This window comes from Toxorhynchites rutilus, chromosome 2 (genome assembly GCF_029784135.1).
Source record: "Toxorhynchites rutilus septentrionalis strain SRP chromosome 2, ASM2978413v1, whole genome shotgun sequence".
Lineage (NCBI taxonomy): Eukaryota > Metazoa > Arthropoda > Insecta > Diptera > Culicidae > Toxorhynchites > Toxorhynchites rutilus.
This window is the reverse complement of record NC_073745.1, coordinates 315,331,381-315,475,559: the sequence shown is the minus strand read 5'-3', so window position 1 is coordinate 315,475,559 and position 144,179 is coordinate 315,331,381. Positions and strand designations below refer to the sequence as shown.

At 38.6% G+C, this 144,179-nt stretch overlaps 4 protein-coding genes across 16 annotated transcripts; 2 read left to right on the top strand and 2 right to left on the bottom strand.

Moving 5' to 3' along the window:
- Positions 1 to 661: 661 nt before the first annotated feature.
- Positions 662 to 47,778, top strand: LOC129771204 (GTP-binding protein Rhes-like). 3 transcript variants are annotated; one of them, XM_055774620.1, is made up of 3 exons: positions 662 to 1,117; positions 46,381 to 46,893; positions 46,957 to 47,778. In XM_055774620.1, exons 2-3 carry the CDS (start codon positions 46,501 to 46,503, stop codon positions 47,284 to 47,286), a joined length of 723 nt encoding a protein of 240 aa, XP_055630595.1. In that variant the 5' UTR covers positions 662 to 1,117; positions 46,381 to 46,500; the 3' UTR covers positions 47,287 to 47,778. The 3 variants fall into 3 exon arrangements, with proteins under 3 accessions (XP_055630595.1, XP_055630593.1, XP_055630594.1); XM_055774618.1 differs by lacking the exon at positions 662 to 1,117 and adding an exon at positions 14,844 to 15,006; XM_055774619.1 differs by lacking the exon at positions 662 to 1,117 and adding an exon at positions 16,446 to 16,814.
- An 8,973-nt stretch (positions 47,779 to 56,751) lies between these two features.
- Positions 56,752 to 126,288, bottom strand: LOC129767896 (sodium-dependent dopamine transporter). Of its 7 annotated transcripts, XM_055769159.1 has the most exons (11): positions 113,213 to 113,450; positions 99,540 to 99,791; positions 99,049 to 99,238; positions 78,028 to 78,318; positions 65,123 to 65,257; positions 64,777 to 65,056; positions 64,330 to 64,707; positions 64,026 to 64,263; positions 63,728 to 63,956; positions 63,393 to 63,661; positions 56,752 to 63,332 (listed from the first exon to the last, which is right to left on the bottom strand). In XM_055769159.1, the coding sequence occupies exons 3-11, from the start codon at positions 99,065 to 99,067 to the stop codon at positions 63,219 to 63,221; spliced, it is 1,953 nt and encodes a 650-aa protein (XP_055625134.1). In that variant the 5' UTR covers positions 99,068 to 99,238; positions 99,540 to 99,791; positions 113,213 to 113,450; the 3' UTR covers positions 56,752 to 63,218. The 7 variants fall into 7 exon arrangements, with proteins under 7 accessions (XP_055625134.1, XP_055625132.1, XP_055625133.1 ...); XM_055769157.1 differs by lacking the exons at positions 99,049 to 99,238; positions 99,540 to 99,791; positions 113,213 to 113,450 and adding exons at positions 125,572 to 125,706; positions 125,758 to 126,288; XM_055769158.1 differs by lacking the exon at positions 99,540 to 99,791.
- A 4,763-nt stretch (positions 126,289 to 131,051) lies between these two features.
- On the bottom strand, positions 131,052 to 135,007 carry LOC129767534 (uncharacterized). Of its 3 annotated transcripts, XM_055768535.1 has the most exons (4): positions 134,333 to 134,845; positions 133,984 to 134,279; positions 133,343 to 133,930; positions 131,052 to 133,277 (listed from the first exon to the last, which is right to left on the bottom strand). In XM_055768535.1, exons 1-3 carry the CDS (start codon positions 134,415 to 134,417, stop codon positions 133,376 to 133,378), a joined length of 936 nt encoding a protein of 311 aa, XP_055624510.1. In that variant the 5' UTR covers positions 134,418 to 134,845; the 3' UTR covers positions 131,052 to 133,277; positions 133,343 to 133,375. The 3 variants fall into 3 exon arrangements, with proteins under 3 accessions (XP_055624510.1, XP_055624511.1, XP_055624509.1); XM_055768536.1 differs by lacking the exon at positions 134,333 to 134,845 and adding an exon at positions 134,854 to 135,007 and having other exon boundaries at positions 131,052 to 133,930; XM_055768534.1 differs by having other exon boundaries at positions 131,052 to 133,930.
- Positions 135,008 to 141,514: 6,507 nt separating this feature from the next.
- Positions 141,515 to 143,733, top strand: LOC129768611 (small integral membrane protein 14). Of its 3 annotated transcripts, none has more exons than XM_055770366.1 (5): positions 141,515 to 141,673; positions 142,547 to 142,679; positions 142,736 to 142,781; positions 142,844 to 142,989; positions 143,051 to 143,733. In XM_055770366.1, the coding sequence occupies exons 2-5, from the start codon at positions 142,608 to 142,610 to the stop codon at positions 143,087 to 143,089; spliced, it is 303 nt and encodes a 100-aa protein (XP_055626341.1). In that variant the 5' UTR covers positions 141,515 to 141,673; positions 142,547 to 142,607; the 3' UTR covers positions 143,090 to 143,733. The 3 variants fall into 3 exon arrangements, with proteins under 3 accessions (XP_055626341.1, XP_055626343.1, XP_055626342.1); XM_055770368.1 differs by lacking the exon at positions 141,515 to 141,673 and adding an exon at positions 141,825 to 141,982; XM_055770367.1 differs by lacking the exon at positions 141,515 to 141,673 and adding an exon at positions 142,275 to 142,417.
- Positions 143,734 to 144,179: the final 446 nt, after the last annotated feature.

The window sequence follows — 144,179 nt, the reverse complement described above, 5'->3', positions numbered from 1 at the left end:
AAAGCTTTTCAGCAGCTTCTGTAACAGATGCGATGATATCGCCGCCCTCGGAGTGCCCCAACATTATTATTCAACAGTTTGTGCTGTCTTGTTGGATTCTATTATTTATTTTTTCTGTGTATCTATCGTGTCTATTACAGGTTTCACGGATAATAAAGATAAACAGCTGTTAGCGGCATACTGGAAAACAATGTAACATTTCACGCGGTTGGAAATCTGTCGAACCGGGTTTTGAAACAACCCATATGTACGATTCCCTTCCAATACGCGGCGTTGCAGGAAGTATTGGCATAAGCTGCTTAAAAGTTGGTTTCAATTCTCGCGAAAGGGGTTCCACGCTACCACTCGAAGAACAGGAAACGAGCAAGTGAAAATCGGCCTCCTAAGTATCGTATCATTATCATGTCTGCACGCAGAATGACGGTGAGATGGTTTCCCGAAAAGGACAAACAGCGAGTGGGGAAAGTGGGTCCTCCCTTTTGTGTGGCGTTGTGGGGATGGTGGAAAAAGATCAAGCTGAGATGTGCTCCACATTTTCTCTCGATGCGCTCGACGGAAGTAAGAGAAAGAGCGAGATGTGATGCGATAAAGGAAGAGGCTTTGAGTGATGTATAAATTATGAAGTGATCAGCATCACTTGAGTCATTCCTCGTCGGGATATCGTTTCGAGTGTATACTGAACCACGCACAGCCCTGAGAGCAACTGTCCGTTTACTGTGTGGTGTTTTTGAATCGTGAATATAATTACATCCTCTCAAAAAGTAGATTAATCGGTGGTGCTTGTAGTGGGTGTGAGCGCGCGTTTCGAATTAAGTGTGACACCTGTTGATATCATCCCGGAGGCGATTGATAATACCGGGGCTCGGGAACCGTGCAGAGTGAGATATTCCATTAGCGTTTGTTTACCGAAAAAAAATTGTGCAAACGGTGGTTGAGCGATAACGAAAACGTTGCGGTAGCAACGTAATCAAGTTGGACTAACGTGTTGAAACAGATTTGGATAATTTTCCCGGAAAACGACAATTAGTGCATCTGTTTGGAGTGGTTGAAGGCGGTTAGCCGATGAATATTAATGTTGCATATTTGCGATAAGAAACAGTATTGAGTGAGGACAGAGGTATGTATTTATGCTTGAAATATAATTCGTATAATATTCTGCAGCAAAACTTTATTTGTAAACAATTATTCTTTGTTTATTGATAATATTTTACATTGCCTAAAAATATGACCGGATCATATTTTTAGGTACCGGAAAAGATTGAAATTTCCAACAGATATTGACTTTCATGAGATTCGTGCGTTGCTTCATACATACATAATTTACCTCGGCGAGGTCCGTAAAGAAACTGAACAACAAACTCATCGCACACCGGCTCATGGAAAGAGGATACATTTTGCCGGGAGTGACACTCCATCCCATTTCGTCGGACACAGATGCATATCGATTTTTAGCCCCAATCGCTAGCACAAGACACGTGTCTCGGGAAGTGATTTCCTGTTCATCATCGCAGGTTGTCACGCGCCTTAAATGGATAGAGAAACATTGAAAAATGATGTTATAAAAATGGAATTTCAATCATTTCCCCCACCTTAAACATTGTACCCGAGTTGCAGCAGCAATGAGGATGCTAAATGTCAACCTTCAGTGTCACAACAATTGAGCTGCATTAAATGATTTCAGAAGACAAAGTTCTGTAAAATACACACAGTTGAGAGGAAGCAAATATTTGACATCGACAATGAAATCACGTTAAAAGTTTTCGTTTATCTCGAATTTCGTGGGATTATTCCGACCGGTCCCTGGCATTCCGGAAACCGAAAGCGTCCTCTCTCTCTCATACTTTACGCTCGCATAGTTATCAGTTATTTCATTTACCGCAACTGGAATTTGCTTATTGGGTTCCGTTGAAACCCTAGAGTCGCAATGAGAACGATGGCAATTGGGAGTTAGCCAATTGCGTCTATTGAGAGGATTTAAATACTTTAAAGTTGAGATCCAATGGAAGCGTAAAATGATATTTATCGATAAATCCGTTGTATCGAAACCTGCCACGGCCACGTTAGTTCCTCGACCCGTAACTTTTGAGATGGGATTGTGATAGTTTGAGGTGAAAATTCTGTCAACAAATGAATCCACTACGCAAACTGAAACATCGATTAATTAATTTTGTTTTCGTTTTGCTGTCGTTTCCTTTGAATTTGAAAGCTTTCACTTTCACTTGACGATTGAAAGTGCCCTATTCATTATCATTTGAATGGGTTTCATATCACTTTGAGTTTCACATGTGAAAGAACGATGACTGCTTTTAATTGAAAGTTTCATTCGATTTCATTCCTCCAAACCGGATTCTCCCGGACCGTCTTTCAAAAAAGTAGAATTTAAAGAGACATATGAGTGCATGTTAATCTTACAACCAGCGCCGAAAACTGATTACGCCTGCTAGTATATTGCACATTCTATCGAATCCAAGCTCCAACGAAATTTTCATTCGAAATAAGACACTTTCATTCGATATCGAATTCTTTAATTTTCATTTGACGATTTGATAACGATTTGAACTTCGGTGTGAAGAATGAAAAAAATAGACGTGAAGCGAAACGATACCGAAGGTGAAGTCATATTCGTTTTATTGGGCGTGAATAGAGAGTAGCCCTATTCTCAGTCTGTACGAGTTTACAGTATACTTAAAGACGAAAGGCACATTATTGAGTGACGAGGTGTAAATTGAAGTGAAATTGTATGGCCCCGGCCGTACAGATTGTAATGCTTATAAAATGGGTAATAATTATGGTTATAATTATAATTATGGGTTATAATTATGGTTATAATTATTGGTAACTCCACATTCTATTGCTAAAAGCGTTTTTAGTCAGGTTAATGGCGAAGACAAGAATCGACCGAGTAGGTCTGCTAGGTGTCTGCCACATTCACCCGAAATACAGTTACCCGAACGACAACTACCCGAAAGACATCCACCCGAATGTAACAAATACCCGAATTCGACAAGTACCCGAATGGAACATCTACCCGAATGCACATTCACCCGAATGCGGCATTTAACCGAACGCAACATATACCCGAATGTGACATTTCCCCGAATGCAATATTTACCCGAATGTAATATTTACAGAAATATTTAATTAGAAAGTCTTTTTTATATTCAATCCTTATAAGCGTTATAAAAATGATAGTATTTATAAATTGACTGGTATCCAAAAACTCTGTAGGATTGAAGGATCGTCTCCTATGTTTCAAACTAACCGGGCAATCGGTGGAACACAAGTTTGCTGGCGAGAGGCCACCGCTTCCGACAGCGAGTTAATTGTGCCTACACCAACTTCAAAAAATGACACCGCGAAGTCTTCAACACCATTTTCGAACTTTTTTTATCACAATTTCTCATTTTACTGCGTATTTTTGTTGCTCTTTAATGTTATTTGAATTTAATCTTATTTGTCATCAGGAGGTTCGACAAAACTCATGACCTGATTTGTCGGAATGTTTCCTTCTTAATTCGGAATGCGTAAAATGAACCGTCAAACGGCAGCATTGCCAACGAGCGAAAGCAGATTAAAGTGTTTAAAGTTTACGTGAAATCTGTTTAAATTGTTTATATAAGGTATTTATTAATTACATGATACATATTGTAAGTACCTCATCTTAAGAGCAAATTAATATGAAGAGTTGAATTGAGACTAACAAATCAATATAAATAAAAATGGATCGCTGAATGTGTTGGTCAGCGCAAAACTCGATGAAGGAATGGTTCGATATGAGCCATCCTTATTTTGTTGCATTTGTGTTTGCCCGTAGATGTTTCGGAAGGGAAATCGTGAAATTTCATCATCATTTCATCATTTCAACCTTCATGTCGGGGCAAATCCTGGAGAGGTAGTACCAGAGTTTACGATCTTCATCGTTTTTCACTGTGATAACTAACGCTATATTATCTCTCGCGGGTTTCTTCCTAGTTGAGCGTGCAGGGACCAACGTGGGCCAGACGGAAAGTTCGTTGTCAGTGCCCCAGTTCAGCCAGGTCTCAACCTGTTAACCCATTAACGTCCAGCTGTTCAAAAAATCGAACAACAACTTTGATTTCATGTGTTTCGGAAGCATATGGTAATGTTTTTGCATCAAATAATAGCTTTATTTATTAGATACCACTCTCAATCAATCTCATTTAGTTTTGTAAAGCTTTGTTGGCAATGAATCCGGTTGAAATCAAAGATGTTTCCATAACAAAACCTAATAAATAATTCCGTAATAAATCATACAACTTAAGAAATTTTTAGATGCGTTTAAAACTAAATCAAAAAATTACGGATTAAGATATTTTTTTTAAACTCGAAAAAAACTTTTTTTTTCAATTTTGTTGCTAATTTTGTATTATTGAGTGCAAATATTTTAAGATGTGATAGAGGATCGTATTTGATAAAAAAAATCGTTCCATGCATATCTCAACTAAGAAAGAGTTACTGAATTTTTCTTGAGTCCAAAATGTTTATCTTTATGGGACTCTAATTTAAAAAATACGCTTCTTAGAACAATTCTTTCATTTGGATGATGAGAAAATTTGATACAAAACGAAGTTGCAAAAAATTGTAATTAGTGAATTTAAGAAGTAGAAAACTTACGAGTTAGTGTTTTTAGGGGTTTTTATTAGTTTTCTTCTAAAAATGCTTGATAAACATGTTTGTTTGAATGTTTCTATCAAAAAGAAAAATGAAGCCTTCAAACGCTCTACAATCGTTCTTTGACACCCCACTGTTATCTCTCTTACTACCGGTGTAATTTTATTTTAAGTGCACTGCAAATTTCACGCCATTGTATCCACGCTGGTAGTTGACGCGTTTTAGTGTGTCCATCCACCATCCACCATTGGAAATATCTCTACCAGTACCTCGTACGTGCCAGTACAGTGACGGGTATCCTGTTGCCGATGAATACACCCCCGATTTTGGAAAAATCGACTACGATGCACTTGGTTATTACCTCCCCACTCTTGGACATACTGGACATACCTGAATGCCTGTCAAAATATTAATGAAATGGCTTCCGATTTCTGTTTCACCATTCAACGTTGGTTGCGGGAGAATGTACCCCACAGAAGACGTCCAGTTTCGCCTTCTTGGAGTACGGCTTTACTTCGACAGCTGAAACGCGAAAAAAACGCCTGTCAGCGAAAACATCGTGTTCTACAGTCGTCTGACAGCAAACTCAGATTTCAACATGCAAGTAATGCGTATCGTAAGCTGAATTAAACTTTGTACAAGGCCCACGTCTTGAGAATGCAAACCAATCTGCGACAAAATCCGAGAAACTTTTGGAAATTCGTCAACAGTAAGAGGAAAAACTCAACCCTCCCAAGCAACGTGCTCTATGACGACGTCGAAGCGAATACTCATACTGAATGTTGTGAGCTTTTCGCCAAGTTCTTTACATCCGTGTTTGACCATATACCACCCAGTGAAGCTCAAGTTAAGTTTGCCTCCTTAGGTGTTCCTTCGGACGTCATAAGTTTGACGAAGTTCGTGGTCACTCCTGCCATGGTGATCTCCGCTGCAAAAAAATTAAAAAGTTCGCTTTCGCTGGGTCCTGACGGCATACCATCGGTATTGTTCTGCCGCTGCGCTGCTGATCTAGCCGAGCCACTTTCTGTCATCTTTACCCGATCACTCAATGATGGAGTATTTCCTGAAATTTGGAAGAAGTCTTTCATGTTTCCTGTCTTCAAAAACGGTGATAATCGAAACGTCAGGAACTATCGTGGAATAACAAGTTTGTCGGCTGCGTCCAAACTATTTGAGATCATCGTCAGTGAAGTTATTCTTACTCAATCCAAGCGTTACATCTCTACCGATCAGCACGGCTTCATGCCCGGCAGGTCGGTCACCACGAATCTGTTGAACTTCACCAACACCTGCATTATTGCTATGGAGGGCAAGGCTCAGGTCGATGTCATCTATACCGATCTGAAGGCGGCTTTCGATAGGATCGACCACAACATACTTTTGGCTAAACTATCACGTCTCGGATCATCTGCAAAACTCGTGTCGTGGATGAGATCATACCTGACGGAAAGAAAACGGCGCGTTAAAATTCATGGCTGCGTTTCCTCGTGCTTCTGCAATTCTTCTGGAGTCCCTCAAGAAAGCAACTTAGGCCCTTTGTTGTTCATATTATTTTTTAATGACATTGCTGCGAAATTAGGGTTGAACGGCAAATTTATTTATGCTGATGATTTGAAAATATTCTGCATGATCCGTTCAGCTGAAGACTGCCAACGCTAGCAACATTTGCTGAATGTGTTTGTTGACTGGTGCCATCTAAACAAACTGATTATCAGCGTACCGAAGTGCTCCGTCATGACGTTCCATCGTTCCAAAAGTCCGTTACAGTTTGATTACTGCATCGACGGTGCTTGAAAGAGTTGAAAAAGTTACTGACCTTGGAGTAGTGCTGGATCAGAAATTGAACTTCAACACTCATTATACCTCAATCATTGCTAAGGCAAACCGACAGCTCGGATTTATTTCGAAGTTTGCGAAGGATTTCACTGACCCATACTTCTTGAAGTCCTTATATTGCGCTTTAGTATGACCAATTCTCGAAACTGCAGCCGTTGTTTGGACTCCAAATGTGATTTTCTGGAATTTGAGGATTGAGCGTGTACAGCGAAGATTCATCCGGTTGGCCTTGCGTCATCTACCTTGGCGCGATCCATTGAATCTTCCGGCTTACCCGGATCGATGCAGACTTTTAAGTCTGGACACCCTTGAGAGACGACGCAGAATACAACAGGCAATTTTTGTATCAAAGCTGTTCAATGGGGAAGTTGATTCTCCTCGGCTACTTTCATTACTGGACCTTCGTGCTGCTCAACGACCTCTCCGACAGCGATCTTTGCTACAGAACAGATTTCATCGTACTTTATTCGGATACAACGAACCGCTGTCGTCGATGATTCGAACTTTCACATTGGTGGAGGATCTATTTGATTTCGGCGAGACATCCAGCCGCTTTAAAAAAAGATTAACTAGTTCGTCGATTGTATAAATAATTGTACTATATTTTTATATATTTATTCATTAAGACCACAGATGTCAGATGAATCAGATTTAAATAAATAAATAAATAAATTACTAAATTATTTTTCAACCCACCTTATGACAGCCATTACCAGAATATTGGAAAGCATTAACGCAATCCGCGCCTTTATTTACTCTTACTTGATCTGTGAAATCAAAACATTCATGCGCGCTGACTGAATCGGTCCAAAAACACTGATTTTTCAAAAATACCGTCAGAATCGCACGTCAGGTAATCAAATGGAGAAAATCAAGTGTAGTGGTTTTGAAAACCAAACTGAAAAATCTTATTCCGTATAGCTCTGAGCATTTAAACTCACCCCATGTTTTTTTTTTCCAACCCTGGGGTAAGTTGAAGCCAGTGAAAATCGACTATTTTCAAAACATTGCTGCAGATGCCGGACGTTATTTGTCGATGATTGCTGTATGAATGAATGATAATAAATTTTAAAAAATATAAATCATTTATATATCGTTCCTTAGTGTGTTCTACATAATTTATGAATACACAGACATAATACAAGTAAAATTTGTTAGTTTTGCAACTAGGTGTCGTTCAAATATTACGTAATGCAATTTTTTACTATTTTAAACTCCCTCTTCCCTACACAACATGAAACAAATGGTCATTTGCATAAAAATGTTTAGATTTAGTTGGATTTATTCCCGCTCTACGAGACAACGGGAAACAATGCATATGAAAACTAAACATTTTCAAAATTGATATTTTTCAAAGCATCCAGTGTGAATTCCTATTTTTATTTTCGAAAGTCATCTGTTATACCTTGTATATGCTGCAAACAGGTTTCAATTTGGTGATTTAGTAATTTTTTAAGATAACTTTCAAGTTGAACTTCGAAAAAATCGTTTCAACTTGCCCCGGTGTACCTTATAGAAAATTGGATTTCTGTCTGTCTGATTCTTATGGACTCGGAAACTACTGAACCGATCAACATGAAAATTGGTATGTAGGGGTTTTTGGGGTCGGGGAAGGTTCTTATGATAGTTTGAGACCCCTCCCCCTCTCTAAGAAGGGGCTGCCAAAAAAATATTTTTTTATTCATCCCATTCAAGTCAGAAAACACCTTTCTCACATGAAAACAATAAATTTATCCAGAATCTTTCAGAAGGTGAAAAATCCTTCTACGCATATGTTCGAATTTCAACAGTGACAGAGTTATGGATCTTTTTTTTTTTGTTTCGGACTCTGTTGCCTCAAACTGGCTCTATATTCAAAAGTTCACTATGGAAGACAATGCTGTTGCTTCCATTTGAAAGGTGAGAAAATTTAGCGCAGGATATAAGATTATAATATGTGGATTTAAACAACTTTTTGGAAGTGAAAACTTAAAAGGTTGTAATAACGCATTCATATTATTAATTTTATCCTCAAAATTCATATTGAACTTTATTTTTTTCTATCAATTAAAATAAGACTCTCTAACCGCTCTACAATTTGTTCTTTGACACCCAACTTCCATTTTTCTTAATTTCGCTGCATTATTGTTGTAAACAATTCTTGATGAAAATTCAAGCAAAATCTTCAAAAATGACGATTTTACCCCACTGAACATATGATAGTCACTTGAATATCACTTTAACGTTGAAAGGTTACATTTTTTCTTGAATTATGTCATATTTGAAATGTGAAAAAAATGCTTTCAAACTTTTATAATCGAGTCAAAAATTATATATAATCGAATCATATATAATCGAGTCCGACCTGTATTGCGTTTTTTTGCATGAAACGTTCACCTTTTTTTTTAGCCAAGAATGAGTCCAGTCAATTTTTGGTACCCTGTACTGAAGTAAAGCGTATTTCGTTAAAAGTGTTTTGCCTGCCAACAAATGCTACAAACCAACATCAGTGCATCGGACAAACCATGTTCAGAATTGAGAGGTCATCGAGATGCATTAATTACATGATTTATATATATAAATCTGATACAAAAAGTGTGCAAACATGATGTTTATAATATTTGTAACTGTTATAATCCAGTAAAGGTCTGAACACGTACCAGATAATCATTTGGTGAATGATTAAAAGTAAGCTCAAATGAGGTGCATTGACACCAATAGGAGGTGGATTTTAAAACCTTGAAAATATGTGAATCTGTAAAAATACCCTAAAAACAATTTAAAAGGATTAAAAAATCAATTTAATTAATATGTTTGGAAACATTTGAATACCAAAAAAGTGAACAAACCAAGATATTTTTTTCGACTTGACCAACCAACATAATTTAACCTATATCCGTTGCTCGAAAAATGGAAATGAACTAGAGTGCGTGAGTTATTTACGAGTCTAACCTGGCTTCCACCAATAAATAGACGCTATTCAAAGCTAATGATTTGAAGGAAAATAAATAAGAGCTTCTTCAAGCACAAAAGTTTTCAAAGTGTTAATCAGGACTTTGATTTCTATCGCTAATATTAGTAATACTAGATGTGTTCTTTGGAAAAAAAATAATGCATGAAACTTATTGTTTATAAAAAAAATCAGATATCAATCCAAGCTCAACAGCAGTCAAACTGCAGCAATACATAAATAATTGATTACTTTATACGAGAATAAATGTTTGTGTTCCTCGATTTTTTGCAGAATGCATTGCCATTTTTATTTGGTTATTTATTAGACTTATAACTTTATTAGTTATTATAGTTTATTTGATAGTTTGTGAACTAGATCCACCAAAGTATGACACGAAAAGATACTCGGAGCCCTCAGAGCTCCACCAACTGTTCTATCAGTACCGCTTATACGGCTAAAGCATTCTCTGCCTTCAGATCGAGCTAAAAAGTTGCGTGTTCTACGCGGTCCTCGCGTAGTCCATGGCACTCATAACGTCGAAAAATATTTGCTTTTAGTGGGCGTCATCTCTCATTAGACTGCAGTAAAAGGTTTGGCGCTATCCATTATGAGGTGGGGAGGTCTAGATTAGAAAGATGAAAAAAGTAGGATACGTACGATAACTCTTCTTTAAACATACACACAACTTTGAGAGATATCAAAGCAAAATTGTATGAAACAGATCTTTTGATGATTCGGTACGTCCAGCCAAAATTATTTCCTGTGAAATGATTGAAGAAATCCACGATATGATTTACAGTGCACAATATACCTACTACAGAATTTAAAATTCTAGACAAAAAAATTGGATAGTAAAATTTCAGCCAGACTAGTTTGATCTGAATGGTGGATAAACACAACCGTGAGATCGGCTCGGGGGTTTCATCAGCAACGTTTGAAATTAAAAATACAAGACATCCATGACATGAGTTAACTATCAATTGGTATGAAACAATAGAATAACGATCCTAGTTTGGATTCAAATCGCGTTTTTATTCCCAAATCTGCACCTGTAATTCGATGACCCATTCAAACAATCAAATTGCTTTGAAACCCATTTGTGCGAAAGGACAAAACAAGAATCAATTCGACGAATTAATTCATGATGCAGTGTAAAACAGACATGATGTATCGCTGGAAAGTGCCCGAGGGCCGATTCAAATGGAAAAACGTGGAACATATTAACCTAGGTAGTGCGGACTGAATCAAAACGGCTGTCAAAAAAGATCCAATTGAAATGTCAAAAGAGATCCAACGATCAGGAGTGTTATTTTTCTTATGATAATCAACACTATAAAAGAGGTATTGTTGTCAAGGGCAAAAATAATTAAAATTTTGAAATGAACGAACTAAACTTTCACTGAGCAACACATTTTTAATGTCCCCTTTCTTTGACATAACGTTTTTCCGAACGAAATAAAAACAAACGGACTCAGAGTCACGTAAATGTTTACTCCTGCGATTTGAAAATATTCGATAGAAAGTGGAAGGAAGAGATGGCAGATGATTTAAAAAAAAAGTCTGTAAAACATGGTGAATGTCTGTTAAAAAAGTGGAAAAGTCTGTAAAAGTGTGCAGATCTATAGAAATGTCTTTTAACGTTAATTTTCATACTTTGTACATCGCGATGCACTTAAGATTGTATTTTGTATATACACATATATATATATATATATATATATATATATATATATATATATATATATATATATATATATATATATATATATATTGGTCTGTCAGACCGAGAACAAGTGCTCTTTTCATATTCTAGAATATTGTTAAATGAAATGTATGAATTAATTTTAGTGGCGTGGAATATTTATTGCATATAATGCATAAGATTATTACCGGACTATTCTTATTTGATTTTTTGATTTCAGTCCCTTTTGTAACTGGATTGAACGGATCCATATATTAACTATTCGTCGAATATAATGGTCATACATATACACACTTGTAAAAGAAATTCACTTGTGGAATAATTGTAAACAGTAAACTATAAACTAATCGGTGGCTTATGGTAATTTTTAACAGTTACAGTTTCGGAGATATTTTTTAATAATGGACAATATCGACAAGAAAACAAGGAAAAGAAAAGGAAGTTCCTAGAAATCCTTTTATATCATCTTTTCATGTCCCATCTAAAAAAGGCATTAATTCTCAGTCTACCAAGAATACAGAGATAAAGAATATTAGAAATATGCAAACTTTATATTCCAGAACCTTTATCATCTGGTAATTATCTAGAAGGTCGTTATACATTCTTCTCTTTGATAAAAGACCCGAAAAATACGCAACAACTGCATGAAATGTAAAAAATATGTTTGTTTCGAGCATGCAGTTATGCTATGTTCTGATTCCTACTCCAATGAAACCACAATCGATGAATATGTTTTTATGTTGTTTTATAGCTCTTTATACTTCCATGAATTATATTCAGTTGCTTACTTTTAATTAATAACAGTGAAAAATTCAAATTTCGTTATTTGTATTGGAGTATCAAAAATTACTCTGTTTTGAGGAGGCTGAATTCGATGACTATTAAAACATAATAAAGATGAAGAAAAGATATTTTTTGGAGTTTTTTCATTCAGTCATACCCTCTCCTTCAAATAAATGCCAATAAAGCCTGAAAAATACATAATGGCAACATTACAGAGAAGTTCAATTTTCGGTCTGTGACACCGCGCGCGAGTATACGTGTTATGATTTTGCACGCGAGTACAGGAGGGTTAATTAGGGTGCCCATTTCCATTTTAGGGTGATCCAAAAATCAATTTCTTTCTTTTTTTTTTTCCCAAAATGACTTTTTTCAAAATTAGCTTTAATTGAAAATATTGAACTTGCAGAGAATATGGATCCTATTTTCGTAATTATTGATTGTAGACGTTTTTTAATGTTTTCATGGCTTTGGACTAGGGGGCGCTATATTTTTTAATATTTTTTCTTGAAAGCTGAGAATTTTTTACATAAAATATCTCGGTATCAGAAATGCAATTTTTTTCATTTTTGAAATATGATTTATCAAAACTAATCGATGGCTCGAAAAACAATTTTTCTCCATTTTTTCCACTACAAAAAGTCATAACTTTTGAACTATTGGACCGATTCATATCATCGACATTTCAAATTGAAGCTTACGAGTTATTTTTCTTTGAAAAATTATTACTTTTGCGAAAAAAATGAATTTTTGTTTTGGGAATTATTGATTGAGTTAGTTTTTCATAGTTAACGGTTAATAATAGGAGTGCTACATTTTTTAATATTTTTTATGGAAAGCTGAGAATTATTTACCTAATATATCTCGATATCAGAGATTTGTAAATTGAACATGTTTTAAGTCTTCGATCAATATTCCTATGTGACTAAACTAGATCTATGTGACTAGAATCCAATCTTCCCGCAAGCGTGATATTTTTTTCAAATTTTGCTTATTGGCTTCAATTTAATATATCGATCATCTAAATCGGTTCAGTTGTTCAAATGTTATGACAAAGGGGGAATCTGAGAACCACTATATCGGTTTTGCATGGAATGGCTGTATTTATACCCGGCAAACGTTGTTCTGCCATAAAAAATATTTCTAGTGAATATGTTAGTTGTAAAATAAAAAATAACTTATGTGTTGTAAGTGTGTTTAAATGTTTCAATGATCTACACATACAAACATACACATACATGCGCGTTGTTAATTTTTATAAAAATCAGTATTTCTTCGTTGATATTAGGCTGTCAAAAAAGTCCTGCGGTATTTCCGCGAGGTGTCGTTGTAAGCGCGTAGTTCTAGTTGTATTCATTGTATCGAGTCATACTATAGCTTGTTGGAAAGGTATAATATAGTCCTTAACAGTGTTTTGTTTGGTTAAGTCGTTCGTGAGTTATAGTGTCGCAAATATGGAGCAAAATAAAGAGAAAATCCGACATATTTTACATTACTACTATGACAAAGACAAAAATGCATCTCAAGCTGCCAATAAAATTTGTGCAGTTTATGGACCCGATACAGTTTCCATTTCCACCGCACAACAATGGTTTCAACGTTTTCGTTCTGGTGTAGAGGTCGTCGAAGATGCGCCACGCTCCGGAAGGCCTGTCGTCGAAAATTGCGACAAAATCGCTGAATTAGCCGAGAAAGACCGGCATAGTAGCAGCCGTAGCATCGGCCAAGAGCTGGGCATAAGTCATCAAACCGTTATTAACCATTTGAAGAAGCTTGGATTCACAAAGAAGCTCGATGTATGGGTGCCACACACGTTGACGCAAAAAACATCTTTGACCGTATCGACGCATGTGAATCGCTGCTGAATCGCAACAAAATCGACCCGTTTCTGAAGCGGATGGTGACTGGCGATGAAAAGTGGGTCACTTACGACAACGTGAAGCGCAAACTGTCGTGGTCGAAGCCCGCTGAAGCGGCTCAGACGGTGGCCAAGCCCTCATTAACGGCCAGGAAGGTTCTGCTGTGTGTTTGGTGGGATTGTCAAAGAATAATCTATTATGAGCTGCTTCCCTATGGCCAAACGCTCAATTCGGACCTGTACTGCCAACAACTGGACCGCTTGAAGGTAGCACTCATGAAGAAGAGGCCATCTTTGATAAACAGAGGCCGCATTGTCTTCCATCAGGACAACGCCAGGCCACACACTTCTTTGGTGACGCGCCAGAAGCTCCGGGAGCTCGGATGGGAGGTTCTTTTGCATCCGCCGTATAGTCTGGACCTTGCACCAAGTGACTACCACCTGTTTTTGTCCATGGCGAACGAGCTAGGTAGTCAGAAGTTAGCCACAAAAGAGGCCTGTGAAAATTGGCTATCCGAGTTTTTGTGCCAATAAGGAAGCGAGCTTCTATAACAGGGGTATTATGAAGTTGGCATCTCGTTGGGAACAAGTCATCGAACAAAACGGCGCATATTTGACTTAAAACAGATGATTGTAACTAATTTTATGAACAAATGAAAATTCAAAATAAATACCGCAGGACTTTTTTGACAGCTAATATATTGGATATCCACCAGGGCTTGCGGTCTTGTCGTTGGTGAAATTTATAAGAAAATGCAGTGTATATTGTCCATCCGCCATGCAAGGCTATACAAGCTTTAGATCACCACACGACCATGAACCATGTCTGTGGTAACAATATTGAACAGTAACCCATATTTCGTCATAAGCAGACCTGAAAGCAAATGTAAGTTGTTGAAAATAGAATGCAAATTTTTATTCGATGTTTTAAATACTTAGAAGACATAGTCCAGACCCTAACCTCACTATTTTTCTATAAATCTCCTTGCATTTCAGCAAAACAATCTTATCCAGAACAGAAAATAATTATCAGAGACAATTTTCGTTCAAGATTTTTCCCTGGCTGCAGAGAATGCAATTTTTCATTAATTGTGAATAATCGTATCCTCTCTTACGTCTGTAATGATGTCAGGGCAAAAGTACTGATGTATATGAGTTTCAAACTTCATAAACACCAGATGGGCCAACCAGAAAGTCTGCCGGGCCGCAGGTTGAGTATCGCTGGTCTAACGTCATATGTATTGGAAAATGGACAAATGTCATATGGTGAGTCAAATATCTTTGATGTGATGAATATAGCCTCTTATTTTTCAAAAACCTGTGAAATATTGTTATATCCAAAAAGTCTACAACAAAAATAAAAAGTGTTTTACAGATATTTACAGAAATTTACACACATATTTGTAAATCTGGCATCTCTGGTGGTCTGAGAATTTATTGCAAAAAATTGTTTGAAAACATGCATGAATTTGCTTGAAAATGAAGTGGATTGAGTCCGTACCACTTAGATATTAACGACTCTCTGGCATGTTTAAACTCCAAATAGTTTATCTTAAGCTTCGGAAAAAATAACTGCATATGTATCCCATCTGTATACTCTACGTTCAAAGCAAAATTTAAAAAAGAGTATAAGATTAATCAATGAGATAACTTCTGATTTCTGTTTTGACTTCTATTTCTATTAGTAGATCGTAGAACTATTTTTTTTAAAAAAGAACTATTTTTCACCAGTTTTTTCAAACTTTTTGAAACCAATAATCTGTAGTAATGAATTACAGATTATGAAAATCTGAATATCATTTTTTCGATTATTTTTATCATTTGTGGTCCTTATATTAACACACTTGTTCTCAGTATGACGAAAGTCATGAAACCAGCGACATTAGTCAGTACCGGTAATAAACGCAGTATAACTATTATCGTCTGTACTCAAAACTATCTGACCCGGCAAACTTCGTCCCGCCCACAATTGCTATTTTGATTTAAATAATTTCTAGCACTCACGTTCCCCGAAAATTATTTTTCTGTACACGATCAATATTCGCGGTATATATATATATTCTTTTGACATATAAACGTGACGCTGACTGAGACTCATCAATCCTGATACTGACTGTTAACCCTTTCATTACGGCAGTGTGCTCCTCCGAAGTGCTACCTCTGTGCGGAGCACTGCGCCGAAAAGTATGCACATCGCGCTGGTAAATTTCATGTCGTCTAAAGACGACGCTCGTACACACAGGACGTCGCGCGGATGTCGTCTATAGACGACGCTCGTAACGAAAGGGTTAAATCCGTTGCTCCGTTCTCGAGTTAAATCGTGAGGAACGGACACCAAATCATTTTTATTTATATAGATTACTCTGTTCAACGTATTATCTATTTTATTATTTTTCCATCTGAGATTTTAATGTAATATTTGTGCGCGTCGGGAGACACTAACTCCAAACAAAGTGATTTTTATAGGCAGAAACTTCCAGAACACCCACAAGGACATTTATTTCGTAAACGTTTCAGGCTTTAAGCGACTAACAGTTCGATCAGCATCATCTTTGTTTGCATCTCTCGGGATGCAGCACATACTCTCCCTCTCACTGTCCCTATCTTTGCTATCAGAGAGTGAAACCAAGAGAGCATTGCGTTCAATTGACATACCATATATCTGGAAGTCATCAAACTGATTGCTATCATTCTCCGACTGTCCGTTCCGACGCATTGATGCAACATCTGCTGGCAAGTGATTCTACCGTGGAGTGATATCGTAAGAATACCACGAATCGTGCAACCTGTTGATGGTGTGGCTCGAAGGACGAAAAATATACAACTGAACAGTGCGGTGAAAACTACAATTACAACAAAATCGCTTCAAACGAGTGCGACGAGGGGGCGGCAACAAAGCCGGTGATGTGTTAATTCAAATAAGTTCAAAGTGCAAAAGTAATTTTTCCTCAGAAGAAGGAGCTCGTCAATTCGTCCCGCGCGTAAGCAGATTGAATCCAAAGCGAGGACATTCCGTGACATTTTCTGGATGGTATCATCAAAAGAGTTTCATTCAAGCGAAAAGCTCAACGAAGGTATGGTTCTACTAGGATAACAATGAAATCGTCGATGCGAAACAGTCAATGGACAGTATTTTTTCGATGATTTGAATTTAGTTGGCTCCATTTAGAATGAACAAACTCTGGCAGCTCCTTCTGATGAGCGGCGTGCGAAACGAAATGGAGACGCGAGGTGCACCATAATTGACGCCACCGTCTGCCACTAGTTTGATTTTGAGCTTCGGAATTACGAGACATCGGGGAAATCATTTTGAAATATGGCTTCTGCTGTGACCAAGTTCAAGGCCAAACAGTGCTGAAAGCAATCAAAGAGATTGATGCTGTAACTTCTCCACCTCGGGGGCAGGTGGAGTAGTCATAATAACGATGTCGTTCGGAACATCATTTTTCATCTATCGTTCGTTTCTCTCTCGTAAACGCAAACGGTTTTATTGTTCGAGACTTTGTAGCTTCCATGAGCGCGCGTGATTACGTAAACAGTTTTCCTGTCATCACAGCTCATCTGTTTCGTTCCATGAGCCAATAAAGGGTGTCACATCAAATTGCATCACGGAAAAAACGCTGTAGAAATTCGCCCAGTTGACCGATCCTTTTGAAAATTTTAGACAGTAAAATAAAAACTATTAAACAACTTTTGGCATTTTCTTTTTATTCATACTTCGAGCCTAAGCCCGTATGCTCGCACCTTCCTCTTTACCCCGTCCATAAGGTTCTGTACAACGTCAGGTTGTAGTTTTTTTTTTGAACAGAAATCCATTTTCTCTTGAAGTCCGCCTCCGATTTGACAACTTTTGGGTTCTTCCGGAGGGCCTGCTTCATAATCGCCCAATATTTCTCTATTGGGCGAAGCTCCGGCGCGTTGGGCGGGTTCATTTCCTTTGGCACGAAGGTGACCCCATTGGTTCGTACCACTCCAACACGTCCTTTGAATAGTGGCACGAAGCGAGATCCGGCCAGAAGATGGTCGGGCCCTCGTGCTGCTTCAATAGTGGTAGTAAGCGCTTCTGTAGGCACTCCTTAAGGTAAACCTGCCCGTTTACCGTGCCGGTCATCACGAAGGGGGCGCTCCACTTTCCGTAAGAGCAGATCGCTTGCCACACCATGTACTTTTTGGCAAACTTGGATAGTTTCTGCTTGCGAATCTCCTCCGGAACGCTGAATTTGTCCTCTGCGGAGAAGAACAACAGGCCCGGCAGCTGACGAAAGTCCGCTTTGACGTAGGTTTCGTCGTCCATTACCAGGCAATGCGGCTTCGTCAGCATTTCGGTGTACAGCTTCCGGGCTCGCGTCTTCCCCACCATGTTTTGCCTTTCGTCGCGGTTAGGAGCCTTCTGAACCTTGTATGTACGCAGGCCCTCCCGCTGCTTGGTCTGCTGGACGAATGAACTTGACAAATTCAGCTTATTGGCGACATCCCGGACCGAACTTCTCGGATCACGTCTAAACTGCTTAACTACGCGCTTGTGATCTTTTTCACTGACGGAGCATCCATTTTTGCCGTTCTTCACCTTCCGGTCGATGGTTAGGTTCTCGAAGTATCATTTTAGTACTCTGCTGACCGTGGATTGGACGATTCCCAGCATCTTACCGATGTCCCGATGTGACAACTCCGGATTCTCGAAATGAGTGCGCAGGATTAATTCACGACGCTCTTTTTCGTTCGACGACATTTTTCCAAATTTACGAAAAATTGACAGTGAAGCATGGCCAACGTGATCTATACACTCTTATCTGATTATAAGCGAAAGCTGAAGATATAATTCCTAAAAATTAAATTTCTACAGCGTTTTTTCCGTGATGCAATTTGATGTGACACACCCTTTATAAGTTTATTCAAGAGAAATATGAAAATAAAAAAAATAATAAGGCAACGAAGCTAACATTCAGCCAGTCCATGTCAAACCAATAAAATAATTCTCAGATTTCTGCGAAAATTGGTGGTTTTATTCCTTATGGCAAAATATCAGATTTTCCATTTCAGAAAAAAATCAAATTTTCCACTTTTTTTTCCAAAAATAACGTTTTTCAAAAAATCATAACTTTTGAACTATTGGACTGATTCAGATGATCGACATATCAAATTAATTCGATGATTTTTTCAAAGCTAGTCTTCTTTGAAAAACTATTATGGTTGCAAAAAAACGGATTTTGTTTTCATAATTATTGATTGTATTTGTTATTTGTTGTTTTCATGGCTTTGGACTAAAGGGCGCAATACTTTTTATATTTTTTCTTGAAAGCTGAGATTTTACATAACATCATCACTACGTTTCTGTAGGATTTTTCAACACAGAGATATTTTCATTTGAATAAGAATTTTTCCCTTCAGTTTGAAGGTGAGGAGTAGAATACAGGAGTAGTACAGAATAATCTGTATTTATACAGATTTTTTCACTTCAAGAAACCAAGAATCTGTAGTTACAAGTTACAGATGTTTTAGGTTTCATACAGAATTTCCAAAATAATGTTCCAATATAAGTTATGGCTTGATGTCAATAATATTTTTCCCATCTCACCAATTTTTTGACGTAGGACAACGTCTAACCGGAAGATATAGGGGGTGAAATGGAAATCTAGGCACTGAACAAGTAGGAAAAAATGCAAGATTTGGAACGCTTATAACTCGAGCATTTCTCAATAAATCGCAAAGGTTTTTGCATCTATTGATAGGAAATATATCTACGCATCTATCATAACGAATAACATTTCATTTTTCTTGAGATAAATAATTGAATAATTGTGAACTATCAAGCATTGTCAAAATGCACTATGTGCCCATTTTTGATTGGTCCATTTTGTGCTTCTCAAATCGTACCGACCAAAACGGGCAACCAGAGCAGCAGCAAAATAGAATGAAGCACGATTGGAAAGGAAAAAGAAAAAAAATGAACGAAACATTGGTCGCAGTCTCACACATGCGTAATTCTCGAGCCAGCCAGTCAGCTTAAAAATCCCCGCTCCGCTGCCGTAACGATCATTCTCACTCAAACCGTACACCACATCGGTTCGCATCACAACACATCAACAAACCAACCCAAGCAGCCATGGTAAAGGTGGAAAAGTGAAGGGAAAGGCAAAATCTCGCTCGAACCGTGTTGATCTGGAGTTCCCCGCAAGGGTAGCTAGGCCGAGCGCGTTAGTACCAGTGCACCAGTCCACCTAGCCGGCGTTATATAGTTTCGGCCGCCGAAGTGATCGAGTTGGCTGGTAAAGCTGCTCGCGGCGATAAGAAAAACAGCATTCAGAACAGAATACATCAAGACAACAACAGGCAGTTGCAGCGAGTGGCGAGTGGCAAACGCAATCGCAAAACGGCATCAGGTAGCAGAAGAAAAAAGTTTGTTCTTTATACAAACTGCTTTGGTGGCGAATCCAGAACAAGGCGGCATCAAGGGCGTTCGAAATGGTTTTTTTTCAAAACCACGAGTACTAAGTTTTCTAAATTGGAACCATTCCATAAAACAAGGCGCTTTTCAGGGCCATTCAATCTTCCAAAAAAGAGTTTAGGAAATACAGTTCAATGCTTTCTAAAACATTATCCAAAATAATAATAAAACACAAATTGATTTTTTCATAATTTGTTTGCCAGGATCTGATGAGTATGTGAATTTGGCAGTTGTTCTGAGCTTATTGATAGTTGGGGACTTTCCTGATTATTCAATTTTCACCAATTCTTAAATTGTTTCCAGATTGAAAGTACAGTAATTTACAATTAGTTCGACATTTAGCTAATTGGACGGACATGTAATGCGACTTATTTAGTTGGACATTTTTGTAAACATAGAGATCCAAATTATGACCCCACATTGAAAGTCGACACTGTACCACTGTCATCGCAAATGTTCAATTACAGGTTAAAATCGCCTTCAATGCGACACTGAGTGGCGCTTCGGCACGTCGCATTGAATGTAATTTACTGTACAACATGTGACAAAGCTGGATGGGAAGAAATTTTCCAACTGTGAAAGCTGTGGCGAGCGGCAAACGCAATCGCTAAACAGAAAGGTTTAGCCGAACAAGATGGGGATATCGAGTGATAACAAAACAATAGACTCTTTAGATTGAAGATAATTTTGTGATCCTGAAAAGGACCCTTTTTAGCCTGCATGTGAATCCAACGATCGAACAAATCTTAATGAATGTATTTTTTTGCCATCGCTCCCTTTTAACGCTCATTCGTTCGTCTCGTTGGACTCGCCCCTCTGGCTGAGTCTGCCGATTTGTCTCTATCCTGTGAGTGTGTACCGCTAGAGTATAAAACACGCGGACCCCAAAAAAATATCTTATTTTCTTTCAAACCGTAAACCCGTGTAGTTGTACGGCATCGGCATCGTGGACGTAACAAAGGAGGACAAGTTAAGGGAAAGGCAAAGTCTCACTCGAACCGTGCAGGTCTCCAGTTCCCTGTTGGTCGCATTCACTGATTGCTCCGCAAGGATAACTAGGCCGAACGGATTGGTGCCGGAGCACCAGTATACCTAACAGCGATTATAGAGTCGGCCGTCGGAGTGCTCGAGTTGGCTTGCAAAGCTGCTCACGATAATCAGAAAACCCGCTCATCAAGGCAACAATTAGTTTCAGTGAGTGGCAAAGTGTTTCTCCGGCACGTCGCATTAAATGTAGTTTACTGAACAACATGAAGAAATTTTCCAACTGTGAAAGCTGTGGCGAGTGGCAAACGCAATAGCTAAACAGGAAGGTTTAACCGAACAAGATGGGAATATCGAGTGATAACAAAAACACAACACCAAAGGTTCTTTTCAGAACCATCAACATGTTCATAAAGAGTAAACAGTAAACTAATCCATTTTTCAGGTAGATAGGTAGGTATTCACGTAGGAGAAGAAAATAAAACAATATATTTAAAATATATATTTAACAAAAGCTGTCCCCTTTGTATAGTCCTACGTCACTCCGGTTATGTTTCCGACATTACCCACCCGTCTTTTTCTCATAGCATTTGCATCAGTCTGATTGTCATCTTGGCATTCACATGTAGGGGGATATCCTACTTTCTCATGTTCGATCTAAGGCGAAAAGAAGCAAAGGTCTGTGTCATCAGCTAGTTTCACAATAAAAAAATGCTTAACACTGTTTATATTTTTCTTACTAACGAACAGTGAATGTAAATTTCAAAATTGCGCACATACTGTCGTGAACATCAATTTTGCTTTGCAAGTTCTTGTTTTAAAGATTGTAATATGTTAAGGAAAATATTTAAAAGAATAATCGATGTATTATAAAGTAGGATTGAAACTGTAGAAACAGAAGCTAATAAACTGGACGAAAGCAGGGAAAAAAAATTAAATAAAATTAGAACCTGTCCGTATTCTAAGTATATGGTTCAAAGTAGTATTGGGCTATCTTTATACAGGGTCGTTCAGATTAAACTTTCACGCAAAAAAATCGAATATCTCCTCATAATTTTTTTTTCGCTCGGACAATGAGAACGCTTCAAAACCCACCCCGGGACGATAATATTCGGCTACTCGTTCAGTCTGATCGGATGGTTTCTGGTGTCAAGATGTACAATTTACAAGAACGTGTATTTTTAGTGAAATCGTATTACTCGAGCAACCGAAGCCTTAATGAAAATTTGTCCTTTTATGGTAAGAATTTCACCCCCAGAAGAAGTAATCGACGATGAGAAATGGTCGATTACTTCTTCTGGGGGTACGTGAAGGACTGTTCCTATATTAATAAGCCACAAAATTTGAAGGAACTTAAAGAAGAAATAACTCAGATTTTAAACAGCATCGAAGTCGTAATGTTAGAGTTATGCATGAAGAATTTTGTTCACCGTTTGAAACGCGTTATCGAAAAAAGGGAGGGGTCACAAATATCCTAAAAATGTCCTAAAATGTAAATGGGGCACGGAAGGGATCTTGACAAAGGACTATGGTTGTGTGTAATATATTTTTTTAATTGAGTTTTCTCATTGTTCAAAATCTGTATTTTTTCCCTTTTGATACATCAAATGGAAGTCCTGAAAAAACGGTTTCCTGTATGAACTTGTATCCTTAAACGTGTTACATGCGATAACGTGGTAGAATCCAGACCCATATTCTGTTCAAAAATGTACACAAAAATACTATTAAAACTATTACTACCCTTTTCTTCTGTTTATTCAATTATGCAGAAGAAGACAAAGAGTCATAGCGTATCATTTCTAAACAGAAGTCTAAATAGTCAAGATCTACAGAAATATAAGCCTAATAATAAAAATAAAAATAGAATTTTCTCCTTCGTCGCCACGTTGTCCGGAACATTGTTTGTAATAACTTCAAATCCAGGTCATGTATATTGAGTATTTTATGGCCATGAGTGCTCTCTTGGGAAGTTCGTATAGCTGCTATAGTAAATTGATCTCATTGGGTGCTAAGTTCTGTTTATACATAGGAAAGGGAAAGAAGAAGGGGCATGTGCATTCGAGGAAGTGAAGTGGGTTTCTTAGGAACACATATATGGGGAGCGTTATATCGCGACTACTCAAGCTGTTATAATCTGATATGCGTGAGTATGCTCTTTCGATCTTCTAAATCAGCAGCCAGTTAAATTCATTAACACTCCTATACTCGCGCATTGGTCTCTCAGACCGAGAAATCAATAATTCGTTCATTTCTCAGAAAATATGAACACTACAACTTTGCGATTCTCTCTAGCTTCGTTATTCGTCGTTCGTCATCGTTTAGCGTATCGCATGTGTTGGTACAAAGGGGACGTGTGCCACTTTTTCAACACTTTCGGTCTGACACACCGACGCGAGTATAGGAGTAACTTTTTTGGACATGTGCCTTTTTTCATATTCTAGAATATTGTTGAATGAAATGTATAAATTAATGTTAGTGGCGTGGAATATTTATTGAATATAATGCATAAGATCATTACCGGACTATTCTTATTTGGTTTCAGTCCCTTTTGTAACTGAATTGAACAGATCCATATATTAACTATTCGTCGATATATTCGTCGTTAGATTCATATGTTCAAAAGCAAAATGTAAATGTTTGACTTTCGTATAGTTATTCGCTAAATATAATGGTCATACATATACACACTTGTAAAAGAAATTCACTTGTGGAATAATTGTAAACAGTAAACTATAAACTAATCGGTGGCTTATGGTAAGTTTTTAACAGTTACAGTTTCGGGGATATTTTTTTATAATGGACAATATCAACAAGTAAACAAGAGAAAGAAAAGGAAGTTTCTAGAAATCCTTTTATATCATGTTTTTATGCCCTATCTATAAAAAGGCATTAAGTTTTAGTTTACCAAGAATAAAGAGACAAAGAATATTAGAAATATGCAAACTTTATATTCCAGAACCTTTATCATCTGGTGATTATCTAGAAGGTCGGTATACATTATTCTCTTCCATAAAAGACCCGAAAAACACGCAACAATTGCATGGAATGTAAAAAACGTGTTTGTTTCGAACATGCAGTTATGCTATGTTCTGATTTTTACTCCAATGAAACCACAATCGATTAATTCGTTTTTATGTTATTTTATAGCTCTTTATACTTCTATGAATTATATTCGGTTGCTTACTTTTAATTAATAACAGTGAAAAATTCGAATTTCGCTATTTGTGTTGGAGTATCAGAAATTAATCTGTTTTGAGGAAGCTTAATTAGATGATTATTAAAACATAATAAAGACGGAGAAAACATATTTTTTGGAGGTTTTTCATTTAAACATACCCTCTTCTTAAAATAAATGCCAATAATGCCCGAAAAATACACAATGGCAACATTACAGAGAAGTTCAATTTTCGGTCTGTGACACCGTGCGCGAGTATACGTGTTATGATTTTGCACGCGAGTACAGGAGAATTAATTGCATTTTTTTTACATAATCAAACAACATGCTCGAAATTAAAACATCCTCGACCACAATTACATAAATTGTTAGTAGCAAGACCTACACGATAAAAACGTGAATTAGGCAATTGAGCAACATACAATACAATAACTGATAAATGCCTATTATCGGTAAATGGAGAATAATTCATTATACGCATCAACTCTCATTGTGAGCCAACGCTCGTTGCGTCTGAGAGAAAGTGAGTGGTTAGTGCAATCGAAAGAAATCATACCCATTTTAATCGTTAAATTGTTAATTTTTTTTTTACTATATTCACTGTTCATGTTTTAAGCAAAAAGATTGCTGGATAAATTTCCCTTCTAATGATATATAACACAACTTATGTCGCAATAACGATTTTGAGCGAATTGCGTTTGCAAACTCTTAATGAATCGTTACATTTTTCATAGAGTGACCCCCCTATATAGAAATCAAATACATAGTCCTATGTCAAAACCTTTAATTAAAAATCGAGCTCAAATTCCTCGTATGTTTAAATAACAGTTGTGCCAACTTTGCAACAAACGGGCATTCGATATGTCAATTTCCGGTATTCTTTGGAAAGAATTAATGTTCTATATTATCGGAATCATCTAATGCTTCATCATCAGATTTTTTGTAATATATTGTAATATATTGCATTCGTGCTTATTCTTGACTAAAGCTATTAATTCCTGTAGGCACGCACTATATAGCGTCAACAATCTATTTTGTACACCTACTCTGCAATCATAATGGTGTTCCCCATTATCGCCCTAGTCTTGAATGAAGCCAGCCATCATACACGTGTCACCAAAAATTAATATTCCGTTGCCGTATAGTGCAGTCGCAAATTCATTACAACGCTGCCCTTACCCACAAACATGAGGGTTTATCATAGCTGGAGTGTCAAATGAACACCTCGTGCAGTAAATAATTCATGAAAACGAGATTTTCGTCATCCTCCCGGTAAAGACAATGCACGCAAATGGCCGCGCGTGGGTCCGTTTTGTTTGCGTGAGCGGTCATCCGTTGCCGCCAGTGCCAAATTTTGCAACCAGTCCGGTTGGGCTGTGTCCCTTTCTATGGAATTTTGTCCCAATGGCATACGAAATGGTTTCGCGAACATTCTAGAAGTTCTAGTTTGGAGGACAATTTGATGATCACTCGATTGGGAAATTAATTGGTGGTGAAACTTGCATACTGGTTGCGTCCCTGTCTCTGTTTTGCTGTATAGAAATTTGAAACTAATCTTACGTTTTTCAAACAAATTTAGCACCATATAGTAGTCAACATTTTAACAATGTTGTGTCTACGTTTCAGAGTAATATATCTGCGTGTTTCAATTCCGGAAAACTCGGAGTTCTTCAGAACTCGGATTCTTTTTCGATTCGATTATTATCAGCAACGGAGTTTCCCATAAACTTCTGTGCTTGGAGGCAGGATTTGCCTTTACCGTAAAAAATCCTATGAAGAAGAAAAACTGGAAGGCATTCCAGGAAGAGAGAAAAAAATCCGAATCGTTACTCACAGCTCAGCTCAAAGAATCCTGGACAAGTGCTCTTGATGCTTCGATTTCTTATATATCCTACTAGGAGACGATTTTTTACGCATCCTTCTGAGTTGCCTTCTATTTCTCTGGCTTGATATGTATGACATGAAACATTGAACCCAGAAGCTTCTTTCGCTCGTATTATTCTGATGCTTTTTTGTGTTCTACTGTCAATTCTATTTAACTGGGACCGGTGGGCAGACTTTGCAAATAAGTGTCTCTCGAAAATACGAGCTGTTTGATGTTGAATTCGATGTTTCCTCAGCAATGTCAGAATGATATCGATTCTCTGACAAAGATGTCTGCTATATCTAGTTTTTTTTCTGTTTACGAATGCGAAAATTTTTCAACATTTCATTTGCGGAGTTTCCAAACAGAACCAAACATGGCTCATGTCAATCATGTTTGTGATACGCCCACGTAACTAATAGCTTTTGCTTCCAAGGAACGCGTCGCAGCGAAACCTGTACAACACAACTTGACAACCCCTCAGCATCTGAAGCAGCAAAATGCGAAATCTGCGGATATCAAGAACAAGGTGTGTTATGTTTTGGGGCTTTTCGCCCCAGACTGACAAAAACATCATGGTTTTCTCGATTCTAAGTAGCGAATTCTATTTTCGTTTCTGGTGAAATGAATGAAGACTATCCGATAGCCGATTATGAAACGGAGCTGTGAATTTCTGGAGGTCATCGGCTTCTCGACTTCAACAATGTCACTTTTTTTTGCGACCACAGTTTATCAGTCTGTATCTCTTTACTGAATACATCTCACATAATTACGATTGCTTATTATTACCATTGTAAAAGTGGTTTTTTAATGAATTTTCTATTTATTGAAATTGAAAATCGTTTGCTGAATTACCAAACTTTGTCTACAAAGAGTGTAATCTAAATGTCTTCTTTCAGACGGTCATTCCTTTGTCACAACTGGATTAGTGTTGTCTGATATAGATCAGCCAGCCTAAATATCCATGAAAACTTTTTAAATGCCCCAATACAAGCGTGCAGAATGTGTTTATGCATTGCGTTATTTGAGTTTGATATTGGCGAAATTGTTTCGCTTGTGAAAACAAAGCTACATTTATCGCGCTGAAGACGACAGCAGTTCGATAAGAAAAAAATACATTCTTGCAACGAAATAAAACTAGCCATAACACACCCCTCCTCCCCCCCCCCCTCCCGCTGTTCCGACCCAGCAAATGCGCCAGGACAAAACAAAATGTTTTAACGTCAGGCTTCCTAAATTACGATTGTCAGCGAACTCGATTATGTTATGGATTATCGTTCGTTTGATGATTCAATTTACGAGCAAAACAATGGATCGCCCCAAACTCAATCAGTAAATCCTGGCTGTAGTAACTCCCCACACCCCGTCCGAACCGAGTCGGCGGGAACACGACACAAGGGAGCCACAACATTACGCTACTGCTGATTACTACCGGAAGGATATTGTTCGATTCAGGATGTGAGAGCAAATTGTATCAGCGTCCGGCATAAAGCCTAGCGGCTATGCGTCATGGAGGAGCAGGACCAACAAATAATGTTTGTGGAATTAATCCATCAGGCATAACAACTCGGTGAACTTGAACGAGGATTGAAGAGAACTGAGCCTGAGTGGTACCTATTGAATGAATAACTGGAATACGAGGGTCATTTTATATAGTTCAAACCTTGGCAATTCTGATTGTTCATGATCAGATTCATTCAGTACTTTATGTGTGCAGCTGCATCTAATGAGGTGTATCTTTCGAAGAGCTATGACTGTTAGAACATTGACCAAGTAACGATCATTTGCCTCTATAAAGCGCAAACGAATTTGTCTTTCGAAATCATCACTATGAATTGAGATATCTTTAGGCAGTTAAAGACTATATAATCCAACTATCTCTATCAGCGAGGAAATATTTTTTTATACCACTGGGAATCAGTCGCTCGAAATGCAAACGCAGAGAACAAACACTGCAACATGTGAACGGACACTGTGGAAATATTGTAATTTAAGCCCCACACGATGGTAAATTATTCAAGGGGTCAGAGCGTAAAAGCAGAGCTTGTTCCTACCGGCGAGCAGTCAACATCAAATCACTGTGGAATTTTGTTCGCAACTTCAAATCCAATGTGAAACTCGGTGGAATGATACAAAGCGTCGGTTTTCACACCGTCTGGTAGGGAGCGCTTGCGTATTTTTACATCATGCACACATATTGTTGGCCTTTATTCGTTGCGCAATGTCTATTGTAATGAATACCATTAAGCGGTTTTATTATTTTGTTTGTTAGAAATGTGGGATAGTGGTTGTGGTGGAACAAACATATTATTGCCTATTACCGTGTGTATGTCAACTGTAGAAAGACTCCCGCTATTACTTTTATATTTATAACACCAATAATAAAGGGCGAACACGAAATTATTGCGACACATTCAACAGGGCATAACTTTTTTCCCATTGGGTAAAAATCAACCAAATTTTGCACACTTTCTTATTGATGTGTATTGTCTACATGTTGTTAAACTCGAAGTCGTGTTTTTCGATTCAACGAAAATGGAGGTGAACCAACGCGAGTCGAGAGAACAAATTCTTTCCAAACAGCTGGAATTTTCTGACCTGTCGCACCGGCAGTTGGGAGTAATGTTGAACATTCACCATTCAACCGTCTCCAGAGTGTTGAAGCGGTTCCAGGAGCGGTTGACGTTGGACCACGGCAAAGGACCTGGAAGAAAACCGGGACCGGAGAACAAAAAGACGGAGGGAAAGGTGAAGCGGATGATTAAAGCAAATCCCTACGTCTCAAGCCGTGATTTGGCTAAAAAGATCGGCATGTCGCAGAGCTACGTCCAGAATGCAAAGAAGAGAGCTGGACTACATACATACAAGGTACAGAACTTCCCGAACCGCGATGAGCGGCAACAATCACGGCTAAAACTCGGGCACGGAAGCTCTACGAGAAGATGCTGACAAAATATGGCTGCTGTGTGATGGACGACGAAACGTATATAAAAGCCGATTTTAAGCAAATTCCGGGGTTGGAGTTTTTCACCGGCAAGAGCAAGTTCGATGTGGACAACAAATTTAAGAAGAAGAAAATGTGAGGCCATCTGCTCTTGCGGACTGAGGAGTGAGCCTTTCGTGACAAAGGGCACAGTAAATGGCGAGATCTACAAATCTGAGTGCCTCGAGAAGCGCCTTTTGCCGTTCTTGCAGCAGCACGACGAAGCTCCGCTATTTTGGCCAGATTTGCCATCATGCCACTATTCTAAAAGTGTCCTGGAGTGGTATGAGGCCAATTCTGTCCATTTTGTTCCAAAGGACATAAACCCGCCAAATTGTCCGGAGCTGCGCCCGGTGGAGCAGTACTGGGCAATAATGAAGCGGGAACTTCTGAAGAGCAAGAAGACAGTCAAAGACGAGAAGGACATGTTAAGAAAATGGAAAAAAATGAGAAACTGGTACCGGATGACGCTGTAAAGACTTTGATGGAGGGCATCAAGCGAAAATGCGTTCAATTTTACACTCAAGGCTCCATCGATTAACTTTTCTTTTGATTTTTGAAGTAAATATATGTATAAAACTACCCTAAAATTTTGGTTTGATTCTAAACATTATGAGAAAATTTGCATGACATTTTCGGTGTCGCAATAATTTCGTGTTCGCCCTTTAAGAAAAACGCTTGCAATGATTACTTATCAACTTATCATTCTCGTATTTGTCGTATTATTAATATGAAGGAAATGATGAATCATGATAAATCAACCAACTTCAGCCGGTTCTACAAAACCATGCAATCGGTTCCTTTTCTTTTTATTAATTTGTAGAATTTTGATGTAATATTCGAAGTAATAAAAAGTGAATAAATTTTGATTGTTTTATGCCGGCAGAGTGTTTGTGTGAATTTAGGAGTGTGTTCAGACTTCAGATTTTGGAAATTTTCGAAGCCACTATGCTCAAAGACAAACGAGTTCAGAGAGAAATGAGAATGTCTCTCTCTCCTCCTTTTGGTACACAATTTGTTTTATTTATGCTTGCGCAGTTTTGCTCAAAATGCCGTCGAAACAAGAAGCTTTTCGCGAGCGGGTTGTACAGTACTACGAACTGCATAGAAATCTCAACACAAAGTAACGGTACAACATTTCAAAAGCGAAAATGTTTACGAAAATGTAAATGTTTTGATGTTATGTTTACCATATCTTGAGATATGGTAATGTAAATGTAAATGTTTTAATGTTATGTTTACCATATCTTGAGATCCCCAACAACTATTCGCAAGCAAGGTAGTGGAAGACCAGCTAAAATTATGGACGCCAAAGACTTCGATCTATTTCTCGACAACGAAATTTAAGAACATCTGTCGATATGTGATTTTTAACTAAATTAAACGACGGCTGAAAAGTGTTGTTAACACGTTGAACCCCGGCCAAAATAGGGGACCGACAGTGAGCTTTTCGTCTGGCCCACGTCGGTCCCAACCATTCGATAGTGAACTTTTCCAAATATCTATTTGTATCTTGGTTGTTGTCGTTTCCAACTACTGTCGGTCCGGTGAGATTACCACAAAAAAGACGTAAAATTCAGTGTAGTCCCCAGGGACTTAACGTGTTAAGGATTAAAAAAGTAGATTCACTAATACAGTTCATAGTTATCTTGAAGGACCCTTAAATACTACTGCAGAATGAGTCATTTTAATTTTTTTTTTTATTAAATCGTTTATTTTTACAGGCTCAGTTAGTCATTTTTATTCGTATCAATTTTACGAAACTCTTACGATTTTTAAGAATGCTTTTTCTTGCAATCTTTCGGCTCCCTTCTGTGCGTTTTGCGAAATTTTCCTCGTTTCACCTCCAGATAGTTCGCTTCTGCTTCTCGTGGCCGTAGTTAAGAAAAGCTCATTAATTACCTTAATTTTCGTTTTTCACGTTTCGTTCACAAACGTTTTCTGAACTCTGATGGAAAAGCACCCTCAACGTTGGGTTTTCCAAACGAGAGTCAGAAGACCATTTTTGGTGAAAAGTTCCGTAAACCTATCCTCCCCAAAAATGCTCCAGTCGTTTATTTTTCCGGATCATAGTGAGCAAACTTGTTGCTTTTGTTGTTATCAATATTGTTTCAGTGCTGAGTCTGCTGGAGCCCCACTGATACGTCCAAAATCCGTCAAATATAAAGGTCAGTAGGGTCAAAAGTTTTTAATCGGAATCAATGACGGCAAGATCAAGGACATATCAATGCTTCATAAGCTTCAAGACCAATGCTTCGCATCAAAGAATTGTCTGTCGTAAAATTTTGGCGAGTTTTTTGAATCCATATCAATCTATTGAAGAACCGTGTAAAATATGCAATCTGAAGCTACCAAATTTCAAGAATATTTCTTCTCCATTTTGACTGTTCTGTTGCAGCTCGCGTAATATGACCTATTCACCGTCCAATTGGTACCGTCCATCAACACAAGAAGTTTGTCCAAATATACAATTCCCATACCTTCTTTAGAAGCTGCAAGTTGATCTGATGCTTGATAACGTTTCAAGAACATTGACGTCATGTGACGATTTACCACCTCCATTTCTTGTTCATCCCAAAATTTGACATTCAGATACATTTGCAGCCTCTTTGTGGTCTTGTTGAAAGATTCGAAATCAACGATAAAGTATAGCTTACGAAGATTCATTTTAATATTTTTTGTTTCAAGGTGTTTAGACATTTAATTTCTTTTGTTTTCAATATAATTTGATTGTTATGCGTGAGCTTGTGCGTTTCTCTCGTTATAGCGACATCTCAGCTCTCTCTAACGACAATCTTTCATAGCGACAATTCTCTATAACGACGGTCCCTTGCGATGTCGCTATAGAGAGCTTTCACTGTAACTCAAATCTACCCATTCGTTCTTTTGTAATGATTAGTTATACGTACGAAAAAACCTTTGTTTCAAATATAAGACCCCTATCCCCTTGAGATGGAACGTAAATAATAGCTCAATGATGCTCGCCGTATTTGAGAAGCAAGAGTGGACAGTTTTTTAATGCTACCATAGTTCGAAATTCGCTACATAAATTTTTTGAACGTGCTGCCTGAACGAATTGATTGTATATCGCAACGAAACGACTCTTACAAATATCGCACGATTGTAATAATTGCTCATTTTTTCAATTAGATATTCGAGTGATGTAAAGAATACCCAGTATAGCAATGAATATCAAATCGAATTCGAAACCCTGGATCAAAAACCTTCCTATTCAAATTTCAATCATCGCTATATGAATTCGTTTCTCTGGTCTCGTCTATCGTCCCGTTGAGAGGCAGTCGAGTTACCCACTTTATATGTATAGCATTCAACAAACATCCCAACCAATTCCACCGTCGGTCCGTCTGATGTTGGACCGTTTCAATAACTCAATCGAGATGGAGCAGTGTTACCGCCTCGAGCACTTGTTGCCGCCGCGATCACCACAAATTCCTCGCTGAGCTGGGGCGAGATTAGTGCCACCACCCAAACGGACCCGCTTTGATTGCGAATCCATGTCAATGCGAGAATCATACTCTCGGTCGGTCGTTTGTTTCACGGGGTGCGCCTTCGAAAGGCTGCCAACTGCTCCGTGGTGTGGTAGGCCACTCTGTTTCATGTTCTGTTTTCTGCAACAGTATGATGATATCCACTTTCCTTCAATGGCCAACGGAGTACGGGTGCGTTCTCCATGCGGTTTATTACGGCTGTGACCAGTGATTAAGCCTCCACCACCGGTACCCTTGGTGGACGGGAGTGGGAAGTCTCGAGCACGAAGCAAAGTAAAAACAACAAAACTGAAACTGTGTTTGCGTTGAAAATTGAGTGATAAAATAGCCACAAACAATTTATTCAGAGACGCCTTGTTGATAGCAAGCGTACGAAAGATTTTAGCTTGATTACTTGTGCTCATGTTCACTCAATAAACGATTGGTTCCAGGTTTCAAGATAATTATCTGATTGGAAGATACATCCTTTTTGCAGCAATCCTGATGTTGATGTTGTATTCGATTGGAATATGATATACACCTTGACTCAGTATCCGAAACGAGTGCTAAATTGATTTATAAAAATTTGTAATAGCCTCGTTAGAAGAATCGATCTTCGAAAAGTAAGAATTGCTAAACTGGTACTTAACGGGAAAGACAATATAAATACCAAACAGAATTCTCAAATAGTTTATCGAGAATCATGCGAAGAACACTTACCTCCGGGAAATTGAGCCCCCGTGTCTGCATTGCTCGTCCATATTTTCATCCTAATACTCACAAAAATCAAATACATTGCTGATGTCAATAAACCCAGCTTACTCGACGTCTAACTTCGCTTACGGAATGCTCACTTCCGAGAGGGGCCAACTGGTAAATTTGCTTCCGGGAATTGTGCCATTTGCGCATTTTTTTCGCCACCTTGAGATCTCGACTCGGTACGATATTCTTCGCAGTGAACTTTCTCCAGGATTCATCGGAAGGATTCACAAAAGTTGTTAGGATGATTGAATGTTTTCCTGCTGTGTACGCTTGCAGGAAATAATGTCTATTTCGCCGAACGCTTATGAATATTAAAATGCGAAAGGCTCGTGTTTCTCCCAAAATAGGCCATTTGTGGCTTTATGCCCAAAGCGCAGCATCCGACTGCGGCTAAATTTATTTTTGATGGAGTTACACGAATGCGAATCAACAATGATGAATTTGAAACGTAAAAATGTTTCACCTCCAGATGACCACAGACGATGATTCGAAGCTATTACGAGACATTTTCAACTGTTTCTATACTTTTGTAGGAGTATGTCTGTCTTCGAGCATTTTATATTTTTTTCTGGAATCAAAAGTTTTGGAATGACGCTAGAGTTACTTCTTTCCATTGGTGGTTGGCAATTTCGAATCAAGTAATTAAAATTCGTCGAAGCATGGCCAGAGCTTGAAATTATTTCATCTAGATACATTGACTTCACGTCTGCGAAAATATTCATCAAATACTGCTAGCTGACCACATCCATACTCCCTCCTCATTCACCTCGTTTCGGAATGGAACTACAAAATACCGAATGTAGCCTCCGGCGAGAGCAACAAATTATTGTGTATCCCGATCGAGTCTGCTAGGTAAGGTCGAATACCCTATGGCGACCGACAAACGGTATTCAGAATTCTTGTTTTGTAATTGTAGTTGGCATGAATCTTAGTCGTTTTCATCGCGTTTCTTCCCAGAGAAGATAGCCTGGAAGTATTGGCATCAGTATGGTGATACTTTCACGATGACAATCCATTTCCCGAAACTTCTACCTTGTAGATTCACACGGTTTCTGCGAAGGTCAGGTTGATACACACAGTGGAGCGAAAAGTGACGCCACATAATGACATAAATTTCATTCGGTTCAATTGCTTTGAGAGTTCACTTTCAAAATTGCGTCAGGGATATTGCCCCTTATTGTGCACCACGAGCGACGTGAAATTACAAAGTCATTCGCTATATTCTGGAAGTCAGCTTACTGTTTTGGTCCTATTTTATGCCCGATGATAACAGAATACGATTTGACATCAAGTTTATTCAAATTAAAACTATGGTCATATAATTAAACTTTGGAAATGCTGTGACTCGAGCCATCTCAAGTCATTCACCGAGCAGAATGAGAAGGTTTGTTAAGAAGTGTTTCGAATGAATTTTAAACACACCATAGATTTATTTTCTGATAAATCGTAAGAATACCGATTTGAAAAGCAATCTTTTTGAGCAAACAATAGTGCTTCTAAAATTCAATAGCGTTCCATATCACCCGAAGACGATTTTACACTATAGCGTAACTTTTGTAATCGTCTCGAGTAGATCTACCACTGAAGGGTTTTCTATTTCATATAGAAACCAGAAACAGATAATGTTTTTTTCACAATCCAACTAACCATTACGACTGAAGACGAATGTTTCGAAAAAGCAATGTGCTTTAACATATGCTATGACCTCAAGACTGTTCTACTTCTGGGTATACGGGCTGGCCCATGAATGGCGTTAACGTTCTCTGTGAAACTTTTGCCAACTCAACGTATGCATCGTCTAGCGTCATTTATTAATACTTAGTTGAGATTTCTTAAGCCAAATACCACGCCTTGAATGTATTCCGAGGGGCAAGCTCTAGAATACGCGTGACCACAGTGCATGTCGAAGGAAATTTCTCTGACGAAAAACCCCCGGCCAGAACGGAAATCGAACCCGAACACCCGGCATGATAATGTGAGACGCTAACCACTCGGCCACGGATGCACACGGGCTGGCCCATACATAGTTAAATTTTCAAAAATAATTTTTAATGGTAGATCATAAAATAAAAATGAAATTAAATATCGTTTTAATTCTTCGCGGTCGGAATTAATTTCTCTTGAAAGAGATTCTCTTATCTATGCACGCTAATATAGGGATGGGGAAAATGAAATGTCGTATTTCTGATCGAAATTTGACACTTTATTTAACATACTTAAAATTATCAAATTTATGTCAAATATGCGCCGTTTTGTTCGCAAACTTGTTGCCATTTAGAAGGCAACTTCATTATGGTTTGGACCGCGGTACTTGGGTGAAGATGCTCCACAATTTGATTCCCCTGTTCAAAAAAATCTGGATGAAGATCGTTGAGAAAATGCCCCTCCTCGCTTTTCTGATTGAGGACATTCACTGAAAAGCGTATTAAAAATAGCTTCACAATTTTTCAGTGGAACTCCCGTTGTATATCACCAAAATTGGATAATTTAAAAAGTTTTCTGTGCGAACACGATGCAAAGTTGTTCACTATTGGAGAAACGTGGCTTAAACCAAGTTCAGAATTTTCTATTCCTAGATTCAACTGCATCCGCCAAGACAGGGTTGATGGTTATGGTGGAGTACTAATCGGAATATCAACCGATTCTGAATTTCACCGAATCTCGCTTCCAGTAATACATCCTATTGAAATCGTGGCATGTCAGGTTAAAATTAGAAAATTTCATTTTTCAATCGCATCTGTTTATGTGTCACCATTGAGCTATATTGACAAACATTCATTTCGCCAATTGCTCTCATTAATTCCACAGTCTATGTTTATTCTGGGTGATTTCAATGCCCATGGTACTGCATGGGGTGAAAGCGAAGACGATTCTCGAGCTCGGTTGTTGTATGATATAATTGAAGAGTTTCATTTGAATGTGCTTAATACAGGTGAAATTACAAGAGTGGCTGCACCTCCAGTTCGTAGCTCACGAATTGATCTGTCATTATGTTCATCATCATTATCACTAAATTGCTCTTGGCTAACCATTCCAGATCCAGCGAATAGTGATCATGTACCTATTTTAGTTACATATAGATCTATAGATATTGAGTTTGTAGAAATGCCAACTGACCTGTGTAGAAATATAAATTGGAATACATATTCATCTGCGATGGATCGCAGAATGAAAGAGTTAGATCGGTCAATGAATTTTTTGGATCAGTATGAGCATTTAATGATAAATATCAAAGAATCAGCTATTGAATCTCAAACAAAACCTCTTCGTATGAATAGTCACAGGAGGGCACCGACCTTATGGTGGGATGCTGATTGCTCGAAAATGAAGAAAGAACGATCTGATGCCTTCGTTCGTTTCAGGAAAAATGGTACTAAGGAAAACTATTTAAGTTACAAACAAATTGAGTTCAAATCAAAAAAAATGTTCAAAGACAAAAAAAGAGAGTATTGGAGGAACATTGTGGGTACTTTCGATAGAAGCACTTCCTTGAAAACACTGTGGACTTTAGCTAGGAGACTGCGAAACATAGTTGTTCCTGATGTTACAAAAGAAGCACGGAGTCATGGGTGGATACATGGCTTCGCTGATAAGATTTGCCCGGCTTTCGTACAAAATTGTTTTCCAAATTTCACTAATCGACCGAATTCTGCTTTGTCACTTGGAGATAAGTTCACACTTTTGGAAATGGAGATAGCTCTATCGGACTGCTCGAATACTGCTCCAGGATTAGATAACATAAAGTTCGATCTTCTGAAAAATCTGCCTGCTACAGCTAAGGAGATTTTAATTCAAATTTTCAACAACATAGTTCTTTGTAATCAAATTCCCAACTGTTGGAGAGATGTCAAAGTGGTATCAATCTTGAAACCTGGAAAGGATTCTGAACATATTGATTCTTATCGACCAATTAGTCTCATTAGTTGTCCGAGGAAGACTCTGGAGAAGATGATGCTTAATAGGTTGCAAACATGGGCTGAGAAGAATCACATTCTTTCCAACACACAGTACGGCTTTCGTCAAGGAAGGAGTACTAGAGACTGCCTTGCTCTTTTGGCAACTGATATTCAAAAAGCGTTTGAACTCAAGAAAGAGCTAGTAGCTGTGTTCATAGACGTGCAAGGTGCCTACGATAACGTATTAATTGATAAACTATGCATAAAATTACAAGACTATGGTGTACCTCAATTACTGACCACTTTTTTGTTCACCTTGCTGTCAACAAAAATTATGTATTTTTATGTTAATAATCAGGAGATGTGCCACAGAACTAGCAATTTTGGACTAGCCCAGGGGTCAACACTTAGTCCTTTCCTATACAATGTTTATGTGTCCGATATTGACAAGTGCATCGCAGGAGATTGTGTACTGTCACAATTCGCAGATGATGCTTGTCTCTGGGCAACTGATAGAGATAGAACATTACTGAAACAATCGGTGCAGCGTTCCTTGTCCAATCTAGATAATTGGGCTATAAATAATGGTTTGACATTTTCGTCCATGAAAACGGAGTTCATGGTATTTACGAGGAGGTATACACAGTGGAACATATCTTTTTGCATGAGCGGTGGTTCTATTGAAAGGGTGTATTCATATAAATATTTAGGTATTTGGTTTGATACTCGTTGCACCTGGAAAATACATGTACAATATATAGTACGAAAGTGTAGTCGCAGGATAAACTTCTTGACATCAATTGTGGGCACTTGGTGGGGAGCACATCCCAGTGCAATGCTGACACTTTATAAGACTACCGTTCTTTCTATTATTGAATATGGTAGTTTTGTTTTCATGACAACTGCGAAAACTCATATGCTAAAGATGGAAAGGATTCAATACCGATGCTTGAGAATTTGTCTTGGAAGCATGGGATCAACTCACAACTTCATGACAACTGCGAAAACTCATATGCTAAAGATGGAAAGGATTCAATACCGATGCTTGAGAATTTGTCTTGGAAGCATGGGATCAACTCACAATATGTCGCTGGAAGTGGTTGCAGGGGTTTTGCCTTTGTATATGAGATTTAATGAGTTGAGCTGTAGGTTCCTGGTCACAGCTCATATAAATGATACAAATGTAATACATAAACTGGACAGCTTGTTTGAAGTTAATCCAGGATCAAAATTTTTAGCATCCTACCGGAATTGCTTCAGTCTATCTATCAGTAAAACCACATTCACTAGATACTATGAGTTAGATAACTGCACAAGAATGTTAGTCTTGAACATTGATCTGTCACTACATTCAGAGTTGAAAAATCATCCTGGTTTTATGACGTCAAGGATTTTGTCAGCACTGTGTGGTGAGAAATTCTCTGACTACCCACGTCAAAATATCATTTATACAGACGGTTCTCTGATTGATGCCAGAACGGGTTTTGGAGTGTATAGCTTACGGGATGAGAGTTGTTATCAATTGAAGCAGCCTTGTTCAGTTTATGTCGCAGAAATGATTGCAATATATGTTGCGTGCCTACAGCTTCAAAAGTACCCCCCCGGAAAATATTTGATATGTTCGGATAGTTTCAGTTCTCTTACAGCTTTGCGTAATATCAAAGTTGATAGTAAGACAAATCACATAGTTCTGAAAATAAGAGAACTTGTATATGAGCTAACGAACAAAGGATACGATTTGAAATTTCTTTGGGTTCCGTCTCATTCACATATCACTGGGAATGAGATCGCTGATGGTTTAGCCAAAAAAGGAGCAAATGAGGGTGATATGTTTGAGCGAGAAGTAGAAGCACCTGAGTTCTTTCCGGAAATAGCTAGAATGGCTAATGCTCAATGGCAACAAATGTGGGATGAAGATACATTGGGCCGACATTGTTTCAGCATATTGCCTAGAGTTAACAGAAATCCCTGGTTTCACCTCCTAAATGTGGACAGAACATTCATACGCAATATGACTCGTATCACAGTAAATCACTATTGTCTAAACTCTCATCTTTATAGGATAAATCTCTCCGAAAGCAACATGTGCCCTTGCGGAAAAGACTACGAGGACACAGATCACGTAATTTGGGATTGTGAGTTATACGAACAACATCGAGCCGAACTTATGAGCCAACACAGAGACAAAATGCCTATTCGAGATATACTGGGACTCAAAGATATTGAGTCAATGAAGATCATCAATTCCTCTATAAAACGGCCAAGATTTGTTTATAAAAATGTTATGCGTGTATTTGTATGTAGTTTGTAAAAATTTTTTTTTTTTTTTTGTAAATCGTTAGAGTTTTAAGTTCTTCCTTACGCCTTTAAATTTGTAGTACTTGGCGAATATTGATTTAAGTTTGTAACATGAAAACACGGCTTTGAGATGAGTAGTTACCTTTTGAGCCTTAATATAAAAAAAAAAAAAAAAAAAAAAAAAAAAAAATGGTTTGGACCGGCTCACTGCACTTCGACCACGACTTTTTTCGCTTTAGGTTGTCGTACGTGATCCACTTTTCATCACCAGTCACCATCTTCTTCAAAAATGGGTGAGTTCGTTCCGTTTCAGCAGTGCATCGCAGGCGTTGATTCGGTGTAATAGATTTTTTTGTGTCAACTCGAGTGGCACACATTCATCCAGCTTTTTTAGGAATCCAATCTTCTGCAAATGGTTCCAAACGGTTTTATGGTCTATACCCTGTTCCTGGCCAATCGAGCGAGTGCTCACATGCCGGTCTACTTGAATGATTTCAACGATTTTATCGGTTTCCACGACAATCGGCCTACAAGTACGGGGTGTATCTTCGACAGCCACTACACCAGAACGAAATCGATCAAACCAACGCTGTGCTGTGCGAATCGTTACAGTATCGGGTCCATAAACTACACGATTTTTTTCGGCAGCCTTCGTTGCAGTTTTACCTCGCAGGTAGTAAAAACGTAAAATATGGCGAATTTCTTGCTTGGTGGACTCCATCTTTGACGCGCTATAACTTGAGACTGAAAAGGACAATCACAACACTGTTAAAACGACACTTGTAGCACAGATTGTCGTCTTTAAATAGCCCGATGCGATAAGTACAACACAAGATATGTTTAAGTGTTGCCATATATTGACAATATACGCCATTTCTTTTTCCCCAACCCAATATTTTTTGTTTGCACCGAGTACCACTATGTAATATCCATAGACACTGCATATTGATTCGTGAACAAATTCACTAGACATTAAAATTCTCCTAGAACAAATGTAAACTATTACATATGGGTGGATGAACTATTTAGTATGATTTCTTACTGTGGTGGCTGAGAGTAGACATGCTACCGTAAAAGGTTAAAGCATAAAAACATTTAGGGGAAATCGAGGTAAGACCGACACTCTCTCTTTTTCGTTGATATGTCCTTCTCACCATTGATTCTGGCTCTTTTCAGCTGAATATCAGTACAGCTCTGCCGTGTTTTCTCTTACGAACATAAACACAAGACATCTTCAAAACAAAATAAGGACGCATTTTTCCAGACACCCAAAACACAAATCGATCTTTGTACTGGAAAAAATAACGAAAATAAAAAGACTAGACTCATTGGCTTCAATTTGATATGAAGATCATTTGAATCGGTTCAGTATTTCGAAAGCTATGAATTTTGGGAAAAAGTTATTTTTAAAAAATAGGGAAAAATATTTTTCGGACCACCCTAGAATAGAAATAGTATTCGGGTTTAATGCAAACAAAATTATCACTTTTCACAAAAATCTGAGAATCAATATATTGGTTTGGCATGGAATATAGTGATGCTCACATTTTTATTACAATTGGCAGTTTTGTTCCTTATCACCAAATATTAGACCTTAGATTAGATGCTTCGCATCTTAATTATAATTAAACAGCATTACATTACAAAATGCACATTCGATATAATCTAAGTTTTTTTAATTTTTTATTTCGAATGTTGAACATTTGATTTCTTTTTCATATTTAATTGTTGAAAAAAAAATTATATGTAATCGAAACTAAGCCTATGATATTACTGTAAAAATTCCGAACTATCAAATGCTCGGAACTGGAGCACTTCTCTCCAAATTTCTGATTAAATTGGGAAATTGCAGCCTATGAAGGAAGGTGCCTCGATTCTCTATCAAAGCCTGGCAAATGTTTTTCATAAAATTATATTTTCATTCCAACTAAAAAAGATATCCCCCTTTTAATAAGTTGGTCGTGTAATATACAGGAATTGTCACAGATGACAAGTTTCTGCCAGAAAGAAATAGAAAGAAAATAAAGGATAAAAAAAACTTTATTGTCATGTATGATTGTTGAAAACGTTTTTGGTTTTTGTATATTTTCTATAAGGACAAACCATTTTTCAAAACGCTCCAAATCGGCTTGTCGCAGGTCGTCGCAGCAATACTCCTCAGAAATTGTTTTAGTATAACCTTAAACTTGAAAAAAAACAAGACCCGTCCCGGGAGCTCCTGGGAGTAAAAAGAGGCGGACCAACAAAGTTGGAATTATTATTTTTAAACTTATTTTCTTCTTTTTCTTATGCTTTATCTTTTTATTATCTTCTGAACGGTGTTCAGTCAGACCGGACAAATTAAGAAAAAATGAGTAAATAGTGGCAAACAATCAAGAATTTCTTAACCTACATTCTACTTTTATCACACCAATGTTGCATTAGCCAGCTTTATGGCTTAAATTTATTTTGACTGATCGACAAAAACAGATTATAGTATGCAGTCAAAGTGGACCAAGTACATACCACAACGTTTTCCTGACAACCAGAAAATTGAAGAAATTTCAAATGAAATGTTATATTTCTTCGCATCAGAAGATTCTTGTCCTGCAATGCACACAGAATTATTATATATATATATATATATTGAAAAACACAATTTATATAATGTGTAATTGTGTAATGTGTTATCGAATAAAGGAGGAGTATTTTAATTTTGATTTTTCTTTTTTTAGATTGGAAATTTCAAATAATTAATAATTTGGTCGCCGCAAAAAAATGGCTGAATGGCTTGACTTGGAGAATACACTACATTATTAACAACATAAGTTCGAAAAGGTACCCGCCACAAAATGGTCGACTAGGTATTTTTTTGCAATTCCCTCAACATTGGTACCAAATGAAATGGTTTGTCAAATAGAATACAGTACATCTTCAAAATATTCCTAAGAAAGTTAGGTAAGAAAATTCGTTTTTTATGATTCGATTATCCGGAGGATTCGATTATCCGGAGGATTCGATTATCCGGAGTGAAAAACAATACTCCGGATAATCGAATCCGACCTGTAATACAATTACCCGACTATGTTAAAGAGTAACTGAGAGTTGTAGAAAAAATGTAAGGGGTTGTATCTATGACACGACCGTATTTTCGACGTAGAACTACAGAAACGTATTATTCAATTCGATTGTTTATGACTTCGGATATTATTTTAGAATGCATCGAAATGTTTGAAAAAACTTTTTAGTTATTTAGTTATTTTTACTACTTCAATAGTTCAAATTTTCACTTGAAATTTGAACAAATTAAAACTGCCTTCGGGCCTGGTTAACTGATAGAGGATAACATGCCTTTCCTTATGGATATTGCTACAAGACGTCGACACTGTGAATTTACATATTAAATCTTAAAAGTGTATTCATTCAACCTGAAAATCCATTATAGTCTTTGTTGCTTTCCAAACTCGTGATAGAAAGCTCAATGTTGTCAACGCGAATTTACCTTCTCGCTCCATATATTTGTCGGTTCGTACCGGTACCTTGTCTGATAAAACACTGTTTGTTCTCTGAGTACAACATACTTCATAGCAAACCCTTATTCCATTCAACAATTATTTGCACTGACCTTCGCGAATAGAAATATTTACCATCGAGTTCCTTTCCTCTCTCATTGCCCGTATAACGAATGATCCATTTGATTCGTGTATCACGCGTATGTCAGCATCTTTTGGTTTTTCTACAATAAATAACTGATGGAAAGAGTCGTCGATAGCACTTTTCGTTTTGTTTGGTTCCGTCCTCACTTAACAATTGAACTGCGCAACCCACAACATGCAACAGTATGTTTTTCTTACTGGGTTTTGGAAGTATACTTCCATGAAATATGCGTTGTATTTAAATAAATACAGTGTATGTTTCAAAATTCTGGATACTCTTCCATATCCGCACTAGCACAAAAATTCTTCGTATGATGCTGGCACCTTCTTTGACGTAGCACACTTTGATACAGAGGGCATCCATTTCTTCGAGGCTGTGTAGTGCATGAGAACAAAATTGCCCTGAAGATTCTCAATATATTCCATTCTTGTATCGAACTGTGTGTGTGGAATCAACATTGGGCATGAATAATGTCCGCTCGTCGCCTCCAACCCTGAAAAAGGTCCTTGTGGAAAGAAACTGTACTCCATACTCCTCCATCACCTGTCTTAAGAAAGACAATCCCTTTGCGCTCGATGCTCGCCGGCAACGATGTTGCTCCAATGTCCACCAAACCACTGATTTCAAATCGTGGATGGCTTATTTATACCAAATAAGTTGAAAACGGGCAGAAACGAATGTATTATAGAGAAACAAGTCTATAAAACAAATACAAATCTTAGAGAATTCCCAATTCGATTGGTATGCAAATTATCAGAATTCGTTCGCTGTGAATATTGTTATTGTTGGCGCAAAAAGCAAGGACATCCCTATAACACGCGCTCCAAACAACATAATTGATTGTCACCAAACAATTTGCATATTGAATTCTTCAGTTGACAAAGGATTATTTTTTGTCTCTTCATCACATATCAACTGATGAAGCAATTGTTCAAATGTGGTATAAAAACCAACCAAAAATGAAATAAAGACAGTATACCAATTGAATTCCTTGAAATAAAGCGCGTTTTTTATCCTTTTCGTCTTCGAATAGTCGAAATTCGAAATCGGAAAGGTGATTTCGGTTATTTTTTTGAGATCTCACGTATCAGTTATTAACGTTAACTGATTTGGAAACCTTCCTGAAAGACGTAGTTCTAAGTCAAAAGAATTGGGAAGAATGATTGAAATCTACTAAAACTAAATGGCTTCTAACTTGGAGTTCGATTTACTCGAAATCATAATCATAATGTTAATTAGTCCGGTCTGACTGAACACCGTCCATAAAGCCACTTAACCATAAGTTTTCCGGGAAACCCAATCAATAACGTTTATAAGAATATGATATACTTATAACTTATTTTGTTATTATGATAAAAAAAATTGAATTCGTTTTTTCGAAAAAACAAAAAATGCATATTTTTGCAATTTTTCATCTTATTTTTTCGATATCTCGGGTATAGTATCTGCTACACTACCGTGATCTCGCAAAGTGACGCAAGCGTCAAAATTTACATTTTACTTTTTATGTTATAAATCGATAAAGAATACCAAATCCTTTCAAACGACTGCGAAGTTTTACAGAAGTGTGAAAAAATGTCCCCTTGAAAACGGAATGGTGTAAGCGCCATTTCCCTTATGATGTGACGCAATTTAAATGTGATGCGATGTGATTTTTGATCCGTTCTGATGGTATAGAATGAACTAGCAGAACTGCAAATTTCACATAACAACATCTTCCGTAATTCACGTTTAGCACAAATATCTTTAATTTTTTTTTTTCGATGGAGGTGCAGAAAATATGCGGATAGTTTTTTGTTTTTGTTTTGTATGTGTTTTTGTATGGAAATGAATTAGGAATAAAAAACTGATTAACAACTTTACAGAAGCATCATTGGACATGTATTGCGAATTGCAAATGAAAAGCATGCATACAATCTTTGTAATTCATTGTATGAGCTTAACACTATTGACCATACTGTGGCTCACAATTATCTACGTATCAAAGAGAAATTTATATTCGCTTGGTTTAATACGTCATCACATTCTAGTAATCTATTGACCATTTTTAATTCCCAACCGATAATGAAAAAGAACATCAAAGCGCGTTATTGATTATTCGCATGAAATGCGACCGAAAAAATACCATCACCACATCCCTACCATATTGTGATAGCATCCATTCCGCACGTTGATTACAAACTGCATAACGACCGTGTCACAATGTTGATCTCACTTTAAGTCCACTGATGACAAAGTAAATAAAGGTGATAAAAATGTAATGAGTGGGGCTGCATTTAACGTCGGTGCGTTGGCCTGAAATGTTCGACACCGCTTGAAAGTTCTGCAAAGTTAACTACTTGGTGCCGGTCGGTTGTGACCATTGATGTGTCCCTACTTGGAATATTCCCAACTGGTTGCGTTCGAGGACATCGGTTGAGATACTGCTGACCTATAAAAGTTGTTATTTAATGAGTTTCCAGCTTTGTATCCCTGCTTCCCGCCCATTGGGGAGGATGGCTTACGCCAATTCGCTGCTGGAACGAAGGTGTTCACAGTTGTTTGATTTGGAAATGATGGGATGCGAAGCAATCATCTCGAATGCAAGGAACATTAACTTGGATGTTTTTTTATCGGATTTATTGATCATTTTTATTCCCTTCTGGGATTGTGAGCAAAGGCTCATTCAATTCCAATCCGTTTCGCTTTTCATTGATCCTCGCTCCCCAGGTATTGCGCTTTCGTGCTCAACCCAATTTATTTCACTGTCTCTTTCGATTAAACGTGATGAATAAACTGCCATCGTCTGGTATCAATGCTTTCAACGCATAATGGAAATCATATAACACATGTGCTATTTGTGCGAAAGTATGGGTTCTTCCTATGCATATCTTCGGCAAGCCCTACAAACCACGTTGTATCAAATCACATCACGTGTATTAAGCATTTTCGAGTCGAACAATTTCCACGGAAATCTATCCGACGCCCATTTTTCTGAAAATAGCACCAGTCAGATGCGTCTTACGGCGTTGCGTACACCCACCACTTGGACGCCCATTTCCGGGAATTCCATTTCTCAGCCATTTCCAGTTTTTTTTCATTTTTTGTTTGTTTGCTTGCTCCCTTCCAGACATTCCGCAGTAGCGAGAAGCCGCGTGAGAAACCACATCGAGGCGCTACCAAATCGGTGGCGCTAAAAATTCCATCGCATCTCTCCACAACGACACCACGTTCTACTCCCACACCAACAATGCCGGGAACATGCCACAGGCTGCGCATTCCGTCGCTCGTCAGTAATGGGTCCTCGAAGGGCGCCAGCGATTGTGAGCCCGTTACACCGCGGAAAGAACGCCACCGAGTCACAATGATGGGGGCGGCCAGAGTGGGCAAATCGTCCATCATTTCACAGTTTTTGTACGAAAAGTATCTATCCCGGTACAAGCAAACCATCGAGGAGATGCACCGAGGGGAGTACGAGCTGCCGGATGGATCATGTCTTACACTGGACATTCTGGACACCTCCGGATCATATCAGTTCCCTGCGATGAGAGAGTTGTCCATCAAAACCAGTGGAGCTTTCATACTCGTCTTCGCCGTGGATGACGAGGAAACTTGGCACGAGGTGGAACGATTAAGGAAACAGGTAAGAACTAATAAATAATAATAGTTTTGTCAATTTCAATCAACATATAAAATTCTCACGCAGATTGTCGAGGCCCGTGGCATCCGGGTACCAATCGTGATCGTCGGCAACAAGTGCGACGTCGTAGAGCAGAGCCGTCAGGTACCTCAAGCCACGGCCCAGGCCAAGTCCACCCTCGAGTGGGGCTGCGGTTATGCGGAATGCTCGGCCAAAAACAACGAAGGAATTCTGACGGTTTTCAAGCAGCTGCTCCGCCAGGCCAACATCGAATACAATCTCAGCCCAGCCGTCCGCCGGAGAAGGAAATCACTTCCGAACTGTCCAAGCCAGAGCCAAAATCGGGTCGCTTCGGCCAAATACTATCTCAAGCGGCACTCCTGCTCGGTTCAGTGAGCGGTTTGCGGAGTGCGTGCGTCAGGAGATTGTGTGCCAGGATTGAATGCGTAGGAGAGCAGTTCTAAAGTGACCAACCGATAATATTGAACAACAATAATGGAAACGATATAACGAAGCACTTTTTACCATTGTACCCCACAGATCCCACGTATTGAATGTTAAAGTAAAAAGTATATTACGTTACTTTTATTAGGGCGCTTTGAGCAGCAGGCTATTCGGTTCACTTAGGTGTTGTGTAACAAGAGACGATAGATGCGTAGCATTGAAGAGAATGTGAAAAATAATTGGGTATGTGAGAAGTGCATTACTTGTGTTGTTTATCGAATTGGTAATAATATTTATAGGTGAAATATACGATATTCAACGTCAAGCTTAACGGAATGCAGATATATATATATGAAACAAGAAGAAATAAGACTTTTTATGAAATTTATACACCCAAGAACAAACCAAAGCTTACAATAAAATGTTATATTCTTAGATTTTGAACGCGATTTGTTTCACTCTGAAAAGAAAGTCTAATTGGTGTTGTTAACACAGCTCAATAATGAACACAGAATGTCAATACTGTTGAGTGTAACAACGTCCGAATCTTATTGCATCGACCAACCGGCCGAACCCACCAGCAATCGAGCTGTCAACAGGTGAGCGCATGGCAACCGCGTGTGAAATCAATCATTCAGTTTAACAACAGATCGTTTTGTTAAAGGTTTAAATAAAATACGTTTCTAGTAAATCGTCTTGACTCTATCAATCTCGATATCACTGTTCTTCATTTCCCATTGAATACAGCATAACAGAGATTCAATTACGCGTTTCCTCGAATAAAAACCTCGTAAAAATACTGAATGTGCATCTTACTACCGTGTATCAAGAAAAAAATATCAAAAAAGTTTTTCTCAAAAATTGAAGTACTAAAAAAAACATTGAAATAAAAAAAATTTGGGATTTAGAGATTCAGTACTACTCTAATTCATATTTAAATGTGTTCATACGGCTTTTCTAGATATGTGTGATTTTTTTCAGTGTAGTGCGGCACAAAAAATATTTTTTTGTATTTCCAAAGGGACTGGCTGGGTAAGGGAGTAATAAATGACCTCAAACCAAATCACCAGCTGTTAGAAAATATTGTATAGAGTACTAAATAAAACATTTTGGCAGTAGTATCATATATTTGAGTCCTTATTTTGTACTCCATAGAAAGTGTGATGAAAAATGCACGAGATTTTTTTTTTTTTTTTTATTCCATGAATCAACTCATATACAAACTCAGTGATGGCAGTTGAAGTGTTGTACCCCCGTCTAAATCCAGGCTGAAACTTGTAGAGACCGTTATTTTTATTCGAAAAATGATGTAATAGAATCACAAGCAGTTTCTCCAATATTTTGTAGAAAACCGACAGTGTTGGGAGCGGTTTTTAGTATCTTGGAATATTACAGTCTCCGGTTTTGAAAACTGTTAGCAACTTCCAAGCAATTTGGATAGCTTCTGGTTGACAATCATATATTGAGCATTTCAGCGAATTCGGGAAAAGGTGACAGGATATTATGATATTTGTTGGTATGTTATCAGGCCCACTACCTTTCTCACTATTCAACTAGTTTATGATCATAATTAAGTACCTCATTCCGATTTAACGGATATAAAAAAATTGAGGGGTTGTATCCGAGACACGTCCGCTTAGGACGTAGGACTACTCAACTTTTTTTTTGAAATATGTTGGTTTATCATTTCAGATATTATTTGCGAATACACCGAAGTTTCATAAATAACTCTTTAGCAAAAGCTTCCGGGGACCCTGAAAAGAATGGCTTGCGTGATTCCGTAGAATTATTTCGAGAAGCAACGATTCTTTCTTGCGTTTGCGAGAACAATATACTAATTGGTCACATGTCGCAATTTGTTTCTTTATATTAATGCACGCATTGCACTGAGTATTTAACGAGAGGCATCTTCCATACATCGCCATTCAACAAACATCAAACACGTGTCTAACAGATGCACACAGTTGCAGCGATACTTTTCGTTCGTTTCGTTCGTATTGAATAAACTCTTTTCTAAACGCTCTTCGAATAAATCAGTTTTCACCGTGTATTTCTTTTTACATCGTTACAAATTTAACGCATTTGTTGAACGAGATTCTCGCTGACATTGTGTGCAATTTCATTTAGTAAAATAAACGTTCGTTAATCATCTTTTTCGCGGATTTTCGGACACTGTTTACACCGTCTCAAGCGATATACAGCGCCATTGTTTGCTTTCAATTGAAGCAAAGCCGCTCCGAATAACAAAGATCTCTGAACGAGTTTTGTTTATATTCTCCGTCTTGTGCTAATATGGCTAAGAGGTGCGAAGCGAACCCTTGCTTTACAGCATCCGCTCGCAGCACGCAGTACACGATTAAAACCCGGCTCTGTTACAGCTAAAATGCTAATGAGCCTAATAAATAAATAAATGGGATAAAAAAAAAAGAGGAATCGTACTAGCAGCCTTTCATCATCACGTTTAATATCTTCCCGTATTGGAAAACATCGTAGATGCATCGATGGATACATCGGGTCTGATAGTTTTACCAGGTAATGCTGAGAATGGTATATGTCCAGCCACTAGGATGAATGATTCTGCGTCATGTAATGGGCTTTCTCGCTCGGTTCCAGTCAATTTCCCTCCATGCGCGGATAACAGCGGAGTATCAATAAATCAAAACAATCGCTCAGTCTTGCCGATTATGCATATCGCGGAAGAACCCACTTCAACGAGTTTGCGCAATCCTGAACGTTCAAGTAATACGGATCTTCAGCTTATCGCACCTGTGCCAGCAACATCTTCTATTGTCACAGGTAATATTTACTCTAGTATATGTCCAGCCGCTGCTGGGCTTGATGCTACACATTTGTCAAACTCTCCATTGTCGCTAGCTACCACCAACACGATGGACCCACGAACCGCAGAAGTCGATCATCAACATACAGTGGCTTCGACGAGCTCCACTGCACCAGGGTCATCAATGAGGAAGCAAGGAAAACATAATGCTACTAAAAAGGATCGTTCTACTGGTGCTCAACTACAAGCAATATCACAGATTCCAGCACCTGGGCTAGCTACATCATCTATTGCCACTGGTAATATTCACACCAGTATATGTCCAGCCGCTGCTGGGCGAGATACTACTCCTCTGTCAAACTCTCCCTTGTCGTTAGTTACCATCAACACGAGGCACCCGCTGTATCCTATGGCCGATCATCAACAAGCGGCTTCGACGAGCTCCACTGCACCAGTGTTATCAACACAGAAGCAAGGAAAACATCAAACCACAAAAAAGAATCGTCCTACTGTACCTCTACTTGAAGCAGTGACTACATCCGGTACTCTAGTGACTACTCTTCCTACACCTTCCGTCGCTCCACAAGTGAAACGCAACTGGTATTATGTGACCCGCTTTCTTCCTCACGAATCGTGTGAGAACATAGCATCATATGTTTCTAGAAAATGTAAATGTGACCCAACATTGATTAAATGTCACAAACTACTGCGTCAGAATAGGGATACCAATAGACCCATAACTTTTCTATCGTTCAAATTGAACGTACCTGAATCATTGGAAAGTTTGGTCTGTTCCAGAAACTTTTGGCCAACTGGTGTCTCTATTGCTCCTTTTTTTAGAACACCCCCCAACGCGAGCCCGTTACGATCCAATGACTCTCCCAATACAACCTCGTATCAATGGACAGTGTCAGCAGGATCAGAACAATACTCCTGTTCGATTTTTCAATTCAGAGCCTCAACGCGCTCTCCCTCGAAGAGCCCCCTCTCCTCCACCGCAACAAAACATGTTGAGGCACGTGTGAATCCATCTCGTGTAAAAAATCAACTGCTGATATATTATCGGAATGTTGGTGGTATGAACACTTCCATTGCCAATTATTATCTCGCCTGCTCTGATGACTCATATGACGTCTTTGCCTTCACTGAAACGTGGCTTAACAACAACACATTGTCGCAACAAATTTTCGACTCATCGTACAAGTTATACCGTCTTGACCGATCTGTTGTGAACAGTAGCAAAGTGACTGGTGGTGGGGTTCTGCTGGCAATTAATTCAAATATTGAATCGCGCGAACTGTTCCCTCCCGATGGACGCAGTGTGGAACAAGTTTGGGCTACCGTCTTGCAATTCTTACAATTTTTATCGGAGTTGTGTACATCCCTCCTGATCGTACCAACGATTCTACTTAACTGGATTACGCATCAAATGAAGTTGAACGACTTTATACTCTTGCTTGGAGATTTCAATTTACCAGGTATCGGCTGGACCCAATGTGCTTCGAAATATCTGTATCCTGTTTATTCAAAGTCTACTATGAACCGCTTGAATGAGCGTCTATTAGATGGGATTAGTACCGCTGGATTGTGTCAGATGAATGAAATCCTTAACGATAACCACCGCACGCTCGACCTATGCTTCGTAAGCTTTTATGACTATCGGAGAGCTGATTTCTCATCAATGAATGTTTTTTTCCGTAGCATCGATTGGAATGGAATTTCGAAGGACTGTGATATCGACATATCAACGTCTTCCTTGTTCAATGTGCTGCTTTACGCAATCGAACAGTTTGTTCCTAAGAAGAAAGCCAGTAAAATAGTTAGCCCTCCATGGACAAACAGGAACTTAAAACGATTGAAATCCATGAAAAGATTTTACTTAAGGAAATTTTCCAAACATCGCGATTGTCTATGGAGGGACCGTTTTTCTTCTGCAAACAGGAATTACAAACGACTGAATAATGCTTTATACGCCGCGTATCTCAGCCGCATCCAAACAAATCTGCGTGCCAACGTGCCGTGGATTCTGGAAACACGTTGATAGTCAAAGAAAAGAATCTGGTCTACCTACAGTCATGTCGCGTGACAACATTGAAGCGAACACTACAGAAGATATTTGTGAACTATTTCGGAATCAATTCAGTAGCGTTTTCGTTAGCGAAAGTCTCAGCAATGATCAGGTCTCTGCAACTGTAACCAGTATACCCTGCCTGCCATCTATCGCAGCCTACCCTGTAATAAACTCAAAATCTGTAGAAAAGGCTTGCGGTAATCTGAAGAAATCTACTAATGCTGGACCCGACAATATCCCATCTGTAATTTTGAAGATGTGCTCTAACAGCCTCTCGTTACCGCTGAGCATCTTGTTCAGCCGCTCCATCCTTAGTGGTACCTTTCCGAATGCATGGAAAAAATCATTCATCTTTCCTGTTTTCAAAAAAGGTTGCAAGAAGGATGTTAAGAATTATAGAGGAATCGCATGCCTATGTGCTATTTCTAAGCTATTCGAGGTTATTGTGTTAGACTTCATTTCTCATGCTTGCAATAATTACATCGCCGAGGAACAACACGGCTTCATGCCCAAACGATCAACTGCAACAAATCTTGTTTTGTATACCTTGTTCATAGCTCGTTCACTTGAAAGGAGACAGCAGATCGACGCAATATACACTGATTTCTCTGCTGCGTTTGACAAAATCAACCATAACATCGCTGTAGCTAAGCTTCAGCGCCTTGGTTTCAACGGCTCTTTCCTCAGCTGGCTACGTTCTTATCTAACCGACCGTGTCATGTCGGTGAAGATCGGTGATACCCTATCTACTCCATTTCCTGTAACATCCGGTGTTCCGCAAGGGAGTCATCTCGGTCCGTACATATTCCTTCTGTATCTTAACGACATCAATTTATGTTTGAAGTGCTTGAAACTTTCATACGCTGATGATTTCAAATTATTCCTTCCTGTGAATTCCACTGTAAACGCCGAGTTTCTTCAAAAATAGTTGGATATTTTCGACGAATGGTGTGTGAATAACAGAATGACTCTAAATCCATCGAAGTGTTCTGTGATATCGTTTTCCCGCAAGCGCTCTTCAATAATCTTCGATTATAAGCTGCATGGTGTAATATTGGAACGTGTCAACACCATTGAAGACCTTGGCGTCATGTTGGACTCCAAACTGACATTTCGTGCCTACATTTCCTACATCACGTCCAAAGCATCCAAATCGCTTGGCTTCATTTTCCGCGTTTCAAAGCAGTTTAAAGATGTGCATTGCATAAAGGCACTCTACTGCGCATTGGTACGTTCAATTCTCGAGTACGCTTGTGCAGTATGGTCACCATACTACCAAAATAGCATTCAGCGAATCGAATCAATTCAACGGAAATTTGTCCGATTCGCCTTGCGCAATTTGCCGTGGAATGATCCTCTCAATCTTCCAAGCTATGAGGACTTATTACGTTCTCGAAGAGATATTGCCAAGGCCCTATTTACGTCAGATTTGATTTTATCAAACATTGATTGTCCTGAACTTCTTCGGTTGATAAATTTCAACATTAGCCGGCGTTTTTTGCGTACTAATAATTTCTTGTTCCTCCCATCATCACGCACTAATTACGGTTATAATGAACCCGTTTCTAGTATGTGTCGTGTGTTTAACCGATGTAGTTCCTGTTTCGATTGTCATCTTTCTCGTTCGTCCCTTAAAGCTCTGTACTCTGTAGTCCTCACATAGATTTAGTTTACCAATAAGTTAGTTTTAAGAAGTATTTGTAGATTAGTAGTAAGGTCGATCATTAGGGCATTTATGTAAAGCCTGTTGACGTTTTTGAATAAATGAAATAAATAAAAAAATAAAAATGAAACATCACAAGAATGACCGTTTATGAAAAATCGTTTCTCTACTCTCTTTCAAAACCGTCAACAAAGCTACGAGCTTCTTGCATCAGAACAGAGCCAATGCGCTGATGGCTAGAAGCGACCTATAATCATTTGCAATATTCTCTTTTTTCGCCTGCTTTGCCATAGCTCGGATGGTTGTGTTAATTGCAATGCCAGATGCACTTCGCGTGAAATATTCGCTAGCGTTCACAGCTCGAGGAAAAACATAAAACACAGAACAAGCAGAATAATCGACCTTTATTGTTTCGGGCACAGAAAGATTCTGAGAATTTTCCTCAGAGGAGATGCAATACTCATACGCTAGCGACAGCTTACTTACTGTGCAAGGGTGGAGTTAACTTCGTAAATATTCTCTTTTCCCCCTTCGTTGTTTCTATTCTGGCGGCTGCATAAGTTGTCCATTATTGACAGCTCTGTTCAAGAAAGCACACAAATGGACAGAAAAAATGTATGGGGAAATGAGAATGCTTCCAATTTTAGAAAATTACCGATTCGATTGGTATGCGAATCGTTAAAATCCATTCGCAGCGAAAACAGTTATTGACGTTAACTTTATTTCATAAAAACGTGACCTGTTTTCTGATTTGGACCCCTCATGTAAGACGTTGTCCTACGTCAAAAATAGTTCTGGACATATTAGGAGTACATGAATAGTTTGTCACCGTTGCGCCTAGTAATTTCTCCAGATAATAAGGTGCCCATATTTTCAAAAATTATTAAAAAATTTCCAGACCTCATAACCATTTGTAAATTTCCTATCATTAAAACTTGAGCTTTTTCTTTATTGCATCCTAAAATTCACTTCATCGTTTTCCATTTGTTAGACTGATTCGTGTTGCTCAATATTTGTTGATAATATGCATTTTTACCCCTCTTTTTTCCAATTTGTGTTTTTTTGATACTTGACTTAGCATGTCTTGTAGATGCGAATCATTAGGTCTATTTCTAACCTTCTTCAAACATCTATTTTTTAGTTTTATCAGTCTCCAAAAATCGTAGAACATCCAAGGGCAAACATTTTCATTTATATTGGCTTCGATTCGAAAACGATTCGAGAGTATTATGTAACGAATTGTGAGTTGACGTGACACTAGTTAAACACAGTTCAACGTTTTCTTTAAAATTTAGGGAATTTAGTTAATGTGAAAATTGAGTATTTCTGAAGTTTAAATATTCAAGAATACACCCTAGAAAGGGCTTTTCGAGAATTCCATATTCACTGAGTTATAGTCATTTTTGTGATGAGCTATCTAATCTAGTACAGCATTGACACAAGACTTTAAACGCGTATTTTCTCGAAACTGCTTTTTTCGAGCTGGCTTTCACGATATTCCAAGTTCTACCGAACCGATTTATTCCAAATTTGATGTGAATACTTCTTTATACATCTCTCTATCGCATGAACCAACAAAAAAAAATTTTTTGAAATGTTACTATTAAAAAAAATTAAATCGTCATAAAAAATGTTGTAACATTTGATATTTTTAATTGAATATTGTTGAAAGATGTCAAAAACTTCTTTCAAAAATTTTGTACCAGAATCGGTATCATAAGAATATTTGTTGCATTAAATTTCTATTTTATCAGCATAAACAAAATATTACTGGAATCTAAAATAAGTCATTTGTTAGATGATGCCCTCGTTAAATAAGAGTTTTCAGCTGCTCGTTGTTTATTCGATTGTTTGGATCTAAAGATAGCGTTCATCGCCACGATTGCTAAGCCGATTTCGAAGCTTTGTTATGTGTTGACGTAGGACTACGTCTTTCATTTCAGTACCGGGGTGTAATTCGAAGTTTTGAAAATGAGAGCATGACACTTGGAGTGCAATGTTTTGAACGTTGATACCTCTTTGCCGGTTGAACGGAGTGGTATGATAATCACTTCATTCGAAACACAAAATGTCCAAAAGTTATATGATTGATAATTATTGACCGAAAACCTGTTACAGTAGCTTAAAAATGGCTTTGAAAACAGGCTATAGAAATCACACAAATCTTTGTACATATAAGCTGGCGCCCGCTCGAAAATCCTTTTAGTTGTGATTAGAAAGTGACGGGAAAGTGCTCTCGCTCGCTCACTTAAACACTATGCCCTTCTCTCGAAATTCCATTCCTTTTCTGCAGCCGAACTAAACGGAGCATTTAGCAAAAATCGAGGTATATAATTCGATACAGATGGGTCCCATTGACTATGGATTTGATGGTGAAGAATGCGAAATGTTTGATATGGTGTAGTGGATATTATTTCACCATATCGAATTTCAACATATTTCCAAGGAGGAATCGATTCCAACTTTGAGCGTTAATTTTGTTTTCGGCTAAACGAAGTGGTATGATAATCATTTTATTCGGAATATGAAACGTCTAAAAGTTATTATTATGATTATTATTATTATTATTATATGCTTGTGACTCATTGATCTCCATCATCATTGTTATATGCTGGAAAAATACGCTACGATTTCCGAGAAATGAGGTATAGTGAGACTGACACAAATAGTTAACTAAGCGCCACAAACCGTAATTTCTTTTCAGGTATCCGATTATTGTCCACCAATCCCGCACATGATCTTTGTTTTTAACAATGATTTCTTTCCGGGCAGTTTCACTTTTAGAGCACTAAATTCGTTCTCCAGCTCTTTTTAAGTCCCTTCGTTGAAACCTGCATTGATGCTGAATAGATGTTTCTGTAGAAGTTTCTGAGATTCAACATTGCTGCTCAAAGTTGTAGCATTACCATCATCTTTCTCTCTTAAGCTCAAGTAGTCCAATACCATGAAAAAACTGAGACAGATATACTTAAAAAAATGAAAATCTAAAAAAAAAATCTGTATCTATCTGTAATTTGTAACAAAAATCTCTAATATGTACCGTAAAGAATCTGTACCGAGAAAAACGATCAAATATGTTTCTTTCCCGATGAATATGTACTTGTAGCCACACTACCTATAGCTACCTGTCCTATCAGAATGTATAATTATTATTGTAAGAAATCAGGTTCCATATTTAAACATCTTGTTCCTTGGGATGTTGAATTCTAGCTTCGGATAAGGATTACTTATATAAACTCCAGAAATAGAAAACAACTCATTCTTTAAAGTTTTTAAACTCAATCAACTTTATTGGATACAATCTCGATAAACGATAAAACTTACAAATTAATGTGTATCTCGAAACTAGTCACCACCAATTGAAAATTCATTCATCTCTGTAGCAACCTCAAACTTAACAACTAAATCATCTATGCGTTGTGCGTCACACCTGCAGTGATGCTAAATACTGTTTCGTTGTTCACCGTTCCTGTTCGTGAGAAACCCATCGTTTGAACAAAACATTCCTCCATCAAAACTACGGTACTTATACCAACAACCAAATTTAATATTGTTGCCGCCCTAAAATTACCGTTCTCTCTATCGATTCACTCTTTTTGGTTATTTGTCAATTCTATATATCTGATTGGTTTAGTTAGCTTAGACAATCAATATCAACTATTGTATACAAAAAAGGGGAACACTAGAAATTGATCATACATATTTCTTATTTTTCTTTTTGTTTATTTTGTTAAAATTTCTTCAAAGAGGGGAACACTATCGAATTTCCTTTTGCCTCATATCAGCAATTAAGGGAGTATTCTAGTCTAGAAATTTGAAAAAAATTAAAATAATTTTTCTTCATATTTCTGTAGTTTAGGCATTCAAGAATATACACAAGAAAGGACTTATCGGAAATCCTATTATTCACCGAGTTTGAGCCATTTTGGTGATGCGGTATCTAACCTCACTTCATCAGCTCATAACTATTCTCGTTATGAATATTTGTTTATCAATGTTTACAATGTTTCTTCTTTTGTTAAAAGATAGATAAACAAATAACGATATAATGGATAGTAAAAATATTCTTTCTTTTATTTTTACGGAGCTCGGAGAAACGTCCGCAATTCGTGTCTCTACACTAGAATACCCCCTTAAACTGTTTTCTATGAACGGTTGTCCCAATTGATATGCACTGGGGAAGATTTGCACTGGATATGCCGCAAAACATGTAATGCATGCAACAAACAACTGAGAACTTATGAATTGGAAACGAACTCGATGATCAGAAAACGAAGAAATTACACTCGAACCATCATTAACTCGACCGATGTTTATAAACATCGGATAATATTCATACAAAAAAAATAATTTAAGATATATTTTCAGGATGGGTGGTGTAGATTTGAAACTACGGACTTGTCAGAATGTTTTAGTATAAGAACGAATATAATGCTCACTAACAAATGAGGGGCTTAGAATGAAAGGGGTGTAAGTGATTTGATTGATTGCTCTACATCGACTCTCTCTTTTGGTCATAACTTCGCTGCAAATACTTTCCCAGCTGTATTTGACAATGTGGAAGATAGGTTAGAGCCTCATGTATCGGATTCTATAGCAAACTTAATTTGGAACATTTTTGCAGTCGAGTTATTAACTAAATAAAAAGTTGATGAAGAGAAATCGATCAAGTCACTTACACCCCTTGCATTCTAAACCCCTCAACTAATAAAACTAATAACTAGACCAACACAGTTTTGCAAATTCTTGAAAACTTCCAACGACTGCTCGGGAACCTTCTGGTTATTTTTTCTCCGAAGTCGATCGATGATATTTTTTTATTTAAATAATAAGGCCAACAACATAACATGACTGAACTAGCACATGTAACTAAACCTTGAAAAACATCCTATGACTGCTAGAACATTTATGCTTGTTTCGATCTAGATATAAATAATTTATCTTTTTACTGAATACCAATTTTATCGTCTAAATGATCTAAGGGAAGACAAAACTAATGATATATGATTCGATTCTTAATCTTATTTGTTTGGAAAGGTACATGACTACAACCAAAAGTATTGGGTAATGAAAGAAATATTCCGCAGTTAATGAGCATATTCCTGAAAAGCTCACCGATGGCTGTACGATAAGAATTTCAGGTGACAATCGTAACACAACTGCTCTAGAATCGCTCTCTCCAATAATACATTTCTGATTAAATAAGGATTTTTTTCCTATACACATTAGGAACGGATTGAATTCACATATTAACACAAAAGCCGAAGACAACAAGAATGGTATACTTGCGCACCATTTTCGTAAAATGTAAATTTTGTGTAAATGTTCTTCGCATAATCAAAATAGTATTATCTTAAAAAAAAAGAAAATATTACAACGTCTAAATTTCAACGCTTGATTCCATATCTTTGTTTTACTTATACACCATTCAACAGTACAAAATGTACAATCCATATATTTATTCAATTAAAGATGAATAACCACGTGACCTTATAACCAATTAGAAAGATAAAAAGCTTGATGAAAGACTCACATGACCTGAACAACGAGAAAATATTCTGTGAAAAAACGTTATCTGTTCGAACCGATTGATGGTAAATATTAAAAAAAAAAATAATACAGTAGAAAATCGCGATAACACAATAAAGGACTGAAAATGAGGTACAAACACGAAAAAAAGATATTTTAGCATGAAAACTATGTTTAATCAATACATAAATTGTGGAACTATCCATCTGTAAGGTCGTTTACCTCAGTAATCAGATAATGTGAAAGCCATGACGAAAACAAAAGAGCAAGACCGTACCACTCACTGACAAATTTCGAAACGGTTTATAGAATTACTAACGAACTCGCATTCGCGGATAATCCGCTCACGGATAATCGAGGTTCTACTGTACTAGAATCAATCGAAATGATCAATCCATCGAACAAATGATTTGTCATTGGCAGCTACTTCTGAAACACCCATCGATGGCTGTACGATAAGCGGTTCAGAGAGGTTAGCGCATTTCAGTGCTGTTATTTTTAGTGACTAGTTTTTGGTTTTTGGTGAATGAACTCAAAAAATTGGTTCAAATATTCTAGCAAAACAAAACAATGTTCTATTGACAGGAAAATAACAAATACCATCAATGTTTGAAGATAGGCCAATGGTTAATTCAGAAAAAATACGAAAAAGCGTAACATCATCACGATCAACGGTAAACGCGAAACACAGTCAATATTTTAGTCGTATTCATGTGAAAAAATAAGCATTGTCAACAATTTACCGATGGTGGGTTATGGTGGCGAAATCTTTTTTTTTCTTTTTTTTGAAAAGCCCAACAATGGCTGGACGATGAGCAATTCAAAAGAAGTGAAAGCATTTTGATGTTGTTATCATTTACTCTTTTTCATTCAAAATCCAGTGCATTGGATTTACTATTGTTGACATCAATTTCGACTGGAAGTGTCTGTGCTTATGATTCTCGATCAGATATGAATAAAAATCGAAAAAATTATAGCGAGAAGTTTTCCTACATAGTTTGGTGTAAATCCGCATCGGTTTTTGCTCCACATGAACCAGGGTGCTCCTATGGCCGGGTGTTTAGCGTGTCCGATTCTTCCGACTTACACTATGGCCACGTGTATTCTAGAACTTTCCACTCCGGAATACATTCAAGGTCTAGAAATCTCTACTAAGTTTTACTAATAAAAATGACGTAAGTAATACCTACGTTTAGAAGACAAAAGCTCCACTGGGAACGTTAGTGCCATCCAAGAAGAAGCAGAAGACCCGGGATGGTCATACTTGGCAGCACCGCGGGCTACCTGTTATTTGAAACATACACGGTGGTCTACCAAAACAGTAATTTTGCATTTTTGGGTATAGTTCCCTGGAAAACGGTAGCTCTCGTTGTACTTGTTCAAAAAACGTGTACATATGGGATAGGCGAGCTACTGTTATAGCTCCTGTCATAGACTAATGTGGATGATGCATGCTCGTGTCGTTCTCGGAGCTTCATCTGTCACACACAGTCTATCTGAGTCGTATTTCTATGACAAAATTCTGTACTTATTATCCAGTAATTCTTTGTATCTCGATGCCTTCTCTTCGGCTCTCTTCTTGTTGCTGCTGAAATACTCGTTCCTTCTGAAGTCTAAGTAATTGAAGTTAAATAATAATTTTTGCAGATTTCTGCTGCGAAGAAATGATAATTCTAGATTGCGTCTCAACTATGTCGATCGCTGGCAGTTCTATTCCTCGAAACAGCAAATTCACAGTATTTTTTAATAAAAACAACAACGAGAACATAGTTATGTACCTAATATTTTAATATGGAATAACATTTTTCACAATAAAAAAACATTATTTGAAACCTTCGCCTTTTTCATAATTTAGCTAGAGCTATAATAACATGCAGTTCAAACCTCTAGAACGAGTACCCCAGGTTCCTGACTTCTCATGAGACAACAGCTATTGACTCAAATATGCCGAAAACCATGTACGAAATCCGTGCACTGACAAGCAATTTGTTCCCAAAAAACAGATTGATCCTGAAGAGCACATTAAAAATTCTGAAATCGTCTTCTTAGATGGTACGTTCAGAGTGGAACTCAACGTTGGTATTACATGCATAATTTCTTGTAGTAGTATTCAGTTGAGATTTTTTATACCACATAACACGTCTTGAATATACTCTAGAGCGACAAGCTCTAGAATACGCGTGATCATAGTGCAGGTCAGAAGAAATTTTTTTGACGAAAAATCTCCCATCCGGAACGTGTATCGAAAACAATTTCAATCCCTCATGTCGGCCAATAATTAAATGATTGAACGCTAAAACATTCATACAAAAATGAGCAAATACAAATTGCGTCGATTAAGTTCTTGAACTCAAACTATTCTTCTTTCTGTTTTATAGTGACTTTCAACACTTTTGGCTGGTTCATCACTTTACTTCCATTTAGGAGGAATGTCGGGAAATTGAACTCGTGGCCTTTAATCAGGTGCAGTCTGTGTTCTAAATTTTCACTCGTATTCACATGATTTGGCACCCTGTAAAAGTTTAACTACTTGTTATTGGACAGATGGTAATGGATAGATGTATATTTAGGAGATGTTTTCAATATAGGTGTACCAAAATTGAATGTTTTGTCGAGTGCGACATCTGCTAGATTTTTCACCGTGTAATTACGAGCGAATGGTGACGCATTGGAAACGAACTTTAATCAATATGAGATGGAAACTTATATTTTAGAGCTAATCCAGTTCAATTTCTTCCCCGTAAAGTTGTTGGTGTTTGCATTTTTTTAAACTCAATACCGTTAGTTGCTACTATCATAAATTTTCACAACAATGATCCTAATCACTTATAAAGGTTTCAAAGCTATTCCTCTGGGTTATTTATTCTATATATTTGCTAGAGAGCTAAGCCATCTATTCTAATCTCACTTAATTTATAGAAAAAAATTATCGTTACAATCCAGATCCTGCAATCACTCGACTATAATTCTCGCTCATCACGTATATTTCCCATGCTAATCCTTCCTTTACTACTAATCAAGAAAAGCGTATACTATTCAACATTACATTTGCTACTAAATATATGCCTTTTCCTGTTTCGTTTAATATAGTTAACTTTTAACTGTATACTGCCAGAATATCGTTCTCGGAACAATTGCAAATGAAAGCTCCGAACTTAACAAAAAATAATCGCCGCAAAATCCATCTCTCCACGAGCGAAGCTTTATGGCTGTTAAGCTCCGTTCCGCAGTGAGAGTCGATGATGCTGCGAAAGATCTATCGGTGAAAAACGAGATATCTCTATGTGCGAAGCTTAACAGTGATATAGTCTAGTTGCAAACCTTATTATTTATCTAGTTCCTAAGTCCTACAATTTTCGTCGTTCATCGAAGCGATGTCTTCGTCTTTCGAGCGTATCTATCATTGATGGCCACATCAAATTGATATTAACAGTTATCTTAATGAAACAAAAAACCAAACGCTTTCGACAGCTACATTTGGAATATGTACAGCAGTAGTTCTGTCGCAAAAATCTTCTGTATCGTCGTTCCTTCATTTTTCATTGAAATCACTTTGATCTATTATCTACACAGCATTTGAATTTCTCCTTATACTATAAAAGTTTTGGTACTTTATCTATTTTTATTTTTCTCTGCATACACACGGAGTGAAGCATTTTATCCTAGCAAGACTATCGTATAACCTATCGTTCCACAACAAATTGTGGCCCACACAAACCTATGTTAACCTAGAAATGTACAATAAATATGGACGACGCCTATTTACTATACAACAACAAACACGAACTAACATCTGCTGCTCAAACAAAATATACATCAAACTTCAGCGAGAATGATCGCACTCAAACCTCCTCGCCCTCGTCCGTGTTGGTGAGCCGAACTTGCGCGGGTTCCGTGGTGACCCCGTTTACCGCCAGCTGCTGATCACGCCACGGCGTCGTGAGGATTTTTATTCTCTGAGAACAAACATAATGTTTCAGATTCGAATATATCAGAAAAATAAAATAAACTCTTACCTGTATGAATGATCCAGGCGTTACCAATAACTTGTAGAACGCCATCAGTGGGATCATAATCATCGAAGAACCTGCGATGCACCATCCCAACACATTGGCCCAGGGTGGATAGACATAATCCTCATATCGCAACGGCTCATAACCGATCAGACCGTAAATAATGATGAACAGTAGAAACAATGGTGCCACGAACTTCCAGCAAACGCGCCAGTAGATCCCGGGCGTGAAACCAATCATATCCCGAATGTCCTCGCAGAACCTTTGGGTGCCTGTTTGAAAACGGGTTCATTTCTTGAAATACTGAAAACGAAATTAATGGTCCTATAATGACTTACCATAAATCCACGAAACAGCAATGGCTTCAAACAGGACCGCAATCAATATCGAATACCCGGCCGCATAACGATCCAGCAGTTGGAAGAAATAGAATCCCCCCTGCGTGCAGCTCGCCAGTCCCACAACAAAGTACAATGAAAACAGACCTGCGACAAAAATCTCCCGATTCCTACCGATCTTTGGAAATTCATCACTGAGTGCTGTGATGATTGCTTCTGATCCTCCGAACTGCAAGCATATCGGACATCGTGTAAACTCTCCATTCTTCCAATTGTTTGGATATATTTATATACTCACAGAACTATCCAATCCTAAAGTCAACAACATCATGAAGAAAATCAATGCCCAAAAGATGCTCCCAGGCATAGTGGCAATAGCTGCCGGATACACCACAAACACCAATCCAGGACCTTCTGTGGCAACATCCTCGATGTTTTGCCCACTAGCGTGAGCCATATATCCAAGCACCGAGAAAATCACGAAACCTGCAACAAAACTCGTGGCTGAGTTGATGAAGCTGGTCAAAATGGCATCTCTGCAAACAACACATAATCAGATCTTTGCATATTCGACATCTATAAAACCGATAAGATATTCTTACTTGTAGACATTATTGTGGTACTTATTGTACGATGCATATGCTAGCAACACTCCAAAACCGGGTCCCAGCGAGAAGAATACCTGCGTCGCAGCGTCCACCCACACGTGAGGTGTGAATATTACATCAAAGTTCGGACTCAAGTAGTACTGGATTCCCTTGGCCGATCCAGGCAGAGTGATTCCCCGCACCAACAGGATCATCAAAACCGCATATGGGAATAGCGCCGTGAACCAGACAACCTTCCCCGAGGTACTTATGCCCTTCCACAGTGAGAAATAGCAGATCAGGTACACCGCCAGCAGACACAACGCCATGTCCCACTTGATCGCTCCAAGATCGTGGATTCCGTCACTTTTGTCCAACTCCAGAATGTAGCGGCTAAACAAAAACAAAAAATTGCAATTCATCATATCTTGTTCTACAAAACAAACGTTCATGGACACTCACTTGAAGTACTCAGAAGCAGCCGAGGCGAACTTGGTCTCGTTTAACACGACCGAAGTCACGTTAGAAAAGGTTCCATTGGCTGCTGCCGTCGCCGCCGCTGTCCCATTGGCTCCTGCTATTTCGAACGGCTTGCAGAGTATTGTATTCCACTCGTTGTTACACAGCGTCCACGGAAGATGATTTGTGAACGAGGCGAAGAAAAACCGCAGCGACCACGCGATTATCACGTTGTAGTAAAAATCCACGTAGAAAGCAATAAGCACTACCGCATAACCAATTCCTGAAAATAATCCCCTCAACATTAGCAGAATATCTTACTTCGATGCTGATCCAAGTGGCTACCTACCTTTGAAAAGTGGAACTATTCGACCCCAGCATGTGATGGCACCCTTACGATGGAACTGACCCAATGCCAGTTCCATGTAGAACAGCGGAATTCCGCCGACTATCAGCATCACTCCGTAGGGAACGAGGAAAGCACCTGTGGAGAATCGATGGATATAAATCTTTCGCTTCGTTTAGATCTCTTTGCAGCTTTTCAGTGACATTTAATTTAAAAGCATTACTGTTTCGTGGGGGAGGTGATATGAAAACCATAAGCCGTTTCCGTTTCTGGGCAACGGAACCACAATTCAAAATGTGTTTTGTTGTAGGTATTGGAACCAATGTTACCATATCGGGTATAAATCATTTATAAATTATTATTACTTTGGGCAAAGAAATGTTTTCGAAAGAAATTCCTTACGGTTTAAATACCCCCCTAGTAAAGGAAGATGTGTGTCCATGTTTTTTTTTTTTTTTTTTAAAGAGACCTTACAAAAACTCGTTTAAACTTTCCAACCCGCGCAATTTAATGAATGAGTATCTTGGAGGCCGTTATTTTTTCCTGAATTGAAATTATACATATAATAGTAGCAACTAGTCTCAAGCATCATTCGATGATGACCTGTCCACGTATCACCATTGTTATGACCTTGAAATTTGCTATCAAGTACACAATTTAGTTTTCGCAAGAGCAAAGAAACAAACGATTATCCTGGACGATATTACTGGACACCAAAAAAGCTTTTGATTCGGTTTCCATCGAAATTCTATAATCTGCACAGATGTGGACTTCCTGGAATTTTAAATAATTTCTTGTACAATTTGTTGTCAGAAAAGCGAATAAACTTCACCCTAGGGCAACTGACAACTTCCAGAAATAGTTATATGGGTCTGCCCAACGCTCGTGTCTCAGCCCCTTTTTTTATAATTTTATGTGGAAGATATTGACAGTTGTTTGGCAGAACAATGCACGCTAAGCTTGCAATTGACGGTGTGGTTTCTGTGAATGGTCCACAAGCCGAAAATCAGCAAAGACCGTTGCAAAATTGCTTAGACAACTTGTCTTCTTGGGCAAAGAATTTAGCTGTTGCTGTTGCTTTCCGAAAACATCATTCATTTTGTAACCGCGAAGCAGAGCTAATGTGCTAAAGACATCGTTCTAGCATGCAGCGGCAGAAGTGACAGAAACGGCGGCAGGAGTTTCAATTTTGATGCGCTCATACCTACTGTTCAACATCGCGCTAGAGGGTGTTATGAGACGAGCGGCGTTTAACTTGCGTGGTACGATTTTCAATAAATCCAGTCAATTTATCTGCTTCGCTGATGACGTAGACATTGTCGGCAGAACATTTGAGACGGTAGCTGAACATTACACCAGACTTAAGCACGAACAGAGAGAATTGGACTGAAAATCAACGCGTCTAAAACCAAATACATACTGACTTTCGGATCCGAGCACGACAGGACCCGATTAGGTAGTAGTGCAATGATCGACGGCGATGAGTTCGAGGTAGTGGAACAATTTGTCTACCTTGGCTCAATGGTAACGTCTGACAATGATACCAGCCGCGAGATTCGGAGACGCATCATCAAAGGGAGTCGTACCTACTATAGACTCCACAAACACTTAAGGTCACACAGACTTAGCAGTCGAGCGTAATGTTCCCTGTACAAAACGTTCATAAGACCGGCTGTCCTCTACGGGCACGAGACGTGGACAATACTCGAAGAGGACCTGCGAGCACTCGGAGCACGGGGTGCTCGCGGAATTGGAGGGAGATAGCCACGAATCGAGGTTATTGGAGAAAAATTGTGAATCAGGCCATGTTGTAAAGACGTTAAGCCAAAATAAATAAATAACCACGTTTTATCACCTTCCGAATGAAAGCAACAGAATCGTTCTAAGTAGCGTACTTTTGAAATGAGGGCGGGTGAGAGCAAACAATTTGGACACAAGAAAAGTATAATAATAACCCTATCATAGTTGACCTTTGACCATGTGCATAGAACGATTTTTTCATCAAACGTTACCCTCTATCACACCTTAAAATATTTGCACTGGGTAACCTTATAAGCTGTATATAACCGGTTATCGCACAAAAAAATGGCTGAAAAGTAGTGTCCGAGGCACGATCGAATAGTTGACGTAGGATTACATGAGATTGATTCTAGAAGATCAATCGATCAAGGTTTCCGGGATTGAACCTACGATCGTTCTCTTATTGAGCGGACACGCAATTACTATAACTACGGAGACTTTATTTGCAAAAAAAAATTGGTCGTTGGTTCTTAAGAAGCAAAAATATAACACGACAGAAGATTGAATCCTTGTGGTTGGTTTTGTGGTGGTGTGTTTTTTGAAAAAATACTTGGGAATGTTCAATTTACAAGATAAATATTAGATGTGCAACGTAAGAAGTTGGTCAGATTAGTGATTTACGTAGAATTTAAAGGAATGGCAAAAGGTCGTAAAAAAAATTAGTCTATCTGAGAAAGTGGTACGGAATTTTTTTAAATAGTGCCAGAAATAGGGGATATAACGACCAACAAATGGGAACACTCGGGGAATCGGTTGTTCCAGTAACGAAGAGGCATATTGCGCGCATCTTGAATGAGTTACCAAACATCATGTGGAAGAAACCTCAAGGGAAACCGAAACTGACCGCCACCCCTAAGCAGAACCATCTCATTTTCGCCCGGCAATACATGGAATGGAAACTAGAATGGAGAAATGTTGTATTTTCCGGCGAAAAAAATTAAATTTGGATGGTCTGGACTGTTACAGTTGCTATTGGTACAATTTAAGTCAACGGCATGTCGTGAGATCGAAGCGAAACTTTGGGGGCGGAAGTTTGACAGTGTGAGGAGCCGTTTCCTATCACAGCAAGCTTCTCATTTGTTTCATTTTCACCCGAATGAACTCCGAAAAGAATCTTCAATTACTGGAGATTTTGATTGGCCATATTGAGAATAACGCTACTGAGGATGTCGTTTTTTCAGCAGGATTATGCATAGATCCACGTTTCCAAGCAATCGAAGGCATGGTTTGCCGAGAAGGACATTCCGCTTCTTGAATGACCTGCTGGCAGTCGATTGCAATCCCATAGAGAACCTATGGAAAATCTTGGCCGAGATGGTCTATACAAACGGATGACAATTTGACAACATTTCCAGTTTCTAGGCAGTAATTCAGGAATGTTGGACTATAATCAATATGGCAACACTTTAAATACTGTCTGACTCGATGCCAAATCGAGTTTTCAAAGTGATCCGAAATGGAGGTGGACATACTAAATATTAGCTATCGATTGGACTCGAATTTGCCGCACAAATTTCCTTTTATTGAAATTTTAGGATGCGGCTAAACGAATGCCCACCCTGATTCCACATATTTGAATTGCTTAGAAAACAAAAAGTGAATTTATACTTTTTTTTAGAATGAATTCGACGAAAATAAACAATAATCGTCTATTATGAGCAAAACTGTACAAAGAATTGACTTATTTTTAAAAATATTGAGGAAAAATAGGGTGCGGCTAAACGAATGTCTACCACTGTATAATTTAGGGAGGTTAACACTTTCCTGATACTCGATTGATGGCGGAGTGAAGAAAAGATACGATTGGCAAATACTTGAGGCGGCCTTCCTGGTACCAGAAACAGAAAAAGTCCAGCCTGATACTGTCTGGAATATTAGAAGACAAAGAATCAAATGCCATCCATTCAAATAGAAAATGGAATCGAAAGCGAAAGAGTAGCTACATAAAAAGTCCACCTTGCATATTTAAAAACTTTTCTCAATTTCTGAACAGTTTCATCAAAAACTGCTACCATAATATCATAGAATTGAATATTAACTATTACCCTTTCAAAGAATTAACAAGTTTCGCCACTTTTGTTAAATTTTGTTTTCATCCTTACATGACTTCTTCGAAGTGTGTACATATGTGATGACAAAAATAAAAGCCTGCTCACGCAAAATAATATTCAAATCATTCAAAACCTTTGAGTAACCCCTCATTTCCACATGTCAGGACAGCTTGGACTGTGCAATATTATCTACATCCTTTCAGTACTTCAGATGACGCGATATAAACAAACTGTAGCTTCCGTTGGCACATAAAAGTCGATTGTTGTGGTCTACACAAAGAGTTTTCAACAAAATTAAATTAGGTGAAAAGAAAATAGGCATGCAACTTCTGAACAATCTTGTTGTTCAGGATCATTTGCAGCAGATTTTACAGCGGAAGATTGCAGAGAAGTTCGAAATAAGCTGGGAGGCAGTCCGTGAAATTGTGCACAAGCACAAAGCTTACGGTTCGCGTGTTGACAGATCCGGAAGGGGCCGTTGTCGGAAGACCGGTTCGGGAAAACCTCTCGTTGCCGGAATCGGCCAAACCCGTTCCCCGCAGACTATCTGAGCATGCACACAAAGTTAATTTTTAGCACATGTTCTGGCATCCCGATTTAATACATTAAAAGAGCTGAAAGATAACCTAAAATGTTTTTCTCCCCAATACATGTATATCATTTGTATAATATATATGCTAGAGCCAATATGAGGGAGCGAAACAGGAGACACATTTAAATGAAAGCATATGAAAGCTTTTCATATAGTTCGCCAAATACACGGCCCAGACAGAGAAAGACATATTCTCGTTCATGTTCTTCTTTGTCGTCTTATAAAACACCTTCCAACTTCATTTTACGATGAGGTGTAATATTATCACACTCCTTTATAATAGCACTGGCAGCTATATGGATAGCGTGGTCGTGTAAAGTAACTTTGCATTCCAGCCGGCTTTGGTTCGATCCCCATTGACGTCGTATGGACTTTTTTCTTGCACAATCCCAAATGAAAAGAGAAAAGAAAACAGAAAAAGATGTCTGCTCGCATACATACAAACCATTTTTAAGCTTTTAAAATAGCTCGTTATTTGCGCATTTGACTCTCATGACCAGGAAATGGCATCTTTTCTGCCAAAGATGACATGTTTTCTGCCAACGCTAGTTTGGGTGTGGGCTCAAGAGCAGATTCATAGAAAAACGTCCGTTTATCAGAAAGAAAAATAAACTGAGACGGTTGGAATAATCACGAAAACATGTTGACAAACCCAAAGGCTTTTAGAAAATTGACGGAATTATGACAGCAGATGTCTACATTGACATTCTTAAGGACAACCTGAAGAAATCGCTTCCAAAAACTGGCCTACTGCTTCGTTTTCCAACAGGACAACGACGCGAAGCATACTGCTATGAAGACCAAAACCTATTTTCGTTCACGCAAAATAAAACCCCTTAAATGGCTACCACAAAGTCATGATCTCAACACGGTTGAGAACCAGTGGGCCATTCTCGACAACAAAGTGGTAAAAGATGGTGTTCACTAATAAGGACACTTATTTCACAGCTCTCCAGAAGGCGTGGAACGAAATCGACCCTCAGCGCCTCCAGAACTTGGTCAATAGTATGCCTATCGTCTTCAACAGGTCATTGGAGCTTCAGGAGGTCACACTAAATATTGATGCTTATACCTTTTTTGCTTTTATTGTGTGATTTGTTATTTCTCGAACTCGGGCTTATATACTTGTTTTCTATTTTTATTTTGCGTGTCATTGAAATAGAATGTTTGGTTTAAGTTTTATGAATTAATTCCAGTTAAATATGATGGAAATGTAATGAAAAATGTAGTTTTTATGATAAAGACTCATGAAATTTTTATTTTTACTTTAAAAAAAAAGTTTTTTATTCAGAAAAAATAGAGAAAATCGTTATCTAATGCTATTTTAAATACAATGTAAACAACACTTTTTTCATATCTCTTCAATATCGATTGCTAATAATACCGCACAGCTCTAACTGTCATAACATTTGGAAACGAGGGGTTACTCAATGGTTTTGAGTGATTTTAATATTGTTTTTCGGGGGTGGGCTTTTATTTTTTTTTTTAAATTTAATCGTTTATTTTTACAGGCTCAGTTACATAAGTTTAAAGGAGCCAAACTCCTGACTGTATTGTTACAAGTATATATAAACATGTTTCCTTAATTCTATTGTTAATGGTGTAGAAAACCGATTACTCGCGGTCTACTCGAGTTTAGAAGGATGACATATTTTCTTCAGGAAAAGGAAGAGATAAAAGGATATGTTGACAATGTTCACTCTCACATTCACACTCACATTCATTACACTCAATTCTTAAGCCTATCTTTTATCTAATATGTATTTACATTTCACCTTATTCTATTGTTAAAAAGAAGGGATTTGATTTCTCGCGAAGGAAAAGGAAAAGGAGAATATAAGGATATAAGGACAATCAGACACGAAGATCGATAACTTTTAGGAAGACATATATTTGGGACATGTAATCAAGGTCTAAACCAGCCAACACATCTCTCACCGGCACATTGGGCTGCCTTCCTCTAGCCCGAAGAGAGTTTTCTAAATTCGATCTGGCAACATGATACTCCTCGCACGACCAAACAACGTGTTCGATATCGTGGTAACCTTGGCCACAGGCACAGATATTACTGTCGGCAAGATCAAAACGAAAGAGTAGCGCGTTTAACGAACAGTGATTGGACATGAGTCGGGAGAAGGTGCGAATAAAGTCCCGACTCAAGTCCAGACTTTTGAACCATGGTTTGAGGCTAACCTTAGGGATAATTGAGTACGTTGCCAGTTAACGATGGTATTTTTACGAACTAAAGAATAAAATTCATTGAAGGCAAATAGCAACGCTGAAGGCAACACTGATAAATTTCGCCTTCAATTGCACCTACCTTTGCTAATGAGTCAGCCCTCTCATTACCTGGAATTGAGCAATGTGAAGGGACCCAGACAAAGGTAATGACATAACAGCGTCTGGTTAAAGCACTCAAAATTTCTCGTATTCTCTCAACGAAGTACGGCGAGTGCTTTTCCGGCCTCACTGAACGGATAGCTTCGACAGAGCTCAGACTATCCGTTACAATGTAATAGTGTTCAACAGGTCGTGAGGCGACGCTGTCCAGCGCCCAATGTATTGCTGCCAATTCAGCAATATACACTGAGCAAAGATTCTGAAGACTGTGGGAGGTGCTAAAAAATCCGTTGAACACTCCAAATCCTGTGGATTCATTCATAGAAGACCCATCAGTAAAGTACATATTATCACAATTGATACGCCCATACTTTGCATTGAAGATCGTAGGAATGATCCCCGATCGATGATTATCTGGAATTCCATGGATTTTCTCCTTAATGAACAGATCAAAATATACAGAGGAATTGATGTAGTCAGGAAAACAAACACGGTTGGGAATATACGAAGAAGGATCAACCTGCATGGAGATGAATTCATGATATGAAGTCATGAATCCAGAATGAAAATTTAGCCCGATCAGCTGCTCAAAATTTCCGATCACCAATGGGTTCATAACCTTACACCGGATGAGGAACCGAAGAGATAATAATTTGAAGCGATCTTTTAGTGGGAGTACGCCTGCCAAAACCTCGAGGCTCATGGTATGCATTGAGGGCATACATCCCAACGCAAAACGCAGACAAAGATACTGAATTCGCTCGAGTTTAATGAGATGTGTTTTGGCAGCTGATTGAAAACAGAAACTGCCATACTCCATCACTGAGAGAATAGTTGTTCGATACAACATTATAAGATCTTCGGGATGGGCTCCCCACCAGGTGCCGGTAATTGTACGGAGAAAGTTTATTCTTTGTTGGCATTTTTTACTCAGATACCTAATATGGGCCCCCCAAGTACATACATTTGGAGTCGAACCAGACCCCAAGATACTTGAATGACATAGCATTTGTGATCGATTTACCCAAAAGTTGAAGCTTTGGTTTTGCTGGTCTATGCTTCCTAGAAAAAACCACCATCTCTGTTTTCTCCGTGGAGAATTCGATCCCTAGCCCAATGGCCCAGGTTGAAAAATTGTTCAAAGTATCTTGTAAGGGTCCTTGCAGGTCGGATTCGTTTGATCCTACGACAGACACCACTCCGTCATCTGCAAGTTGTCTTAGGCTGCAATTTTGTGTAAGGCAATTGTCGATGTCGCTTACATAGAAGTTGTACAAAAGGGGGCTTAAACATGAGCCCTGGGGGAGGCCCGTGTAAGAGACCCGACTTACTGCCGAATCTCCGTGAGAAAAGTTCAAATGTTTCTCACAAAGCAAGTTATATAACATATTATTCAATAGAGGCGGCAGACCCCGAAAGTGTAATTTGTCTGACAAAACCTCTATTGAAACAGAATCAAAGGCCCCCTTTATGTCCAAGAATACTGAAGCCATTTGTTTTTTTTCGGCGTAAGCCATTTGAATTTCTGAAGAAAGCAACGCAAGACAATCATTCGTCCCCTTGCCCCTGCGGAACCCATATTGTGTATCTGAGGCCATTCGTTTCAACCCATCGATCAAGGCGAAACAAGATCATTTTCTCCAACAATTTCCGTATACATGACAGCATTGCTATTGGGCGGTACGAATTGAAGTCGGACGCAGGTTTTCCGGGTTTTTGAATAGCTATAACTCGTACTTGTCTCCAATCATCTGGAACAATATTATGCTCCAGAAACCGATTGAATAAATTCAACAAGCGATGTTTCGCAACATCAGGGAGGTTTATTAGCAAGTTGAACTTAATTCGATCCGATCCTGAGGCAGAATTGTTACAAGAAAGGAGAGCAAGAGAGAATTCTACCATCGAAAACTCGGAATCAAGATCGCACCTATCTTGTGATATATCTCGAACTATTTTTTGCACAGGAGCGGAATCAGGACAAACCTTCCGTGCAAAATTAAAAATCCATCGATGTGAATATTCTTCGCTTTCATTCGTTGAAGAGCGATTTCTCATGTTTCGAGCCACTTTCCATAATTTTTTCATTGACGTTTCTCGTGACAAACCTCCCACGAAATTTCGCCAATAAGCACGTTTTTTCCCTTTTATCAAGTTTTTAAATTGATTTTCAAGGTCTAAATACGATTGAAAATTTTCAATGGTTCCACGTTTCCGAAAAGCTTTGAATGCGTTCGATTTATCCTGATAAAGCTTGGAACATTGGCTATCCCACAATGGATTGGGAGGCCTTCGACGAATAGTGGAGCCTGGGATGGGTTTCGTTTGAGCGCGAACTGCGCTGTCATAGATCAAACGAGAAATGAAGTTATACTCCTCCAATGGAGGTAAACCATCTCTGGAATTGATGGCTAGAGCAATCGCGTCCGCATATTTTTTCCAGTCAATGTGTCTTGTGAGGTCATATGCCATGTTTATAGATTCAGAAGAATTCGACCCAATGGTGAGGGAAATTTTGATTGGCAAGTGATCACTACCGTTGGGGTCCTTGATTACATTCCACTTGCAATCTAACGATAGTGAATTCGAGCAAAGCGAGAGGTCAAGAGCACTTGGGTTAGCAGGAGGTTTAGGAACACGTGTTGTTTCCCCAGTATTAAAAACGGTCATATTGAAGCTGTTACAAAGGTCATATATCAACGATGAACGATTGTCGTCGTACTGTTCCCCCCAGGCAGTTCCGTGAGAGTTGAAGTCTCCCAAGATCAATCGTGGCTCAGGAAGAAGTGAGCACATGTCAACAAGTTGCTTGCGGCTAACCGCAGCTCTCGGAGGCCAATACAAGCTGACAGTACAGAAGTCTTTTCCTCTGATGTTTGCATGACAAGCAACAGCTTCAATCCCTCCAATAGGTTGAAGGTCAATTCGAAAAAATGAGTGGCACTTATTGATCCCCAATAGCACCCCTCCGTATCTGTCATCACGGTCCAAGCGAATAATATTGAAATCATGGAAAGAGAGATCATCTCGCGAAGAAAGCCAAGTTTCGGACAGAGCAAAAACATCACAATTGAACTTATGAATTAAAAATTTGAATGTATCCAATTTAGGGATAAGACTACGACAATTCCACTGTAAAACAGTGATATCTACGACCTCTCTATTTGAATTAGACATCAAGATAGATAATCATTGCAAGGAGGGGCCATGTTTGCATCAATTGTTGCAAAATTGTCTTTAATACTGGAAGCATTGAGATGACAATGGTTCTGATGGAGTCGGAAACATTAAAACACTTAAAGATTTGATCCAAAAGGTCAGACAACTTTATAAATCCCGATTGGGAAGTTGAGCTGGACGGAAAAATAGGGACAGTTGGGGTTTTTGATGTCCCCTCGAGTGCTGGGTCGTTCGAAGGTGAACTATTGCCACGGAAGCCAGGGGGAACCTGATTTTGCTTGTCCGCTGCACTCGATTTTTTAGACAAGCTAACATGGGTTATCACCGGAGGGACTTGTCCTTGAACTTTGGGAGTGGTCACATTTTTGCGCCGGGGATTCCCTTGGAAAATGGACAGTGTGCCCCCGTTAGCTGTGTCCGCTTCCATTTCGTCAACGGGCAACGTGGCGAAGGCATTTTGTGTGTTGATTGGTTGTTGTTCTTGAGCCGGTGGAGAAGCGCCCTTTAAAATTTCCGCAAAAGTGCGCTTCGAGCGTTCCTTCAAAGAGCGCTTCTGTTTATCCCAGCGACTCTTATAAGTTTCACAAGCTGAGAGCTCGTGTGGGAATCCCCCGCAATATGGGCTTTTATTTTTGTCAACGCATATTTCCACACATTAAGGAAGTCATGTAAGTCACCAAATTGCCAAAACTTGTTAATTATTGGAAAGTGTAATAGTTAGCAAACATTTCCATAAAATTACGGTAGTAGTTTTTGATAAAATAGTGAATAATGATTTTGCACTCGCAAGCGGACTACAGCGAAAGAGACGTTTTTAATCAGATTGTGAATGGAGGTGAAATATGAATATTCTACGACAGTCTCAAGAATAATACTCTAGCCCGGTCGTCCATCGACCTAAGGTCAATAAAAATTCGAAGATCTATCTGATGGAAGTGGATGGGGACCAAAGGGTTGTATACTCTGAATTGCAGGGACAGAGCGATTCCTTTGCCATCTTCGAACAATATGGGCTACAACTGATTGGTTTGTGTTTGTGAGAAAAACGTTCAAAGTACGAGCAATGCATGTTGTTCCTCCTCTCGCAGAAGCCGCATATTAATTAAAAGTTTTCACTGAAGAGGTTCTTTATGCTTTTTATACATATTTTGAGTATCAAGCTCAAAGAGTTGGGAATTACTGATTCGAAAGACACCCTACATCTAGATCTCTGTCTGTCCGTGCTTAATCTGATCTCGAGCAATAACAAGAATGGTAATGAGCACTTGCGCCGAGAATGAACTGACCATAATTTGTATGATTAACTAAAACAATAATTCTATAGCGAAGAGAATACGTTAATTGAATTAATCTGTGATAACAGTGCAAATGTAATTGTTTCCGACTGACCGATATAAAAAAAAAACAAAATAGTATACAGTATACTGGAAAGTTGGAAAGTTCTGTACTCTTTAAAGCCAAGAAAAACGTGCGAAGAGAAAACCGAAAGTATGAAAATGCAAGTCGCATAGAACAGTCCCGGGGAAGTGGATCCATTACCACTTGTTGAAAGCTATAATAATTTATAATACCCCTACCGAGCAAGGATCAAACGGATTGCTCCCTTCAGTCTTACAGTTTTTTTTTTTCGTTCCAAGAATCTAAAAATCACACGCTTTTCTTCGAAGCGGTTAAAATGAAATCTCACATAATCCAACACGGCACTCTCGAGTGTGAGGGCGATGATTCTCAGAACCGGAGCAATCTGCCGGGGAATGTGAGGGACAGATTCGCGGTTGAGTGAGCACAGCGAATAAAGACATCGAAGTTAGCGGGGACGACCGCCGGCGTTGTGTTGTGGAACCCGGCCCATAAGCTGTCCATGGACACAAGAAAAGAAAGGACACGATTAAAAAGGAAGAAAGGGAAATTTCCGTTTTCTTCTTGTAACGGCACTCAGCTTGTGACACACCCCCAAGGCTACTCAATCCATACGGCTGCCTCGAACCAGTTCTTTCCTGCGGCAGCGGAGCGTCCGGAAAGGGTGGGAAATGAATCGTACAAAATCTGTCACGTTCTCCCTCGCAACCCCTCCTAATGTGGATGAGAATACTACGCTGCCGCTACAAATCATACCGGATTGTGCGGTTGTGGCGTGAAAGCAAATGTGTAATCCGTCGTAGTAACGAACTGTTTAGAAAAAGAAACTGTGAAGCACTCTAGACTCAACAGGTTGCACTGGAAGAGGAGAATGGTGTTTCAAGTCAGAACTTTACTGAATTTCTGCGATTTGGAGAACCGTAGAAGTTGTTAATTCAAAAAACAAGGAATCATCGCTCATTTATCCAAAAATATTGCAGATTGACAGCGATGAGTGGTTCGAATCCATTCCCAGGGTACAATGCACACCCATTTCTTGCTCAAGCGCTTATAATCGAATGTCACTCAAAAGCATTACCCTTACCCTCGACCGATGTAATATATGGAATGTGACTAAAGTGCTTCCCAGGATGGAGGGACAATTCGTTCCTTTTCCTCCCAAAAGCGTAATATTCGTCTCGTCATACAGACTCAACCTGTATTGACAACAATCTTCGGGTCGCTGTAAACCACGCCAGAACGTGAAAATTACCCCCTTTCTCGGGGCACTTTGCAACGCGCTCGACGAGGCTTTTATTTCAATTTTAAAGCACTCCTATTTCTCGCACTTCACTTTTTTTTCCTCAGAAGCAACAGTTCTTAAGCATTTGCCCCATCATTGTCAACATCTTTTCTGCTTTCCGCTAGCTTGACATTGCCCAGTTGACGGAACGAACGGGACGGTACAAAGCCATTTCCCAGGGCTTTTCTCCGTCTGTTTCTTTATTTCCGCCTCAATAACCCACTTCAGCGAATGCTCTTCATTTTTCACACATTATTACACACGCGTGAATGGAACCCATTTAGCAATCATGAGCACCACTTACCGCCACCGTTTTTGTAGCACAGGTACGGGAAGCGCCACACATTGGCCAAATCGACGGCGAACCCGATTACCGACAGCAGAAAGTCTACCTTGCCGGACCATGTCTCGCGCTGTTCGCTATCAGCCCGGTCGATGCAGTGTCCAGCTTTCTTCGAGGCAGCCTTGATCTGGCCAAAGGTGGTCATCGCCAGCACGACGTCCTCGCCAGTCGCACCGTCGACGCCGTTTTCACCGCCGACGCCACCGCCACCACAACCAGGATCCTTGGTTAGTTTGCCAGTTTCACTGTTGCCTGCGAATGAAACAAAACCTTGGTCAATATTTGGTGATATGTGTCAATCAGTGATGGAGGAGCCTCGTGAATGGGTAATATAGGACGAATGATTTAGATAGGTGCGAAGAGAAGAAAACTGTTCAATAGAATTAACCACGTTTCATGTTTCATGAAAAAAAATCCTTCTACGCAATTGGTCAAATTTCACCAATAAGAGAGCTATTGAACTTTTTTTGTTTCGGAGTCTGCTTGCCTTAAAGTGGCTCTACTTCAAAATGTACACTACGTAAGACGATTATGTTACTTCCTTCTGAATGATTTGAAAATTTAATACAGGATACAGAAACATCTGAATTAGTGGATTTAAGTAATATTTAGAAAGAAAAAACTTAAAAGCAAAAGTGGTTTAACTATAAACGCTCTACAATTTGTTCTTTAACATCCAAACTCCTATCTTTTTTAATTTCACTGCAATTTCATTTCAAACTATGCCTAGGAATCTTTCAATTAGAATCTTTAAAAATCATGATTTCAACACCACTGTACGTACTTATTAACTTTACAATTAACGTACAATTAACTTCCACCTTTAATTTTCTAAAAGTTATATTTGAAACATATTTTTTTGATATGCCTGGAGAAAACATTGTTTGAATTGTTCTAATGACAATTTAAAAAATATATATTACAAGGTCTAACTGGATGTGTTTATATAGAATAACTAACAATCTGAAAGAAAATATTGAAACGGAAACTTTATTGAAGAAATAAGAGTAGACACAACTAATATATTTTATTGAGGTTAGCATAGACACCTTATATAATTATCACGGAAAAAAGTGAAGGGATATTTAATCCCTTGCGTTTGGAGGTGACACTGTCCTAGACCAGCTGGCGGGCGCCTAGGAATACCTACGCGGGCGACCGGTAGACCGCGGACTATCGTTTGCCCATCCCTTATATAGAGTAATAAGATATAGATTCTTCAAATGCAAGGATCACAAAGTATGAAAGAGAATTTATTTGCGAAAGATATAGCATGGATTCGAAGATTTATAACATGAAGTTCTTGTTTTTGATAACGTTGGCATTGAAATGTGTAGTACAATTCTTCTACTATGTTTTCTACTGGTCGGTATGGTTCATGAATGTAGAAAAGGGGTAAAAAATAGGCAAAGTACCTTTTTTCATCACTTCCAAAAATGGTGGTCCTAAACCGACCCTCTACTTTCTATGGGGAATCTACTCCCAATTGGTTGGAAATGACGAACACTACAAATTATATAGATAATAGGTGATTATAACTGGCGAGCGGAAGTCAAATATAATATTGTTTTGATTTCCGGTTTACTGATACTGGTTCTAATTGACCAGTGATGATGAAACAATATGGTTATTAATTGAAAGAGCTTTGGCAGCAGAAATTGAATATCGTTTTGCGATGCCAGTTTGGAATCGAAGATGACGACTTTCGGTTCATTGAAAACGAACCTAAAAAACCGGAAATGGGTTTAGGAGTGAAGTTAGACGAAGAAAAAGTTAGAGACGGAGATTATGTTCGAGCGAAATTGCAGCAGAAAGAAGCACATGTACAAATGCTACGCAAACGAAAACGCCCATGCACAGGTACATGTACATGCACACACACGCGCAAATACATACTTTAAATCGTTCATGAAACAGACGGCGGACGGGAGTTAATCAAATGCATCTAAGAGCACAATTAAATATGTTCCCCCGGTAGTGAGCACTACCCAATGGGCCAGGCTTATGCGAGTTATTAGACAGGTGCCGCACAGTGATCCAAAAGCCCTCGAGTCGGGGAGAAATAAATAGCTCCTATGAGATGCTTTCTAGAAGCATGGTGTCTTCAGCAAAGACGATCTTAGGATTTCTGGCCATCATGGGGAGACAATGGTTTAGTTCACAATATCGCCACTAGAGCACGCAGTGGTAAGAAAAAAAAACTCAAGACGGAGAAAAATTATTAACTTCTCAGGAAAACTTTCTGGAAATATGTTGTCTTCAGAAAGGTTGATCCTATGATCCCTGGCTATTACGGAATGACAATGGTTTAGTTCATAATATCACCGCTAGGACGCACAGTGGTCAATAAAAATCTCAAGGAAAAAAAAACATTCCCAGGAATGTTTTCTAGAAACATTGTGTCTTATCGGAATGACAATTGTTTGATTCACAATCCTACCGCTAGGGTGCACAGTGGTAAAAAATAATCAAACCGAGGTAAAATTTATAATTCATGGTGTCTTCTGAAAAGTTGGTTTTATGATCCCTGTTTAGGAAAAAAAATGCAGAAAAAAATTATAACTCCTCAGGAATGCTTTCCAGAAACATTGTATCTTCTACAAAGTTGTTCCTATGATCCCTGCCCATAACGGGTTGAGAATAGTTCAGTTCAAAAAACACTTTAGAAGGAGCCCTGATGTACATTTTTTGAAAAACTTAACAAAAAAAAACTCGCGAAAAAATATTTTTTATGAATAAAAATATTTGTTAAAACTCGTAATTTGGGTCAATTTCATTGCATTTGAACTATGTTGAAAAATAAAAATAAAATGAAATATAAGGAGTATAAATAATTTTTATTTACCGGTAAAATGGATATAAAAATCAACAAAAAATTACTTCAAAAACATCAATACTGATTCAGGAAAATCCTTAGGATTCTTCGGCATAGTTGCTCTGTTTGTAGAGAAAACAACATGGGAAATAAATGCTTCCGGTTTACAAATTTCAAACATCACGTCTTGTACTAAACGAAAACAAATCAAATATTACAGTTGTTCGACTTGAATCTGACGCCTCAGTGCGTGCGATGCCGGTGGCCGGTGCGATTGCGCGTCATAGCAATTTTCTCTTCTTTTATATTGTATCATTGTTTAGGCGGAAATTAACCAGATTTTTTTTCAGATCCTCTTTATATTAATTACTAAACAACATTTTGAACGTTGTTAGAGCCTTGATAGAGCCGTTGTCAGAGAATCGGCGGGGAAAGTATTTCAATCTTCTAAATGTCAGTTTATTTAACATGATGCCTTCTACCTCTCCCTATCTCAATGTATACAACCTTAAATGTCTAATCACGCTACAATAGTGGCAAAGTTTATCCATTCGAATAATTTGACACATTGTTCGCATTTTTTTATCGCATTTGAAAGCGTGAAACACATGAAAAAACGTTGTTTATGATGCGAACTTTTGTTTTGTTTTTTAATATTCCAAGTTAACTTTTTGAATAACAAATTTAGTATGAAAATATTCGTAATTTAAACTTCACGATGTATTTTTATGATGATGAGGTACTATAAAATCAGATTTTACTGATAGCTAGATAGTACCACTACATTGGGAAATGGATTTTATCCGATTTTTCTCAGTTTCGTACCACTGTGCGCCGATTGAATGTGTTGAATAATTAAGAAACAAGGGTTCGGCTTAGCACCACTTTTGTGTGTTTGTGTACTGCATTTCTTCATTTCTTCAGAAGAAGGAATATTATCAAAGCGAGCTCTGGAATCTTTTGTTCGTTCATCAGCACCGTTCTCACGCCAATACACATACAATAGTGTTGAGTAGAAGCAGCTTCAGAATCGTACGCGCCGTGTGCACAGTTAGGTACAGATACAATTAATTTAATTATAAGATAAGTGATAAGATATTTTTCAAATGAGAAATGACAGAAGGCGGACGATCTTTTTATATTAAAATCTCCGATATTGAAACGAGTGGGAGTGTCACACTTTATGAAAAAAGGTGCATAAAAACACATTTCATGTCACTTTACCAAGCCTCCCTACAAAAAATACTCCCACCCTATCTTCGATTTTTACTTTGTAATATCTGAAGTAAGACCAAAAAACTGCGAGTTGACATGACTGATCTGAAGCATGCAAATGGGATTGCTATCGTTAGTCTTTTTACGTTGAAGTATCGTGTCTATATCCCTCCCCATGTCGTAGAAGTGAATCTGACATGCGAAACTGTGAGAAGTAAAGAAGATGGGAAGTTAAAAAATCTCCGCTCGAGGATTGTCAACATCATGGACTATCGCAAGCTCAGTCTTGTCGAAACTATCTTTTATTTTTGGTAAACCGATTATCGGTAATCGAACACGCCGACCTTGCGGCGCTAAGTAGGGTGGGGGCCTTGTCGGATAGTATCGAGCGTTCTAATTAGCAGACCGAGTGTACCAGAAGTTAAGGCGGATGAGAATTTTTATTTCCCTAACTTCATTGCAAGGGATGGGTTTGTTTGGAAGCCGTTTTGCAGTACAGGCCACTGCTAATTCCAAGCAAAAGTTTTCTATGTCCTACTTGTAGTACGATTGAAACAGAGTAACTTGTGAAGGCGATGTTAGACTTCCATTGTGAAATCGTGCGAGGGCTATGTTGTCGCCAGATCACAATTTTCCAAAAACTGTTTTTGAGCCCGAGAAAGACAACTCAATGTGCCGGTGCGGGTTGTGTTGGCTAGGTATGACCTTCATTTTTTGTATTAATTCGTTTATTTTTACAGGCTCAGTTACATAAGTCCAAAGGAGCCGCATTCTTAAATATATTTTTAAAACTATATACAAAAAACCACCACAAAATGGCGCTATATATATATTTTTATTCACAACCACATCAATATGAAATGGCTTGACTATAAGAACACAGTTATTTGAGCAAAATTCAAATCCAAGATGGCGGTCACTACGAAATGGCGGATAACACATTTTCACAGAATCCCATCAATATGGATATCAAATGAAAGAGCTCGACTAGTAGAACACAGTTATTTATGAAAAATGTAAATTCAAGATGGCGGTCACTACAAAATGGTCGATTACATATTTTCACAGAACCACACCAATATGGATATCAAATGAAAGGGATTGACTAACGGGTGTTAAATAAAAAACGAGAATTTTGTCAATCACGTATAAAAAAAAGTTTTTTTTTCATCGATTTCAGTATTTTTTATTAATAACATAATTTATTTTCTTCAAAAAAATGTCAATAAATGTTTGAGTAAGGGCCGTGGTCTGCTGTTCGACGCAACTTTGTCGCGATGTTCTCACAAGAACGTTGTACGGCACTTACGTCCATTTTCCGGATACAATTCCGGATTCTTGTAGTCAGTTGATTCGTGTCCTTGGCCCTCCAATTGTTTTTATACACAAGGGCACTGAGTGAGCCAAAGTAATCCTCTATTGGGCGGCACTGGGGCAAGTTTGTTGGGTTACGATCTTTCGGCACGAACGGTATCTTTTTCTCCTCAAGATACGCCAGCGTCTTCTTGGCGTAATGGGAAGACGCCTTGTCCGGCCAGAAGACGTACTTCCCATCCGCGTGATGCTCGTTCAGGAACGGCAGCAGGATTTTATCGAGGCACTCTTCTCGATAGATTTGTTGGTTGATTGCCAGACCGCTCGGCTTAAACCAAGGCTTTGAAATGCCCCGGTCGGAAATGACGATGTACAACATAACCTTTTTTTCAAACTTGAGCTTGAACTTGTATTTCACTTCAGGCGGTGTGGATGACTTGTCGCTGGAGTAGTAATTATCATTTTCTGGAATATGCGTTTTGGACAGCGGAAAATAGCTTTCGTCGTCCAGAACGAAAGACGTCCCGCGGTATTTTTTGGTCATCCACCGACACTGTGATTTAACCGTCTCAATCTGCTCCTTCGTGTACTCCGGCGACCTCGACTTCTTCCTGCAGACGATTCCTTCCATCTTGAGGGTCCGATGGATCACTACGTGAGAGCAGCCATATTTCCCCCCGGCGTCACGCAGGCTGGTTGCGTCCTTGTTGTCAAACAGATTTTTTAACGATGTATTCCTCTGCTTCGTCATTATCGTCACCGGACGACCACTTCCGACCTTCCGCTCTACGTTCAGGGAACCCAGGATACGATATACCGTACTGACAGGTACATTTTCTTCCTTAAAATGTGCCACCGTGAACTTTTTTCCTTGCTGGAAATGCGTTTCGTAGAACCGTACAATGCGTTCGCGGAGCACGTGCTGTTTCGACGCCATCTTTGCTTTGACTAAATTCAAACTAGCAAAACCAAACACGCCTACTGTTTCTAGGGAGCCCAAAGAGCAATTTTCTTGGAGAAAGAAAATTTTACGCTCTTTATTTGAGTTACTGAAAGGTATTCAAAAAATTCTCATTTTTTATTTAGTAAAATACAGTAATTTATGAAAAATTCACATCCAAAATGGCCGCCACCACAAAATGGCGCCATATTTTTTTTTAAAGCCCTATCAATTTGGGTATCAAATGAAAGTGCTCGACTTTTAGATTATAGTAGATCATCAAAAATTCAAATTCAAGATGGTCGCTGTTCCCAACATTTTTTATAATGGTTTCATTCAGCTTGCCCTGTTTGTATGTATGTTGGAGTGTTTGAAGTGTTATCCCACATTAATTGAAATTTGACCCTGTTCCTCATCACTGATTGATCCGAAATTTGGAACATACTTTTTATTCTGCTGTCATTATAAAACTGCGTATTCCACTATCTTGAAAAATTCGAAATTGTCGAGTATGTATTTTTTCAATCCCCTCAATATTGGCATCGAATGAAATGATTCGATTAAGAGAATATAGAACATCATGAAAATATTCCGAAAAAAGTTAGATAAGAACAAAAGTTTTAAAAAAAGTTGAATGGTTTTATTGTAGAGAAGTATACTAATGATACAGATAACTTACTAAAAACTAGAAAATAAAATAGTTTTCAGTTCAATGGTTCAATGTACTAAGAGCTAGAAAATAATTAGGCAAGTAACAGTTAGTATTTATCACATCCGTTTCTTCAATAATCTAGGGCAATGATGAGACTAAAATGAAATCGTGGGGTATATGATGAAACAACTATCTGCGGATAATGGAAATCCAACGTTTATTTCTTATCTATTTTTTACCGGAATATTTTCATGATGTACTGTATTCTATTAATAAAATGATTTCATATTGATATTGAGGGGATTGCAAAAAATACATAGTTGATCATTTAGTGGCGGGTTTTTTTTTTAATTTATGTTGTTTATTATGTTTCGTTTTCTCCAAATCAAGCCATTCATCTATTTTTTCGAGACGGTCAAATTCAATTTTTCAAGATCATGGAATACGCAGTTTTATAATGACAGTAGAATTAAAGTTGTCTTCCAAATGTCAGATCAATCAGTCAACAGGAACGGGGTCAATTTCCTATTAATGTGGGACAACCCTACAAAGATTCAAACATACATACAAATAGGTCAAGCTGAATGAAACTATTCAAAAAGTAATTAATTGTTTAGGGACTGCGGCCATCTTGGATTTGGATTTTAAATGATCTGTTATGTTCTACTAGTCGAGAACTTTCATTAGATACCCATATTGATGAGGGTTTGAAAAAAAATATATATGTGGCGCCATTTTGTGATGGCAGCCATTTTGGATTTGCATTTTTCAAAAATAACTGTATTCTACTAGTCAATCCCTTCCATTTGATACCCACATTGAAGCGGTTCTGAGAAAATCTGTAATCCACCATTTTGTAGCGACCACCATCTTGGATTTTCAAGATCATGGAATACGCAGTTTTATAATAACACCAGGGATAAAGATGTGTTCCAAATTTCAGATCAATCGGTCAACAGTAAGGGGGTGAAATTTCTATTAAAGTGGTACAGCGCTACAGACAAAGTTACAAAATTATAAAGTCACAAACATACAAACGGGTCAAGCTAGATAAAAGCGTTTAATAAATAAATGCAAATCATAATTATATTATGTTTACCGAGAGAATATTATGTCGTTTTTTTTTGTATGACTCGAGTATCCGGAGGATTCGATTATCCGTAGTAAAAAGAAATCAATACTCCGGATAATCGAGTCCGACCTGTGTATACAAACAATTTTCCTCAATCTATAGTTAGTAATGTAAGAAACCGATGACTCACGGTGAACTCGAGCATAGAAGGGTGACATATTTTCTCAGAAAAAGGATGGGATATAAGGAAATTATTACAATGTTGATAATCACACACACTCAATTCTTAAGCCTATTCGTACATCTATTGTGAATTTATATTTCAATTTATCCACCTGTTTATAGATATTACTTACAAAGAAAGAAAAGGAGGGTAAAGGATATAAGGATAATCACACACGAACATCGATAGCTTTAAGGAAAACATATATTTGGGACACGTAATCAGGGTCTAACCGAGATGCATCTCGATTTATTACATTAAATAAGTCTAAAAATAACAGAAAATGTACTACTCCGAAATACTTGTATAGCATTTGTATAATATATATGGTATGGCAATATAAGATAGTAAGAACGAGCGAAATAAGATACACATTTCGAACAAACTCGCCAACTTTCCGCGTATTCTGCCACATACACGACCTAGACCGAGAGAGATATATATTCAGTTTATGTTCTACATTTTAACGCTTCCAACTTCATTTTATATTGAGGTATATTATCACGCATTTATACAACAGCGCCAGTAGGTATGTGGATAGCGTGGTTAAAAAGCCTTGCATTCCAGGCGGCTTTGGTTTGATCATCGTTGACATCGTTTGGACTTTTTTTTTGGTACAATCCCAAAAGAGATGAAAACAGAAAAAGGAAGAGATGCTCTCCCATACACACAAACATTTTAAAGCTTTTGAGACATATGATTTTATTTGCATATTTGACGCTTCAGGACACGAAAAGGCATTGTTTCTGTCGAATATGAAATGTTTTCTAGCAACACTAATTTGGGTGTAGATTTTAGGAATCTATGGAGAGAGTAACTTTCTTTCTGTAATAATGTATTTGGCGACCTTAGAAGGAAAGGGATGTGAGTGACTTGATCGATTCTCTCTTCATCAATTTTTTTTTTGTTAATAGCTCTGTTGCAAAAACATTCCAGTCAGAATTTACTGTATACATACCGATAGTTAAGGTTCTGACCTATCGTCCAAATTGTCAAATACAGCTAGGAAAGTGTTTGCAGCCAATTTGTGACCAAAAGAGAGAGTTGATGAAGAGAAAATCGAACCTGTCATTTACACCGCTTTCATTCTGAGCCCTTCATTCAGTATGCCATATGCATCTGCGACTGGAAAAGCGCCACCTGGACCATCAACCAGGGCATATACTGCCTTCCCACAACAAACACGACAAGCTCGTTCTGTTTTGACCGAATTTGGTATTTTGTCATTATGGAAAGAAGCCGATGAAGTTGTATGTCGAGAATGACGTGACGGTGGTGCCCAAAGATCCCATCTTCCCAACACCCCAGAACTCTGTCCCGTAGAGATATATTGGGCCATCGTCAAGCGGAACTTGGAAAGAAGCAAAAAACGAAATAAAACTGGCGTTCTGCGGCGAACAAAGTCAACAAGGTCACTGTATAAAACTTAATAACGGAAGGCACGGCTGTTCGGATTTGGCAATGCGGAAGTTGGAATGAATAAGATGAATAAGATGATTTTTAATTAAAAAAAAATTAACCAAACTACATGTATTTTTCTTCGACCAGATTTTGATCGTTACACTCTTTAGATCAGTGGTGGCCAAACTGCGGCCCTCCAGCGTTGTTCATGCGGCCCGCAGCCTGATTTGAAGAAAAAAATCATATGAACTAAATTTGGAATATAGTTGAAAATTCTTCCATACAATTGAATAAAAAATACTTTGTGACTAATTCTTGTTGATCGTGTGTATCCAAGCTGATCATTTTCTGATTTTTTCCTTTTTCCGTGCCAATTCAGCCTTCTGGCAATTGTTCTCGTTAGTAGGGTAATACGGGGTGATTTGGTCATATGGGATGATTTGGACCACCTCTTTATCTCAAAAAATACGGCTCAACTTGGATTTTCTATAATGTCCTTTCCTTCTATTGTTAAACCGTATGTATCTAAAGTAAAAAAACTTTGGTAAAACTTCACAAGTAGAGGGAAACGGTATCATAAACACATCAAGTACTTCGCGCGTCAAAAAATGTGAGTTTTCCGATCGAGGTTTTAAGGTTTTTCCCGCTGATTAAACAAACTTTTCGTGTATTGTGCAGTAAAGTTCTGTTCGCCTACAAAAGAGGAACAATTTGATGTAGCGAAACTGTAAGTTTGATAACAATAAATGAAATTAATTGCATTTTAATTTTTGCGTGTTGTGTAGGGTGACATGGACACGTTTCGGTGGGGTGAACTAGTCCTACAGGTTTGAGACTTTTCTTTGGTCTAATTGATTCCAGATGCCGCTGAATTACAAGAAGAGGATGGACAGACAACGTTGGAAGAAGGAGGAGCTTGAAAGAGGCCATCGAGAACGGATTTGCTTTGACCAAGTGTTTGAAGCTTTGATCAAAAGTCTTTGAAAATGCTCGACCAACAGTGAAAAGATTCATGCAGAATTCGAGATGGTGTCAATCCAACATTTCTGGTCTGGAACCTGGCCAAGACACCTGGTATCGATCCCATCCATCGATCCGCTTTCTTCTCCTCTCTCCGAGGTGGAACACCGAAAGAGGTTCTCCTGCTACAATTTGCTCGTGGATGCGTACAAAAGCTTGTGTGAAGCGACGTTGCAAAGCGAGCATTTCCCCCTTGAGGCGGTTGATGGTTGCTAACATTCTCGGGTTCTGATAGTAGCTATCATATGCTCGTCGTAGCTGCTGATATAGTGTTTGTTGCGCGTTATGAAATTCATCGTAAACTTGTTTCGATTTCCATCGAAAGAAGCTGGTTATTTTTGACTTGCCATAGTGTAACCACCATTCCATCCAGCTACGGTAGTTGCGTTTTTGACGTGTCCAGAATTGCCATCGTATCTGAAGTTCTCCTATGTTTTCGTCGGTCAGAAGATGAGGACCGAGCGACCAAAATCCCCGTCCTTGGGGTTGACCGAGATTTGGTAGACATATGCGTGATGTCACAGCCATGTGATCGGAAAATGAACATACGTGTGTGTTTATATTTCGTCGTTGTTCGCATAGTCCTCCGCTTACGTAAATTCGATCTAATCGAGAGGAAGAATTTGCCGTGACGAAGGTATGACCACTGTCTCTTATGCGAAGTTTGAGCCACACATCATGTAGTTGCAGCTGTTGTACTGTGGCCTGGAGAGAAGGGCTCATGTTGTAGCCTGTTGCATCACACTGTCGCAGTACGCAATTGAAATCGCCAGCTAAAATCATATGTTCCGTACGATGTCGAAGGTAATAGGCAATCGTGTTATTGAAAATTCGCTCCCTCTGAGTGCGGAGAGCTGTGCCGGATGGAGCGTAAACACAACAAAGCGTAGTATCTTGAACACGCAGAGCGACCAGGCGACCATCCAAACTTCTCTCTACGTGCGAGAATTTGATGTGATCTTTTAATGCGATAGCAGTGCCTCTCCTCAAGTGATCGACATTTGCTATGACGTTGTAACCAGGAAGGATAAGCTGCTCGTTTTCTAATTCTTGAATGAACACGATGTCCATGATTCGTTTTCTTCTTGTTGTATGCTTGCTGCTAAAGCTAAAGATCAGCAGGAGGAGGCATTGTTTTGCTTGTAGATGTTTCTGTGGTTTCTGGTGATGATTTTTCGGTTCCCGCTGAGGGTACCATGGTCTTCGCAGCTTGTAATCGCGCGGCTAAAGGTTTTGTACGCGACTTCGAGTTGTTTTTCGTAACATCTGCGTACGAGAAATTGTTTGTGGCCAGTTTTTGAACCAGCAGCTTTTTATTTTTCACACATGAAACACCATTGTGGATAAATTCGCCACAGTGTCGGCAAGTTTGCTGCTGGCCGTAATACGACACCAGTGTCGTTTCACCATCAATCGTAACGTAGGATGCTATGTTTTTCTTTATTGTCATCCGTACGATGCGGACACCGGTCGGTAGCCCAGGAAAGAAATGTTTCTCGTCCCAAAGTTCCTCTCGAATTGACAGAACCTCCCCGTATGTATTGAGGGATTTTTCGATTTTGAGATTCGTTACATCTTCGGAGAGATTGAAGATCTTTACCTCCACTGCTCCATCCTCCATCATTAGTCGTAGTGCGTACGATTTTCCGTCCACTACTATCTCGTGCATGTTGTCGTTGTCTTCGACGATTTTAAGTGCCAACTCGAGAGAAGCGGTTTTCACAAAGGCGACCCCGAGATTGCGACTGTATTGGATACGCTTTATCTCGTCTCGCGTCATGCCTAAAGTAACACCGACGAAACGGTGTACCTCTTCCGACGATGGTTTTACCGGCATATTCGCATAGTCAATACGAAATGTGTTTTCGCGGCGTTTTATCGCGGACATCGCGATAGCCTACGAAACTCGAATAAGAACTTTGGAAAAATATAGCCGGCGAAGGACTTCCGTAGTCGATAGCAAAACACGAATGCTTCTGATCAGCTCGGAAGTTGAGCGCTAACTATGATTGAAAGAACGTCCAATTTAATCGTGATACCGTATTCACATTTTCATGTATAGTTATAATTCTGTCAATAAAATCGCAACTGCTCACAGCAGATACATTTTTAGCGAAAAAGAGTAGTAACACTGCAGTCGTGTGGTTCGATGTTCCTCTTCACTATCGCCAAGTTTCGTGGTCTCATCAGTACAAGTTCGGTCTGTACAAGAAGCGTGTGGCAATTGTCACGTTGTTGAGGTGCGGGAAAACGTCAAAACAGATTTCTATCAACGAACGATTCATGTTCCGTACAATACAACACGGTACACGTACGGTACACGGTACAGTACAAAGAAACAGTTGATGTGGGCGATAAGCCCAAAAGGGACGTCCGAGGTCGAAAACAAAAGTGTTCATCGAAATTAATAGGATAAATTGATCAGTGCGTACATCAATGTGTGAGTCACTTTTTGACGCCCATGTTGAAGCGAATATGTTTGGAACGAAGCGAAAAACATCTAGAACGGTTAAAAAACTAGACTAGTAACAAACCTACCAGACGTCATCTCCGCAAATGATTGGCCATTTGGGCCAAGTTGGAGGAGCGTGCTTGTGGACGTTCTCATTGGAATTTCTAATCGTTGGAGAATTCTCTCAAGAAGCTGCAGCGATTGCCGATGAGCCTTAGCGTTTTCGACTCTGCGTGTAGAAGATATGTTTACATCTTCAATAAAATATTTGGGTTTTTATCCCTTTTCTTTCTCGAGATATAAATTTTAAAAGTAAAGAACTGAATGCTTTCTAATTTGAAATAAAAAGTGAGTTAAGTGAGTTAAGGTACCAGTGAAATACATATATTTTACATTTCGTTATGAAAAGTAGTGAGAAAAAAAAAACCATTGCGGCCCGCGAGTGTAATCAAAATTCTAATGCGGCCCGCACCATGTCTATACCTGGCCACCACTACTTTCGATAATAGTTTGAAGAATTTAAGCCACAAAGCCTTACCAATTCTCTTGTTCTGATACAGTGTCTGAATTTGAATGGCCAATATTTCGTTTAATTTAGCACAAAGCAATCGTTTCTACTGCTTCACCATTACCTATGTTTCAAATTTTTGAGATTTCGGGAAAAAACAATTTTCATGCGAGGTGCGGTGGAATTATTCTGTAACAAATGTCTGATGAGTTCTATCTTGAACATGGAATTGATTCCTATACCATGTATGTTATAAATTAAATCACCCATTAGGCTATAAACTGTTCGTTAATGGTGTTTGTTTTTAGGCTATACTATCATTTACAATGCGTTATAAATTGTACTTTGACATGTTGCATGGTTTTTACCTACATAAGCGAATGTGTAATGCGAGTGAGAAAATATGATATATGACTAATGCAACGCAATCAGTGTGTACTGATACTAATTGAGTCTAATTCCACGAACTTGAACTCTTGAATTTTCGTTCAGTTTAAATTTCATTACACAGTTCAAACGATCGACTTCCGTCGCTTCATACTACTGCGCTAATTTTCCAAACTTTGCCCCGTTCCAAGAATCAAAATCATACTGACAGATGAGTACCGAGCAGAATGTGGAGCAAGTCCAGGACGGACGGACAATCGTGCCCGATAATGTCAAGTAGCAGCTCACTCGAGTCCCACCATACACGGCAGTAGTGTGCATCCCACGGTTCGACATATGTATACACAAATACGCACAACACCGGGTTTTATCAACAGGATGCTAATAATAGCAGCCCGCACCCCTCCTCATATCAATAAACCGAGAGTCGAGCATGGCATCGAAGCATCAGCATCCTCAAATTGATAAAGTGTTTGGTAATGTTTTTGATGTTTTATCCTACTTTAGAACGACCATCGTTTCGACGTGTAAAAAGTGGAGACATATTATGGGAAGTGTGAGACACCGGGACTTCATCGTCACCACGCCATCCACCCTCGACCCATCCTGTTCCGTCCTTATAATATATACATTTCAGCCGGTAGGGAGCGAGAGAAAATTGCGAGGAAAATTGATTTTAAGCGGAAATTTGATTATTATTGCTCCGTTTTCGTACGCGATGGTATCGTTGACGGTCGGCTACCGTAAATGGATGGATCGAGACAAATATCCTCAGCACAAGAGCCATAAAACAATGTAAAATGTTTCAAGCAGCCAAGCCATTGAGGGCGGGTTATGACACGATGTCCATCAATGACGGTCGTGGTGGATGATATGTACACTCATAGAACTACGCGTTGTGCTGATTATTGGAAACTGGAAACTTGTAATTGAGGAGGAGGGAAAGAACAATTACTCGAATTGTACCTAAATTATGTTTCCTTTTTTTGCATCTTTCTCCATGAAGACCACAATCGTGGGTTCCGTCCATCCTCGCCTAAATAGCTACAGAAACAAAAGCAAATTCAGTTCCTTCAGCGTCCGACCGTACGGAGGAAAAAGAGGTTCCGATGATGAACACTCCAGTGCTCCAACAAATAATTCGATTTGGTATTTATGAAGCCGCTTCCTTCGGCTTCTTTCCCATCCCGATTGGCACTTGACATTCATATTTGTCGAACAGATTTTCCGCCTCGGTGTCATTGTCGGTGCCTAAAACGAAGATTCGATATTCTAAATAGGATTTTCGGTGACGTAATCAATGCCACTTTACTTCTTCCACGTTCGTTTGTGTCCCACGGTATACCGTAATGATTGACTTGACTTTTTTCTCGATTTCAGGAGGGTTGGGGTGATTCGAATGATGTCGCAGTAGCATTTATGTAGAGCGGCGGCTCGATGATGCTAGCCTTGCGACATTCGTCCGAACGGAGAAAGAAGTTGGACGAGATGCAAGCGGGGAACCGCCAATTCATCGAAGAGCTTATAAAGTGCGGTACAATTTCGAATACCCCGAGGGGAATTCCGGAAGCGGATTAGGACGAACAGAATGATTTTGATTGGTAGTGGTATTTAGTATTTAGGGTCGATTTATCGCAACTTATGGTGTTTGGAGTGAGTGCATGCACTCTTCGATCGGTTCGAAGAATATTATATCTGGCAGTTAAAGTAACAAAATAGAAAGATAAAGGTGACAAAATGAGAAAACCAAGAGTTTATTTTCTGGATTATTAGACATTAGCTGGAAAGAGGCTTATCTAATTTAAATGGAGGTGTGATGAATGAATAATAATTAAGGTAAATGATTTTGGTTTGTCCAGTCGAAAATATGATCATGGTTTATCAACTTTTGCGCACCTGTGTCAAATCAGATATTCGAATGTTTCAACACATATAAATAAAATTCTCTTTTTTATTATTTATAGTAGTTTTATTGTATATTTTACGGATACCATGTTTTAAAGGATTATAAGATCAAGCTTCTATTATATACACTGCGTTTCACAACTATAGAACCACTCATTTTTTTCTGAGTTTCCGGAGATATGTCAATTTAACGTGAATTAAGATAAGTTTATAATTCGTAGGTCATCTTTAGTTCTCAATCAGTTCAAATAACCCATTCGAGGTGGTTTCGACCAAGCTGTGCCATATTGTTGTGTGTAACTCGTTCTACGCAGAGGATACTCCTCGTTGAAGTTCATCAAATGACTCATACTGCTTGTAAGCTGCATCTACTATTCGTCCGATCACTCTTCATAATTTCTTTATAGGGTTTTGATTTGGGAAAGAAGCTGACCAGTCCAGAATCTGAAGCCCATGTTCATTAAACCATGCCATTACCTTCCAGATTTTATAATTGATGCCAATTTACCCAATTATCAAATTGTTTTTGATGCAAAAACAGCAGTAAATGATTCTGAAATCATGATCATTTTTTGGACAAACCACGATCATAATTTCTCTCTGAGGAAAATCGTTAAAAAGCATAAAAATGTAGAACAATTCCAGCGCCTTATGGTAGTATTAGCAACTAAAGACTTGAGGTTTTTCAATAAACCCAAATTCGTTTTGATTATATGTGATTTTCATGAAGAAAAATCGATTTGCATTTACTAGTTGCGTGAAAACACCCTAAACCGGACAAACCAAGATCGTTCACCCTATGCCAAGCTCGTTCTAACTAAAATGTACATGTTTAAAAACTAGCTGTTTTAATGAAGCACTACGATTCGTTTATAGACATCAAACTGCTGACAAACTACGGAAGTAAAGGACAGCTAATCCTTCCACAGTACTTTCGAATACAACGTGTTCTGCTCCACTTTGCCAACGTTGACACGACGTTATTGTAGCAAATCTTCAGCTAAAGCAAAGAAAATAGCAGATTTGAATAAAAAAACGAATCGTAGAGCAATCTGAGAAGATTAATAAGGCGGATCGAAACCATCGGATAGTCGGATAGTTAGTGTCTGGGACATAAGCGAAGAGACGTAGGACTACACATATATATATATCTCGGCTAATTCAGCGATGTTGTCGCAATTTTCGACGACAGGCCTTCCGGAGCGTGGCACATCTTCGACGACCTCTACACCAGAACGAAAACGTTGAAACCATCGTTGTGCGGTGGAAATGGAAACTGTATCGGGTCCATAAACTGCACAAATTTTATTGGAAGCTTGAGATGCATTTTTGCCTTTGTCATAGTAGTACTGTAAAATTTGTCGGATTTTCTCTTTATTTTGCTCCATATTTGCGACACTGTAACTCACGAACGACTTAACCAAACAAAACAAAATACCTTTCCAACAAGCTATAGTATGACTCGATACAATGAATACAACTAGAACTACGCGCTTACAACGACACCTCGCGGAAAAACCGCAGGACTTTTTTGACAGCCTAATATATACATATATATATATATATATATATATATATATATATATATATATATATATATATATATATATATATATATATATATATATATATAAATAAATAAATAAACAAATGGATTTCTGTCTGTCTGTCTGATTCTTATGGACTCGGAACTCATCAACATAAAAATTGGTATGTACGGGGTCTCTAAGAGGGGGGAGCTGCCATACAAATTAAACACAAATTTCTACATTACTCGGGAATTGATAAAGCAAATGAAACGAAATTTGGCATGTGGAGATTTTAGGGTGCAATGAATGATTCTATGGTGGTTAGACTCTCTACCCCCATCTCTAAGAGGGGCTGCCATACAAATGAAACACAAATTTCTGCATTACACGAGAATTAATCAAGCAAATGAAACCAAATTAGGCATATTAAGGTTTTAGTGTGCAATAAATGTATGGCAGCACAAATGAAACACAAATTTCAGCATTACTCGGGAATAAATCAAGCAAATGAAACCAAATTAGGCATATTGAGGTTTAAGGGTGCAATAAATGTTTCTATGGTAGTTAGACTCTCTAAACACCTCCCTCAAAGGGGGACTGCCATACAAATGAAACACAAATTTCTGCCTTACTCGCGAATTAATCAAGCAAATGAAACGAAATTCAGGAATGTGGATGTTTTAGAGTGCAATAAATTATTCTATGGGGGTTAGATACTCCTGCCCCTCTCTTAGGTGGGGCTGTCATAAAAATGAAACACAAATTTCTGCATAACTCGAGAATTAACCAAGTAAATGAAACCTAATTTGGCATGTGGAAGTTTTGGTGTGCAATAAATGTTTTTACGGTGGTTAGACACTCCCCCCCCCCTCTCTAAGAGGGAGCTGCCATACAAATGAAAGACAAATTTCTGCATAATCCGAAAACTGGACAAGCAAATGGGGCCAAATTTGTCATGTGAATGTTTTAGGGGACACAAAACGTTTCCATGGTGAATAGACACTCCTCCCCTCTCTCTGAGAGGGGAGGGGGGACTGCCATTCAAATGAAACATACATTTCTGCATAGTTCAAGAACTATCAAGCAATCTGAACCAAATTTGGCATGTGGAGGTTTTAGGGGGCAAGAAACATTTCTAAAGTGGTTCAACAATCCTCCCGCCTTTCTAAGGGGGGAATTTTTCTATGATGGTATGATACCCCTCCCTCCTCTAGAATGGAGAGGGGGTCCCATACAAATATTGCACGTATTTCAACCGAAATTATTCCAACCAAACATGACAATTGAAAATTTTCGGAAAACTCTGAAAGAAAAAGCGAAAATTCGGAAAATTAAATTCCCATATGTTTTACAATTACAAGTGCTGTTAGTCTATTTGATGTTTGCGCTAGCAAAATTGATCATTGTTCGAAACTGGAAATGGATTTTAATGTGATGAAACGCACTCCTATATCTTCTTCTATCTATACCAATAAAAAAGTATCGCCGAATGTGTTGATAAGAGCAGAACTCGAGGAAGGAATTGTCCGATTTAGTGCTGTCTTTATTCTATCATATTTTCTGTATAAAACGTATATTCCATGTAACGGAGAAACATGTCATTTGCAAGTGATTGAAAAATCTTGAACGAGAATTGTGTCTGAAAATAATCTGCTAGGTTAGAAATACTAGAAATTTCATAGTAAAAGTTAGTTCAACGGGGTCGATTAGAAGATCAATCAATGTACAGTGCTGCGATTGGACCCATGAACTTGCTTATAGTAAGAAAACGTGAATGTTTAAAGGTATTGATAACAAAAAACAAACGTTGGGCGGGACGAAGTATGCCGGGTCAGCTAGTTTGAAAATGAAACGAAGTGCAACAAGATTTATGAAATACTAACAAAGGCCTATGGTGAGTCTGTTCTGAGTAAAACAAGAGTTTACGAGCGGTATAAGCCCTACTTAAATGGTCATAAAAGCGTTGCAGACGATGAACGCCCCAGCATATTGTCTATTCATACCGATGGAAAACAGAAAAAAATGGTTATGGAAGATCCTCGACCCAGATAAGTCGTTTATGATGCTGGCATATTTATTGCTCATGTCATTGGTTTTTGACGTAAGACTTGATAGGACGTAGGACGATGATGAAAGCAACAATGCCAATTTTGAATGGTCAAGAATGGTTCAATCGATCAACCGTTCTATATTTTCAAAGTGGAATCGATTCCTGCTTCAGAGATTCTGGTTAACCGCTGATTTGCGACAGGATCAATGTGGAATCGTTAGCCATAAAAGGGATGCGCAGAAACAGATCATTCTGGTTTGTACAGCAACGTCATCGAACACTTAGAGTGAATCCGAGCGAAAATTCTCTTTGGCTTAGCCCATTGTTATCATCCAATTATTTCTATTTAAGAAACCAAAATAGTGCGATGAGATTTTTTCAAAATGACATTTTGATCGTTGATATTTCTTTGTCGGGTGAGCGAAATGGTTTGCAAAACAATTCATTCGAAAGATAAAAAGTCTATGAGTGATGATTGTTACTTATTGAACCAATGATTTGTATCAACAGCTCAAAAAACTGCTCTAAAAGCAAAATAACGGAATAACGAATAACCATGAATATGGGCACTTCCTTGCAAATGCATTCAGTCATGATTGTTCGATGGGCCAATTCTGCCAAGGTCAATATTTTGCTACCGTGTTTAACTAACGTGCAAAACTTTTCATCTTAGAATGCACTCGCAGAATATGCACGAAAGAAGCACAGAACAGAGCTTGGACTTTTCAGAAATCTTTCAATATATTCATTCATTAGGAATTGATTCAGAATTAACTTCAAACAAATGATTACTGAACCAAAGGGAACCCTGCATCAACCTTGCGGTTATATCACATGTATAACCCACCTGTATTTTTCTTCAATTTTTTTGTGAAAAACTATTCCTAAAAATAAAGAGATCCCCTAGGGACCGACACGGGGCCCAACGTGTTTGGAAGAAGCACTGAAACAAGTAATATCTCATGGAGACTATTTTGGAGGAATAACATTAATCGACACGAATGATAAAGTATTAAAAAAAACAAATTTCCGTTATTTTCTGAACACTCGTATATCAATCTTCAGTCAAAATATAAAAAAAAGTTTGAATGACAGTTATCGCTAAACATAATCTGTTGGAAAACAGCGCGAACTTGTTGAAAGTATCAATGATATATGTGTAAAATATAATTGTTGTTATTTTTTCTAATTTTCCTAACAATTTTCGATGTGTAACCGCATAATGACCTACATTAACCCTTTCGTTACGAGCGTCGTCTATAGACTACATCCGCGCGACGAGCTGTGTGTACGAGCGTCATCTTTAGACGACATGAAATTCATACTGCTCTTCGATCACACCAGCGCGATGTGCATACTTTTCGGCACAGTGCTCTGTACAGGGGTAGCACTTCGGCGGAGCACACTGCCGTAATGAAAGGGTTAATGTTTCACGTCTTATTACGGTTAGGCACATTGCGATGAATGATGGAGAATGTATACTTCCTTACGGCTATTACCTTTCTCTTTCTTTCCCATTTTGGTTCGGCTGCACTTGGAGTCCCACGATCTCAACGAAACGTTCTGACTTCAAACACCACACAATTATACGATCAATCAAATCATTTCCACACACGACACGGTCGACAAAAACTTGTTCTTACTTTCACTCACATTACTCATTCCACGGTAGGGCACAGCGTCACAGAACTGAAAACGAACGACTTAATTGTTGGTTCACAGTAGTAAAATCACTTAGTTCTACGCCCACTTGCACATGTCCAATTAAGGTTAATTCCAAGCACACAGCGGTAATAATCAGAGGATGAGTGCTAAGTGCGATACGGCTAAGCGGCGAGAGAGTGAATGCGAAGAATAAACCTTAGCGATACTGCCAAACGTGACACATCATGAATTGAATCAAACTTTTCCTGCCGGTCGGCATTTAAGTCAACTAAATCTATGTTTGCCATTCAGTCGTACTGTCATCATTACGGGAAGAATTTCCTACCTATGTGCAGTTCCAATCCAGTCGCTAGATCATTTGCCTTTGTCACGCTTCATCGATTCGGCCAATATCAATAAACGACGAATAACGAATGATTCATTCGTTTTATATTACATCAAATCTACTTCGATTCCGACCTCGCTTGGAGAATATTCCATTTGGAGATGTTTGAGGCAGATCAGTAAAGCGATAGTAAATCTTATGCCACTTGTTCAACGACCCACGACCACCGTCTGAAATAAGAACCTGTTTCCTCTGCATAGGAAGCGAAATTGTAAATACCATAAACCAGCACAAATTTGATTTCGTGCGGAAAACCTGATTCTTTCAACGCCCTCATAAGGAACTGTCAGGAAACTGGTAGAGGATTATCAGCTAGCTTAAGATTAATTTATACGACAGCGGAAGTCCACACCTCTTGACGTGAAGGACAGTCATGCCAGATGTGAATTACAGCACACCCCTAGCGCTGCGATCATAAAATCAAAAATAACTCTCGATTTCATGCTTTGTTGTAAAATTATGCTGCCAATTAAACTCGATTAAGTGGGCTTTGACTTTGAACAGTGCGTCGGCACTTAAGGAACCGTACCGCACAATGAAAAGTATCCACTGCTCCACTGACCAAGGTAGCAAACAACAACCCCAGCGTGAAGTTCAAACATTTCTCGAAACAGCCGTCGATTGTAGGCCGCATTTCCGCTGGCGACGGACAGACAAATGCGAAGGCTGCAATTATCCAATCGTTAGGAACTAATCAGCACTGGCTGGAAGTGTTCAGTGCCACAAATCCCGCCAGTAATGACTAGAGAACTTATTCGCAGATTGAACTGTAGCTGGCAATTTTCAGCGGTCGTTTCTAATGCTTTCGCAATTCGAGCAAATCTGTTAAGATTTATGGTGGACGCATTTGCAGGCGAGATATTTAAATGTGTCGTATAAGTTATATTTGTACTGCTGATTGATCACTCCAGCACTTCATTAAGGTTGCAATGATAATAAAGAATTGCTAATCTCAGTGGTTTAATGTATAAGGCGTGTTAAATTCAACTAATTCTTTTCTTGAATCACCGGCACAAGCTAACAACTGTATTAAAGTAAAATAAGAATGATGACGTTCTAACTAGCTGACGATATATCGTTCCATTTGTGCCAGACAGCTCATTTAAGTTCGCAGGTACTTCCACTCAAAAACCGGTATTTCGGAACCGGAATTTGTTAGAATATTTTTTTCTTATCAAAGTCCATCCCCACATCACTTTTAGCCATCTACGGCGCCAATGAAATTTAATGTTAAGGAATTATTCACCAGAAGACTTCGAAATTTACTCGCTAAATAGACATTATTGAACGGAATCACTTGAACACCGATCTACGAACATGTCAATATATGATCATCCAAGAACCATTTGTATAGGTGAAAACAACTAAGAGAAATTTGGAAAATCGAAATTTTATTTTCGATGCCAAATGACTTAAAAATGCATGAAACGTCGAGATCTGTCATCTCGAAAAAAAAATTTTGGCCGAAAATCGACCTTTTGGGACTTAGCCTGAGAGACAATGAAGGTATGGAAAAAAAATAATTATCGAATTTCAAAAACCGATCATGTACAACTTATTTATTGGCACAAAAAAAAGACGCATGGATGTATGGGAAAAATTTCATCATCGAATTTAAAAAACCGACCATTTACATTTTGTTTATTGGCCCAAAAAATGATCTGTGCAAAGTTTCAGCTTACTCGGACATGATTTAGGGGTGCCTCAAAGCGCTCAAGGTTTTGATTTTTTTATCCTTGAAAATCTTCCAAGGGGGGAGAAGGGATATTTGGAAAACCGAAATTTTGTTTACGATGCCAAATGTCTTAAAAATGCATAAAACGTCGAGATCTGGTGTTATCTCGAAAAAAAAAATTTGACCGAAAATCGACTTTTTGGGACTTATCCTTTCCTTGGACGATTTTCAGGAATCAAAACTTTGAGCGCTTTGAGGCACCCCTAAATCATGTCCGAGTAAGCTGAAACTTTGCACAGATCATTTTTTGGGCCAATAAACAAAATGTAAATGGTCGGTTTTTTAAATTCGATGATGAAATTTTTCCCATACATCCATTGCCACCCTAATGTACAGGGTTTTCCATTTCGGGCTTCCGAAATTATACAGCCCTGCGCTGACAACCGTTTGACATAGCTGTCAACCAAAGCGTCATATCGTTAGTTGAATGTCTGCCATTTTACAATATGGATCGTTTTAGCATCGCACAACGTGTTAATTTTGTTAAATTATACTATAAAAATGATGAAAAACCGGCAAATGTTTTTCGAGCATTACGGACGGATTTTGGTCGTCATGGACGGCCTACAGAGCACACAATCGCTAATGTAGTGCGTAAATTCGAACAAACTGGATCCGTAGCGGATATTGTGAAACCTGTGCATCATCGTAATGTGCGTTCGGCCGAAAATATTGCTGCTGTTGCTGCCAGTGTGGAGGATGTCCCGAATGTTTCGATTCCAAGCCGTGCTCAGCAATTGGGCTTGTCAAACACATCATTGTGGCGAATTTTGCATTTGGACTTGCACCTACATCCATATAAAGTCCAACTGGTACAAAAATTAGAGCGTGGTGACCATGGAATGCGTCGGGCATACGTCGATTGGGTGAACGAACAACAGCAGCAAAATGCTGAATTTTCGCATCAAATTTTCTTCAGCGATGAGGCACATTTCGAGCTCGGTGGCTATGGGAACACCAAAAATTTCCGTATATGGGGCTCAAAAAATCCACACGAGATTGTTGAGAGGCCATTGCATCCGCCAAAAGTCACTGTTTAATGCGCATTATGGTCGGGTGGAGTCATCGGGCCGTATTTCTTTGAAAATGAGGACGGCGAGATGGTAACTGTGAATGGTGAGCGCTATGGCCGCATGTTAACCGATTTTTTTTTTTGCCACAAATTGAAGATATGGATACGGATGACATGTGGTTTCAGCAGGACGGCGCCACGTGCCACACAACACGACCGAACATGGCCATATTGCGAACGAAATTTGAGGGACGCATAATTTCGCGTTTTGGTGGTGCCAATTGGCCGTCCAGATCATGCGATTTGAACCCGCTAGACTTTTTTTGTGGGGTTATGCGAAAGACCGTGTCTATGCCAACTCTCCGCAAACTCTTGAACATTTGAAAGACAACATTCGTGAAGTTATGACCGAGATACCGCCCCATATGTGCCGAAAAGTCATCGAAAATTACCTGTTCCGGATCAAGGTGTGCGAGCAAGCCCTAGATGGACATTTGAATGATGTTGTATTTCACACATAATGGCATAAACCAAACTTTAATTTGAAATAAAAGTTTCATCGAAATTCGAATTCTAAGTGTGTTTTATTTCAATTTACTTTCGGAATTTAAAGTTGGAAAACCCTGTATATATTGGAATGCGTATGTACATGTGTGAGTATCATCACTTCCTGAAACCATCATACCCCGAAACCGCTTTGGTCTCAGGTACTCATCTCAGGTCTAATAAAATGCATTGGGATATGCACAAAAAGTTGTGTGCAATATTAGCTTATTCAAATTCATGTCGTAAAATAACAGAATTTAAAAAGCTGTATTAAGTTTATTTAATTCGCTTCGAATTACAAAAATAGAAGCCTAGCAAAAAAAATCGGTAAATAGGCATTTACCTAGCAACACATAGCTTTCGCTAAACGAAAAGAATGAAACCTCCCTCGAAATGTATCATTTCGTTATTATTTACAATTAAATTACAATTCAGGAAATTCATGTTTTTCAATTTATCGTTTTAAGCTATTATTCAATTTGATAAGATTTGGCTAAATACAATTTTCAATATACCATGCCAAACCGATATAGTGATTCTCAAATTTTCGTTAAAAATGGTAGTTATGTTCATGATCGCAAAATATTAGACCCGTAGTTTTTTATTTCTTCATTAGGAAGCTCATTCCATTTTTAGGGTGGTCCGAAAAATTATTTTACTCTATTTTTATCCAGAATGTTTTTTTTTCAATAATTCATAACTTTCGAACTACTGGACCGATTCAGATTATCTACATATTAAAGCAAGTAAGCTAATCTTCTTCGGAAAATACTAAACTCGCAGATTTTTTCGTTATTTTTGATACAGATTCTGTACGGTACAGAGTACAGATTTATGTCAAAAAGTACAGATTGGTACAGATTTTTTTCGTTTGCGAAAATTCTTACATTTGAACTTACATTTGAATCTGTGCGGTACAGAGTACTGATGTATGTCAAAAAGTACAGATTGGTACAGATTTTTTTCCGTTTGCGAAAATTCTTACATTTGAACAAAGCAACATTGAGGTACATGACGACTTTTACGCCGCAGTATCACTTGGTGCTGCTGATCATAAAAGCATTTACAATGCAATGATTGATCAGTTTCATAAGGACGAAATTCTTTACAAGAATAGTCTCAGAAACCCAGAAAATTTTCCAATTTGAATAGCATTAACGTTGTGTTAGAAGCGTTTCCAAGATTGTACAATGGGATTGTACAAGATGTGGAGAATTTATTATGTAGCCTAAAGACAAAATTACTGCGTAAGGAAATCACAATTCCAGAAAAAGAGCATTTGCTTTGAAATCGGCTCAGCAATGATACGATGAACGCTATTTTGAGATCAAAGGATTTGATCAAACATCGTGGTTTTTTTTATCCCATTTATTTATGTAAGGCTCATTAGCATTTTAGCTGTAACAGAGCCGAATTTTAATCGTGTACATGTCACATGGTTATCATATCTATAATTAGCACATTACACAGTTGCCATTCGCTAGTATTCCTTCTATACCATTACATATGGTACATTCACACAGTAGCCATTTAGGCGTAAGGGTATTCTTTCTGTTCTTCCATTATCCAGTTGGACCACCGGACAGCGGAGACAGTTGATTGATCATTGTTGAGTTATTTATAGAACAGTAGCCCGATGTGTCTGGCAGAGCAGAGCAGTTGTATGGATGAATCGATCTTATTTCGACCGTGGATCGATCTCCATCGCTGATGATTGTTGCGTGGACGTAGCTATTCTGTAACAACACAAAGATGGTCAATGAGGGCCCTGAGTTTTGAACTCACGATCGATCGCTTACTAAGCGAACGCGCAACCAATGTGGCTACGGAGACCCCCCCTGAAAAACATCGTGGTGGCAGCTCGAAAATTTCAAAAAATGATAGTATGCAATCTAGATTCGAAAAAACTGTGTATAAGCATCATCAAACACACGAATGACTTGCAAAATGACAAATGACAAAACATGAGTATTTTTGATTCGAATGAAAGTGTGTATTCCGTTTGGGTTAGAGGAAATATGAGTTTTCCACAGCAAAGAAGTGTTTTAGAAAGAGTTATAGAGTATTGATGGTTAAATATGAAGAAAATATACACTGACAAAAAAATAGTACTCTTTTTTTATTTACAAAATAAAAACTCAATTTGCAATATCCAAAATACATATTTTTTAATTTTTTTTTTATTTTTTCATACAAAATAGAAGTCATGCAAAAAATTTTAAAAATATTGGGCCTAAAACTATTTTTGACGAACTTTCTACATTACTTCTATTTTGTATGAAAAAATTAAAAAAAAAATTAAAAAATATGTATTTTGGATATTGCAAATTGAGTTTTTATTTTGTAAATAAAAAAAGAGTACTATTTTTTTGTCAGTGTACATTTTCTTCATATTTAACCATCAATACTCTATAACTCTTTCTAAGACACTATTTCGCGGTACGACTCATAGTTTTTGAGATATAAATTATCAAAGATTTCTCTTACTAAAATCGATACGCCCTTTTCAAAAGTTACGCTTGAGTAAAAAAAATCCCAATTGCTGTGAAAAACTCATATTTCTTCCAACCCAAAAGGGATACACACTTTCATTGGAATCAAAAAAAGTTTTTAAAATCTGCATTTTTAGAACGATTTCATTTGGAATTGCTGATTTGTAGTAAATAAATGAATGGTTTTTAATGCAAATTTTTTTTTCTCTACAACGAATATTTTCGATGGATATTTTCGATTAACACTGGTCGTGATTATGATCGATACAAAATGTTCACATAACAGTAGATTTCGTTAGCAATGGGATTTTTTTTGTGGTCATAATTTTTTTTAATCATAAATGAAAATAATTGATTGATAGTTTGATAGTACAGTAAAAACTTAGTCGATTAACATTATTTCAATATATCCGCAAAAGTCTCATCAAAATCTGTTCATGATTCCTCTCAGAAAACTTAATACTCTATTGAAAGATATTCATTCTAAACGAAAATTTATATCATTGTTCATTATGTTTAAGTAAAAATGTGCTAAAATGTAATCCTTTATTTACTTCATGCCCCCTTCATGCTTCAAAAATCAAAGGAATTTGATCAATTTCGCAGGTTAAGCATCCAATTGAGAGGCTACGAGACGATAGAAGGAAAACGTAGATATCCTTCGTGGCTCAAACAACAATTGAACAAAATGTAAAAAACGAACTAATTCTCGAGCGCTAATCATAACGCAGTGCTATAAGATACCTCATTCATCTGGCGAGTTTCAATCATGAATGATCTCATAACTGCGCATTTTATTACCACAATCTTCGAAGCACATTAATGACTTTTAAATAACAAAATGCCGTGCGACTCCCTCCACGGTTGTTTATTTTATATGCAGGAATTAGTTCTGGAATCAAATCCAGTCTTGCAGCAACTGATCGTGTGCAGTTCGCGAAAACTTAATCTCATATCAAATCTAATAGCGAGTAAAGTAAAGGCTACATTATTTTGGAATGTATTTTGTGATTATATATCAGATTTGAAATTATACGCGATTCGCGATTGTACCCGAATGGAATATAGGGAAACAAGTAATTCTGTAAATTTTTGGAAACCATAACACATCCATCCCATGCCAGAGTGAGACAGAAAAGGGATACTGTCAGTTTCTTTTTAATTTTGCTGAATGGCCAGAAAATAAATTCAAATTCAACACACACTCAGCGTAGCTTCCACAACACACGCATACAAATTTCGAGCAGTCTCAATTACCGAACACTGCTTTTGACGTGGGACTACGTCTAACCGGAGTATATGGGGAGTAAACTGAAAACCTGAACACAGAACATGCAAGAAAAAATGAAAGATTCCGAATGCTTACAAATAGAACATTTCTTACTGGATCGCAAAGATGTTTGCATCAATTGATAGGGAATATTTCTACGCTTCTATCGCATTTAATGAAATGTTATTTTTCATTAGAGAAAGAATAACTGAATAACTGTAAAATGTTAAGTGTTATCTAAACGCCCTAACTACCTCGTTTTGATAGGCCCGATTTAAGGTTTCCCCAACACAGCCATCATAACCAAGCAGCCTAGAGGAAATCGGCATTGCAAATACATGAAAGCATGGAGATTTTTGTTCTCACCAAAATGTGTTCCCTAACACAGACTTCAAAACCAAGCAGCGTTGAATAAATCGGCATTGCAAATACATGAAAGTTGAGGGTATTTTTGTTTCGACTGAAATGTATTTCCCTAACAAAGAATTTAAATCCAAGGCGCGTGGGGAAATTGGCATTTCAAATTCATGCAAGTCGGGGGCATTTTGTTCCGGCGGACATGTGTTTCCCCAACACAAACCTCAGAACCAAGGTGTCTGAGGAAATTGGCATTGCAATTTTTTGCAATTTATTTGTGTTAATGTGTTTACCTAATACAGACTTCTAAGCCAAGGTGTCTGGGCAATCAGCATTGCAAATACATGTAAGTCGGGGGTATTTTTGTTCCGACTGAAATGTGATTCGCTAACACAGACTTTGAATCCATGGAGCGTGGAGAAATTGGCATTGCAAATAAAGGGTGTGTCACATCAAATTGCATCACGGAAAAAACGCTGTAGAAATTCGCCCAGTAGACCGATCCTTTTGAAAATTTTAGACAGTAAAATAAAAACTATTAAACAACTTTTGACATTTTCCATTTTCCATACTTCGAGCCCAAGCCCGTATGCTCGCACCTTCCTCTTTACCCCGTCCATAAGGTTCTGTACAACGTCAGGTTGTAGTTTTTTTTTAACAGAAATCCATTTTCTCTTGAAGTCCGCCTCCGATTTGACAACTTTTGGGTTCTTCCTGAGGGCCTGCTTCATAATCGCCCAATATTTCTCTATTGGGCGAAGCTCCGGCGCGTTGGGCGGGTTCATTTCCTTTGGCACGAAGGTGACCCCGTTGGCTTCGTACCACTCCAACACGTCCTTTGAATAGTGGCACGAAGCGAGATCCGGCCAGAAGATGGTCGGGCCCTCGTGCTGCTTCAATAGTGGTAGTAAGCGCTTCTGTAGGCACTCCTTAAGGTAAACCTGCCCGTTTACCGTGCCGGTCATCACGAAGGGGGCGCTCCGCTTTCCGCAAGAACAGATCGCTTGCCAAACCATGAACTTTTTGGCAAACTTGGATAGTTTATGTATGCGAATCTCCTCCGGAACGCTGAATTTGTCCTCTGCGGAGAAGAACAACAGGCCCGGCAGCTGACGAAAGTCCGCTTTGACGTAGGTTTCGTCGTCCATTCCCAGGCAATGCGGCTTCGTCAGCATTTCGGTGTACAGCTGCCGGGTTTGCGTCTTCCCCACCATGTTTTGCCTTTCGTCGCGGTTAGGAGCCTTCTGAACTTTGTATGTACGCAGGCCCTCCCGCTGCTTGGTCCGCTGGACGAATGAAGTTGACAAATTCAGCTTATTGGCGACATCCCGGACCGAACTTCTCGGATCACGTCTAAACTGCTTAACTACGCGCTTGTGATCTTTTTCACTGACGAAGCATCCATTTTTGCCGTTCTTCACCTTCCGGTCGATGGTTAGGTTCTCGAAGTATCGTTTTAGTACTCTGCTGACCGTGGATTGGACGATTCCCAGCATCCTACCGATGTCCCGATTTGACAACTCCGGATTCTCGAAATGAGTGCACAGGATTAATTCACGACGCTCTTTTTCGTTCGACGACATTTTTCCAAATTTACGAAAAATTGACAGTGAAGCATGGCCAACGTGATCTATACACTCTTATCTGATTTTAAAGCGAAAGCTGAAGATATAATTCCTAAAAATTAAATTTCTACAGCGTTTTTTCCGTGATGCAATTTGATGTAACACACCCTTTACATACAAGTCGGAGGCATTTTTGTTCCGGCTGAAATGTGTTTCCCTAACACAGACTTCAGAATCTGAGGAAATTGACATTGCAAATTCATACAGGTCGGGGGTATTTTTGTTCCAACTGAAATGTGTTTACCTAAAACAGACTGGTGTCTGGGGAAATCGGCATTGCAAATACATGTAAATCGGGGGTACTCTTGTTCCGACTGACATGTGTTAGCCTAACACCCACTTCAAAAACAAGATGTCTGGGGTAATCGGCTTTGCAAATAAATGCAAACTGCGAGTACTTCTGTACTGGCTTGCCTTTGGGCAGACTAGAATATGTTTCCTCAACATATAGTATAAAAAGTGGAAGTTGAAGTTGTTGATTTATGCAAGCCGAGGGTACTTCTGTACCCGCATTTTTTTTTTGCACTTCGAAAAGTGTTTTTCTAATACGGATTACAAAAGCGGTTACGAACACAACGCTTTGGCTCGGTTATTCAAGATTGTATTGAAGGATATGCTTTCATATCTTCAGCTCACTGAATTTCTACGCATACCATTTCATGATTAGGCAAAATGCTGATAGCCATTTGCTGCGATAACGCCCATTGATTAAACAATATGCGTTTGACGTACATGTCAAAATCGAAACTGAGTGCCTGAAGTTCATCAAATCAAGCAAATTCGCGTTTCGAGATGTACGTACACTTGAGAGATGCAAATTTCAGAGGGGAATGTAAAATAAAGTAATCGTTTGATAATTCTTCCGTTAACATATTTTGTCCTAGGCATCATACTAAACGTAAAAGGATTGTCATTAAATTTACAATAAAAAATTTAATCATTACAAACAAATGATTGCTAAGCTAAGGAAGTCCCACGACAGCCTTGCGGTTATATCATTGATAGATCCCACCCATTTTTTTTAAATGTAAATTTACTAAACTTTAATGTTATAAACAGTTGCATGATGAAAACCCTCACATTCTTTGGGGGTATAGCCTTCATTTTAACATCATGCACAAGTATTGATACAGTCTATTATTCATAATACATATGCAAAAAAGTAACTGTAAAAATCAGTGATAAAATGTTTGTGTTATCACATTCCGCAGAAAACAAACCGTGTTATTTTTTTAGCTTTTGTAGTTGTTTTAACTATTTTGTTTACTGGTTTCACGTTAAGTGCTAGAAAAGGTAAGAATCTACTATGAATGGATGAACGAATGATCTTTCATGCGGAATTCTTCATTCAAATTAGTATTTGAATAGTATTCGGAATTTGAGACAAATCTAACTGAACATATTTTTTGTTTTTTTACCATGAATATGTATTTGTAAATCAATTTTATTGTAGAAAAATGAAAAAAGGCTCTATTGTATCTAGAGATGGGCAAAACACTTTGATGAACGGTTCAGTCAATAACCGTTCATCTAAGTGAATCAGTTCTTTTGAACCGTTCCATCGCTCTTTCGTTCAGCGGTATTAGAAATAACATAGAATGTTAGCTGGAAGTGTACGTATGGGATTTATATTTTTGAAATTTAGTAGGGAAAGATAAGCTGCTTCTCCTTTAAAAGTCGCAAACTTGTAACTGTTGGTGTAAGTGCATGGGTGAGATGCACAAATCTAGCGCGTTTTGTGTCGAATAATGAATATGAAAACTTTAAATGGGAAATATCTGAGCGTGGATAAGCGTGATGGCTCACCGCTTCATGCCACACTCACAACGCCGAGACGATGCTACACTCCCCATGCCCGAAGACATCGGCACCGGCCACTAGGTGGCACTAATTTTATGGACGAAGGTCGACGGTTACCTAGTACCTAAGTACGGGCCTAGGGGGTATATACAGGACCTGTATATACCCCATGCCCAGAAACGTAAGAACCAGGACTTCAAAAGAATCATTTGTACCGAACGGTTGTGTCGCGAAAAGAGAGAAGTAACCGCGAATATCCGCGTGACTAAAGGCGGTTTCGAGAAAGAAGTTTGGTGGTGCGATTTCGCGAGTGCTCGCGATTAAAGCGAGGTTCGCGAGGGTTAATAAAGCAGATCCTCGAAATCAAGGCTGGAAGAGCCGCTGTGAGTCGCCACACTGCCCTGGCCCAGAGTCCCGGAACGAAGGTGAATGTAGGCTAAGGAAGTGGGCGAAAAGTAGCGTGATTGCTCGTGCAGGTAGTTCCTTGATCGCGTAGTCCATTACGATTGCCGACCCTGAGGCTAAATAAAGAGAGTTTTGTGTGTGCCACGAGGCGCCCCCAGCTGACAAATTACAAACTGTGTGTGAAAATATGTTTATCGGCCGACAAAAGTATATGTAATAATTTAATGCGCACGAAATATGTGCAATTTTTCATATTTTCTGTTTGAACATCACACAGGTTCCATGTATGATCATATATCATAATGTTCATTCAGAGAAAACATTCAGCAGCGATTTTCACTAACAATCAATCATACAAACAATCACGATAACACGTATACGCAATAGGCCAAACAATGGATTGAAAGCAACGAAAAAACTTTTTCTCAACTTGCCCTCACTATAAGATTTTATGTTTACCTAATTCATGAATCGCCTCAGCTTCCCCCATATTTTTTCTGATAATCAGGATATGAATGTTACTAGAAAGAATACATGAAATTGAAAATACATAGTTTTGCCTTGAGAACTACGAAAATCTAATTTAATGTTTGACCCAAAAATGAGTATACAATAATGAAATAAACCCTGCGTTAGATGCATTTTGCTCATAAATGACAATATCGTTTTATTTTTCTTACAAGCGTTCTCGTTATATTTATCTTTTCCGTCCAGCGCGAATCAGTTCGGCTGTACTCGTTCGTTCGCAAACAGTTCGCCCGCAAACACTTCGTTTTCGAACAGTTCGTTCCCGAACTGTTTGGGAGCAGTTCGTTCACAAACAGTTTACTCTCAATCAGTTCTTTCCCATACAGTTCACTCGCAAACAGTTCGTTCACAAATAGTTCACTCTCAATCAGTTCGCTCTCAAACAGTTCACTCGAAACCCGTTCTTTAGGAATCAGTTCGTTCACAAACCGTTCGCTCGCAATCAGTTCGTGGGAAGAACTAACGTTCTTTGAAAAAGAACGACCGTTCGTTCACTCTTTTCGGCGAACTAGTTCTTTCGTACCGTTCGCGAACGGTTTGCCCATCTCTAATTGTATCCAAATATTAAATTAATTTCCCGAAACAGTAGTATTTTGAGTAATGAGGCACTGTATATTGATCAACAAAGCTTAAGTGTTCAGAATTTGACACAAAACGGTAGACATTCTGAGAGCCGACAAACAATAGGAAAGCTTTTTGAAAAATGACAGTTGTGCAATTGCTGACCAAATACCGCGTTCTAAATAAAATGGATTTATATAAAAGTTTTAATATTGAATTCAATTTCTGAGTAAGGTTTTGAACAGTGCATTTAAAATGTTATTTTTCCTAAGTAGATCATTTAATTTGCAATAACTTTGTCAAACATCATATATTAATTAGACATCTAGATTTTGAGATATAATCTTTTAAAACATAGATCAATGATTTTGAATATGCCTTTTTAAAAAATCAGTCGTAATTTAAATTGGTCATATAATGATGAAAATTGTAATTTTATGTTGATTCCATTATTAGTAGAATGTTTCAAAAAAAAAATCGAAGAGAGTCGCCCTAAAATTTGCTAAAATTGTTTTATCTAAAACGTTCATGTTATAATCAGCTCAAAGCTTCCATTACAACAACACAATCAACACACCCAAATTGGGTCGTGATTTTGAGTACATGTTGAATATGTTTATTTGGTTCATTCGATAAAAGACTTTGACTTTAAAGATTTTGCGATTCTGTGTGATATTGATTACTCACTCTGGTTTCAACACTAAACTCACTGTGTGACTGTGGGCAAGTGGTTTGTGGTTTCAAGGCTTATCACACAAATCTGGATGAGAGCTTTGAATAGGCATACCGATTAGATCGGGGAATTTCTTCAACTATGAAGTATTTTTCTACGCTTATCTTCGAGCGTACTTCTCATGCGCTCGAATCCTGCGCATGCGCTCGAATCCTCGTCAGAGAAGACACCACTTACTGTGCCGCCGCGATACAGCCTCGCACAATCAATGGAATTCGAGTGGGCTTGAATATTTCAATCGTCTGTCAATACTGGGAATCTCCGGAACAATGCGTAAACAAGTTTGCAAAATTATTTATACGACGAAGCTTTCAGCGTGGATTTGTTTTGGTCTTCCCCAATATGGGGAATAACCTGTTGCATTTGATATAACAAAACAATGTTTGGAACACATTTTCAAGCAAACATAAATTATGCACGAGGGTAGTGACAATTTTTATGACTAAATCATGTATCGTCAATCAATCCCAAAACACCGCTTAGGCTACCGCAACCCCATCACACTGCACTCCAATTACAGGTATTATGATCTACTATCCGCAAAATGACCTCTATTTGGTATTCTTCTCGTATGCACCCAATAACCACACGACGCACTCTAGTTTTTCGCAACCCGACGCCAGGCACAATCAATCACCGTCGTCCGTTGAATTTGGAACCAAACAAAATTCAAACTGTTTCCGAATCACCGCAATCACAAGCTCTCAGCTCAGGTATCCTAGCGAACCGAAGGCGACAAATAATAAATAGCGAGCGCGCGCGCTTCCACCAAACCGCTTCGCGCGAGAACAGAATTTCAACTAGCCGCTCGACACAGCTTATTATGAGCTATCGAGCCCCACGCCGCCCGCAAGTAGCTTTTTCATGTTTCTTGCAGATAGTGTGTATGTGGTTTATTAGCCGTGGCGCGAGCCAGCCGGCAGGTGGTGTGATTTTGGAACCAATACTCGTTTTACATCTAGGCTTCGAAAGTTTGATTTTATGGTTTTCCCCGACAGTTACTTAATGTTACAACAAAATTGGAGAGGTAATTCAGGGAAACTTGGAAAGGCTGGTTTTAACTGGTTTGGAGTTATAATCGTATTCAAAATCACAGGAAATTTAATGCTTTACATACTATTATATTGATAGCTTACACTTACAATTACACTTCCCTCCATGCTGCTCTGTCTTTCACTTACATCAGATTTTTAAATATTTTCTGCATGATTATAAGATTTCAGGATTCACGTTTGATCAGATGCACTTCTATGTTTTTGGCCATTCAACCAAAATTAAAAGCCTGGTTGATGGTTGATTATTTAGGTTCTTTTTGATAATTCGGAATATTTGTAGGAATAGGAATGTTGTAGAAAAAAAATATATTTGATTCGTGAAATACAAGTAAGTAACAAAACCAATCTAATGCTCATATCATGTCGACGCCCATTACAAGGCATAATCAAATGACGGTAGATCTTTTAGCTGAACCTCCCTCCCCAGCATCCACCGTCCATCGGTCATTTTTGCTGCCATTTGTACTAACCGAAGGCACGACATGCGAATCGTACAGCAGCAGCAGCATCAGCAGCGTTTTAATCCGATTGAGATCATCGTGTAATCGAAAGAAGCCTGTACATACTTTCAGCAGTATGTGGTCCCGTACCTTTGCCTGGCAATGCGATGTGGACTTAGCGGCCGATAAAAAAAACGACAACCTGTAGCAGAACCCACGAGAGCGTAACAAACAGCCAATAGTAGATGAAGGAGAGTGAAATTAATAGTGTACGTAAGGTTCGTCTGACCCCTGGATTCCCTTTTTTCGACTTGGGCTGCTTCGCTGCTGCCTGAAAGTGAAAACATAAACAATCCACCCACTACTCAGAATGGTTATATTTATTTGCGCGACGCTATGTGTGGAATTGGCGGGGACAGTTTTAAGTTTTATTTTCGATGCGATTTTCGGGGCCAAAGCATTTGTGCACCGAGCAATAAGAATCAAGAGAATCAAAGGAATGCTTTATAATTTCTTATGAAATATTGATGAAACAAAACCATGTGAAAAGTATCCGGATCCCATACTTTGGGGTGATGACCTGCAATAAATACAACTCGAGATGTGCTGTTTACTTTTTTGTGGGAGATCAAAAAGAGTCCATACGATTGAAGGACGATATATTTTTTTTCTTCATGAGATAACGATTTGTGTGTTTAAACTATCATCTCAACCTAGCTTATGCAAAAAAAAACCCTTACACACTCTCACTACATAGAAGGGTAAGAAATTCCAGTTTGAAGGGGTTACTCATCATATGTAATTATAATTGCATGTCAATCAATCAAACATTCCTCCAATAGACTAGGAAATCATCCCTGACAGATTGTTTCTTTCTTTGCTCTATTGGTTGTTGTATAAAAGATTCCAATGTGTACGTATTCAGACATAATTTGACTGGTAATAAAGGTCACGATTCATGTAAATTTATATTGTACATGATATATAATGTCAAATCGCATATATTGATGTCGATAATATTGAGAATATTGAAAATCGGAGGCGATCTGGCGTAGAGGTAACATACGCTAGAGATTACGAGTTCAATTCTCACTCCCGACATTCTTCCGAAATGAAAGTAAAGTGATGAACCATCCAAAAGTGTTAAAAGTCACTTTAATACAGGAAAAATATATTGAAAATTGCATAACAAATGCGTGTACAAGTTGTTTCAAACGATGACAAATTTATGAAAAGTTGAAAACTTTTAACAGTTACAGTCGCAATTGTAATCTCCCGCTACAAATCATCATCATGATTTCCAACTTACCATAAAATGTGAATAACTTTTGTTTATAACCCGTTCAAAGAATGCCAATCTACAGTGTCGGACATAACATTAAGAACACTGTTCAAGCAAAAAATAAAGTGACAAAAATTTGAGAAAATATAATCCAATCCAGTGTGTCTATAATGTAAGTTGTAGCAACATTAACCTTCCCGGGCCCCAAAAACCCCTACATACAAATTTTTACGTCGATCAGTTCAGTAATTTTCTAGTCCATAAGAATCAGAAAAACAGAAAGACAGACATACATCACTCCATTTTTTTATAATAGGAGTACCCAATGAGGTACATATAGAGGTGGAGCAGTAGGCGAAGTGTATCTGTATTGGCAACCAAATTATCGTGTCGTAATTATTTGCATTCAATATGGAATGTATATGGAAGAAACAAAACAATGTTGAAAGTACTCACGGTTGCATGAAAATTTGAGCCAAAATTCTCATGAAATCATTCAACTGGTTGTTTTTTAACAGATGACAATTATATCGTGGCTTATTTCAATTATTCATGTGGTAAAAAAGTCAAGAGAGCAGTCGTATGCTTATTTCTCGAAAGCAGTAACATTTTCGGTGACATTTTGATTAACTGGCGATTATTATCTCACAACATACACACCGACACTGAGAACCTTCGAAACAGCAACTTCATAACGGTAAAATAATGAAACTTTGTTTGTTTCTATGAACGTGGGGGAGTGAAAATGCCACATGCAAATATCACTCATATCCGTCTTTTTCGACGTGATTTCACAAATATTCACTCCACGCTATCACATTAGCCTCATATTCAGCGAAAGCTCAACAAAAATGTACTTTTTTAATTGATAAATTACTTCCTGAAAATAGCATTTCCACATGGATGCGGTGGGCAGTAAAAGATAAACACAACGACTGACGTCACTATTTGCGAAATAGTTATGGCAGCGCATGCTATGTCGCTCGAAACTCGACCATTTTCATTACCTTTTTTCCAGGACATTGAGGAGTACCGGTAGGTTTTTAGTTTTTTTTTTTCAAAAATTAATGCTTTATTCTACAAAAATGATTACAAATTTAATATTCAAAGTATTGCCCATTGCTAGTCACAACTTTCTCCCATCTTTCTGGCAATTCACGCACCCATTTGCGAAAATAATCGGCCGGTTTGTCGGCTAATGTTTTTTACGCTTCAACTTTTTGACGTATACTGAAAAAGACGCGCAATGACAGTAGTTTTCTGCAATTTGATTCACTGGAATAATAATCAAGTTACGCCATCTGTTGTAAAAGCGAAGAAACTTACCGATACACCTAATATATAGATATTGGAATAATAGTTCTACCTCAATTAATGTACGCAAAACAGTCTCAGCTCTCCAAAAACCATATGAAAGTTAGGGTCACAAGAGTAATGTAAATGATGGAGTGGGTTAGTGAGATGGTTGCAACTCCATTAAAAAGTCACAGGAGGGTTGTGTCCGAGACACGACCGCATAGTTGACGTAGGATTCCGTTAGGCTATCTGTCGTTTTTTGATATGTTTGAAGAATTACATCGTTAAACTCTTTGATAATGGTTCGGTGGCCCTGAAAAGCGCCGTTTTGATTGGTTGTTGGGTATTGGTTGTTCGCTCCACCAGTTTTTACCGAGTGATGATGACAGAAGGATGGTAAACAGTCGTGCGTATCGGATAAATGATACCGAAGTGGAACGAGATATGATGGAAACCGACCTCTGGGATGCTAGTCGAGATGCCTCCTGTGATATGTATGGATGAAATAAAGAAAAACAAAACTCACCAATGTAATATAATATACTTACCAATACCGAACACAATTATCATTTTTTCTCATCAGTAAAAACATGATACTTTAATATAGAGAAAACATTTTTGAAATGGAAAAGGTAATTTTCTTTTATATTTTTCACTTTCTGAGTGTTTATTCAACCCAATGCGAATTTTAATTGGACTAACAACACCTAATACTATATTTATAGCATATGGTAAATCACTTTTTGTAATATTTCTTCACTTTTCCAATTTTTCCCGCCGTATGAACTTTCATTGGGTGAAAATGAACACAACAAAACAGACAGCTTAAACCAAACGACTCGTTCTCGAGCGGGAACACACCTTTATTTTTATTTATGAAAATAGAAATAAATCGTTTCATATATCAAGTCATTTTTAACACAACTGCTACCATATACAATTTTGCACTCTGAGGTCTGATGATCTGGTGGACCACTGCAGGGCACTAAACAAAGCCTTCTATGGTATGACTCTCAAAGATTTACGGCGTCTGGCCAACAACCTCCAGCACGAATTCAACCAAGTTGCAAAACTGGCAGGAAGAGATTGACATTATAGCTTCATGAGGAACCATCGTCTGTCTTTTCGAACCCCACAACAGTACAACGAAGCAACAGCGCTCCTATGCGAAGCGTTGGAATCCTCAGGACCAAAATCCAAAATGAGGAATAAAAATAAACAATTGCTTCAAAATAATTCAAGATGAATTTGAAATGAAAAATGTTTTTATTTTCACCATGCATTCGTGAGTATAGATTACGTACATAAAAATAATTTCTGTGGAAACTTGAGTGTTCGAAATGATTTAAATCAATATTTCAATTGTGGGTGGGACGAAGCTCGCCGGATTTTATCGAAAAAACTAGTACTCCCGATGACTTACGATAAGAATACGAATAAGACAATGGAAAGAAATCACAATGTCATTAAAAAATTAAAAATTAAAAATCAAGCAGCTTTATGATTTCATGTGTATTTTGCATAAAAATATCACGAAATCATTTTTGAAACATTCCTTTGTTTCTTCCTCATAAACTTCATAGTCAATGTGCCAATGACTTTTTATTGACTTTTTTTTTTGTTTACCGATTCACATACATTTCGTCTACCGTTCCACTCTCTTATATGTCTTAAATTCATTGATCATTTTCAGTTAGTCAGTTGAACTTCCGGTTAGAAGCTAATTTTGTTTTTTGTTCGGATCAAGCTGGTCGAAATGTCGCAACATTTTCCAAAGTGATGCCAAAAAGCCTGCATTAACTGTTGCAGAACGTGTTAGGCGGTACAGAAAACGGAAGCTAGGAGAAACGGTTTCATTGACATCTGAAGCTGCAGGCAAATCATTCGTCGTGCCACTCTTGAATGCACTAGTGTAAAGTGACCAGATAGTCAGAGGTCTAACGCGGGATACACAAAAAACAAAACTTTATATATATACGTTATGTGAACATAAACCATAGTTAAGCGAGTCTAAACTGGTCAGTATTATTTCTTTCTGAGTATCGGCACTCAGTTGTGATTTTTCGGTGGTTTAGATTTTGTTTAAGCCCGAAAATCACTCGCTCAATCAGAGCATTTAAGCCTGGCAAGCACGATTCAAATTCTACAATTTTCTTCAAATTACCGAATGGAATGCTCGAACATTCCAATTCATTTTTTATCGATTTCAGTGTTAACGTATGCATTCAAAAAAATGGACTAATTTTGGATGGCGATGAAAGATAATTTATAGGAACAAAATTTCTTTAAATCTTACGCTTATTAAGTCTACAACAAAAATAATTCAAGGCTATTGATTCGCAGCAGCAGCACTGTCAAGCAAAATAATGATTTTTCCATACTGCAAGCTCCACCCACAGCGAAGGAGTTGGACATCCTGAGGCACTCTGTGTCCGCCAGATATAGCCGAGCTGGTATTTACAATATCATCTCTTTGCCGTCCTTAACCCGGAAGATTGAAGCAACCGGCCAAACGGTGGAGAAGAATCTGGCCAAAATGGACATTTTTATGCGGAAACGTAAGACGAGACCGGCCGTAGCTGAGCAGCAGGCAATCCCCCAGAAGGAGTAGCTTGAGGTGCTGGTGAAAAACTTCTTTCCGGCGAAAGAAGTGAAAAACTTCTTTCCGTACTCATAAAGAAAGACTAGACGTACTTGATGCTAGAATTCAACGAATGGCAGGGGACCGGGTACTTTACGCTCCCCAGGTAAGCGATGACGTCGAATATATCATTCACATCAAGTTCTCGAAAAAGGTCCTTCTCTGACAGACGTGAAGGGAATGTCCAAGCCGCTCTTCTTTCGAGTCATATGATGAACGGGGAGATATATAGTACGGAGTGCTTGCCGGAGTTGGGAAGGTGATGTGGTATTCATGCCGAACCTGGGATCAGCCCATTATGCCAAAAGATCACTGGAGGATGGATCGGCTGGAGATACACCTTTTCGCGAAGACCACCAACCTTCCCAATATTCCCCAGCTGCGCCCGATAGAAAACTTTTGGGCGAATGGTCAAAATAGAGAGACAAGACGACTACCAAACCCACGAAAAGGTAAAATAACACGCCGATATACATCTTTTCATCGGCCATGGTTCAGGTTCCGACCAACTTCCGTAAGACCGCCCAGCGCTTCATTTACGATACTTCATCGAACAACTCGGTCTCTTCCTGTCGAGTATACACTAGTTCTTCCGGCTTATTTAAAACGTTAAGCCCTGACCGAGCTAGGGAACCAAAGGTGAACTTTTCGCCTGACTCACGTTGGTCCCTGCGGATAATTAGGGGACGTTTATAAAAATCATTTTCCAATTTTGTTGCTGTCGCTTCCAGTTGACACTCTCTAAACAAAAAGCCCAATGTCGGTGCGATGAAACCAGCTCAACGTATTAATTTTTGGTTGCATTAGAAGCGCTCTTGAACAGTCTGCTAAATAAAAGTTTTTTTTTGAGGTACATTCATTTAAGAAAATCAACATGATCAAATCAACATGAAATATATTGATATCGCGGGACACTTTCGTTTCTTTTGCCAAATGCGGGACGTTTCGCGGGACGGGATCTTACGCGGGACATTTTGTTGAAATGCGTGACTGTCCCGCGTAACGCGGGACGTCTAGTCAGTTTACACTAGTGGGAAATTAGATCATTCTGGACATAGAAGTTGTGAATGATACATCTTACCACTTCAATTGATATAACCAGTTCGAGGGATATCAATAGGGGAAATGCGGTTAAAATGAACAGGGTTGGTAAAATGAACCAGTGCTCAAACTTCGATAATGTAACTAAATACCAATTGATACTTCTTGGTTATCCTAATCTTAAAACATTTGAAGCTATTTAAAACACCCTGTTATGGATGAAATAAAACAGAAGTTTTTCTCACGGTAGCCATTCGGATGTAATTCTGCGCGCATCGTATTTAAGGAATTTCCCGTGTAATTTAAATTATTCGACCTTCGACCTTCGAGAAATCATCAGTTTTGACGGCTGTTCACATAGATGTAAACAGATATTTTGTTGATTTCAGTGAATAGTTCGTATTCGAAATTACTTTGTTGTTTGGGATAATGAGCCACCACTGGATGACAACTTACAATGTTATGTTTTCTAAAGGTGATATACCTTATCACACGTTATCCTTCAAGGCGTTAGATATTTCTTACTACGTTTTGTACGTATGAGAAAATTCTAATTGCTACTCTAGGTGAATAGGCCCAGATTATTTCATACATATACCTACTTTCTCAATAATGATTCAAACCAATGTTATATAATAAATCTAACCCATTTAGCAGAACATGTACAGGTGTTCACTTTACCACCACCAGGATATCATTTTAACCGCACGCTAAAAAATGTTCGATTTTACAACTTTTTTTTCTTTTAATGAAATATGTACTTTTTTTCTTTATTATAGTGATTTTCAACACATTTCGGCTGGTTCGTCACTTTCGGGAGTCGGGAGTGAGAATTGAACTTGTGATCTCTGCATGAGAGGTATGGATGTTACCGCTACGCCAGATCGCCTCCTCATGAAATATGTACTATTTTTTATAATAAAGCCGTTTGATATCTTGAACAACAATTAGTTCAGCTATAATATTCTCCGAAGAACGGAGATCGTAGTGGTATGTGGACGCTGTAAACGAGAATATTCCTTAGGGTGTTCATTTTAACCACTTTACTCCTACATATAACAAATAGCCCTTTTCAGGGCCACCATTTGAAGTTTCAAAAGAATTAAAATAACAAATTTTTGAACAATGTTAAAAAACATTTTAAAAGAACCATTGTTCAGAGCAATCACAGTCCTACGTCAAACTTACGTCCGTGCCTCTAGGCTCAGAACCTTCAACTTTTAAAGTAAACGGACTCTGAAATAAAGTCATTGGGCATAAGACGAAACACTAACCGTGAAAAATTTATTTTAGTCTCATCAACGCCCTAGATTAAAGAAGGAAGAAGAGTGCCAATTATCATCTTCTACTTGCCTAATAATTGTTGAGCTTTTAGAACATTTTATATTATATATTATTATTATGTTTATTTACAATGAAACCGTTACACTTAAAAAGTTTTTCATACGTTTTCTGTATCATTAGTATGTTTCTCTACAATGAACCAAACAACTATTTTTTACATTTTTACAATTGCAAATTCGCGTGAAAAACCCCATAAAGAAGCAGCGGTAAAAAAACGGCGTGAATAACCCTGGGTGTAATTTTTTTTCAGAATATTAAAAAAAAACGTTTTCTAGAAAAATGAATTTTGAATTTTAAAATAATTTTCTCGTTCCTATCATATTGTTTAAAAACTCAAAACGGTGTACTCAGTACACTCAAAACGGTGTACTCAAAAATCATTAATAGAAGTCTGGTAGAAAAAAAGTGTTGCACTGTGTAATTAATGCCCGCGGAACTGACACTAATTAGTTTTTCTTTTTCTTACTTTTTGTTTTCATAACAGCTTTGATTCAAAAATAATTAATTAGAAATGCGATTATTTACATTATTTATCATAGCAATACACCTTCTCTTGAGATAAATTTAATTTCCCGCTAATCGCAACATTCAGCTACAGAAATGCATCAAAAAAATTATTAGCATGGATGAAGCTAAACTTCAATCCATCTCTATAGTTTATCTAATCACTATAGCTACTACAAGCGTAGATAAATGATAATATAATTAAATGTAAAAGTGTATGGGGATTTCGGGAAATATGCCATTGTTGATTAGTATTGCAATAAAAGACTCTCATTTTCACAATCAATTGTTCATATGGTTTATTATTTGAAACAACCCGAAACAACTTCTACCCGAAATGTTATATATTGCAATTCAATCCCACAAATTGGCTGAGAGAACGACTGGACATTTTAATATAGAATGTTGTAGGGACATTAGATTCAAACTAGGATACACTAGGCTTTGCCTGATAAAATTAGTACGTATTTCAATATTAGTGTAGTAGAGTAGTGTTTCTAAAACACTACAAAGAAATAATTTCTAGTACTTATCAAAATCGATTTGGTGAATTTAAATATTTTTTTCATCGAAGCAAAAATTGAGCATTGTATAGATTTATTCACGTTTTCAAAACCTCCTATAGATTGGTTGTTAGATCATTATTTCATTCAATATTTATAATCGAAGGGTAATTTTCATTACAATCAAAGATCAGCAGTGACAGGTCTTACTGGAACATTTTATGAAGCAAATGAAAGCTAATTCATTAGATTCGTTTTTTTTTGTCACGGTCGTGTGTCTGCTCTTAAGCCACCACAGCAAGGAATCATACTTTATTTAACCATATAATAGTCCACACCAGGGTTTCTCAAAGACCACTTGGGGTCGATTTCGGTTTCTCAGGGGTCGACAGAAACGAAAATTGATTTTGCGGGTCGACGGGGCCTGAATTTAGACCCCTATAAAATAACATAAGTTCTTATTTGAAATATTTAAGATGCTCCTTGTGCTTGTGTTACATGAAGTTTTTTTTTCGAAAAAGCTATTCAACGGAAGAACATTGAGACTGATGGTGCACCATCAATGGTTGGTCGTCATCGTGATTTTACAGCTAACTCAAAGTTTCAATTGCGTAAGGCACTGGCCATTCGCTGCGTGATTCACAGATAGCATTTAGTAACAAAAGAATCTGAGCCCTAGATCGCATCAGTCTTTACTACATGTTATGAGTGCTATCAAAAATCTTCGAAGCAATTCTTTGAACACTCGGATATTTGCTCAACTGTATGAGAAAAACGAAAAAATCTTTACTCGGTTACTTCTACACGCTGGAGTTCGCTGACCACCAAGAGTCTCCCAAAAAGCAAGATTATCAGCTTGTTTGAATTTATGTCTCAGCTGCAGGGTGATGATTTCAACTTGATTGAAACAATATCAATAATATCGGCCCTTCTGACAAAACTTTCAAACCAAAATTTAAGCAGAAGAGAATATTCCCAGTTTCCGCATTTGTCAAAATTATCACAAAAGCTTCAAGACCAAGGATTTTACTAAAATGGATAATAAATCAGTACTATAACACATCCATGGAATGAGCCACGGTGATAATGCAAGAAAAGTTGATTATCATCAGCACAGATCAGGCAGGAGTACAACCAAAGTTGCTACTAGAATATATAGTTATAACGAAACATTGAAAAACAGTATCCTCCGATGTGAGACATTGCTAAAAAATATCTTCTCGTTTAACCATCATCATAAATTGTCGAAAAAAGCTTCATTATGGTTACAAACAACGCGAAACCGAAGGAACCGTTTGAAAATCAAAAAAAGCGGAGATTTAAGGCTTTAACTAACCAATATTGAACCGTATTTTGATATTTTGGTAGTTTGCAATTTGAATGTTTCTGTAGTTTGTGAGTAATTTGTATTAATAATTATTTATTATTCTTGATATTTACAAAAAGGTTATCTCTGTTTGTTGAATATGATGAGAAATTTTTTTTTCTGTATTATAGTGACTTTAAACACTTTTGGCTGGTTTGTCACATTACTTCCATTTTTTGGAAGAATGTCGGGAGTGTGAAATGGACTCTTGACCTTTTGCGCGAGACATGCGAATGTTACCACTACGTCAGATCGCGTCCGTGAGAAAATAATGTCAAATTTACTCATTTAACCAACTGCAATGTTTTCAAATTGATAATTATTCAGTAAGAAATAAAAAACTAAAGATAGGATTTTCAAAGAAATTTGGCTATGGGGGTCTAAGGTACGACTTGATTCTGGAAAAGGGGTCTCTTGCCCAAAACAGTTTGAGAACCCCTGGTCTACACTTTCTCTAAATAAATTTCAACGTCTAGTAAACCTGTTTATGAATTAATACGGAGCTTCTATGAATAATTTATAACGGTACTTGGTTTTAACAAAAGATTATTAGCGTGGAAAGCTAAGAGGATTTCGTCCAAGGGAAATTAATTTGGCCAAAAAGGGTTAATATTGTCTTAGCCCACAAATAATTTAAAAATCAGAGAAAACAGATTTTTTTTCTTTTCTGCCATTTTTGTGTAATGGACACAAATGGACAGACACACATCTAAGTGTAAGTAGAAGATCTAAAACTAGAACTTTAAGCTTTAAAATTATGTATGTTTTATCCCTATGCGCTCATGCACAATGTTTCAGTCTTTCTAAATTCATAAAAAAAAAATCGGTACCCACGAAGGTATTATAACACGAATATTCGGCGTGGAATTGCGCTTTAACATTTACATTATCGTTCGTTATCGTTCGCTAACTTGACCGGAAAATCAACCCATCAACACATCGAATTCTACTCGTTAACTGGGATGCAAAACAGCAGAAGCAATACTTCAAATTGAATATGACGCCTATTGATGATTCATTAATGGGTTGCAGCCCAGTTAACCCATGCCTTCTTGAAGATAAATCCAGTTAAAAAATAAAGTAGCGAATTATTTTTTATTATTTATTTCATTCCTTCGTTCAAACATCAATAGCCCCAACGATCAATTTAAAAAAACACCACCACACAAGATATTAATACGAAACCAATTGTATTGGAATAATTATCATCAAGTATGATAGACCATGAACCACAGAAAACAGACCAAACGTTTGCCACAATAACTATAATCCGCGCTGAAACCACCCAACCATTTCGCGAATAGTTCTGCCGATTAACGCACTTCTTGCATGCTCGCCAGAGTCATATTAATTGAAGCAACAAATCCGTACTAAAGGAGATTCATTACCGCAAAGCAGCTATAATTAACGATGGAATTCTCATTCATAGCACTAACCTGGATTCTCGACCAGCTTCACTGGAGTCTCCAGTAGTCTCAGCTTCTCCCGTGGGTCATCCAGCTCGAACATAAAGCTGCCGGCTGTGTGCGGCCCAAACGAGACGATGTGCAGTTTTTCTTCTGCACTGACAACTGAAAAAGATTATATTCTTTTTGATGCCGTTGAATGCCACCTGTTGCTACCTTGTGCCTTATGCTAGCGAATGGAGCATTTTCTAATTTGGCTCTACTGTATAATCACCAACCAACCAGCAATCACTAGCACGACATCGTTTTTCTTTTCCAGACTCGCTCCAACACCCGGCAGATTTTGTTCACGCCTCGCTAGTAGCAGTCATCAGAGGGAATTAGTTCAAAAGAGTCAGGACCCGCCGCCGGAAGTACAATTATCCACTCCACTGGGATGCAGTTATGGTGCGTATCCAACTATTTTGCGATGATTGTGCTCTCTGAATTGGCCGCAGCACGAAATCAACCGTGGAAAGAAGTGGAACGGAGAAACGCTTTATTTCCGACTTCCGGAACTTCACTCCTCTGCCATTGGCACACTCGGTCCACCCATTTCAACTTTGTCTTCTAGTTCACAGTCACAGAGGAAAGAAAGCCAGATCCAAAACTAAAATCAACAGGTTGAGTGCTTGTAAACTTGTGCCACACAAATTCTGATCTTGGTGACTTGACTTGGTCCGCTGGTGAACCACACTTTGCAACGTTCCTTGGAAAACTGGCAACGAATTTCCACGCCGTGTGTCCTTTTATAGCCTGTTGCCGCTGGCGAGATGCAACGGGGCCGAAGTTTTCGATCCTTCAACATCAAATATCTGCGCGCCTGTGTAACGCCTTCCTCTCGCCATCAGCGATGTTGAGGACCACGTGCTCGCCAAAGGGGGAGCGTTTATTTACTACGTGGAGACAGGACGCGATACGTTTCGTTTCAGCTGTGTGAGTGTTAAAAGCAAGAATTTCGATCTCGTAGTACGATGGAAACAATAAGATGATAATCTTTCATAATTTCACCGGCAATGGCTTCATTTCGGATGTATTTATGTGTAGTACTAATTTTATTCGTGATGTGCCCAAGTGAGTGAAGGGATGAAAACCGCGACATGCATTCACAAAATCGCTGAATCGGAATTCCATAACTCATAATCTAAAACTTTTCCCAGAATAAAAATCAATTATATTTCAACTATAGAGAGAAAAACTCTATTTTGTTTTGATTTAGTTTCACACCGCTCTAATCAGTGAAGTCAGTGTTTTTTTTTTTGGTAATCGTTCGTCAAATAATCTAATATTTTTCAGCTGTTTGTGTTTGCGGATAATCGTCTCAATACAGGATCTTTCAGATTGAACGCTAACGCAACAAATTTTAATAACTTCTACAGAAGTGAACCGGTTTTTAGTTTTAAGAAACGAAAATAAAGCTTGTTTTAGGACATTTTCCATGTGGCCACCCCTTTTTTGATAACGCGTTTTGAACGGTGGACAAAATTCTTCATGCACAACTCTAACATTACGACTTCGATGCTGTTGAAAATCCTAGTTATTTCTTCTTTAAGTTTCTCCAAATTTTGTGGCTTATTAACATAGCAACGATCCTTCACGTACCCCCAGATAAAGTAATCGACGACGAGAAATGTTGAAATTCTTACCATAACGGGTGTTAAATAAAAAATGAGAATTTTTTCAATCACATATAAAAAAAAATTATTTTTTTTCATCGATTTCAGTATTTTTTATTAATAACATAATGTATTTTCTTCAAAAAAATGTCAGTGAATGTGGTCTGCTGTTCGACGCAACTTTCTCGCGATGCTCTCACAAGAACGTTGTACGGCACTTACGTCCATTTTCCGGATACAATTCCGGATTCTTGTAGTCAGTTGCTTCGTGTCCTTGGCCCTCCAATTGTTTTTATACACTAGGACACTGAGTGAGCCAAAGAAATCCTCTATTGGGCGGCACTGGGGCAAGTTTGTTGGGTTACGATCTTTCGGCACGAACGGTATCTTTTTCTCCTCAAGATACGCCAGCGTCTTCTTGGCGTAATGGGAAGACGCCTTGTCCGGCCAGAAGACGTACTTCCCATCCGCGTGATGCTCGTTCAGGAACGACAGCAGGATTTTATCGAGGCACTTTTCTCGATAGATTTGTTGGTTGATTGCCAGACCGCTCGGCTTATACCAAGGCTTTAAAATGCCCCGGTCGGAAATGGCGATGTACAACATAACCTTTTTTTCAAACTTATGCTTGAACTTGTATTTCACTTCAGGCGGTGTGGATGACTTGTCGCTGGAGTAGTAATTATCATTTCCTGGAATATGCGTTTTGGACAGTGGAAAATAACTTTCGTCGTCCAGAACGAAAGACGTCCTGCGGTATGTTTTGGTCATCCACCGACTCTGTGATTTAACCGTCTCAATCTGCTCCTCCGTGTACTCCGGCGACCTCGTCTTATTCCGGCAGACGATTCCTTCCATCTTGAGGATCCGATTGATCAATACGTGGGAGCAGCCATATTTCCGACCTGCGTCACGCAGGCTGGTTGCGTCCTTGTTGTCAAACAGATTTTTTAACGATGTATTCCTCTGCTTCGTCATTATCGTCACCGGACGACCACTTCCGACCTTCCGCTCTACGTTCAGGGAACCCAGGATACGATATACCGTACTGACAGGTACATTTTCTTCCTTAAAATGTGCCACCGTGAACTTTTTTCCTTGCTGGAAATGCGTTTCGTAGAACCGTACAATGCGTTCGCGGAGCACGTGCTGTTTCGACTCCATCTTTGCTTTGACTAAATTCAAACTAGCAAAACCAAACACGCCTACTGTTTCTAGGGAGCCCAAAGAGCAATTTTCTTGGAGAAAGAAAATTTTACGCTCTTTATTTGAGTTACTGAAAGGTATTGAAAAAATTCTCATTTTTTTTAACACCCGTTAAAAGGACAAAGTTTCATTAAGGCTTCGGTTGCTCGAGTTATACGATTTCACTAAAAATACACGGTCTTGTAAATTGTACATCTTGACACTAGAAACCATCCGATGAGACAGAACGAGTAGCCGAATATTATCGTCCCGAAGTGGAGAATGCAGTGTTACCATCGACGAAGCGCAAAAAAATATTTATGAAGAGCTATTCGACTTTTTTGCGTGAGCGTTTAATCTGAAAGACCCTGTATAAAGTCTGCTTCATTTAATATTGGAACACAAACAATTGCGTGTAGTTCAGTCATTCATTAACGAATTCATAATTTGTTTTTCATACAAATGTAGCATTTTCTTTACTCTTTCCTAAAAAAAAATTAAAAAAATTATTCATTGCTGTTTCGAAGAAATTCTCGTACTTTTCCCGTAATACGGCACATTAGGCGGCGCACACCCTTTTCGTCCACCGTTTTGGCGATTTGATTCCACCAGTTCTTCATTTGAGTCATGTTCCTAACAAGTTTTCCCTTTGCCTTAAGCCTCCGCTTCGTGATTGCCCAGTATTTCTCTATCGGCCGGAACTGGGGGCAGTTTGGGGGGTTGAGGTCCTTCGGTATTACGCTGACCCCGTTCGTTGCGTACCATTCCATAACCGTTTTGCTGTAATGGCAGCTTGCGAGGTCCGGCCAAAACATTACTGGACGGTCGTGGGCACGAATAAACGGCAGAATCCGTTTCTGTAGGCACTCTTTTTTGTAGACTTCTGATGCCATTGTCTTGTCAGTGAGAAAGACTTTGGTTTTCTGTCCACAACTGCATATCCCCTGCCAAATCATGTACTTGCGGGCGAATTTATCCGCAAACACGAACTTAAATTTTGCAGGTACATCCCCCCGAGCCGTCGCCAAATAAAATTTTTGACCTGGGATTTGCCCAAAGTCCGCCTTCACGTAGGTCTCATCGTCCATCAGAATACATCCGTCGAACTTGGTCAGCACTTGGTCGTACAGCTTTCGAGCACGGATTCTGGCCACATTGTTCTGCTTCAGCGTCCGATTTGGCTGTTTGCTGGCTCGGAATGACCTTATTCCTTCCCGGAGACGAATTCGTCGCACCGTGCTGTGAGCGGCCTGGAACTTATTGGCCAAATCGCGGTCTGAAAGATTGGGATTCCTCTTGACGGCCTTGATGACTTTCCCACGCAGTTTCCGGTCGACAGTTCCACTCCGACCCTTCGAATGCGGCTTCCGAGCCGTCGTCAATGTTTCCTTGTACTGCTTGATAACACGCCATACGGTATTTCTGGGCATTTTAAGCGGTTTAGCTAGCTTAGATGCCGACAACAATGGATTTTCAAGAAAACTGTGCACAATTTTATCTCTCCGTTCGGCTTCCATGGCGGTTGTTTACAAAATGCTATCGTTTGGTGTTATGACATAAATACATGGTGAAAGGTAATGAATTTCCCGACACGTGGGTGAAAAAAGTTTCCGAATCCGTCCACTAGGAGCGCCACAATGAGCAAAAGAATTTGTTCCAATATTAAATGAAGCAGACTTTAATCGAATAATCGGTTAATAATAATAATGCTCTTTCAAGCTAAATGCTATTAATTTCATTTATCGTTATCAAACTTACTGTTTCGCTGCATCAAATTGTTCCTCTACTGTAGGCGAACAGAACTTTACTGAACAATACGCGAAAAGTTCACGATCGAAAAATTTTCATTTTTTGACAATCAAAGTGCTTACATCTACCAAGCAACAATAAGTTACATGACGAATTTACGCCGCAGTATCGGTGCTGATCATAAAATATTTACAATGCTATAATTGATCAGTTTCATAAGGACAAAATTCGTTGCGTGGGAATATACAAGATCTGGAGAAGGAATTCCATACCCTAATGGTGATTTTTACCCGTAAGAAAATAACAGTTTCAGAAAATGAGCATGTGCAGGATTGGTGGACGAAAATTTGATGTCTAAAAGGATTTGACGGTTCGCTCGCATTTTCGGCGTTTCGATGCCTAGAACAAAAATAAGCTTCGAATTCGGCTCAGCAACGATACGATGAACGCTATTTTGAGATCAAAAGATTTGAATAAACATAGTGGTTGTGTATAAGCATCATCAAACACATGAATGATTTGCAAATGTAAATGTAGTATTTGTAGTAAATAAATGAGTATTTTTTAATTCTAATACATATATTTTTTCTACAACGATTTTTTTCGATGGTACATATTTTGGAAGAAAAAGTACAGATGAGAAAGATTTTTTTTACCCTTCTGGTACAGATTAAAATGAAAAATGAAAATGAAAATTTAATTAAAATTTGTATTTATAAATTTTTTGTATTTAAAATTTGTATAGATATTAGGTGTACCGGTACGTTTCTTCGGTTTTACAACAGATGGCGTAACTTGATTATTATTCCAGTGAATTAAGGTTCAAGACATTCGTTAGAAAGCTACTGTCATTGCGCGTCTTTTTCAGTAGAGGAACTGGTACAAATTCGGTACCCCGTGGGAAATTTGGTACCCACCCGGATCTCCGGCGGTAATGTAAAACAACTGAAAAAGAGTTCAAAAGAGTTCAGAGAGCGCACTCTGGTGGTGAATAAAAAAAGTGTTCAAATAATGTAGTAACAAACGTCAGATGCCAAAAACCCAAAATTATCTGTGTTTTTTGAAAAAAAAAACAAGTTTTGTTGTTTTTGAAATCTTAAAAATTTTCTTTCGAAAAATCATTTAAAATCGAATAGTGAGCCGATTTTAAATATTAAAGCTGATGTCCTTCAATGAAATCGAGTAAGTGTTTCGAGATTTTAATCACAAATTTCATAGATTTCATTCCAAAGTGAAAATTCGGTATGCGGGTGTGTTGATGATACACTATGCTTAGTATTGCATGCCCATGCAGCGAAATTAAATTTCGCCCGATTTGGGGATAAAAACTTCTTGAAAAAACCGTTTTTTGTTCCTCTTTGTTTTGTAAAATTGCATGCTTTTTCGTCAGAGTTAATTTTCGTAAGATAGTGTACTTCACTTCTACTTTGTATGAAAATGTCAAAAAATACATTTTTCAGGACGATTCTTTTCAATTGAAAAAATAAAAAAATGAGGTGCCACATTTATACCCAGGCATCTCGGGTACTCGAATTTGAGTTGTTTCACTTCTATGCTCAAAGCTCCGAGCCAAATCAAGATTTTTGAAATCGGTTTGCGGGGAAATGTCCGCAATAGATCCCTTCATAAGCTGACGTAATATGAAGAAATTCCGAGCATTGGCCAAGAGCTAAGTCCAAAAAAAATGGGGTACCCAATTCGTACCAGTTCCTCTATATATCAAAAAGTTGAAGCGTAAGCAACATAGTTTTCTGCCACTTCGAATATGTCGAATTTCGTACCACTGAGTGTTTTTTTCGGGGAGTGTTACTTCATTAATTCAATATGAAGAGAAATGCTGCGGAAAGACATCGCATTTTGGTGGAAGTTTATGGTGACCATGCTCCAACTGAGCGAACGTGTCAGACGTGGTTTGCACGGTTTGAAAGTGGTAATTTCGACTTGGAAGACGAAAAACGTTCCGGACCGTCAAAAACGTTTGAAGATGAAGAATTGGAGGCTTTACTATATCAAGATCCGTCACAAACGCAACAAGAACTTGCAGATACACTTGGAGTAGCTCAGCAAACCATATCCGATCGTTTGAAAGCAATGGAAATGATCCGAAAGATAGGACATTGGATGTCGTATGAATTGAAGTCACGAGAAGTCGAACACTGTTTTTTCGCGTGTGAACAACGGCAAAAAAGAAAGGGTTTTTTTGAATCGAATCGTTACTGGCAATGAAAAGTTACCCCGGCCATGCATCAACATCGACGGCCGCGCGGAATATTCACGGCCAGAAGGTTATGCTGTCTATTTGGTGGGACCAGCTGAGTGTGGTGTACTATGAGCTGCTAAAACCGAATGAAACCATTACGGAGGACTTCTACCGATGACAATTGATGCATTTGAGCCGTGCACTGAAGGAAAAACGGTCACAATACGGGCAAAGACACGATAAAGTTATCTTGCAGCACGACAATGCTCGGCCGCATGCCGCGAAACCAGTCAAAACATACTTGGAAACGCTGGAATGGAAGGTCCTATCCCACCCGCCGTTTTCTCCAGACATTGCTCCATCCGATTACTACCTTTTTCGATTGATGCAACATGGCCTGGTTGACCAGCATTTCTCCAATTTTGATGAAGTCAAAAATTGGATCGATTCGTGGTTAGCCGACAAACCGGCCGATTATTTCCGCAAAGGGATCCGTGAATTGCCAGAAACATGGGAAAAAGTTGTGACTAGCGATGGGCAATACTTTGAATATTAAATTTGTAACCATTTTTGCAGAATAAAGCATTAATTTTGAAGAAAACGGAAAAACTTACCGGTACTTCTATTATTTTGGACTCTGTGAAATTTTATCCTATGTAGGAATTGATGTAATGAAATGATAATCTGATCCACCGTTGAGTTATACTATAGTCTGTAAATCTTGTGCAAGTGATCCTCTGTTTCCATCGCCACTTGTGGGAATCCGTTGGTCGGGAGACAAACTTAATATAAATCTAAAAATTGAAACAATTTTTTTTGCTCTGTCGGATGGCACCCTTTTAGACTTAATATCTTTCGCTGGTTTCGAATCGACCTCATAACTCCAAACAGTATACTAATCTTCTCATCTAAAATATTCCAATGGGAACAAGTTGATAACGTGCATACTGAATTTGAAAGGAGAAAACCAATTTTGGAATTTTCTATATTGTCTATTATTGTATGTTATTACATAGAATACTGATGGGAACCAGGAACACATTAATCACAGACAAGCCTTCTTGCTTCCAGCCAACACATCTTCCACTATTTGTGCGAAATCAGCAATGCTTTCGGTATAAAAATCCGGTACCTTTCCACTGTCTCGCAAAGACTCCAGATCAGCTTTACTGGTACCTCCGGTCAACACAAGCAGTGTCTGGAACCCTGTAATCTTCCCGAAAGCCACATCCTGATCAATCATGTCGCCAACAAACAACACTCGCCGGGCATCCCCCACCGAGTACTGCATCTTCAACTGCTCCCCCAACAGGTGGCTCGGTTTCCCGAGAACTGTGGCCTTTCTCCCGGTGGCTTTCTCCAGAAGTTCCACATAACGTCCCGGTCCGAAAAAGCTGTAACTGGATGACACAGACATTTTGTTGTCGACGGCACCGGCAATGAATAAACACTCAGAGTCTGCTCTAAGGTATTGTTCGGCCTTCATCAGTTTAGGATTGTTACAATTGTAATCGTAGTCTACTATCACTGCTTTCGCCGGTTTTGTATTGGCGATCGCTTGCATAACTTCACGAAACGTCTCCGGCAGAGGTTCCTTAGGCTGGAACAAATCACATTGTAAACGCTATTTTACATACAGCAGATTTTGAATACCCCGGTGAACACTTCATATCCTGCTTCTCGAAGAATTGCCAAGAAGGGTGCTGATACTATTGCATAAATCGGTCCCTGGAAGTTGATTGACTTCAGGTACCTGACAACACTAACGGCCGGATGAATCACATCGTCTACATTTGCTTCTGGAGATAAGTTGCGCAATCGCTCCATGTAATCTGTAGTTTCTCGGACGCTATTGTTCGACACACAAACGATATTTTTTCCATGAGTTTTCAACGCTTTGAATGCATCCCCAATTCCATCGATCGGACCCAGGACTCTCCATATTACACCTGCAATCAACGGAGCTTCAATAAGAATCTTTATGAATTATCACTAATGTCACCATCGCAGTCCGTTAGAACGTAATCAAACGAATCGAGGAAGCGTTTCTTATCTTCTGCACACAAATCGAGCAGTCGCTTAGACATGATGTTACCTCTACTCAGCGCCTCAACCAACTGGACAAATTTCGCGCACCCTTATCGCTGCGATGCCACAATTGCTCAGATAACAATGATTATTATAAAATGAATCTTGTGTACTTAGTATACTCAATTGGTCTTAGTGAATGGTATCGACAGCATTGTTCAGAATATTCATATTCATACTACGACTCTATCCAACTAAGGCAATTCTTAATAATTCTTAATTCTCGCAAGACAAACCCCCAGCCAATGACAAGAAACGCAAGCCTGGGTCCCTTTTCCCTTCACGCTTTATGAAATTTGTGCATGAAGCCTAAGGATTTGATTTGTTATCACTCCTATCATTCGCAGTCTCGCTTGGTCATCGAACTCCACGTAGCGCTTCAATAAACTAGTTAAGCTCACGCACTCTTATCACATCGGTGCCAAAATTACTCACATAACATTGTTTAGTAAACAACATAAAATGTATGTAGCCTAATATATTTAAATTGTTAATTATGTCGACTGTTGCTGTTGATGTTGTTTTTTATTATTGTAATGCGAATTTTCAGCTCAAGTTACAAGAAATATGTGTTTAGGTGGTTTACGTTCATTTGCACAAAAGATACCAATAAGCGAGTTTTTGTTGTAGTTGTAGTAACCCACGATCTAGTACTTCGCTATGCCCAGCAACCCTAGTTACAGGTTTGCTTAGTAGCAACCACTTTGTTTAGCTGTAGTAAACGAGCAATAAAACTTTTCATTAGTTCTCCAGTGCACAACCAGAACACACGCGTTTATTTCCAACTCTCAAGAAGTTATGGGCCCAGAATTGGCCAAAAATTAGAAAATTTTTCGAAGTTTGATAAGTTCGTGCAAGTCCAAAGATTATTCCGAGGGATGATTCGAATTCCAGTTCTCAAGGCGGCGGAAACAACACTGGCAATCCGAGACAGACAGGTGAAGGTGACGGGCCAACTGCAAGCGGCGGTGTGCGGTCAGCAGCTGTTGTTCGGAATTTTGGAAGCGCAGTATCGTTACCGGCCATGGAGAAGCTGAAAGGACGGCAGAATTATGCTTCGTGGGCGTTTTCTATGAAGATGGCACTTATACGCGAAGGTACATGGCGTGCAGTAAAACCGTTGGAGGATGCGGCGGTCGATCCGGATATGAGTGATCGGGCTCTTGCGACTATCTGTTTGAGCATCGAGAAGCACAACTTTAGTTTGGTCAAGAACGCTGAAACCGCTAAACAGGCATGGGACAAACTCCAAAAAGCATTCCAAGACGATGGACTAATCCGGCGATTCGGTCTGCTCGTTAAGTTGACGACGATCAAGCTGGAAGAGAGCGATTCTGTTGAAGATTACGTTGACCAGCTGGTGACGACGGCAGATGATTTGAGGGAGATCGGATTTGAGGTTAACGATCAATGGTTGGCGTCATTGCTGTTGAAAGGATTGCCCGAATACTACAATCCAATGATTATGGGTCTTCAAGCATCGGGCATTAAGCTGACAGCGGATGTAGTGAAAACGAAGATCATACAGGACGTCAAATGGCCATTGAAGAGTTCCGGCAGCGAAGGCGCACTTTACTCCAAGCAGAAAACGAAGCGAAAGAAAGGTGATGCAGAGAATAAGAGTGGAAACTGTTTTAACTGCAACCAACCGGGGCATTTTGCTGTAAATTGTCCCCAGAAGTCGAAAGCAAGTTCGTCGAAGCCTAAAGGTAAAGCTCTGTGCGTTTCGTTGGCTACGGGGACCGGACAACAAGAAGATTGGTATTTTGACTCCGGCGCAACATTGCATATGACGCGGTCGGAAGAAGGTTTCACCAAGCAAATGGACTGGGTTCATTCAATTGACACTGCCAGTAGTCAAAGAATCCAATCTGTAGCGAGAGGAGCAGTGAAGCTTGAACTAGAAGAAGGGTCGATTGAGGTCAAAAACGTTTGGATGGTTCCGGACCTGACGACGAATCTTTTATCTATCAGTAAGATTTGTGCAAATTATATGACCGTACTATTCAAGAAGGATGGATGTGAAGTTCGTGACGAGGATGGAGACATTGTAGTTACCGGCGTTCAAAGCAATGGAATGTACAAGTTAAATACTAAGAAATCGGAAACAGCGTTCCTGGTGGACAATTCAAACTTGTGGCACCGAAGGCTAGGACATTTGAATCAGCAGTATATGAACAAGCTTTCTACGATGGTCGACGGAATACCACTAAAACTTGCAGCCGTAGCAGATTGTGTAGCATGCGCTCAGGGTAAGCACTCTAGAAGTTCCTTCAACTCAAGCTCTTCACGTTCGGACAACCTGTTGGATCTGGTCCATTCCGACGTATGCGAACCGGTTGAAATTTCATCGATGGGTGGAAGTCGATACTTCGTGACTTTTGTCGACGATGCCAGTCACAAGGTCTTTGTGTATTTCATCGAGTCCAAGAGTCAAGTTAAAGAAGTGTTCGAAAAGTTCAAGGCACTTGCTGAACGACAAACTGGACGAAAATTGAAGGTTCTGCGGACGGATAATGGAACAGAGAATATCAATTCCACGATGAAGAAGAGCATCGAACGAGATGGGGTGATTCATCAAACAAGTTGCCCCTACACACCTGAGCAGAATGGGAAAGCAGAGCGGATGAATAGGACGCTTGTGGAAAAGGCGAGGACAATGTTGAACGACGTCGGGCTACCAAAGAAGTTTTGGGCGGAAGCTGTATAAACTGCAGCGTATTTGGTGAACAGATCTCCGACTCATGTACTGGAAACAACCCCAGAAGAAGCGTGGAATAAGAAGAAACCAGACATGAAACATTTACGGGTTTTTGGATCTCGAGTAATGGTGCACTGTGCGAAGCAGAAGCGACAAAAGTTCGATCCAAAGTCTGTCGAAGGTATTTTCGTTGGTTATGCAGAGAATTCCAAAGGTTTCCGAGTATACGTTCAAGAGAAGGACGAGGTCATCATTAGTCGAGATGTAGCGTTCATCAATGAGGATCAAGCCGTACATTCGAGGGATGCAAGTGGACTGCAACAACCTGTGGAGTTCGTCGAGTTACTTGTGTGGCCAGAAGCGAATGATCAGCAATTGATTGAAGCTACTACTGTTCAACGTCCTGTACAGCCCATTCAAGAAGATAATCCTATCATGGAAAATCCTATGGAGGAAATTGTCGAGCCAGAAAATGCGCTTCCACCGCAATCTGATAGATCCGCTAACGAGCAACATGGATTTAGGCGCAGCGGTCGGGAGCGCCATCCCCCAGGTACTCCGATTACATGTGTTTTAGTTCAGTCACTGGTCCAGATAATTCCACAGAACCAGCCCCAATGACTTCCATGATGACAGATGATCCCAGCAGCTACTCCGATGCTATCAAACGATCCAATCGAGCACAGTGGATAACTGCTATGGAGGAGGAGATTCGAGCGTTTGCTAAAAATGAAACCTGGGAGCTGACTGATCTGCCAGAGGGACGAAAGGCAATAAAGAACAAATGGATCTACAAAACCAAGAGAGGACCTGATGGAAAGATGGAGCGATTCAAGGCAAGACTGGTCGTGAAAGGCTGTTCCCAACGTTACGGAGTCGATTTTTATGAAGTTTACTCCCCCGTCGTACGCTATTCGACTATTCGTTTTCTGGTTTCACTGGCGGCCCAACACGACCTGGATATTGACCAAATGGATGATGTTACCGCTTTCCTTCAAGGGAAGCTAGCTGATGAAATTATCTTCATGGAGCAGCCTGAAGCTTTTGACCAAGATCCAACGAAAGTATGCCGTTTGAAGAAAGCGTTATACGGTTTGAAGCAGTCCAGCCGTGTATGGAATCATTAACTGGATGAGGTGCTACGTGAATTCGGACTGCAGCGTTCTTCATTGGATACCTGCCTGTATTTCAAGATTGATGATGACAAGATGATTTTCGTGACAATTTACGTCGACGATTTTCTAATATTTACAACCGACCCTAATCTGAAGAAGAAGCTGAAATCTTTTCTGCAGAGCCGCTTCAAAATGAAAGATATGGGAGAGGCAAAATTTTGTCTTGGACTGAAGATTACACGTGACCGGCAGAATGGGAAGATTTGGCTCGATCAACAGCAGTACGTGCAAGATGACCTCAAACGGTTCAACTTGGCGAACTGCAACCCTGTTTCTACTCCGGTTGATCCAGGTGTGAAGCGCGACAAATCAATGTGTCCATCCGATCAAGAAGAGGTGCAAAGTATGCAGTCCATCCCTTACAAAGCAGCGGTGGGTTCGTTAACGTACATCACTCAAGGAACCAGACCCGACATATCGTTTACTGTGAATATGGTGAGCAAGTTCAGCAGCAACCCTGGACGACGTCATTGGGAGGCAGTTAAAAGAATCATGCGTTACCTCAAGGGCACTTCAAGCAATCGTCTCGAGTATTCTGCAGCTGGCAATCCTCAGTTCATTGGCTATACGGATGTGGATTGGGGTGAGATTAAGAAAACCGGAAGTCCACTACTGGTTATATCTTCAAGAAGATGGGAGGAGCCATATCGTGGAACTGCAAACGCCAGGATATTGTAGCACTTTCCACCTGTGAAGCAGAATACGTCGCCTTATCAAGGACAACGCAAGAAGCGCTCTGGTGGCAGCAGATGCTGGGAGAAATCAACGGAAATCAACCAGTACCAATTTTGTGCGACAACCAGTCAGCAATATGCCTAGCGAAGAATCAAGGTTACAATCCACGTACGAAGCATATCTCTATCCGGTATCATTTCGTTCGTGATGCACTGAACCGTGGTGACATTACCCTGGATTATGTTTCCACCAAGCAACAGCCAGCGGACGGTTTTACCAAACCACTGACGAAGCAGATTCATGATGAATTCAAGAAGCTACTTGGCATCGTAGGTTAAGGAGGAGTGTTGTAGTTGTAGTAACCCACGATCTAGTACATCGCTATGCCCAGCAACCCTAGTTACAGGTTTGCTTAGTAGCAACCACTTTGTTTAGCTGTAGTCAACGAGCAATAAAACTTTTCATTAGTTCTCCAGTGCACAACCAGGACACACGCGTTTATTTCCAACTCTCAAGAGTTTTCTATACGGCAACCAAGAAAACCTGGGATCAGTCCCTGACCCAGATGTCGTAGAGACTTAAATGAGTTCTAAGTAAAATATTTACTACTCACAGTGTTTGTAAGGAGCCATCCAACATATACGTTAACTGAGATCATTCTGACTTCATATCGATATGTGTTCATTATTCAACAACGAGAAACAACTTCTTCACCTTCGCGAAATTGTTGGGTATGATCCTCAATATTTCCAAGACTAGTGCAATATATGCAGCATATGTGTAATAATGCAGCATATGTTTCGAAATAACACCGCCTTAAACCTTTTTGACCGGCCTCAAACGTTTCTCAAACTTCCATCGGCATTTCATCTAAAATTCGAAGGATCACTGAACTGGGTCGAATAAGACACCTCTTGCTCCTTTATCTTCGACTACATGTATGACGAAGTATATCAAGTAATCCATGAGATTTAGATCTGGGCCATTCATCTTTGGTCAAGTATTCGGTTATTTGCTTGATAGTTCTCGAGCTATGCAGAAATGTGTCTCATTTGTATGACAGCCACCCCCTTAGAGAGGGGGTGATGAGTGTCGAACCATCATAGAAATATTTCTTGCCCCCTAAAACTCGAGAAAGGAATAGTCCGATATGAGCTGTCTTTCATTTTATTGTATTTTCTGTGTCAAATATGTATTCCAAATAACGGAAAACATGTGAGGGGTTTAGAATGAAAGGGGTGTAAGTGGTTTGAACGATTTCTCTACATCGACTTTCTCTTTTGGTCATAACTTAGCAGCAAATACATTCCCAGCTGTATTTGACAATGCGGAAGATAGGTCAGAACCTCATCTATTGGATTTTATAGCAAACTCAACTTGGAACGTTTTTGCAGTTGAGTTATTAACTGAAGAAAAAGTTGATGAAGAGAAATCGATCATGTGCTAAAACTATTCGATGCATGATCGGTCATTGATATGGAATTTCACGAAGTAACCAACATAAAAGTTCCAAATTTGAGGTTTATTTGTTAGAATTAATCACTCAGTTTATTTCCAATAAAATAATGCTACCGACTATATGCAAGTCTATATGCAATGCCGATTTTCCCAAGCTCCTTGATTTTGAGGTCTGTATTAGGGAACACATTTCGGTGGCGACAAAAGTTCCCCCAACTTGCATGTACTGTAATTTACATTTAATGCGACATGCCGAAGCACCACTCAGTGTCACATTGGAGTCGATTTTGACCAGTAATTGGACATTGGCGATGAGAGTGGTACAGTGTCGACTTTCCATGTGGGGCCATAATTTGGGCCCCGAACTCTATGTTTACAAAAATGTCCAACTAGAGATTTTTTTTTGTCCCATTTATTTATTTCAGGCTCATTGACATTTTAGCTGTAACAGAGCCGAATTTTAATCGTGTACATGTCACATATTTATCATATCTATAATTAGCACATTACACAGTTGCCATTTTTCGGCGTTAGAGTATTCCCTTCTATACCATTCCATATGGTACACACATTTACACAGTAGCAGCCATTTAGGCGTAAGAGTTTTCTATCTGTTCTTCCATTATCCAGTTAGACCGGACAGCGGAGACAGTTGATTGATCATTGTTGAGTTATTTATAGAACAGCAGCCCGATGTGTCTTGCAGAGCAGAGCAGTTGTATGGATGAATCGATCATATTTCGACCGTGGATCGATCTCCATCGCTGATGATTGTTGCGTGGACGTAGTTATTCTGTAACAACACAAAGATGGTCAATGAGGGCCCTGAGTTTCTAACTCACGATCGATCGCTTACTAAGCGAACGCGCAACCAATGTGGCTACGGAGACCCCCATCCAACTAGAGATAAAAATGTTCAATTAAACGTGTCGCATTTCAAGTCTGTCCATTTAGCAAAATGTCGTATTAAATGTAAATTACTGTATTATCTGAATAACCATAACGCCATAGCAACAATCTAAATAACTTCAGTCCCAGGGATGGCGGTGAGTGCCTCATGTAACTCAAGTGAGAACCAACAACACGGCCCAAGAAGCTGTCTTTATGTCATTTCTCTCCGTCCAGTTTCGCTACAGGCCGATGAAAACGAAGGAGTTCAGAATTGTGTTTCGCCAATCATCTCAGTATCTACGCGCGACGCTTTCTGCAGTCATTCCTTTGTGCAAACGGAAATAAGATCATCCCGGTAAGCAATGGTGTAGAGGGAACTAGGCTGCAAGCTGGGAAACCCCCAGATTTTTTTACGTTTTTATTTACGTCTGAAATCTTTTATTGACTGTCGCTGTTCTCATTTGCCTTTCAATGTTGCGTATGTATCAGTGTTTTTTATGTCGCAGAATATTTTGCCACATTTACAAAAATCATAAAGAAAACTTTCTCATGGCCAGTGTTTTCTTTTTCATGGGCCGACTAGGAGTAAATATTTTGATAGCGCGACGGTCCGCCAGAAGGTCGACATTCATTCAACAATATTTCCCAGTTCTCGCGTATTACGGTACATTTGCTCTTTCTCTACGTATCAGATGATATAGTGGAGGGTGACATAATCTCCAGCAGGACGACGAGTCTGCATTAGTTTACAGTGCCTGATAATTGCGTTTTTCGCAACAAAAAAAAGTACACAGCTGTTAACAAACATTGATGCGGGGGTGGCTACACGTTATCATTACATGCATCTGTGCTATGTTATCTTGCAAAACTAGAGTGCCTATTTGTGTGTGAGATGTGTGTTTGTGGCAACCAAAATAGCGAATGCTGGAAGAACACGTATTTATTTACAGTGCACAATTTTACGCTATAATTGCTTTCGATCTGAGTTATTACCCATTCGATAACCGGGCTGTCACTGCACTTGAGCTAATCGTTTCTCGTTTGAAGCTAAACTCTCATTAATTTCAAAATTTTACATCCTTCCTTTCTTCCATTTGAGGTAGTCACATCTTTTGGCATCTCCGAAAAACACCCAAAAAAGTGTAGCTTCATAGAGTTATTTTTTGTGTCTTGTTTTCAGATAAACAACAGAATAAACAATTTCTGCTAATTGTTGTTCTTTTTGCAGATATCTTAAACTAATTGCGACTGCCTTTTTCGAGACCCTTGTCAATCCTTAGCTTACGAAAATGGGCGATGAATTCGATGGATGCGAGTGCATTTGGAGCCACGAAATTGCGATGCGGCGGCTACTTTCGCTGGTAAAAAAGTTGTTAAGCAAATAATTACAAAAAATAATAACTTATCGCAATTACAGCTTCGCAATGGTCAATCATATTGCACAGACAATGAGTGTATCGATTGTAAGTATTTGATACAATTACTTTCTCCTCAAAAGTTGGCACCGATCCCTATTATATTCCAGTACCCAACATGCCAAATCAGGGGGTTGGGGACAACTTCTTCATGATGATGCTATTTATGATATTTGCTGTGATATTGTATGTAATGCGGCCGGCTTCGCTTCGCCGGAGGAACGATCTGGATAAGGCACTGCCACCATCTAACGACGTAATAATGCCACATTACGAACCCGGAACAACCCGCAATAACAATTCCTCTCATATTTAAGGGTCCTAACAACGATGGCGCTCCACCTGCTGTCAATTGATGAAGACGACGTCGAATATCCGTCGTTTTTTGATCCGTTTCAAACGCAAAACTATTTCTTTCCCGGATAGAATTAACGACAACTGCAAAATTCACTTGAAATCCTGTGAATTTAACCGAAACGAACGTAACATTTCGGATTGGCATTCCAATGGGGCAGAATTCCTAGCGATGGTGCCGTCATTGGTTTTTCGATGGTTTAAATCTTCGTCTTTCATTCCAGAATCGTGGAATTTCAAAACGCGAACAACACAACTACTAGAAGCAAAATATTCTGATCGAATTTTGTATGAAAATTGTTTATTTATATTTTTTAAATTTGTTTTCTAAAATCGTTTCTACAAATATCAATACTAACTAAATGTGTTGCGGGTTTTACACATATTTGCACTCGAATGGTGAAAGTATACATTATTTTAATTAATACACATGAAATCACGAATCTAATTCGTTACAAAAAAAACCAATTACTATGATTTACCCACACTAGTTTAATTCTATTATTTCACAGCAGTAGTGCTACACAAACAATATACACATCATAGTAAGAAAAAAGATTATAAACAAGTTAATTCGAGCGACAAAAGTATGTAAGTAATAAAGAAAAAAATAAATGATATGCGAATAACAATGTTCTACAAATCATTCCATTGGCGTTTGTTCTATTTTGAGGTTATTGTAAATCATGTAAAGCCTTATTTGTTCAAAAAAGGCAGTTTTACACACTTATATGTCGGTAAGTATCTTCTTCAATAATAACACATTTTAGAGCAGTGGTACTTAACCTTTTTTGTCAGAGGGGCCACAAACCCTTGCTAAAAGGGTGGTGTCCATTACACGACCGCATTGTTAACGTAGAACTACGAAATTATAAACGGCGAGAAACAAACACTATATAAATTCAGGAATGAAACTTTTCATTACAATCATTTGGTAGCAATAGCAAGAGTCGATGAATGTATGCATTCACAGAGTTAATACGAGAACGTTTCTTGAAGCAAACGATAATTTGAGCAAACTCTCAAATTAACACAAATTAACAATTTGGACCTCCTAAGCAAATCGCCTAATATTTCCGAACCAACACGGTC

Coding starts and splice junctions, on each gene's coding strand:
- LOC129771204 (XM_055774618.1), top strand. CDS start 14,977: ATGTATTGGAAAATGGACAAATGTCATATG. Junction 15,007..46,380: donor AAATGGACAAATGTCATATG/GTGAGTCAAATA, acceptor GCTCCCTTCCAG/ACATTCCGCAGTAGCGAGAA. Junction 46,894..46,956: donor TGGAACGATTAAGGAAACAG/GTAAGAACTAAT, acceptor ATTCTCACGCAG/ATTGTCGAGGCCCGTGGCAT.
- LOC129768611 (XM_055770366.1), top strand. CDS start 142,608: ATGGGCGATGAATTCGATGGATGCGAGTGCATTTGGAGCCACGAAATT. Junction 142,680..142,735: donor TGCGGCGGCTACTTTCGCTG/GTAAAAAAGTTG, acceptor TCGCAATTACAG/CTTCGCAATGGTCAATCATA. Junction 142,990..143,050: donor CACTGCCACCATCTAACGAC/GTAATAATGCCA, acceptor CTCATATTTAAG/GGTCCTAACAACGATGGCGC.
- LOC129767534 (XM_055768534.1), bottom strand. CDS start 134,417: ATGTCTAAGCGACTGCTCGATTTGTGTGCAGAAGATAAGAAACGCTTC. Junction 134,280..134,332: donor CGTTCTAACGGACTGCGATG/GTGACATTAGTG, acceptor CGTTGATTGCAG/GTGTAATATGGAGAGTCCTG. Junction 133,931..133,983: donor GATATGAAGTGTTCACCGGG/GTATTCAAAATC, acceptor GATTTGTTCCAG/CCTAAGGAACCTCTGCCGGA.
- LOC129767896 (XM_055769157.1), bottom strand. CDS start 125,644: ATGTTCGAGCTGGATGACCCACGGGAGAAGCTGAGACTACTGGAGACT. Junction 78,319..125,571: donor GAAGCTGGTCGAGAATCCAG/GTTAGTGCTATG, acceptor TTTCATTCGCAG/GCAACAGTGAAACTGGCAAA. Junction 64,264..64,329: donor TACCACAATAATGTCTACAA/GTAAGAATATCT, acceptor TGTTGTTTGCAG/AGATGCCATTTTGACCAGCT.